A 144,179-nucleotide genomic window follows, 5' to 3' on the forward strand; every position below is an offset into this window, starting at 1 on the left:
TAGTGTATACGATTTTGTGCCGCTAGTGTGCTACTCTCTTGATAACTGGATAATATTCTAAGGTTAATTTTAATATTTCAGTATATTTTAAAAGTTTATTCAGCTTTAACTACACTCATGCTTTGATATCAGTATTAGGCCTATCATATTTTTTGAAACTACTTTCTTTATTCAGTCACGTAAAGTTTTTCAAGAAGTGTGTATGTTAGTATCTAAACACGCATCATATCTATTTTCGAAGAGGCTTTTCTTTCAATACAATAACACAGACCAGAATTCACAAACTCAGTTGGAACATAATATGTTCAGTACGCTATTCATAATGGCCCTTAATCTCTCTCAAATCAAAATTCACCTGTCAACCAATATAAAAACACAATGACGAACACAATTTCTTCTGAAATGAAACTAAATATTGGTATATTGAAAGATGAGTAAATAATTGTTTGTGTAAAGTACAAATAAGAAACACTATATGTTGACACAAGTACGAGGAAATTGTTTTATCGAATGTGATATATTTTACAGCAAAAGTATAGACAATTACATACAAGTTGATTGTTCTTGAAATAACTGACAATACGTTCAAAGAGACGGAATAAACGTTTGCAGTACACTTGATGAAAATAAATTATGTCAATCCTTCTAAGGTGCAGTAGTCAGAATATATATTTTTTTCTAAATAGTTCATACTGACTTAAGCAAGTACTGAAGTATTCACACAAAACTCGAAATAATCAAATTCTACTAGAGCCTCTCTACTATAGAAAAAACAAAAAAACGATTATATAAGAAATACTGTATTAAAAATACTGTACACAAAGAACTCGTCTGGAATGCAAATACATATAGCTTATAAAGCTAAACCCAAACACACCTTCAGTGTCAAAACTGTCACACCTAAAGTCACTCAGTTGTTGTAAACTATCAACAAACTTAAAAAAAAAAAAAAAAGAAGTAAAAACATGCATTAGGTTACTACCAATAAATTTCATCATAATACATGATTAGTAGTTTGAAAGTAAAAATATCATTTCCTTTGCCAATTTGAAGGCAAAATTCTTGGACATAATTTATATCATAAAATATCAAAATGTTAAAAAAATACAAAAATTATGTTCCACATTTCACATGCCATCTATTTTTCTTCATGATTTACTTAACAGCATAAATAACCTAGAGTATAAATGTTGCATTATGATAAATTACTTTTCTTGAGGAGTTGGACTGTATTTAGTGAACAAGCTGATACTCTTCAGTTTCCAATCATATACAATATTCTGAAAAATTATCTTTATAATGTAATTAAATCAACAATGATCTTATTAATCCTACAGGACATAAATAATAAATATTAATATTGCACAACAACATGTATGGAGTAGTTAGGATAATGTTTGAATCGAGAAATCAAATATAATACTACAATAAATACAGTGAAATGGCATATGTGTGTGTATATCTATCTATAAATATATACATATATACACACACACATACCTACACAATGAACCTTCTATATAAACATTGTTATTTATGAATATAATTTGAAATGGACAGACATATAATCTAAAGATCACACTTAAATATGAGAAAAAATAACAACAAACAAATTATGATTTTCCTTTTTCCTCCAAAGTTGTAATAGAACTTTAATAAGTGCAACAAATAAACCCAATTTGTACTGTTACCCACAACATACTTGCTCTATGAAAACCAAAAAAATAAACCACACCACACATTAAAACTACTGAATAATTACAAGAAAATAAACAAGTTTACAGATCATGTATCACATGGTTTATGTTTACATCAATTATTCCAGTCCTTTTTAACAGTTGCTAGTTTTCACAACATGCCTTATCAACACGATTTTGGTACCAGCCACAAGAAATAACTTTTTGTTTAACTTTGCACTTGAGTCTTTGTTCAATGTGCCATAAAAAAAAACAACTAATGTTATTTAGATTTTTATAGGAATTTCTTTATATGAAACCTCCATTCTCAAAAAGCTTCTTAACAATATAAATCACAATCATAAATTTTGACAAAATGTAACGACCTTGTACAAAAAAGGTTTTTTTTTTTTTTTTTTTACAAACTATAAAAACCTAACTTGAATGGTTATCTTCTAGTTCTGGATCAATTATTCAAAGTATTTTTACAAAGTCAGTAATAAAATCTTTTCTTGTATATTTTGGAAACAGAATTACAAAAAAACAATAAGAGAGAATGAAGTACTTTAATAAGTTAACTAGAAACAAACATTAACCCAGAACTTGTTCTGGATTAACAAAAGTAGTGTAAAACCACCACAATATTAAATTATCTTTTTACTTGTACTTTACTGACAAAGAATTTTACTTCAAAAAATTACCAGGATACTAAAACATTTCCTAATCTTCTAAGTCCTTTATCGACTTTTTTGCTTATATTTATTTTGTTCATTCATGGAATTTTCAAACACTGATATTTGTTACATTATACCACCAGCTTATTTCATTTTGTTATTATGATACAGATATATCTTGAAATTATATCTCAATTAATCACAATTAAGTGACTGGAAGCTAGCATTAAACAACAAATGAAAAATATGGCTTGTAATGGAAATTTCAATGTTCAATATTTGATTTGTAAGAAGTTAGTATAAAAAAATTGAGTTTTTATGGTAATGTTTATGATTTCTAAATAATGATATTTATATACAGATGGACCTTTTTTTGTACGTGAATAGTTTGACATGAATTGTAAATGATAAACAGAGGGTTTTCACATAATAAAAAGTTGCAACTTGTCTTCTTTCCTATTGTTTGTCTACTTATTAAAGATTAACACAACTAGTATAAAACAGGAAGAAATTTTAGTACAGAGCTTGCGAGAAATAAGATAAAACCTTCAGCTAAAACAATATCAGCTCTCTACACCTTTTGTAAGAGAGGATTCCAAAGAAATATTGAACTCTGACAAGCTTTCCAAGATCTGTACCAGAAAGGTGACTAAGGTGGGATCCCGCAAGAATGACTGTTCCTCGTACATGCTAGAAGTAATTGGACTAGAAGCAATATGCAACATCATTCTATGTAGAAGGTGATCTCTGCAAGTACAAATGTCACAACATCAAAATGAATTGTAAGCAGCAATAAATTTATACCACATCATAGATCTGGCACTTTTTGTTTAACAGCAGTTTCAGCATTACCTTCATGGCACAGGGGAGCACATGTATTATAAGCATGTATTTACATTTAGAAATATAAAATACAATATCTAGAAAGTAGTGCCATAGTATTCTACAGGGAAGTGTTAATTTGTAGGCTTAACTTTACAGAACTCCAATCAGCAAAGGTAAGGTGTAGCCAATTGCTTAGCTAACAGTCATTACCCAGAGATTATTGATATAATATTCATTCATGGAATTTTCAAACACTGATATTTGTTACATTATACCACCAGCTTATTTCATTTTGTTATTATGACACAGATATATCTTGAAATTATATCTCAATTAATTACAATTAAGTGACTGGAAGCTAGCATTAAACAACAAATGAAAAATATGGCTTGTAATGGAAACCACACCAAAATACTGATTTTTCCAAGCCCATTCCCTTGGCAGTGGTTTCACTAGATAGTAGATAGGGACAGTGGGAATCTCGTTAATCCATTCATGTGCGTCACTAATTAGATGACGAGGCATTTGGCTACCTTAAGAGAGTCATTCATATCTCTATATGAATCAACAAACTGCCAAGTGAGATTTTATATTAAAAAAGGCTGTTAACTAATGAAATAACATTAGGGCCAATCAAAACATGTTCTTTGAGTATGTCTTTCACAGCTAAATATTTTAAACAAGTAATATCCAACTGGGCTGGACGATGAGAGTGAAAAATATCTATGAAATGCTATTTATATATACAGTATAACACTAACAGTTATTTATAATGCCAAAAACTGGCAATGGATTATAAAATAATAGGCTTAACATTTGTGATAAAAATCATACTAAATACAGATGTTATTTTATCCACACAACCCATAACTTATCCACTTCAGATTGAAAACCAGGGTCACGTTCAGCATTAAAATGGACAGTATAGTATTTTAATGTCCCTACAGCACAGCCACAAAACTTTGCCCACCCAATAAAATTAACAATGAACTCAACAAAATAAAAGAACACTTCATCAATAAACAAATTTCTTCCAAAAACCATTGAAAAAATCATACACACATACACCTCGATTAACAACATAATCAGCAAAAAACAAACAATAATAAATCAAGATACAACAAACTACAAAACCTTACACTGCTGCATACCATATATTCCCAACATCAGCAAAAAAATAACCAACATTTTGAAAAAAAACAAAACATAACATTCCAGAAAACACCACAAAACTAAAGTCCATACTGTGTAAAAACTACACTGACAAACACAACACCAATGTTATTTATACATTACAATGCAACAACTGCTACAAAATCTACATTGGAGAAACAAGCAGAAAAATGGAAACCAAATTCAAAGAAAAATAAACACCTTCACACATTTTTGAACACTGCAAATCAAATAATCACAACATAACCATAGAAAACACCCAGATATAAAGCAGGAAAGCAAATACAAACAAATGCCAAATCAAAGAAGCCCTACTTATACAGTAACTAAAACCAAAATTAAACTGATATAAAGGAACATCTTTATAATTATATTAATTATAAATTAACATCTCACTGCAATGCCCCCTACAGTCTTCTACCTGTTTACATCCTTGTCCATAAGACATGTGCCCGGCAACAGTCAGATGCAAACTCTCTTTTTGTTAACCTGAAGATGACTTATGGAGGTCAAAATGTTGTTCTCTACTTTATTGGTAAAAGTGTTAATACCCCTATCAGCCATCTTGAGACATATTTTAAGTCCCTGTTGTGTGTCTTGTATGCATTTGTATTATTTCTTGATGTAAATATACAACTAATATACAAACTAACTCAGGTTCAAGTGCAATATACACCATGTTTACACCAGTAACTATGAAAACTGTGATTTGGCACAGTGGTAGTCTAGACAACATAACCTGAATTCTGTGAGAACAAAAACACAAATGTTGCATGTTTGGTATGGACAAAAGCAATAGCATTAAAGTTTCCAAGCAGTGGTGACAATGCAGTGTTTGATGCTATGGTAACACACACAAATACAGAGATTCCACTACAAACAAAGCTGTGAACAAAAGTGAAATGTGTCTATGCCAATCTGTTTTGGTTGTTTTAAAAGCCTAGCCAACTGATGGAATCTGGAAAATCTGTGGTCTTCAAGTAGTCTTTCACATAGTTCCAATGTTCTAGGACCAGGGTCTAAGTGAAGACTGCAACCCCACTGGAATAACAGATTTGAATTGGGTTGTAAGCACTTACAAATTGTTATTTTTTTCTGTTTGTTTATGTTTAAGCACAAAGTTACACACGCAGCAGCCTTTCTACATTTTGCTCATTGTAGATATCAAAATTAAACATTTAATTTATAAGTCTTTATCATTCAGCCAATGCAGGGATTTTTTTTTTAATGTACAGAAAAAGTACCAATAGTTTATATCTTATCACATTTTATCTAATGTGATAAAATGGCAATTCTTTATGAAGTGTCACGTTTTAATACAACTTAGAATTGTGACTTTCTTTATTAGTGGAACATAAGATAAAGGAAAATAATACACTTGAAAGATGTGGAAACATAGTTAACTATAACTATGGACAGTATAAAATCATAGCAGAGTTGCACTGGAAAAACATTTAGGAACTGTGTTATGATAATGATGTCATTATTTTGACACCAGATGGAAAATGTATGTTCTTTGTGACATGAATGAATATCTTGCTTGCAAAAAATCTCCTCCATGGCCCCTGGAACAGTATTACCTTAAATTTTTCAATAAACAAGAGAGTTTAAATGAGTCATTTCAGAGATAGGTTCCATATGTTACAAAACTTCACCACAGTCCTTCACAGTTAATATACCACAGCCACAGATAACGTACATTCACTTCCCATTGTTTCAAGACCATATACAGCCATTGGTTAAAAGAAGGGATGAATCAGCTTTCATCATTATAGAAGATTCCAGATCAGCCATTAAGATCCTAACTCTGATTGGCCTCACTCTAATCTAAACAACACTGAGGATTCCTGAAGATGATACAAGGTTTGCACATCCAAGCCTTTCTAGAATGCTTATATTTATGAAGAGCATGTTTCATAGATTGTATAGGTGGAACACCTAAACATGTGGCCACATAAGAAGTCATGAATTTATGCCAAAGATAATTATCAGTACTCTTCACAGTCCTAAAAAAGGGAATATTTTTCCACACTCTTTAAGGAAATTTCAACTATCCAAGAAGAGTTTAGACATTGTGTTATAATGTTTCTAACATAGCATAATGTCTCTTTCACATCAAGACAATTTTGCATACTTTCTACACTGTCATCAGTCTATAACATGTTTTATAATATATTTTTATAAAACGAATCATATTACCTTGACCATTTATATATTTATACTTGAGTTATTTTGCAGACCATGCATGTGGGAAATGCCATGTCACGTGTGTAAGGAATCTGTATTGTTTTAGCCATGTGTGTCAGTGTATCTAATTTTTTTTCAAACTGTTATTTGCTTGATCTACCCAGTATTTGGTTTTCAGAATTATGATGTTATAGTGCTTCCTGTGCTTATTAGATAACAACATTAAAACAACATATTAATATAAAACAAAAAGTATTTTTTCACTTACTCTTCACTTTGAGATAAAGTCTAAATCAGAGTTTCACTTTGATTAGATTAAGATTACAAAAGTAAATTAAACTTTAAATAAGATTACAATAGACAACATAAAAATATCAATAACTTCCAAAAGTATTAAATGTTATGAAAACAACTCACCGTGCTGCTAAACAAATAAATACTTGAAATTTTCCATCTTTTCCTATGGAATGTGAGGCATTATCAATTTTATCCACTAGCTGGCAGTATGATCTCATAAGTTGGACATGTTCAAGAGACTCCCATGGTACTGGACTGTCAGTTCTCTGCTCTTCCTGCAGTATGTTACCAAAATATGCTCGAATTTTTACTGAAACATTTACAAAGGGAGAAAACAACAAGCATTATTATTTGATTCTGTAAAATTTTGAAAAACATTTATAAACCCAGCTAGTTTTTTAAATTCTTGTGAAAATAAACTTACCAAAAAAGTCCCACAGATAAACTTGCCTAAAGAATCGAGTGGCTTTAAATCCATAAAGGAAAACTTGCTCTAAACAGTAGACTAACCCCAATTCACCACACAACAAGATTGTCAAATTTCCCCTCTGTCAATACATAGAATAAATTAGGAGATATATTATTAGATTAACATAATAATAAATGAACTCTAAGCAATGCTAAAAAAACAATGTGAAATGATTTACACACAAGTTATATTTTAGGTAATACAATTTCACCATTTCAAACTAGAAGAGAATTATTTATGAGAGTTAATTGGCACTGATTTCTTTATATATAATATTCTACTAATTCTTAAACAAGTAAAGTAATTTATTTGATAATGAAATTTTGTGTTTAATAATACAATTTCATTAACTCCAAATAAACAACCAACCAATAACGTTTGGGATTTATCAGAGGAATTACCTTTGCACAGAAAACAGTCAACTTCTTGAAAAAAATTTAGTAAGTGTAAATAGAATGTTTATTTCTTATATATGGTTATAGATTTTACAGTATGACTCATTATAGCAGCATACAAAAAATTATATCTTTGTGCAGTTAATTAACTAATAACATTAACAAATTTTTTGAGTAAGTTTTAAAAGGGTAAATATATATAAATACATACAGATTTCCTTAAGAAATGTGAATATACGGATTAAAAGTTCTAAACAGCTTCATCAAGAGTAAAAACAAGCAATGGGATAAAAATTTTCTCGAAGTTTCTCTTGTGTGTTATGTGCATAAAATTTATAGAACTAATCAATGTCTTCATGGGTCCAATGTAACAAACGAGATAAAATGAATCAAATATCCCACTTATTTCTTAAGTTAAAGAGACAAACAATTTTGAAAAAGAGAGAAAATTTAGAAGGATATACTCTAGCTGTTTTCAGTAACTTCTGAATAATTAACCAAGAAGAGTTTACATCATTACAATAAAAAAAAATTACATCATTGGTGTTACTCTTTTGAAAGAGTACATTTTCATATCTCAGGTTTACACAGAAAATTTAAACTGTTTGCAAGTCTAAAGCAGATTTCTATAATATTATGAAACATACCTCCTTTTCAGACTTGTAGAAATACTTAACAATACTGTTCACTGCATCTCCCAGCATCTGTTGTATCTCAGGTACAGTTAATTCTATAGACAAATACAAAATGAAAATGATTGACATAATTAATATATTAAAAACAACATACTCTCATAAAACATATTTATTCAAACTTGTGCAAAAACTATAAACCCTAACAAAAGTACTTACTATGAAGAAAAATGTGTTTTATATCACAGACTTTTCACCAAAGGTAAATTTTACAATCTAATCTGTGACATAAAAGTGTAATGCATTCCTCGACTTGATGCATCCTCTACTGTAGACTGTAGTGTTGACTATTCAAGACTTAACAGCACAGCTGACACATGTATGTCCTACATTTTGATAAATTATCAGATTTTGCTACCACTTTGTTAACATTGTTTTTGTTTCATAACTATTTACTTTATACTACAAATATAGTATTAAAAAAGTTAATATGTAAATATTATGTAAATAAATATGAAATTTTGACCTTTTGGTTTTGAATGGTTTTCACACTATTTTTCTTCAACAATATAATGATATTCTAATTTGAATGTATGGTATATTTCTGTACAATATAAGTCTTTGAACTACAAATGCAAACCAAACAATACTGATAAATAAAACCATACACCACCTACTGTTGGAGGAATGAAAACATTTGTTTGCACTCCCACTGTAATAGTGGAATGAAGAGCAGCAGTATATGTACCAGACGGACTACAGGACAACTTCTGGGCCTCAGGATAAGAGATAATGTTGATGGTATGTAAACATTGTACCTCTTTTTCCTCACAAACGTTGGGCAAGAAAGAAAGTACAAGGGGTGGAAACCACCATAACAAATGCATTGAAAGTCCAGCTGACACTCGCAAATATTATGGTCTTTGAAACCACAACAAGCATAGATAAAAAAAAACACAAAATGCCTCAGGATGTCAAAACTGCTGAAACTCTAAACACCTGGGAGGGTTAGGAATATAGGGTCATACCTTACACTTCCATCTTTGTGTGTGCAGATACTTGGCAATGCAAGAAACTACTTGACTGGAGAAACCAGCAAATATTTCCAATTTAGGGATATTCTTTAAATCCCTCTCAATGATAACCTTTCATTTGAAATTCAAAGTAGCATGGGGAAAAACCTCAACAGGTATGTCCCCAGTAACCTTTAATTTCAGAAACTCACTGTGGTTTGGTGTGGATATTTCCACTTAGATGTCTCCAGAACACTACAAACATAACTTCTTTACAGACTTCAGAGAGCCAGCAAGCTCTTCTAATTCCTTTTAAGGAGAAAAATATATATGTAAAAATGGCTGGTTTTAGTTGAGAACGTTTTTATGTAGAGGAGTGAACAACGTTTCGTCCTTCTTTGGTCATCGTCAGGTTCACAAAGAAGGAAAGAGATAACTGACCGATAGCTGACCACATGTTTGAAGGGGGTTGTGTAACTGAGTGAAGGAATGTAGAATGCATGCTCAGATGTTTGATTATATTTATTAATACAGGTATAAAGATGTTCCTTTGTGTTGGTTTATTTTGGGCTTGAGTTGTTGTACAAGTAAGGCTTCTTTAATTTTGCATTTGTTTATGTTTGTTTCTTTATTTAGCATTTGGGTGTTTTCTACAGTTATGTTGTGTTTATTTGATTTGCAGTGTTCGAAAACATGTGAAGGTGACTTTTTGTGTTCTTTGAATCTGGTTTCCATTTTTTTACTTGTTTCTCCAATATAGAAGTCATGGTAGTTATCACATTGTATTTTATAAATAATGTTGGTGTGGTGTTTGTCAGTGTAGTTTTTACATAGTATAGATTTTAGTTTTGTGCCTGGTTTTTGAATAAATTTGGTATTAACTGGAATGTCATATTTTGTTACTAGTTGTTGCCAAATGTTGGTTATTTTTCTACTGATGTTGGAAATATATGGTATTCAGCAGTATATGGTTTTGTGATTCTTTGATTTGCGAGATATATTTACTTTTGTTGGTTGATTTTGCTTTTTGTCTAGGTGTGTGCGTATAATGTTTTCTACGGTTTGTGGAGGAAACTTATTGATGTTGATGAAGTATTGTTTTATTTTGTCTAATTCATTGTTAATTTTATTTATTGAGCATAGTTTTATGGCTGTGTTTATTTGGTTTCTTAGTATGTTGAGGTTTTGTTTTGTTTCACGTGCCGAGTCCCTAGGAATGTATAGTCCAGTATGGATGATTTTTGGTGGATTTCCGTTTTAAATTGTGTATTGGTTCTTGTAATTTTGAGGTTAAGATATGATATGTGATTGTTTTCTTCCTGTTCACATGTGAAGTTAATGTTGGGATATATAGAGTTAATGTGATTGACAAAATTAAGTGTGTGTTCTGAAGATGTGAATCCCACAATCTTGTCGTCTACATATTTGTACCAGTATAGTGGTGGATGTAATGCTGTGCTAATTGCTTGTGTTTCAACTTGTGTCATAAATATATTGGCTAGAACTGGTGATACTGGGTTGCCCATGCTTAGGCACAAAACTAAGGTCTATACTATATGAAAACTACACTCACAAACACCACACCAACATTATTTATAAAATACAATGTGATAACTGCCACAACTTCTATATTGGAGAAACAAGTAGAAAAATAGAAACCAGGTTTAAAGAAGACAAAAAGTCACTTTCACACATTTTCGAACACTGCAAATCAAATAAACACAACATAACTATAGAAAACACCCAAATACTAAATAAAGAAACAAACATAAACAAATGCAAAATTAAAGAAGCCTTACTTGTACAACAACTCAAGCCCAAAATAAACCAACACAATGGAACATCTTTATACCTGTATTAATAAATATAATCAAACATCTGAGCATGCATTCTACATTCCTTCACTCAGTTACACAACCCCCTTCAAACATGTGGTCAACTATCGGTCAGTTACCTCTTTCTTTCTTTGTGAACCTGACGATGACCAAAGAAGGATGAAACGTTGTTCACTCCTCTACATAAAAACGTTCTCAACCAAAACCAGCCATTTTTACATATATATTTTTCTCTACAAATGTGTTTTCTCATCATTACTGATTATCCTTTTAAGGAGATATTTGCTCCAGAGTTTTGTCAAACAAAGAATGATGAATTAGAAAAATGAGATACAGGAACAGTCAAAAGTGATGACTGCAGATCAGTTTACTAGATATGAGTGCTTTCTAATCAAGCTGTTTTTTCTAGACTTTTTTTGAATCACTGGGTTATGGATCCATAAGAAATGAAGAATATCAAGTGTCTAGTGATCCTACCCACCATTAAGTCCTATGTCGGGATGCCCAACACTGCCAAATGAGGTCAGTGCAGCTATGCCACAGATTTTTGGGCACTATGCCAAATACCAGCATCAGACAATGCCCACAACACGTACTAATAATGCTCATCACTAACACGTAGTTTGTTGACCCTAGCCCAACAATACTAGCTGACCGAGCCTGAAGGAGCCATACTCAGGATAGAAGTCTACAGGAATTGAAAACCAAAGTACTGTATTGAAGTACCCTTATATAAAATTCACCCATCAGAATAACTCCTTGACCACAAAATTCTCTTGTTCCCTTCATGTAAAGCCATGCTCAACAACAAACATGTGAGCAGATGTTTGGATCCCAGAGGAGGTAAAACAACAATCTTCCTTGGGAGGTCCCCTAATCAATGACAGGAATCCACTTTTAGGGAATTGAAAATAAATCTGCTGGACAAGTATCTGGGATCAGCAAAAACCCCTTGATGACATAATATCTACAACATAACAGACCTAATGTTTTGTAACATTCCATACCTCTAGTTTCAAAACTGTTTCTAGGTTTATGATATTGAGTAATATACAAAAAAATACAAAGGGCAACAGATATTCAAGTGAAAAATGTATACATAAAGAAAAAGTAATGGACGTTAGAGCTGGGCACTTATGGAATTTAATAAATGATTAATCTTCACTTTCTTTAATCATTTACATTCTAATAATTGATTATTCTCATGAGACATATGCAAAAAAACAACAACAAAAAAACAGTAATAATTAGAACCACAGACTTTAGTTAGTTAAGTTGTTTTTACTTTGAAATTTATGAATTTAATTGTAATTTTGATTAAGTAATCATTTAAGTGGCACTATTCAATGTAATTAATGCTCGTAGATAATAGATTATATCTATTATTCAAGCTAACCACCCATTTTATCAAAACAATTTGTTGGATAAACTTCTTGTAGTGGCATTTACTGATTAGAACTAAAACATAAGTAAACATTTGTCCACTGAACTTTCAATGTGGTATTGCAACTCTGCATCAGGAATGGTCTTGCATATAACTAATAAATCATATTTTCTTTACCTTATCAGTTTCAGTAATGCAATTTTCACCTATAAAATCTTAAGATTGGACAGTCTTCCTAAAAGTGAGATCTAATGTAAATATTACACATGCAAGAAGTACTTTGTGCATATATAATGGTCCAAGTTCCTATTGTACAATACTATTGTTCAACAGACATGAAAATCATATGTAATTTGAACCTGCAATTCATTCAGTTAATTGAATGGCAAAAGGAAAACCTCTGAAAATTCCAATGCTTACAAATAACTACACTCCCTATATATCCTGTATTACACCCTGTTAACAGTCAATACTGTGAGATACCAAGCTTCCAAAAGAAAATTGTTAGATTCAAATATTTATTTACATACTTGGTTCACTTGACCTTCTTGGAACACTAGGTGACCGACAACGGGGTGGTGTTCTGCATGTTTCTGTCAATTCTGTAAATAATATTTTCAAACCTTTGTTATATCTCAGCCAGATGAAGCCTTATGAAGATGATTCTCTATACTTGTGCACTTTCTACAAATGGGTTAAATATTCTCATACATTCACAGGAACAGTGTGTTTCCCTGCACCAAACTGAATTCAGCTTTCACTTATGTTTACAAAAATATGAGCATGAACTCTAGTATTTTATTTTATAATGCAAATATATCTGTATACTTTATTTTTGATATTTCAAAGTGAAAAAACTAAGACTGGGGTTCAAATTCATAATTTCAATTTAAATATTCATAGCCTAGATACATAAATAATGATCTCTAAATGCAATGTTTTAATTTATGTAATTAACACTTTCACACCAAAATGAAAAACAAATAACATCAATAAAACATTGTGACTCAAATATACATTCATTATCCATTGTCAAGTACAAAGTAAATTTAAAAATGAATTTTTCTTACCTTCATTATCTATGTCAGCTGGAACAAGTTCTCCCACTAAGAGACGTTCAGTGCTGCCATCATCCACTCCTTTCCCAAGCCATCGTCCACATGGAAATCTGACATAAAAAAAAAAGCAAAACATATTCATTTTTACGAGATCAGTTTGTGTTTTGTAGTTTTTATGGGCATTTTTTACTACTATTTCATCTCCACTGATGGAATTTTCCCAAATTTGGTATGAAGGTTTGTTGGGTCCATGCAAAGATACATACAAACTTGTGGTTTCACATTGTGTTTTGTAGTTCTTATGGCCATTTATTATAATTACATACAAGGGAAGCAACTTTTTACATTCTGTGATAATGTTTCATTAATCATGAATTAACTTCCATCCAGGGTCCAGGTACTCCAGCTTGTTTATAATATACTTCATTTATGCATACAATGTGTTACAAGTTGGTAAGTTTGGGGAATATATATGTATTTAATTTAGATTATGTTTAGCTGAGTGACATCTGAAGTCATGAAACCAGCTGAAGAAATTAATGAAGGAAAGAAAAACAGAATAGGCTGATATTCCTTTGTTTGATATTCATGTCTATAGGAGAATCTTATTGGTATTTTGTTACCTTAATTAAGATTAACTAATCAAATAATACAAAAATTCTGAATTGTTAAGTGTCACATGCACATTACGACTGTTAACCTTTGATTTAAAAATATATATAATTTTCACACACTGTTCAAACTTAAGTACAACAAAACAGATATATAACATATGCGAAAGGGTCTAACAGGACGATAAAGTTAATGACAGAAAAAGAAGTTCCAGACAAAGTGTTCAAATTTTTAATTTCTTATTGTGACTACTGAAAGTAACACGTACAACTACAAGGACACTCAGTAGAGAGCATACCTCTGCAATGCAGCATTAATCATATTCAGCCCTAAAAAAAATGTCTATATGCCCATTGTCACTAATGGATATGGACCACTTTTGGCAAGACAATGAGGAATAGTGTTCTATACCAGTTAAAAATTGTCACAATGTTAACAGACAGGGAATTTTTTAACTTGTACAGCCTTGCTGCGACCTGGATCCTACAAAATCCAATCACTTCTACGTTTGTTATAGTCCAATTGTACACTAACTTTTGTCCAAACCCAATCAGCTGTTTTCAAGAAATCATGCTAACAAACACACACATACACAGAGGTGAAAACACAACCTCTGTCACCTTCAGTTGTAGAGGTAGTTATTCCCTGCCAATCAATAATCCTCTTAAAGAATGAACAGCATTTAAATCTAAACCTTCAAAACAATATTTGAATAAAACATAATTTAGCATCACACTTTTACAGTGATCTAATAACCTGCTTTGACACTTAAGTCTCAAGTAATTTCAAAATAGGATTTTAAGACCATACAAGTATTGCACATGGTGGAGTTACTTTACCAGTTTTGTTTGAATACACAATGAAAACAGCAAAGGTGAACAACATAATTCATAATAGTATCAGGTGAAGTATTTTCATCAGTACTAGAAATACAGGAACTACATCATGTATAAAAGGATAAAGGTTATGTAACAAAAAAGCACACAACTTACACAAAATGTGAACAAGTATAATTTTTAAACCATATACTCTTGTCATCAAGTTTAACCTTGTAACTCTCTCTTATAAACGTAGCATTAATGTGAGAGTTGTTTTTATGTTTGATATCTAGCAACACATATTCAAAGGTCTTGGTATTCATATTCCAAAAATGACTAGCTTGTCTGTTGTCTATTTCAAATGTTTTCCAGAATTTAAACATAAAGTTAAATTAATTTTGTAAAAAAAAAATCAATGTATATTATTTCAAACATAAAGAACAGAATTTTAACTTGGAGATACTTGCTTGTAAGCATGGCCTGTAATATCATTTCGAACTACAACATGCTCTACCATCCACTTAGGAGATATTCCTGTATTGTCATGACCAATTCTTACTGTTGTGAGAATTCCTAGGTTTTTATGCTATAATAATTGTACAATAAAATAAAGATTACACATATATTAGTTAAAAGAAAAAAACATTCTGGAACTTAACACAAAGAGTTTAATACAAGTTTTGGCATATTCATATGCCTTCCTCTGTTGAAAAACATTAGACTGATAAAAAAAAAAAAGGAGATTTGTTCCAGTTTACAACTGATGTGATGAGATTTAATCACACATTTCCTGTACGATACAAGAGTTGAATACAATGCTAGATAGGAATGTTAACATTTGGCAAGCTATTAATTACAAAGCTTCCAAGTTTTCATCTGATTCAGTTACATCTTGGTCATCTCTAAATCTATTTCACATGTATTAAATTTAATGTAAATGTGCCAAAACTAGTATCAGATGATTTTTGTCAAAGTGCCAACATAGTGTGTATTTTTCTTTACAAGAAATTGCAGTTATATAACTAGTATTTAATATTTTATGTACACAAAATGTGCCATCCTTTTGAATATATATATTATATAGTAAAAACAATCATGGAAGTGCAAATAATATTTTTGATATCATAAAGAAATCACATTCTACATAGTAACAGCAAATTTCAATTTTACTACAGTCATTAAAACTATCAGGAGAAAACTGAAAGTATAGAATTTAAAAATTGCTTTAAGTGCAACCTCTCCTCTTAAACAAAAATCTTAACCATAGATCTCTACTCTTGCAGTCTTACTTGGAAGACAATCTCCAGACTTTGTTTTGGCAAGTCAATTATTTTTGTTTCTCCTAAGGTACCAGAAACAATGATCCAAGCATTTGCAGAGGTGGTGGAACCACTCATTTTTCGGCTTGGAAAGATTATAACCCGATAAGGCATAACTGAAAAAAAATAAAAAAATTCATTACTGTGTATTAAAACATTTTTAAAGAATAAACAACATTTCTCCAGTTCTTTGATGATGAGATTTGGAGTATTATGCACATCCTTTAAAATAAAATTACAATTAAAAGAATATGAAGTTATATATTCTAAAAAAATAAATTCCCAAGCTACATAACATTTTGTACCTTTACCATACAATATAAAATTTTCCTAAAAATACACAAGTAATTTTGTAATCACTGTAGTTTAACATAATTAAATTCTAAGATTTCTTTAGATTATGAAGAAAGTCACTTGTTTGTATGTTTTTTTGTCCCATTTTGTGATTTTAACCCTTTCTTTGTATTTTCTAGTTAATATAATATTGTTAAAGTTATCTGAACTTTTTCAACAAGTTTTTGAGGGGGAAAAGGCAAGTTTTGCATAATTTCTAACATCTGTTTAAAATTTATTACAAAATCTTATTAAATGACATCTGTGCAATGGCAGATATAAAATAAGATGAGCCAATATGTGATTAAAAGATGTACACTGAACAGAAACAGATATATTGATGGAAAATTTCATTCTTTTGAAAGGCAACAATTAAATATCACTAACAGTAATAATATACTTCTATTTATTTGAAACAATATATTCCCTGCAAAGTATCTCAAATGAAAATCGCATGAGGGCAGTTAAAAGCAAACATGAAAAGTTAAATAATTTGAGTTTTGTCTTAGAGATAACTGTCATAACTAGTCTCTCACTTGTGCATCACTAAAGTCTAACAATAACCAGTTTCATACGACACATAGGATTTGAACAGAGGTATACACAGTTTCAATATTCTGTGTATACTGTAGTTATAATCTATTACATAACAGCTGATGTGATGAATCCAAACTATACAAATCAGGCAAGTCAAGTTTCATTAAATCTTATACACACACATTTCACACACACATAAAAATGGAGATTTAAATAGATGTGTTATCAATTAAAACTTATTCAAAACATAGCTATGACTGTTTGAAAGTGAAATGAAATAATTCTTAAGATTAAGCTTCTAAAACTTTACTGAAATTAATGGATATTTTAACATACCTGTAGAGGTAAAGGTGTTGGTAAAGGATTTATAATCTACTGCATTCAGTGTGAGCAAGTGATAAAGGAACTGTTCTTTCTCATCGTCACAACGTAAGAAAGCATATCGTTTGTAAAGACTCCTGAAATTAAGTGTTACAAACTACAATATTCAATATTATGAACAAGCTGTTCAAATACTAAAACAAGCATGGAAAACTGCATTTATAATTTTTCATACAAGTTCTTGAGTTACTTGAATAAAACGAAAAATGTAATCTAACATTCTAATGAATGAGGGAATATTTTATTACTTTGAGTTTTTTTCAATCTCTAAGATCATTTCTTTATATTATGATATCTTCCAACGTATTTTACTTTCTGTTGGTAAAGAGATAATCCAATCAGCCACAGGCAGAAGTATTGTACAATCAGCTTATTTTACTTCCTTTAGAATTAGATAGTGGATAATATATAAATGGTCAGAGAAAAGTATGACTGCTTCTGCTGTTCCAATATGTTATTTTCTTATGCCTTCTCTCTTCTTTCAAGTGTTAAACTATTTCTCGTACATTATAAAACTTGGACAAGTGAATTCCTTAAAAATAACATCATACTACAAGAACACATTTAAAGTTCACTACAATGATATTTTAGAATTAAAACAAAACTAAATCAATACACATGTTCTACTATGTAGATAGAAAATATTTAACAAACCTGAGCAATTCCTGATTGGACAACAACTTCTTCAAGTGTTTTGAAAGGAGCTTCTTTTCTATTGCTAGCCGTACCCACGCTCTAGCATACCCAATATCAGTTTTTATTTCAGTCATTGCTTGGACATTTCTAGGCATCAAAACAAAGTCACAAGTTTAGAGTCATACCTCTTATGGAAACCAATGGAAAAAATACAGTTATGGAAAACAAGCTAAATCAGTATTATGATTTTAAAAACATAATAATATGTAATTAGTGTCTTCATATAGTTAACAAATCATTTTGCCTCTAAAATAATATAAACTCAAGAAGGCTGAAAAAAAATCCATATAATTAATTAAAATTGCTTTTATAAGGATTGAAACATACAAGTTAACCTGAAATTTGATTATTAATCTAGACTACTAGAACAAGCATATACAGTCAATAACAAAGTAAAATAATGATTACACAAAAACATGTAAGAACATTATTATTGTATACAATTTATGTAAAAGTTCCCTGAGAGTCAAAATATACTTTAATACTAGTACTCTTTGGCTTCTACATAAATGACATATCATATCATTGTTACAGCAGTTTTCTGGTTGGTCAATAACCTTTTGTTAAATGCTGCAAGCAAAACTACTAACACATTACAGTGGAAAACTACAATAATTAAGAAATATAGCAGAAATTACTAGACAACAGTATTTAAACCTGTAGGAAAGTTGATACATTTCACAACACTGCAATAAACAGCCTGAAATAAAAACAGAAACAGATATTCAAAATGTAAATTTTGTAAAACAAGTAAAATTAATCATGTGTACCTGTTTCAAACTTACATAGAGAAGTTAGTAATTATTAATAAAAATTAACTCATAAAACTACATTTACTAGTTTGTGATAAAAATGTATTAAATATGCTAATCATAGCTCAAAAGAAATTTTTAAAACAAATTTACATAGGTAAATAACTTTGATTTCTTAATATCCGTATCACCAAATATAAAATTTAATACCACAGTGAGAGCCACATTTAATGTAGAACTGCAGTTGTGTTATTTTTCTACCCTAATAGCATGTCTTGCAAATGTCAGTTAAACGTTTTAATGTTTATACTTCTGTAATAGTACATCATGATTATCTTAATATATTATTTTTCTCCTCCCAACAGAATAAATCAAGCAGTTATTTAACCTTCTAAATACCTGTAAAAACATCAACAAATTCATGTTGTGTGGATAACCAGTTTGGATTCCGTTCTTATTACAATATCTGATATACCCTCACTGTACGATGTTTCCAAGTATTCTTTAGATACATAGAGTGTTGTTGCTAATACTTGATATTAAGTTGGGTAGTTTTATAATGAAAAAAGAAAGCCTGGTTTGGTTATAGTATTTTATCTTTGGTTATTTAAAAATGAATTTTTCTAACTATTTACAGGGCCAATCAACTATTTGTTATATTTCATTTCATTTACACTACAAATAAATGGTACATTTCTTATTAATTTTAAATTTTGAAAAAACAAGAAAAATTTGATTAAAAAATAAAAAACTAGCAACTATAAAGACATTGTTATAAAACAGTGACTTTGTAAAAAAAATTCAAAAACATTCTTTCTTGAAGTACTTAAATGACACTTTCAAATGGCATAAATCAAAATGACTTTCTGTAATGTAATCTTCTGGTAATTAAGTTAAACATAAATATGTCTGTTCTTTTAAAACAAGTAAATGAAGACTTACTTGATATCATAAACCAATGATACAGAGAGAGGTTTAAGTGCTGGAAGATCGGGAGTTCTAGGTCTCCTTTTGTCTTTGTTTTCTCTATGGCTTGAAGAATCTCCTTCCAATGCTAATGTTGATATGTCTGTAGGAAAATTAATTTTTCAAACACATGTAATTTGAGAATGTTAAAAAAAAAAAACATTTCTTTCCTGTCACATGTACCAAACACAAGATAGACTAACAAGTTATTGTGTATCAAACATAAGACAGGCTTTAAAAATGTACAATTTGGTTCAATAGAAGTATTACTGATCACAGTAGTAACATAATGCAGAACAAATATTTAGCTTTGATTCCACAAAAAATTCTTAAAACAAAATATTGGTTACATACACAGAACAAAACTGAAAAATGTAAACCACTAACATACTTTCATCCACATAAAACAAGAATATTTTGGCCTACAGCAAATTTTCTAACACAGAAATTACAAGCATGTTGCTATAAAACCTAATTTTAAATGTATATATGAACTGATTAATCAAACTACAAAACACAGTTACTTGTGTTAAAACACACACACTTAAGTAATCCTACAAAGTTAATATTCTAAAAATCACACGTCTAATGCTTCAACATTTATCAATGTAAAACTTGCACAAATACTCCCTGCAAAAATGATACTAATGTAAAACTCAAACGTAAGCAATCCTAAGAGAATGTTTATATCATAAAATTAGCACAGTTAACCCCATAACAAGGTTACTAATGTAAAACTCAAACATAAGTACTCCTAAGAGAATGTTCCTATTGTAAAATTAGAACAGTCAACCCCATAACAATGTTACTAATGTAGAACTCAAATGTAACTTATTCTACAACAAAATCATTGTCACAGCATTCACATAATTAATTCTGTATGACCAGCTTCAGTACTCTGCATCATCCACAAACTAACTATAATGCTACTAAACATTAACATTCATTCATGTAATGTAGGTTACAGTAAACTCACATTGTGAAAACTTGTAATGCAAACCATATCTATAACTACTTATAAGGTTGCTTTATTTAATGATTCAGGATAATATATTTGCTTGTTTAAAATTAAAAGCAGTTAACTTTCACACACTATGCTTTGTAGGATATATGATAGTTAATGAAACACTTCTACAATACCTGTAGCAACAGCAATCAAAGACATACACCTACTTATTTGAGCCTCAAACAATGTATAATTCAGTCTTGTAACCCTTTAATTAGGGAAATATGCATATTTAACTATTAAAGCACAAGCTGTAACTAAGAATGGAGATAAGTAACTGGAACAGCATATGTACATCTTATGATCAAGGAGTCAGAACAAACTAGACTCCATATAAGGACTGGAAAGTAGTGTCTAGTTACAGGTTGATCCATTCATACCTGTTTGGATATAATCTGTCAGTAAATGGATGTTATTATTCTGTTTCATTTTATACAACTGTTAGAAATAATTATTTGTACAAGAACATAAAGGAGAAACAAACAAAACACCACAAATATGAGCCAAAAAGAAAATGACTAAGTTGAAAAACGTTTTTACAATCTTACAACATCACTGTTTGAAAAACTAATATAATTAACCTTACAAGAAATGTATTGTAAAATTGACACATAACTACTACTACAACAAAATTACTGTAGTAAAGCACACATAATCCGATACACCAATTAAGTTATCAAAAACACATTACTAAATGAACTAACCCTACAACAGAATTGCCTATTACAAAATGCACACATAACTAACAAATTTACATATTCTAAAATGCACACTCATACAAATTAATCCAACAAAAAATTAAATATTGTAAAACACCCACATATCAACCCTACAACAGTTAAATAACATAAATAATAGAAATGCTGATCACATAAAGGAATCAAATAGAAAACATGAAATAATCCTGTAACACTTGTCTATATAAACCAGACATGCTGATTCAACAAAAAGCCAACATATAGAAAAATAAACATATAAACTATCAACAAAGTTCCTTAACACAACATACAAGAATACATTTACTTGCAATGTAACTCCTTATTCTATTATGTAACTATCAACAAAGTTCCTTAACACAAAATACCAGAATACATTGACTTACAGTATATGGCTTTATTATGGATCTATCAATGTTCCTTAATTAACTCTTTGGATGCTATAATTGGATTTATCTGATTTAACATTTATAGTCATTTGGTGCAACAAAACCTTTTCCACATAGTGCAACATTCAGGATGCTCAGATCCTTAAATTTCCCACCTTAGTGTCATGCATCGCAAAAACACAACTAATGGATTTTTATATTGAAAAAGTAATAAATAAGTTCAAATTCTACACTTCATTTGTTAGTGGATAATTAACACTTTTCACGACCCATCTAAAATTATAATTATGCACTCAAAGGGTGAAAACAAAATACAAGAATACAACAACATACAGTACGGAACTCAATAACATTCCTCAAACACAAAATTCTAGAATACACTGATTTATGGTATAGTTATTTATTCTAATATGGAAATTGCAACAAAGTTTCTTAGCACAAGATACAAAAATACACTGATACATAGCTCTTTACTCCTTTATGGAACTACAAATAGTTTCTTAGCACAAGATACAAAAATACATTGATACATAGCTCTTTACTCCTTTATGGAACTTCAAATAGTTTCTTAGCACAAGATACAAAAATACACTGATACATAGCTCTTTACTCCTTTATGGAACTTCAAATAGTTTCTTAGCACAAGATACAAAAATACACTGATACATAGTTCTTTACTCCTTTATGGAACTTCAAATAGTTTCTTAGCACAAGATACAAAAATACACTGATACATAGTTCTTTACACCTGTATGGAATAACAGTTTCTTAACACAATATAAAAATACACTGATCCATAGCTCTTTACACCTGTATGGAAAAACAGTTTCTTAACATAAGATAACAAAAATACATTGATTTAGAGAATGTAAGCAATTACTAACTGATGACAATTACTAATATAAAACACAGGTATATACCCAACATACATTTAATGTATAAAAAATTCTGCATAACTTTAGTGAGTAAAGATTCAGTTCTTAGCTAAATGGCTTATCTTATAAAATACATGGTAGACTTTCTGGAAGCTCATAGCATAAGCCAAAGTAATTAAAACTCGTAACTTTCAAGGTGAGACCATAATCATGGTTTTGTTTTTCATAGACATTTGGTTTAAATGAATAAATAAAGAGGGGAATTTGAATTTAAGACCTAACATTACATTTCATCTTTGTGTTCAAAATACTAATTGACTATTACACTAAACATTCCTCCAAAGACAAAAGCTACTGAAGAATACAACAGAGAACACAACTTACTTATAGATGAAAAAGGCCTAACATTTACTTATAGAGTAAAAGGGCCTAACACTGAAATACCTAATTTTAGTACAAGTTCCCTGTAATTACTGAAAATGATTTACACCTCTGAAAAAAGAAATTATTTTAACTAACTTTTAAGTAGTTTTGGTGAAACTTAAGTATATAAAATTTCTGCTGATTGGGTTGCAGTCAGTTATAGAAAATAAAAAATAATTATTTATACTCAAAGTTTTTATGGCCAGTCAGTTACCTTTGATTTTCCAATGCTGTAATGTCTTCAATACAAGTATAGTTTTGCATTAAGTGACATTCTTAATTCTTAAGATTTAGGTAAAAAATTCTGGCAGTAAGAGTAAATAAAAAATATTTATACTCAAAATTCTTATGGCTAGTTAGCATAACTTCAGTTAATGTTAATATTCTGATGCTGTAATATCTTCAATACTGGCACAGTTTTGCATTAAGTGACATTCTTAATTTCTAAGATTTAGGAAAAAACCAAACCCATTAAATAAAATTAGAACACTACATGAAGGTGGGTAAGTAAAATGGAGCTTTAAGTATACATAAAGGTAGTATATATCACAAAGAAAATAGCTTGTATACACAGACCAAAGATCCTATACATCTTATACAATCATATTTTCTTTTACAGTTTTTTTATCATCTAGGTTGTAATTTGCTTTTCTACATATTCAAGATGCTCTTTTGCATCAGTAGAAGTAAATGTTTTAACATCACCCCAATTAAAATCTCAGTGCTCTTTCATATACTATAACTCTTACTCATAAAATAAATAACACTGCTCACCTCACAGTAACCAATATGCTATCAGATGAATTACTTCTTAATTCTAATTTTTCATACAGATAGGAACAGTATCTCCTGCAAGTGTTTAAGTAACTTTTGTGATAAGGTGCTTAAGCATGACTGAATACAATGGTGTGGGACTGTTTTAGGTGGTTTGGACTTTGTCCAACAGTAATAATTAATGAAAGGGTGTATTATAGTGCAATGTTTTAGACAATTCTATACTGACATCATTGATGTAGACATATATAACAAGTAAAGACCAGTAGTTAAAATAAAAAATGTTATAGTGCAATGTTTTAGACAATTCTATACTGACATCACTGATGTAGATATATCTGACAAGTAAAAACAGTAAAATACATAAAGAACTGCATAAACAATGTTCTTGGGTAGTTGGCAAGAAGGATTAATATTCTGAACCACTTAACTTTTAAAGTATGAATTCATTTAGTGCATTGTTTTTCTTTCTTAACTGTGTATCTAGTGCTTTATTACTTCCTATATGAAAGTAATTTCACATTACGTGCTGTACTGCTGATTTATTCAATTACTTAAACAAGGTGTCCATATAACTAAGTATTCTAGAACACAGATGGACTTCTATACAGCAGGACCATACTTCTCTCAATATAATACTTCATAGTGCAGAAACCAAAAACCCAAGTACATCATGAAAACAATTTTTCTTAGGTTGTCAAAGTTCTTGTGTTGTGATTTCTGTTTTTTAATATCTTCAATAATTTATAAGAATCATATTGCACAATGTTCCAACCACTGCTTTAAGTCAAATAACATTCAGAGTCTGTTTCAGTTACTTAAAAGCCTCCAACTAAAGTGATCCCAAAAATACCTTGAAATTTCACTATACTTGGAGCTGGTTTTCAAGAAAATCAGTGCTATATTCAATCAATTATCAGACATTTTGTTTTAAAAATGTAACAGACCTAGTTTACTTCAAAACAATTTTAAAACTAATCTTGGCTGAGTAAGCTTTAGTGATTTTTATTTGTTTTACAAACATTTGAAAAATCTAAGCACTTTACTTAAGTTTCCCATTTCTTGAATTTCTGTTCATGTTAAGAGCCTTTTCACATAACTTTCCAAACTATGTTTCACAGCATTACTAATACCTTAAAGTTTAACCATAATGTAAAAGACATTTTCCTCATAAAAACCAACCAAAATACCATTTAAACATTAAGATGCTCAAATGGAATAAATTACAGTACCATAGTATATGATCACCAAGTTACCAGTGATTCTGTCTTTAAAAAAAAACTATAATATATCTATGCCTATCATATACATAACTATTGAACATGAGATCTCTTTAAAAACATGAACAAGACAAAATTATGTGATGTGTTTGTTTATATTCAGTTTCATGCTTGTGTTGTATAGCAGATTAATATAATTGACAAAATTACAATGTGATGTGTTTGTTGATATTCAGTTTCATGCTTATGTTGTATAGGAGGTTAATACAATTGATGGCAAAACTGTTCTTGTTATTTTGCCAGAGCAGTCACAAAATGTGAAGAAACAATATCTAGTGAATATACAATACCACTTAACTTTCTCAAAAAAAAAACAACTATCACACCTTAAGAATATATTATCCATTTCTCGATTTTCAATTATTTCCCTCAATTTCTGTATAAGCCTTGGTTGAAAGCTCTATATGATGCCACATCAAGTGGTTTGACCATTTCCTAGTAAAACAAAACTTTGAAAACAGCTAGAAAGAAAGTCTGAATATGATAGGATAAAGTACAAATTAGACTACTGAGCACTAATTGAGTAAATATACGAGTTCAAGAGATTGTTTTTATTTTATAGTTTCTTTAAATATTTCTTTAACTGTGAAAGTACTTTTGTTAAATTACACCTGTTTGAAAGCTACAGAAATTGTTTTTAATAACAAAACATCAAATAACTTGAAACAAGGTAGATATGCTTATACACTTTAGACAGGTCAAATGGATAATGAAGAATACTTTATTAAACATTTAACACAGTAATAAAAGTACAATGTTCAGAGAAAGTTTTGTCATCATCAGGTTTACGTAGCTCACTTGTACACAAGAACATCTCTACAGTATAAAACAAAGAAATTACATGACAGGAGATTGTCTAAGACTTTTGTAAAAGTATTTTCTTGATGTTTGGTTCTTTGTTAAAGTTTGTTTCTAATAAATATACTATGGTTTCATTATGTTGTAACATTTGTAAACAATTTCTTTTTATTATGTTGACCAAATAAAATAAAATTTTTATCAAATCATTAACATTTACTGTTTAACCAACTACTCGATCACTTGTATTTATAATTTTGAAACAATTTAAAAAGATAATTACTCATTGTTATAATAAAATGGTTTCATTATTTAGTTATCAATTTATTTGATTTACAGTAAATCAGTGTAGGATTTCTGCATATTATAAAGTCAAATAAACAGATAATTATATATTGGTATTTAGTCAATATTAGTGATTTATCTGCCAAGTAGAAAATGTCCATAAAGTTTCAGGAAAGTATGTTTTGACACAAAAATGTTTTTCACAAATGTGAAAATGGATACATCCTGAAGAGATCCATTACATGAAATCAAGCAGGATTCAAATGCTACTTTAAAAAACAACAAACAAATCAATGTAAAATGAAATAGGAAATTTAGTACCACGTTACAGTAATGCAGTGGTTGTGTGTATGATTGTAGAGGGCATTACTACTAATTGAATGCAATTAATAAATTCGACAATTAATCAACTAGCAAATACCACTAATCATCCAATGTGATTAGTACCTATTCACCTGTAATATTAATTATGTGCTATACCAACTTATGATTATCCTTCATGTTTAATTGTTCTGTCATACTGAAAATACTTAAGCATGTAATGACTTGCAAAACATTTTACACTTCATATAAGAAAAACAGGCACATGTTGTCTCACAGTTGGAATTAGAGCCCTGATACAGTGCCCTATTAAGAAAAAAATTAACTTATATAAAGCCTTAATAACGCACAAGATATATTGAAAATACATAAACTGAACCAATAAAGTAACATATGTAGCAGAGTTACAAACTTTTAATTTTATTTGTAATGTATTCAAGTTTTTCTAATGAACCAAAATTTCTTTCCCCAAGTAAAGAAGAATGATATGAGCTTAATCCACTTAAGAGTTAAGTGTCAAATAATAAATAAAAGGAAGGAATAAATCAAGTACTACTTTCTTGGACTTAGAATGTTAACAAATGTGGTTTATTTTGTTGTTATGATTACTTTTAAAGTAGAAATGAAATTTTCTTTTTACTGGTGACTTTGACCTTTGATCCTTAAAACTAAATTAAAAACAATGCTTTGATAAATTATTTTGCTGGAGTTTGGGAAAGCCAGAAATGATGAGCTGAGATAAGAATTGTAAATTATAAAATCTATGATTTAACTCTACGATTTAAGGCTGCTAAAGCACGGCTGGAAATTCCTTACATCTTTACACTGTGTTGTTCCACAGAGGAGGAACTAAGCCCAAGATTTGCTTCTAAAAGTATTACTATTGAACCAATATTCACATGTAGGCAACTGTACAATTAACCTCAACTAACAAGTAACAAATGATTAAATGTTTTTTAAACTTTCTGACATTTATAATGTTAATTACTTCCCAAACAAGAAATTAAGTTAGATCCATTACAATATCTAAGTTACTCTAAATTTCTAATTGCTATTATTCATTGGCATACAAGTTAATTTAGACTAAAATAAATAAAAGTTAAACCTTAAAAGGGTCTTTTTTTAGCATTTGGAGTAAAACTTACCAAAGTTGGCAAGATGAGTAACAATAGTGCTGAAAGCCCCACTTTTAAGAGACAATAAAAACTCAGGCAGACCAAAACGTCTTGTATTCTGTGGATGGGCCGGAACTAAAACGGTGCACAAGGATTGGAAAATACAGAAAACAAAGGACAGAGAACGGGGAAACAAAAATATTAACGAGATAAAGAAAAAATGTAAAAAACATAACAATAACAAGGATAATTTGTGGGGTATAAATTTATACAGAGATAATACATACCTTTTGCAATGAAGACAGTTAAGTGCAAACTTATCTAATGTCTACTATATTTCAAATTTACATCTTGCACATACTCTCATGATCTTAATCTTGCAATAGCATTTTACAGAATATCTTTAAAGAATATTTTGAAACATTCATCAATCACAAAATAATGACTGTAATACCCTGTAATATATCTTGTATCAAATCACCAAAACTGTTAGCTGCTAGGATCCTATGTCAATTGCATGAAAGAGACTTAGAAAAATAGTAACAAGTTACATAGTATTATACATTATAAAGTATTCATAAAAAAGAAAGAGGCCACCTACAGTCAATTCGTTTCCTGAGCACACACCAAGCCAAGGCTGTGCAGGTGTGATGTTATGAGGAGGCAAGAAAAACAGGAGACAAAGAAGTTAGTATGCTGTAATAGGAATATGGTTGCACACAGGAACAAACACAAATTATACTTAGTTACTTTACAATCACAATGAGCAAACTAATTAACAATACAGTTTTATCTACATTTTTTATTCAAAGTTATGGATAATTTAAACTTTTTAAGGTACTTCATAAAATAGAAATTTTATTCATAAATAATTACCTATTTAAAAAGCATCAAACACAGACTAACATTATTACCCTGAATAGATTAAAAAACATTGACAGACATGATATATGTTCTGTAATGTTTTACATCAAAAACTTGTTAAAAAAAAAGCTCAATTTTAAATACAGAACATTTTCATTTAAATCAATTTCTTTTGAACATTCCACCAAATATTTCAGTAACATGTAACTGAAGGCAACTTAACATTAATTTTAGTACATTTTAAAAATTCACCAGCAGTTTTTCCATTAATCAATTACACCATACAATACTTACATCTTTGGTCAATTTTTGTAATTATCAACTTAAGTAAATATCACATCTAACTTTCTTTTGTAACTTGCATTTAAAAATTCATTTTTCCAAAAAAAAAGGAACATTCTCAATCTTTACATTTCATTTGAACCACAAAATACACAAACAATTTTATTCATTCCATTTTTATCAACATCCTTTATTTGAAGACATTTGAGCAGTATGAAAACTACAAGGAACCTGTTACCAACTTAAAACCAAAAACCTTTAACTATTTCCTGTGAGAGATAAAACAGGTTGTCTAAATTGTTTAAACAGCTTGATACCTGTTGTATATTTAGCAATAACATATACACCATCTAACACTATGAAGACTAACATTGTTTATTAAATATATTTATTTTACCACACCAACCCCCATTTTGGGCTCATGTATTGCATTTTTGTAATAAACATTAAAATAAGAGGAACCTCCAAGTTTACTCAACATGCTACTAATACATTTTTGGTCATCAAATGAAAACAAATTCAAAGTCCTTTACAAAAAAAAATTCTGAAACAGAGAAATCTCAAATGACAACTATTAAATCTATTCTACCATTAGTGTTAACTTCTCACAAACCAAGCAGCATACATAGATCAGGACTGAAAATCAACACAATAATGAGTATAATTAATTAAATATACTGTTCCTATGTCTTTACTTTTAATGATGAGAATGCATTGTTCCAGCAGTTGCAGCAATACTGATCAGTAAAATGACAAGTGCCATCAAAGGATTATAGCATCAGAAAAACAAAACACGAAGAAATATAGTTTTAACAGTTGTAAGCCATTTTGAATATCTATTTGTCATAAAAAAAAATAGTAAAAAGTCAAGGGAACGTTGTTACCACAATGATATGCTGTAAAACTACTTTTAAAGTGACAAATTTAGAGAAGACATGATCTGACTTAAAAATGGTGAACTGTGGTATAAAATCAACATTAGATATATTCGCATTTGAAAAGGTGCACTGCTTCACTCCTAAAAACCTCAGTAGTGTCATGGAACTGGATTGGTGCTGAACAGTAACCATGTCCAGAAAAAGACTTTCTGAACCTGCTAAAATAGAGGCAGTCAAATCTATCTCCTTGTGACCAAATCACAGATCTGGTACTGTTTGCTTAACTGGCAGTTGATACTAAAATACACTTTAAATGACTAACTTTTTCATTAGACAGAATAAAAAGGTGCAAGACATTTACACTGCTTTAAACATACCATAATTACATTTGCATTATCAGAGGGAGTTAGTAAATGCTATAAAGGGATTTAAAAACTGTTGTAGAGTGAGAGGGATATAACAACTGTAAATCTGAGGCATAAACATGGATTCAGATGTACATATACATGTAGAAAGAAAGGACTCAAGTGTTGCACATATTACATCTTTAAGTACGTACTTGGATTAGATTATGAGAATCTCACAGATTTAGCTAATGTTAACTACATCTCACTGGTATTACCAAAGAGCAGTTCTATCAGATATTCATATGCCTGATTAGCATACTTCCAACAACCATACACCTTGAATATGCCTCGCCCTACTGAAAGCAAGACTAAAAACAGTTATGAAGATACAATATAGAATGTTTCATATTAACACTTTCACTTTAATGTGAGTTTAAAAAGGTAAGTTCAGTCAGTGAACCAAAGACTTTAAAATAGTGTTTCAGGTAAAGTGATACCTAATTTACATATATTTTTAAACTGAAACCAATATTAATTTGATACAAATCAAACTATAATTATATTATGTGACATCAAAGGTATGCTCCCTTTGTGGATCATATAGTATGCGTGTGCGTTTTCACATAGCAAAGCCACATCAGGCTATCTGCTGGGCCCACTGAGGGAAATCCAACTGCTGATTGTAGCATTGTAAATTGGTACACTTACTGCTGTACTAGCAGGCATGAATAGTGAAATGCACTCTTGTTTCATTAGTTTCATGGTACCTACGATTTTACAAATGTGCTTCTTCCAATTACATACAAGCAATATACACTTCGTATCTGATAAGAGCTGGAATTCTATACTGAGAAGCATTATGTACAAGACTTTATAATAACAGAGCAGAACACATGACACTAAGTGAAGAGTGAAGCATATAACTTAATAATACCACATTCATTAAACTGCAAATTTTTATTCAAAACTGGCACTTGGCATTTAAGCCCCTTATGGACATCCATTTTATTCATGAAAAATAAATAAAATTGAACATTTACCTTTAACATTATCGTATGCCAAATGCAAATAAATTAACATCTACAAAAACTATTTTTGTCTTTTTGTTTCATTGATACCTGAAAAGACAAGCTGATGAAACTGTGTATCAATCTTAGTTCAAATATGCTAATATTTACAAGAGAGGGCTTTGCTAAGATCATTCTGAATCCATGCAATCAAATTATCACTTGGGTATACAATCTTTTATCTATATTATACATACAGGCAAATTTATTTCAAATATAATTAAAACTAAACATATTAGCAAAACAAAACCCCATTCTTTGTAATTATCATTTTCTTAAATAAGTGGCAAAACAGTGATAATTCTGAAACTAAGTAACCAAATCTAGTAACTAAATGTAATCTTACCAGGTGTAAGAAAGTTTGGATCAATAGGTTTTCCTGAACTTTTACACTCTTCTACTTCAAGATAGCTAAGTAGATGAGACCACAAGGCTGATTTACCCTACATAAATGCACATTTATCTATGAAATTCTTTATTTCCAAAAATATCTATGATAATTTAATTAGTTGCATTTTTCCACTAAGAGAAATATGAACCATAACCTAAAGTAACAGTAGCTGCATGACAACTATTTACATAAACTGTAGCTCCAAAAATGCACATAGTATGTCTGAAAAAAACACATTTTTACACCCCACAAATTACACTGTGATTTTACAAAATTAGAATTTTACTGGTACATTTGCTTTCAAATTAAATTCTACATTATTTGTTTGACTTTTGTAATAAAGTAAAAAATGATTTAAAACGTTTATAAAAAGTTTAACTTCTTGAAGAATATAATTCTTTAATTACAGAATTATGTAGTTTCAATGACAACTATTTAAACATTATGTTAACACTTTCTATTAACTAACCTGTTTTGACTGCAAACCATGACTCCACACACGTTCTAAAAGGTCACACAAACTGGCTATAATTGTGTTCTCCTCAACACCCGTAATACTGATTTCTCCATGACCCAGCTCTACTGCTTCTTGCCCCATCTTCTCTACTAGCATTCTTTTTGTCTGAAGGTATCATGAATTATAAAAGTTATATCTAAAAAACAGTACACCTAATAACTGTATTTAAGTTTTTTAATGAAACCAGATTATCTAACAATAATCCTAAATTGCAATACTTCTATCAGAAAAATCAAATGAGCATACTTTAATTGAAGAAATACCTCATTTGTTATAGTTTAAATAATACTTCCAAGTTTTCTTTTAAGAAAGGCTACTTTTTAAAATAGGGATTGTTTCATTGACTCTTAATCAATTTTCAATACAGATACGTGATTATAGCAAAAGCACCTACAGGAAGTAGGTAGAATAGAGTTGTAGTATATTTTCCACCAACTACAGTTCACTTTAAGACACTTACAAAAGAGTTATCCTACTAAAGAGGTTAACAACAATACATGCTAATCATCACAATTGACTTTTTTAGCTCCTATTAACTTTTCAAAAATCCATTTTCACTATATTTGTTCTTTAAAATATTATAAATAGGAAATTATTTTGGGAGCCTCAGTACATAAAAAATCTCAAACAATTAGCCATGTGTAAAATAATGAAAGAAAGTAAATTAAATGTTACATTTATGCTTAAAATACCCTTGTCCTCTATACCACCAAAAGAAACCAAACTATGATACAATCTAAACATGTAATAAAGGTTAAAATACCCAGCTTCCAAAGTACTTAAACAAAAATTACTGGAACTATAGGGTAGTAAAAACTAAAACTTTTAGCACAAAGTTTGTTTTTCCTGGAATAAGGATATTAACTATCAATATTACTGATGTAGATATGGATTAAACATATGAGTAATCAAAGTTATAAGAGCATGCTGCCTTTAAAAGCATGTACACTACAGCTATTGGTTATCAGCAGCTAGAAAGATATGAAACTTTTGTTATGTTACAACAATTTAAAATACTAAATATGGTTTAGAAAGAACGTTAGTTCAGAATTTCTAAAAACTCTTATTTTCAATACTTTGATCTGTATAAAACAAAAATTTCAAGTGACATTTAAAACATATTTGAAGCTTTTAATTCTTTCATGTCTTGATTATATTTGTTACAAAATGTTAAATATGACAATATTATAACCTCAAAAATAATTGTAGAGCATAACATGCTCACAAAATACATATATTAAATATTAACCCAAGAAATATCAATGGAGTTTACACTAATGTCATTTGTTTTTAAAACATTCTTTTCTTCCAAACAAATTATGCACTAAATTGATTATTGGTACATGACTTTCACAGTTTCAATGTTCCTATTAATACTTCTCATACAAAAATAGCACAAATTTATGGTCAATATAGTAATTAATTAATTGCTACCAGAGACATCTATGTTTTTGAAAGATAACAAAATTTAGTGATATTTTCTCCTGAATATTTTTGTTAATTTATTTACAAATTAATTTATTTTGGTCGAAACAACCAAAAACAATTTTATTTAAAATGATGTAATGTGAGGAACGTACTAGTAGAGAACAATATAAAATAATAAGCTATTCATTTGATGATTACAGTTTTAATCTACTTTATAATCAAAATATGTTCAAAAACTGAAGCCTTCACAATTAAAACGGGTACCATTCTAAAATAATCTAGTAACTGTTTAAATTTGCAAATAACTGTTTCAAATAGTTTGCTGTTCATACAAAATTATCTTGTAATTTTCAAAAGTTTTGACTACATTTAGAAATACAATTAAAAAAACATAAAATTTATATAATGTTTATAATTTTCTTTATTCCCTAACTGGCTTTCATTTACAAAATGCTCCATAACATTTATGACAAGTTATTTGAACTTAAATCGAGGTACTCATCATATTTTTGTGATAAATTGCACTACTTTAAGTTTGGAATCCAATGATACTTCAGTCTCCATAATAAGCAATTACAAACACACACAAAAAAAAAACTTTGGTATAAAGTTGAACAAACTAAAATAGTCTGAAAAAAACCCAACAAATTTTGACAATTAACAAGACCAATTTCTTACTCTCATTTTGCACTCTTTCAGTAAAGCCTCTACAAATTTCCAATTTGTTCGAGCAATTATGGCAGGAGACACGTCAGAAAGCTTTGGATGACGGACTGACTTACCCCGTGCTTCCTGAATGTAATGCTGGAAAACAAACGTTTATCAAAAACATGATTTTAACATTATTATAGCTGAAAACAAGAAAACACATTCATGAACTAATATTATACCTATAAACAATATTAACTGAAACAACAGCTACAGTAAATGGGTTTTAAACATGTTAAACATTGCATGTATACAGAAAGTTCTCTCCTAAAATCTCACTACAACAGAAATGAACCAAGCTGTATGAACATATTTCATAAAGAAATTCATGATTTCAGTAAAAGAAGTTTATTTTTAATCCAATATTTCATTGTTTTAATAAAAGAAAGTAAAAGTAGCAAAACAGTTTACTGTAAGTATGCTGTATGTGTTACAGAGCAAGAAATAGTCTGCTTATGCACTGAATTCTTCATACTTTATCAGTAGCTATGAAGAATTGTTTTTAATATGTTGATTCTGGTACAAGCCAATTTTATTTCAGTATTTTACATCCACTGGATGAAGAAAGCAATACATCACCATAGCAGCCCACTAGCTGTTTCCCACAGAGCTAATATAAACAGCACAGCTGTGAGTTGTATATTTCACACTGGGAATGAGTTTTATTTTATTAAAATCTTGTTAGGCTAAGTTCAGAAGTTTATAATTTTTATGTTTTAGTTACTTTTATAAAACTGTGTAATAAAGTTGCTTGCACAACTTAAATGTCCTTCGTTATGCCTTACCTAGTCTCACAAGTTTGAGCATCCAATAAAAAATTAATGCAGCTTTCAAATATACATATAACACACAAAATATATATCAGCTACTGAAGATAATAGCCCAAAACCATTATTATTTTTATGGCTTTCTAAGCAAGCTATAAATAAAATAAATTTTGATACTATTCAGAGCAGAAAGTCACATGAACACAGCATTCTTCTCAATTACTGGCCTACATTGCCAAAACTGAACACACTTTGTACAATTAAAAAAAAAACTGCTCTTTTTAGTGGTTATAAACACATTAATCAGCCATGTAAAACTCATCAGTAAAATTAATGAAAAGGGTTTTTCTGCTAGGTTTGGTTGGCTGGTTATTTTTCCTTTTTTTCAGCACAACACAACATGGCTCTGCAGCAAATTGGTAAAAATCTTAAAAAGGAAAATTTAATAAAATATAAAAAATGAATTAAGTTGAAATCAAACAATGTGCACAAAATGTGATAAAAGACTTGTACAGAACTGAAAAGGTTCATAAAAATTTAAATATACAATCAAGCTGGACAGTGTCACCATTACCAATAACACCATTCAATGACAGGGTTAAACCCTTAGAAGACAAAAGTGCAAAAACCACCATCAGTCACTTGAAGTTGGCCTTTCCAGTCCTGGTTCTAAGTTTTTTGACGATATGGCCATTTTCAAAATGTAAAATAATAAAAGTTTTAAAAGACTTCTAGCAAAACTTTAATAATAGCTTACCACAATGACTAATGGGTAGTTCAAACAGCAGTGTTAGTCACCTAAAATTGGCCTTTCCAGTCATGGTTACAAGTATTTTGATGTCATGGCCATTTTCTAATTTCAAATTGAACTAGATGGACTGTGACTCTTAAAAGGGAATCACATTAAAAAAGGTGTAATGTGTAAATTAAAAAACTTAAATGGCATTAACAAGATTAATGGCCTTTAAAAAACTAAAAACACTTCCAAAGTGGAGAGTGTTACCATCACCAATAACACTGTCTTATGTTATGGACAAACCTTCGGACAGAACATATTTAAAATGGTGCTATCATTGTGACTCTCAACGATGGCAAAAAAGTAAAATGTGACTTATTGTGACCTGAGTATTACACAGACTATAAATTGGTGCATCAGTTCCAGATAAAAGAAAACGGTGAGTTAAAAAACTGTGATCAATACTTAGTCTAGTTAGAACAACTTTCTTTTTCCGATCCTTACGGAAACAATACAGCGAAAATCCAATATAGGGTTTTATTTGGAAAAGCTTGTTTTCACATTGCTCACTCCAAATCGACTGCCAGCTGGCACAGAGCCGAGTCTTGAAAACAAGACCACAGTCTATGCATGGAATAGGCACAGCAGTGACAGTGCTAAAGTAGACAGATTTAGCTGCAGTGTCAGCGAGCTCATTCCCACAAATAACAATGTTGCCCGGTATTCAGAAAAACAGTATAGAAATGGATGTTAGAGAAATAAGGACAGTTGGTTATGAATAAATCGCAAAATCAGGGTGTGAACCAACGTGAAGCGATTCCAAGGCCAGTAGAGAACTAAGTAAGTCAGTAAAAATAGTGCAATTGGAGTATTGCTTAGTTTCTATATGATCCAGGGTAGGAGAAATGGCATACAGTTCAGCAGTGAACACAGAAGCTGCAGAGGGGATTCTGCGTGCAACCACCAAACAACAACAAACCATAGCAGAGCCCACACAGTCACCTGATTTGAAACCATCCGTATAAATAGGAATGGAAGGATGGTTCGAAAGATGTTCAGCAAATAACAGACAATATTTCCATTCAGGGGTGTCTGCTTTTCTCAGATGATTTAAAGATAGGTCATGTTGGAATGGGCTGACCAGAGGATATAACAATATTATCCAAGGACAGACCTAATTCATCCAACTGCAACTGGATACGAAGAACAAAAGGAGCAATGGTGAATTGTTTGTTTTGAAAAAGCATGGCCCACTGAGAAAGGAAAATACAACCCCAGGTGGGATGCTTTGGTAAGGAACAAAGTTTCGAAGCATATAGTAAAGACAGTTGCAAATGGAAAAGGTGCAAAGAAGGTTCATGAGACTATGTATAGGCTCTGAATTGGGGAGGTGCAGAAAGCCCCAGTGCAGAGCCAAAGTCCTTGATAATGAACGGGTCCAGCATCTTTAAGGCCAGGGTTCTGGCAGAGCCATAGACCAGAGATCCAAGGTCGAGTTTTGATCAAATAAGAGCATGATACATCTTTAGCATAGAGTATTGATTCGCTCCCAAAGGGGTGGAAGAGAGGACACAGAGGATGTTCAGTGCTCTTGTATATTTAACCCATAGCTACTTGACATGTGGTATACAGGTCAGCTTATGTTCAAAGATAAGCCCCAAAAACTTTGTCTCAAGGACCTCAGGCAGCACAACTTCACAGATACAGAGTTCAGGATCATGATGAATACCCTGTTGGCAGCAAAAGTGCATGCAAATAGTTTTACAGAGAGAGAAGTTAAAGACATTTGCTGTAATCCACTTCAGTAAAAGATTGAGGGCAGTCTGCAACTGCAGCTCAATATACCTCATGTTTGACGACTGATATGAGATGTGAAAGTCATCTATATAGAGCTCATTTGCAACAGTGAGAGGGAGTTGTTCAGTGATGGCATTAATCTTTATACTGAAATGTGTGACACTCAAAACACAGCCATGATAGACTCCAAGTTCCTGTAGAAAAAAACAGGAAAGTGTCACACACATAATCACTTGGAATCTCCTGTCCATTAAAAATTTTTTAATGAAAATGAGCAAATGGCCACATAACCTATATATATATATATGAGGAGGTCTCACAAAATGCCATACCTCCATGTTGTATGATAAGCCTTCTCAATGTCAAAGAATATTGATACAATATGTCATTTAAGAAAGGCTTACCTGATTGACATTTCAAGTCAAATCAGGTTGTCCACAGTGAAGTGCTGCTGTTGGAACCCACACTGGATGGGCAAGAAGAGGTTGTTTGGTTCTTCAAACCAAACAAGACAAGCATTAACCATCCTCTCTGAGGTCTTACAGAGACAGTTTGTCAAAGCAATTGGACAGTAGTCTGAAGGAATCTTGGGATCCTTCCCAGGCTTAGAGAAAGCTAGGACAATAGCCTGGCACCAGGCATTAGGGAAAACATTCTCCAGCCAGATCCAGTTAAAAACAATCAGAGGAATAGCAAGAGAAGCAGGAGATAGATGGTGCAGCATGCCATAGTGTATACCATCAGGTCCGACCAACGTACCGCCAGACTGATAAAGGACCAGTTTGAGTTCCACTAGTGTAAAGGGACAATTATAATCATAGAGACAATCACTCAAAAGGAAAAAGGTGATCACTCTGCCCAAGTATTGACGAATAAGAAGGTAGAGAAAGAAGCAGAAGTGCTAGATACCTGGCAAAACCTTTCAACGAGAGTTTCGGTGATGCTCCAGGTGTCAGCTACTTCCTGACCATCAGAGAGCAAGATTGATAGGGGGACAGAATTATATTGCCCACTGATCTTTCAAATCTTGTCCCATATGACTTTGGAACTGGTGATCGAAGATATGCTGGTTGTGAACTTAGTCCAAGATTCCTTCTGGCTTTGATGTCTTACTCACCGAGTATCTGCATGAGCCTGCTGGAAATTGATGCGGTTCAAGAGTGTGGGATATCTATGAAAAGTGCCCCAGGCCCACATTTGAGCCTTCTGTGCCAAGTGGCAGGCAGGATTCCACCACAACCGAGAATATCGTGGAAAATGTGTCAAGGTTTTTTTTATTGTAGAGTTGTAAATCTATAGACTTACCACTGTACTAGTGGGAGGCATTTCATTAAAAGTAAAATTATTTAAAATTTGTTTTAGTAATGATATCAGGCTGTATATCCCCATTGCCAATGAGAATTTCTTTCTTATTTACGTATGTGTGTGAAGATGAGAAATGAGCATATTACTGACATTATTAAACACAAAAGTCTATTGCTACATAAAGTAAAGCTTTTCTAAAACATATTTAACTAAGAAAACTGCAAAAAACCTGTCGAAAGCTGTTGTAACAGCTAAAATGTGACTAACCTCTTTTTGACCAATATTTAGCTGAAGATGTTCTGCATGCTGCATCTGTCTGTCTCTTCTTTTCCATTGTGTATTAGATCTCTTCTTTGATCTACAGAAAGTTTATGATACTTCTAAAAGTGACTTTGATTGGAAAATTTTTATATCAAAAATCACAAGAAGTTTCCTTTGTTATTTAAATGTAAAAATTCCATTTCTGTTCTACTATCCTTATAGTTTTCATCATTTAATTCCTGATAATGACCTTGCAATATTTTACACCAACAAGAATATAATTATGTACAGTTATAAAATTTTACATTTAAGTTATTTTATCTTATTTTAATGAAGCTTTTATGAAATGTTAAGAAATATAACAAGTCATTAAAATGATAAGGATGCATCACATTTATTTTGTTACAACTTTAAAATTCACTAAATAGGTATTTTCCAAAATACTACCCTCATAACCAGTTTCTTTAGAATGTATGTAAAGAGTGGATCATCACATGCAAGTAAAATCTATTGTAGAAGAGATTAAAAAAACAATTGATAAAAAAATAAATGATAATCAGTCTGTACTTCTTGAGACTTCATCTCTTTTGAACAAACTAGAGGAATGTTTTTCAAGGTTTTCTCATAGTTAAAATAATCGAAAGTTCCAGACAGAAGAAACTACAGTTGAAATGAAGAAAAGTGGAACTGATAAGTTCAGTTCATTTGGATTCAACTTCAATTTATCATTCACCACAATCTCTCAGATGTGTTGTTGCTGCTCATCTTGAGCTCAAATAGCAAGTTTGCTTCATAGTTTTGTATCTTTAAATTACTTATGCACATTCAATTTAAACATACAAAAGAAAATAAAACAATGTAAAATAATTATAATGAGTATTGTAACTTTTAGAAATGCATTTTTATGATCAAAATTGATGTCTTGGGGATCATAAAGACCAACCCAAATTTCTAAAAATTCATAAGCTTAGGCAGAAAACAGCTTGATAATAAATGCATAAAAAGAAGAAATATGAAAAAAAGAGGTTTAAAAAGCACTAAGGGTATGGTGTAAGGATGAAAAATAGCAAATTAGGTATTGAATTGGATGACTCAATTGTACCTAATTTTGAGTTGAGAATCTTTATTCTTTGTATTCAAGATCTGCCAATCAAGGTATTTATATTAATCTTCAGTCCTCAACTACAGGGTGTCCCAAAATAACGTTTACACTCTTTGACTGTGTATAGCTAATAAACCGTTTCTTTTGTTTCAGATTTGACTTGTGTCCAAGGATGGCAGATAATCAGCTTACAATCGAGCACAAAATATTTATTCTCAAAACTTTTTGGAAAGTCGAAAACAAATCTTAAGTGCAAAGACGTTTTACTAGAAAGCAAATTGTGACATTTTACAAATTCAACCAAGGAGAGTTTTCCTTGGGAAGAATTTTATTTGTTATTTTTTCTCTTGATTTCAGTATTAAATCTTTAAATAAATCCTTTGGCTATCATATGTATCTTGTTTCATTGTTAAAATCAATAAACAAGGCAAGTTATAATGATCCAAAGAGTGTAAACGTTATTTTGGGGCACCCTGTATATGCTTTTCTTATTTTTTTTTCTGTTTTTAAAGAATATCAAAATTTAATTCCAATACCATCTCAAAAAAAAATAGAATCAGATTACGCATGGTCCACACAAAAGGCTAATGTGAGTATTAAAAAAAAATTTGTACAATATATTATTCATAATAAGAGAAAATAACATTTCTAATTTTAATGAACAATAAAAATCCTGTCAGTCAGGAATTTTAAGGAAACAAGAACGAAGTCTTACATTCTTAGCAAAATAAACTCACCTGCTATAGACAGGTTCTCGATTTAATACTGACACATCTAGTGGAGGAAAATGGCCTGCAATGTGCCGTCTTCTACTTACTACATCTGGTGAAATTTCTAAGGATCGAGGTGAAGGAGCTGCAACATCTGCAGCTGATGCTCGTTTATCTATCACAACTTCTGTTTATAGCAATAAACAAAATCAAAAACGTTTTTCAGAGTTTTATTTGCATTTAAATCTGTTTTATTGTCTGTGAGAAAAATATATTCTAAAAATTACAATCATAGAACACACATTAACATTCAATCTTTCTTATGTGGCTTAATATATCTATCTATTGTTTATCTATCACAACTTCTGTTTATAGCAATAAACAAAATCAAAAACGTTTTTCAGAGTTTTATTTGCATTTAAATCTGTTTTATTATCTGTGAGAAAAATATATTCTAAAAATTACAATCATAGAACACACATTAACATTCAATCTTTCTTATGTGGCTTAATATTTTAAAACAAATTTGTTTAGAAATAAATAATATATGGATATTATAAGGTATAAATTTTACAAAAGCTTGTTCATGTTTTGTTTTCTTAAAATAAATTCTGAAATAGTTCATTATTTCTAAGGTTTTCTATACTTCTCAATGTATGAATTACTTTAATTTTTGAGTGAAAGTTATACTAAGTTAACTTTACCATCAAACAATTTTAAAGTTAAACATACAAAAAAAGAATAAAGAATGTGTCAGATGTTTTACCGAACTCCATTTACCAGTTTGAAGCTTGAAGATCAATCAACTGCAACAGGTGGTTGTTTTTAATCAAACTTCAAATCCCTAGATGAAATCCACTAAAATGTCTATCAACTGAAGGTTAAAATAAGTAACAAACATTACATTAATTACTGTATTACTGACCTGTATCCCTAAAAGTAACACACGGTTCATAACACGGTGCTCGAATAAGAGAATCTCTGTTATTCTCCCGAATAAGTTTAATACGAGAGTCAAATACCTGAAAAAAAACAAACATAAAAGCTTCATAATTTTTATGAAAGAACAAAAACTCGACAATAGGCTAGATTTTGTGCTAAGTATATACTATTACTAATATTAAAAATAATCATGTTGACCACTATTAACATGGTAAGTTATAGGGTCAAAAAGTAAACTAACCTTTAAATTACTGTCTGGCTCCTCCCAGTGAGACTTAATTTTGTTGTCAATCAGAGTAGCAAACATTTGTGACTCAATAAAACGAGAAAGAAATGGAAGATGGGGTTCTGGTTGGTCAGAGAGGAAAGCAGTTTTATCAAAGTTCTGCATACTTTCTTTTGAGCTCAACCACTGCTCCAAATCATGCTAAAACCCAAACAAGTCCAACCAATATAAAACTTGTATATAAAAAAAAATCTAACAGACCCTTCCAATATTATTCGAATTATTCCAATTGTATCGAAATATAAGCCAAAACACTAAAACCTTGTTTTTCTTAGCCTTTAAATTCATAAATAAATTGAGTATTAAACAGACTTTTTCTAACAATGTATAAGCACTTGTTTTAAATTGTATAATGTAGTTCTTTTAGAAAGATATGACCAACATATATACATTGTGTTTGTTTTTACATCTTAGTTTAAAAATAATAAAAACCATCAAAAATAAGTTGTTTGATGGCTGCTCTTCCTTTAACACATTCTTTTTCTGGCACAGTATATATAAGTGTAAATATTTCAATACTTGCTGTCATTTGAAAGTCACACTAAAAGTTACACACACACACACACACACACACATTACTTCTGTTCAATTTTCAAGTGTTTTATTTTCACAAAGCATGTTAATATTATTCAGATGAAAAAAAAAGAAAAAATAACAAGATGTATACACTAAAAAACCTGCAGAAAAACTTAAAAAAAAACTCAATAAAATTTTGGAGAATATGTTTTTGCCACAATAACAATGAAAGACAGTCCTAGATAATTTAATGCATGTCTTACCCATGATTAAAACAAATAAAACGTTTGTACACATATAAGTGCACACACACACTATTAACAAATGTGCTGTTTCAGTTAAGTTATTTGAAGGCAACAATTGTGGCTACAGTAAGAATTTTAAAGCAGGAAAAGTGGAAGTTGGTTGGTTGGTGTTTTATGATGCAAAGCAACTAGGTTATCTGTGCAAAACATCCAGTGTAAACTTAAAGTAAAATTATTAAAATTCATAAAAGGAAATTAAAATAAAACAAAACGTTTAATTTTTGAATTAAAACAAATAGCATTAAATCCAATTTTTACATTTAGTCTACAGCAGTAAGAGAAAAACTACAGTAATACAAGATTTAAAGGATTTTCTGCAGCAAAATTTTAATTATTATAACTTGCCAGGATGACTAACAGGTAAGTACAAAAACCACCGTCAGTTATTTGAAGTTGACCTTTCCAGTCCTGGTTCCAAGTTATTTGACATTATGGCCATTTTCAAAAAGAAAAGTAACAAAAAGGTTTTAAAAGATGTGTAGCAAAATTATAGTAATAACTCGCCTGGATGACTAACAGGTAGTTTAAACAGCAGTGTTAGTCACCTGAAGTTGGCCTTTCCAGTCCTGGTTTCAAGTCATTTAATGTTATGGCCAGTTTCTAATTTAAAATCGACCAAGATGAACTGTGATTTTTTAAAAGGGGGCCACATTAAAAAAAATGTAATGTATAAATTAGAAAAACTTAAATGGCATTAAGGCATTAAAAGATTAATGGCCTTTAAAAAACTAAAAACATTACCAAGGTGGACAGCAAAATCAATAACACTGTCTAATGTTATGAACAAACCTTGGGACAGAGCATGTTAAAAATGGTGCTGTCTTTGAGAGTCGTAACAATGGCAAGAAAGTAAAATGTGACTTACTGTAATCTAAGTGTCACACAAACTACACACTGGTTCATAATTTCCAAATAAAAGAAAACTGAGTTAAAAACGTGACCAATGCATAGTTTAGTTAGAACAATTTCCTCTCTCCGATCCTAAAAGAAGCAAGACAGCTAAAGTCCAATATAGGGTTTTATTTGGAAAAGCTTGTTTTCACGTTGCTCACTCCAAGTCCATTGCCAGCTGGCACAGAGCCAAGCCTTGAATACAGGACCATAGTCCATGTATGGAACAGGCACAGCAGTGATAGTGCCAGAGCAAATAGACTTAGCTTTGCTATCAGCGAGCTCGTTCCCGTGAATACCAACATGGCCCGGTATCCAGAAAAACTGGATAGAAGTAGATGTTAAAGATAAATGGGCCAATCAGTTTTGAATATCAGGGAGAACAAGGTGTGAACTAACATGAAGCAATTCAAGGGCCAGTAGAGAACTAAGTGAGTTAGTATAAATAGAGCAGTTTGAGAAGTACTTAGCTTTTTTTTTATCCAGGGCAAGAGAAACGGCATACTGTTCAGCAGTGAACACAGAAGCTGTAGATGGGATTCAGTGTGCAACCACCGAACCACAACAAACCATGGCAGAGCCTACACAGTCACCTGATTTCAAACCATCTGTATAAATAGGAATGAAAGGATGGTGAAAGATGTTAAGCAAATAACAGACAGTATTTCTCAGATCACTTAAAGATAGGTCACAATTGGGGATGCTTTGGTAAGGAATAAAGTTTCAAAGCATACAGGAAAGACACTAGCAAACGGCAGAGGTGTAAAGAAGGTTCATGAGATTCTATGTATTATAATATTAACTGGGGAAGTGCAGAAAGCCCCAGTGCAGAGCCAAAGTCCTTGATGATGAATAGGGTCCAGCATCTTTAAGGCTGAGGTCCTGGCAGAGCCATAAACCAGTGATCCATAGATTAGTTTTGATTGAATAAGAGCACGATATATCTTTAGCAAAAAATGTCGATCTGCTTCCCAAGTGGTGGAAGAGAGGACATGGAGGATGCTCAGTGCTCTTGTACATTTGACCCGTAGCTGCTTGATGTGTGGTATAAAGGTCAACTTACAGTCAAAGATAAGCCCCAAGAACTTTGTTTCAGGAACCACAGGCAGCACAACTTCACCAATACAGAGTTCAGGAACAGGGTGAATACCACGTTGGTGGCAAAAGTGCATGCAAATGGTTTTAGAGAGAGAAAAGTTAAAGCCATTTGCTGTGGTTCACTTCAGTAAACGATTGAGGGCAGTCTGTAACTGCTGCTCATTATACCTCATGTTCAACGACTGACATGAGATGTGAAAGTCGTCGACATAGACCCCGTTTGCAACAGGGAGAGGGAGTTGTTCATTGATGGAATTAATTTTTATACTGAAAAGTGTGACACTCAGAACACAGCCCTGAGGGAATCCAAGTTCCTGTAGAAAATAACAGAAAAGAGTTGAACCCACACAAACTTGAAATATCCTGTCCATTAAAAAATTTTAATGAAAATGGGCAAATGGCCATGTAACCCATTTAAATGGAGGCCTTGTAAAATGCCATACCTCCATGTTGTATTATAAGTCTTCTCAACATCAAAGAATATTGATACAAGATGTTATCATTTGAGAAAGGGTTATCTGATTAATGTTTCAAGTCAAATCAAGTGGTCCATGATGGAGTGCTGTTGTGTTGTTGAAACCCACACTGGGTGGGCGAGAAGAGGTTGTTTGATTCAAGGAACCAAACAAGATGAGTATTAACCATTCTCTCTGAGGTTTACAGAGATAGCTCATCAAAGCAATTGGACAGTAGTTTGAAGGAATCTTGGGATCCTTCCCAGACTTAGAATACAATAATAGCCTGGTGCCAGGCATCAGAAAAAAACATTCTCCTGCCAGAACCAGTTAAAAACAATCAGAAGAATAGCAAGAGAAGTAGAAGATATATGGTGCAGCACTTTGTAGTGTACACCATCAGATCCAACTGAAGTATTGCCAGACCAATGAAGGGCCAGATTGAGTCCCACAAGTGTAAAGGTATGATTATAGTCAAAGACTTAATGGCTAAGAAAGTGGAAGATGAAGCAGAAGTTCGAGATACTTCTCAAAATATTTTTCTAAGAGTATCGGTGATGCTCCAAGTAATAGCTACTTCTTTGGCCATAAGAGAGCAAGATCGAGAAAGGAACAGAATTATATTGCCTTCTGATCTTTAGAATCATCTCCCATATGACTTTGGAACTGGTGGTAGAAGATATGCTTGTTGTGAAGTTAAACTAAGGGTCCTTCCGACTTTGACGTCTTACCCACTGAGCAGGTGCAAGGGCCTGCTGAAAAGTAATGCGGTGCGAGAGTGTGGTATACCTATGAAAAGTATCCCAGACCTGTTTTTGATCCTTCTATGCCATATGGTAGGCAGGATTCCACCATGGACGAGGATGTTGTGGAAATATGTTGAGGTCTTAGGAATACATTGAGCAGTGGCTTGTATAATACAGTCAGTTACTGCTGCCACATAGCCATCTATTGATGACATGATCAAGTTCTGCAAGAGCAGTGAAAGAGGGCCAGTTTGCTTGATCCAGCCGGTCGGGTGCATAGACCATGGCCAGTCTCTCTCTCAAAATTATAGGAAAATAATCCCTGCCTCGTGGATTCTTGTCAACCCTCCATGAAAAATGGGAAAATAGTGAAGGAGAGCAAATTGAGAGATCAATAGCAGTAAAGGACTGACTAAGTGAATACAAATAAGTAGAAGAACCATTTAGCTATGGACTGTTTTTTCACTATTTAAGTTTTTATTTGGAGGATTCATAACAAAATAAGGAATACTTCAGTGCCCACTGACACCACCCTCCATGGAGCCCTATGAAGGGATGCACTACAATGTCAAACAAGCACAATGTAGCAATGCCAGGGTTTCGTGAGCACAATACCAAAACAGATACAATGTACAAAACACCTGTTAATAAAATCTAACACTGATACTTGGTTGACACTAGCTCAAGTGGACCAGCCAACTGATCCGAGGGGGGCCACCCCAAGGCTGCCTGTTTACAGGAATTCAAGGCCAAAGTGGTGTGTTAGGGTTGGACCCCTCAACCACCAGGATCATCTCCTCCCCTTCATGGGTCACTATGAAAGTACAGAAACTTCCCTGGGAGGTCCCTTCACCACGTACAGGAATCACACCGAAGGGAAAAGTGGAGGAAAGATACAGCAGCAACAAATGTCTTGCAATTGATCTTCCTTCCAGTATAGCAGAAGTACCAAAAATTAAGCTACTTCCAATAATACGATCTTTTATTTTTCACGTAAAGTTTATCCTAACTGAGCTCTCAGCTACTGTAGTGGGAAAAATAAAATAAATAATTACTGGTGTGTGTGTGCCAATACAAATAATTCAAAATCCTTCCTTTGCATTTTTCTTTCCTGAAGAATATTGTGTGCCCAAATAAAGATAGAAAAGAAAAGGTAAATAGCTATATAAAAATAAATAAGTTAAAATTTCCAGCGTTATTTGAATAAGAAAATTATTAATTTCTTGAATTAGTCTAATGTTATAATCAAATACCTAAAAAAAATGAAAAAAGCTTTAAAATAATAACCTGTATTTTTTTTTTTTTTTATAAGTGTGTAATGTTAATCAAAATATAATGTAAAAGTGACCAATAGCACTCTTTTGGTAAATCTTTGGATCAAACATAAACCTAATCTCTAATTTACTATTCAGTTTCTTCCACTGACACCTAATCTTGGTGAACAGAATTACAAATATTTGTAATTCAATAAAACAATTATAAGAAAGAAAAAAAAACATCTATGAAAGTGTATGTAAAACAAACTTGTATAGTTTAAAACTAATGAGGATGAATGAAACAAATCACTGGATATAATAAACATTAACATCTACAATTTTGTAGTAATATTTTATCTAAAATGGGTTTTGTTGCTTTAAAATGTTAGAATAAAAGAAATAAGAAATTTAATTTCTTTACTAAGACTATCTAAAGTTTAAAACAATGTGCTTCTGACAGGAAGATAAAAAATTAACAAATACAACAGAGGTCTGCAAACTCAATAACATTACACAGCATTATAGTATTTTCTCAAGAGTTTAAAAGACGTGTCTTGTGCATATAAAAAAAAATAAAGTTAACCTGGTTTGGCTGAATTACAAAATGATCATAGGAACTAAACATCTGGATAAATCTATTCAAGAAGACTTCACGGATTGCATTGTTAAACTTGAGGTTTTCCACATATTTTTGTTCCTTTCCAGGTCCATTAGTTGCTAGAGACTTCTTAATTCTCTCATATTCATGTTTTTTTGGTTTCTGCAAGTCTTGTAGGGATGTTATAACTCCTGAAATTTACAAACTCAATATAACTACAACAACTACATACAGAGATACTTTTTATAATTATCTAAAGCTATCAGTGAATTTCCAATTTCTTAAAATTATGAAATTCTAAATATCTTTCTTTCTAGGAATTTATCTGTCTGTTAGTGAAATGTATAGATTTAAGCTTTTCCTTCAGAAACTCAGTTCATTTATTCTTATCTGTATGCAATCTTTCATTATAATGCACAGTTTCATCTCAGCTTCTCTTTACTACCATCTTGTGGGCAAAAGCATTAAACAGTAATTTTTCTTAAGTTTAATACAAGTTTCACAACTATAAATAATGCAAACATCATCATAAGCATTAAAACTATCATTTTTTGAGCTTTATTATAATTATATAATTATAATCTGCAAACAATTTAAATTTTACAGTAGCACAAAATCTTCCTTGAAAAAGACTACTTAAATAAATGCTTAAACATTTACACTCCAAGAAAGGTTCATTATGAATCAGTACAAAAAGTGTGACATCAGTTAACAATAAACTTGACCAGAGAAGAAAGCAGTTTATTTTGTATGCAAATGGAAAGAAAAAAAAATGCAAATTAAGATTGCAAAGGGCTAATTCCCCCAAGTATATGTAAAAAAAAACAAAAAACTGATGTAATAACAGACAAAAACAGTAGTTAACCAGAGCAAGTAAATTGTCCAACACAAATGCACAGACATAAATGTCCTTTTATAAGACATTTGGTTTACAATGTTTAGACATAACAACAGTAGTCTGAGAAAGCTGCAAAACTGAAATTACACACAAAATCAAACAAATTTTTAAGCAAAATATCTTGGTTTCAAAGGAAGTTTGAAAATTAAAATTTTGTAGTCTAAAATACAAAAATACTTAGATATTCAAAATTCTCAGAAAGACTATAATACTGAAACTACACAAAAATAATTCTAATCAAATAAATCTTGTTGAACAAGCTAAGAAATAAAATGTACTTATGTAAGATATATCAAATCAATGGTGAAATGTGTGAAATAAGGAAAATATGCCTTACAAAGTTATTATTGAACCTGTAATTTATAAAGAATGCTGAGTCATTTTGCTTATTTCATGTTAAATTTTGTCACCAACAAATACAGTTATTCCTGATTTATTCCACAACAGTTCTCAAACTGTGGATTGAGGGCTTCTTCAGATTGTCAATAAAAAAAAACTGCATAATTATGAAAAGGAAATGGCAACAGTGTAAAGATCCCATTAATGACACACTGACATAAGAAATAATTGAAGTGGTTCGTGAACAAAAAAGTTTGAAAAGTAATGTTATAGAACATTAGATCATTCTAGAGATAGTTAAATCGAGTTATATCTTAAGTTTTCATATGAAAAGGGATATTGTATTAATACTAATTTGATTACATAATATAAAAGATACTCAGCCTTACCCATATACTTTTTTATAACATAAAACAAAAATAAAAGCTATTACTTCTAATTAACAGAAGTTACTCATGTAAACACACATTTCTAGAGTGATTACAAAAGGCTATCTAGAGTGAATATAACAGAAATATAAATGACAGTCTAAAACTGTATATATAATGAATATATGAAAAGAAAATGTTCCATACTCTTAAATCTTTTACACTAGTACAAAAAATGTATTTCTTTAAGTTTCTCAGATTCAATAAAACAAATTAATTTTGTAGATCTTAGAAGTTTCACAAATTTTTAGCATCATAATTGTTTTAATGACTATGTACAATATAATGCAATTTCAGTTCAATTTACCAAAAAAAGTTTATAAATCACTAAGCACAACACCGTAAAAAAGTGTTTTTTTTTATACTACACACAACAAATAATGAACAAAGACTGTGAAAAACTACTTTTGTGTAGTATATATAAGCATATGGGCCTGAGATTCTTCTATGGTAGGTGTCTGCGACTTATTGGAGATAAATTTGAACAATAAATGACAAGTGAAAACCCTGCTTCCTTCAAAATAATATATATATTCAAAACAAGTTAAACTTACATACAAAAACTTTTTATACTATGAATATCAGTTATATCTTAAATACTACAAGATTCTCTTATTCTCATCAAAAAGTTCACTTTGGCCAGTTCACTTGCTTTAGAATTCAGCTGGCACAAACTATTTTTATCCATGTACCTTAAACACTATATAGTTATCTCTTCTGTCAAAAGTTCACTTAGACTAATTCAATTACTTTCATATTCAGTTGAGAATACAAACTATTTTTCTCTCTATTTATTATAATAGTATCAGTGCATAATTCACGCTGTTATAAATGACATTGCACTTGTATACTGAATTTCCATAAATCATCTGCTTTTCAACCAGTGTCCACCCAGGCAGGTTCAGTTACTTTAGAACACCCTTTGACAAAACAAATTATTCTCTTTATCTCTTTGAAATTACTAATCTCACTTCTCACTCTAACATACCAACTATATGGCCAGTTACATCTATGAAGATTAACTTTAAATTTTCTGGCTTTTTTACATCCAAAATCCTCTTTCACATGACTATTTTTACTCGCTTTCTGTTCTGACTCCTCTGGTTGTAGCTAGTTATATATCTATGACTTAGGCCTTCTAAAAATTTCAATAGCCTCTATAGCAGTGAGTTAAAAACAGATAATAAATTAATAAATAATACCTATTTTTTTATTATATTTACAATAATATAAACAGGTTGTGTAATTCTCATCATCTGATGCTCAAGACAACAAGCTTTCCTTTTTTCACACTGTTCCTTCTTCTCCAAAACAAGAGAATCCTCAATAGCCATGACATTTGAAATTCTTCTATGTAGGACTAGAGAAAATTAATATACTATATTTTTTATCCTTTTTATTAGCTATATTTTTGTGTAACAGCAATACCAAGTGTAGAGCATGCATATACCCAATTCAATTTTATTACTCAGAATCTCTACTAGCCAACCTTCAAATTTAATTTTTTCTTCTTTCAGACAAGATTAAAGTAACTCATAAGACCTCGGGTATGGTCAAACACATAAATCAAAAGGGTTTGAACTCCTGAGTCCAAACTGTAATTAGATATCAAGTCAGTCAAGGGATGATGGAGATAGGATCTAAAAGTCTGTACTTAAAAAACTCAGAGTCATTCTGAGCTGTTATACTATGGTTAAAAAATATTCTGGACAGACTTCTAGTGAAGCACACAAGTTTCCAAAACCAGTGAAACTGAGAAAGTCTAGCACATACAAACATTTTAAAATATGTTACTCTAAACCTCAAACTATATACACAAATATCCCTTTAATTCATAAACCCAAAGTCACACATGCAGTAACAAACATTACCATATTGTTACAAATTATATTACCTCCATTTAGTTTGTGGCAGCATAAATGTTAAAAGCCATAAGATACATAAAAGAATATATACTTATGCAGCCAATGGTACTGTATTATGTTCACTCCTAAATAAAAACAAGTTTTTATATATATATATTTACATTTCTGTGTGTGTTGTGTGGGACAAGTATATTATTGACGACAAGCAGATTTTTCAAGCATTTAGTTCCACAAAGTTTTTTAAAAATATAGTCCTGAATACAAAAGGAATGGTTCTAAATATTTAGATGTGTAAGTAAATAGCAACAAAAAACAACACCTCTACAAATCTATCATAACTATGAGAAAAACCTTTCTTATAGTTTTTACATACTATAACTTATCCCAGAAGACTATGATTTGTTATATTACATATTACAATTTCAAACAGCCTGAAATTTTAATTTAGAAGTTAATAATGATATGTATCAAATTAATGATATTTGCTAACAAGATTGATACACGCAATTTCATTTCTTAAAACAAATATTTTAAAATACAAACAACAATACAATCCTTAATAATGGTTATTACAATGATTTATATACAAGTTTTACAAACTTAAACAATATTAAGTCTTCTATCTGATCTGAAATCCCATACAAGTTTGACTATAATGCTCTTAATAACCTCAAAACTTTTAGCAATAAGTCTATGATACTAACTCATATACTTTGAGAATAGTTGCTTTAACCTTATCATAATCTGCAATCTTCTACAGAGAGAGTGGCATAAGCTTCTTATGCTTCTTCAGTTAAAACACTTTGTAATAATAATGACTATTTTTCAGTAGGCCATTTCATGGTTTGGGCAGTTCTCAAAATGTTGAAAATGTCTATCAGCTTCATTTACATTAAATTATGACACTTTAATATACTGATTAAGATAAAAGTTGTCACTCTGCAATAATCAATTAGAGTTGAGACTAATATTCATTTCTTTCAACCTAATTTTCTTCTTGGCTTCGATACGAGCTTGTTTGGCCTCAAGATGTTTATTTTCTCTTTTAGCTTTGATATAAGATTGTTAAAGCTTGATTTGTTTGAGTTTTAACTGGATTTCAAACTTATCTTTATCACTTACCTCTGACTGGCTCATGAAAACACTAGAGTATTCCCCTAATACTTTCTCAGACAAGTCATCAGTGACTAATATTTAAATATGTTTACTTTATTTTTCTCATTAATTTTGTAAACCTCCAATTCTAAAATTTTGGCTGTTTTGAACAATTCACTTTTATTATTTCTTTCTAGTTGTTCAATGATGGATTATTCAAGAAAATATTGATAATCAGACATGATTAAATCTTGTTGGCACTGATAAACTGAATTTTGATTTAAATTTGAATTTAGAATGAATTTTGTCTCTGATTCAGATCCTGGATGAACTCCCAATTATGTTACATATTATAATTTATACCAAACAAGTCTCCAATTTATTATATTATGTATTATAATTTCAAGTAGCCAGAAATTTTAATTTAGAAGTCAATTGAATGTTGGTATGTATCAAATTTATATTTATCAACAAGATTGATGCACACAACTTTCTTAATAAAAATATTTGTTAACATACAAACAACAATACAATTTATAATAATGGTTATCACAAATAATGATTTATACACAAAAGTTTTACAAATTTACAAACAATACTGAGTCTTCTATCTGGTCTGGAACTGAATATTTTTTTGGCAGTTTAGAAGGAGTGAATTATTTTCAAGTTGATACAGGTACAATTGACTTAATAGGTCAGCTAGCTAGCTCTTTTCTTGGCAACAATATTCAAAGATATGCTAGTACTTTTATAAAATGTATATTGTTGATTCTTACACTCAAGAATCTTCTACAAATTTAGAGAATAGGTGGAACTTTCACAATTCACACTTAGCAGTATAAGTTATAAGCATCTCTAAATATATATTTAACTAAAACAAACATTGATATTAAAATATAAAACAGTAAATCTGCTACACAATTAAAAAAAAGATAAGTAGTACTGCATTGGTCTTAATATTCCAACTGTTAACCACACATTAAAAAGACAAAACAACAGAAACCCTATAACCTGAGCACATTTAAAAGGTCTACTACCTTCCAAAAGCACTCAGGTTACAGGATGTTTCTGTTTCACGTTAAGTTTTTGAGTCTACATCAATATTTTAAATGCTACTATCCTTATGCTACAAATATTAAAGTTATCTAGTTTGAGATCATAAAAAATTTATTAAGATACAAAGTTTTAAGTGTTTAACATTTACTAGAACTGGCAGTTATTGCAAGTTAAACAAATACTTTCTCAGCATGTAGAGGTTTACCTGTTCTTCTAGCTATTGCTGTTACCCTTTGTAAAGCTTCACTCTGCTGAAAGATATGGCTATGAGTGCTGGCTAAACTACTATAAGAGCTACGAGCACTGCTGCCTGAACTGCTCATTCCCGAGTCTCCACTTTCAAAACTCCACGAAAGTTTTCGAGCATGTTGTTGTCTGTAAGAACCTCTTTGATTCAAATTTCTATCTACTCCCTCTGGAGGCTGAGGAATACCAAATGTGTCAAATATATCACATATTTCTGCTATTAAGTTGCTCATGTATGGTAATTTAGGAGTATCTTCAGGTACATCCATGGTTAGGCTATCAATATCAACAAAACACAAGTTTGCCTGAAAACAGACATAAAAGTTAAATTATAACAATCAAAATAATAATCTACAATAATTCAATGTATTATTCTTTACATAACCAAAGGTTAATTTCCTTCATGTCTAACAGACATCACCTTGGATAAACTTTCAAACTAAAACATTTGATTACAAAAGATATTCAAAGAACTTATATTAAAAATAAAAATTTTAACTGTGACTTTAAAAAGCATGGGTATGGTAACTGGAAGCATAGGTTAATTTTTAATAAATTAGTAACTTTACCTGTGAATGTAAATACAAGTAATTTTTATTTTTTATGTATTTAATTTTGGCTAAAATTAGGTGATAATAATTCAATACTTTAACAATATGGGTATGAATCTGATATTTTTTTAGTATTCAAGTAAATTCATTTCTGATTTAGTTTAATTTTGGTTTAAAAGAGATTAATCAAGACTACATTACAACATATTCTATAATGGAGAAACAGATCTACATGTTATTATAAGTTAGATTGCATACTTTGTTTCACAGTGCAACCAGGAAAAATATAAAATGACTTCTTTGGTTTAATTTAGAATGAAATCAATGTTATGTTCAGCAGAAAATGTACATTCCAAAACAAAATGTAATATAAAGATTTTATTAACATATATTGTTCTAAAATTCACTGTTACTCATTTTTATTATGACATACACACATGGTACTTATTCTATGGTACACATTCACACACACATTGTTACAACACGCACATATGACATTTCATGGTACATGTGCATTTTTATCTACTGTTAGAAAACATCCATGTGATGCTTATTTCATGGTATACATGCATTCTTACCTATTGTAACAATACATATATATATATATATATATATATATATACACACAGATGGTATTTACAAAGACACAAAACACATGCAGTCAAATTATCATATTTATGGAACAGTATTTTTTTAATTACAAGATTTCTAAAATAATACAAAAGAATTATAATTAGATATTTTTTCAAGGTTAACATTAAACCTTTAAGTATGGCCTATATTTAAAGAGATAAATTAACATTGTAATTTGTACACATTTTTTGCTTCAGTTTAATTGGGGTTAAACTTTACCATACTGAACACTATCAGTAAATAATTTTATGATATCTATGGCATAACATCAGAACCTTTTAAAAACTTTGATATGCTTTTAATATGTTGTTGTATGTAATAAATCACACTGACATCTGCTTTTGTTTAGATCCATTGAAATGAAATAAACGAGCATGTGCATTTAGAAAATAGAGTATGCATATATTTTGAGGGCAGACAAAACCTGAGTATTATAATAGATTCCATGACACACATTCATTCTTATCCATTGTTACAAGATATACATATATAGTACTTATTGTATAGTATGTACACTCTTAAAGACTGTTACAAGACATACAAAAATAACATTTATTCTATGGCATGCATAGTGTTATCTCCTGTCACAAGATATACACATTTGGATTTAAAATGATATTTCACTGAGGAGGCAAAACAATGAAACATTAGATAATTGGTATGCTTAAAATTTAGCTACACCAATACATGTGTGAAAATTCCTTAATCAATATGCTGTATTTCAAATAGGCCTTAAAACTATAGTCTAGTGAATATATTTTTTGTACTAAATTACTACAGGTGGGATTAATGTACCAAAATTTTTCTCTAAAGGAATGTAATGTCTCCAGCCTACTGAACTATAAAATGTTAATTCTTGATGTGAAACTCAGGCTTGAAATGTTCAAAAATCAACTAGATGAATACAAACATTTATACAATACTATTTCATTACAACTGAAATCTAAGATGAAGCCTCCTCTTTATGTTGTAAATTAATGACATTAATCAACAGTGTACTAAAGTCTGAATGCTACTAATTCATAATCAATTTACTTTTATGCTATCTTAGTCTTTAGTGGCTACAATAAACAACTCACAGTTTAAAAAAATAAAAATATTTCAGCCACTATCACAAAAATGTTTTCTTTTCTACAGAAAAACTACACAAAAGAATATTAACATAATCCTAACAGACCTCTCCAGGTATACCCAATTGTGACTTGTCTTCTGTGCTATGTTGTAATCCCATGATATAAGGAACTGGAGCATCAAGAAAATGTTGGAGAGAGGCAGGGAGGATAGGCACATATACATGTTGCCATGAGAAAGGGAATAAGAGAGTTGTGATACTCTCTGCTACTAACATCAACTTGTGATATTCTGAAAAAATAAAATATAACTTGTTAAAACAATTACTTTATCTTATATTTTAATAAAACCCATTTAACCCTTTCAATGTGGGCAAGTCAAAGTGGTACTTTACATGCATATCATTACCATGTAGAAAGTTGTATTTAAAATTAATTTAAACTTAAAATGATTATAATGGTATACAAATAAACTTGGTTTACGTGGTATACAAGTTTATATACTTAATTTGATATAAAAATACTTTAAAAAAAAGCCTCAATCTTATTCTATGAGAATTGTATCATTTGTTCTCCAAATATCCCCCTCTTCTCCAATTTATTTACCACTACTCCAAGAAGTACAGAATTAAACATAAATTACTTATCATAATATTGTTATTACTCAACTAAGCATAATTTTTATAGCCTTCAATCTAATTTAAAAAATTATAAATTAAAAATATCAGACCCTTATTGCCACACCTATCACATCTCATTCACAAATTACTAATAGTTCTGATATTTAAAACCAACAAAAAGTCATAGTTGTAATCTATCAAATAATGTATTATACTGTTTTCTGTAAATAGAAGTGTCTATTTTGCTTTCAGTTCAAACTATTTTATCCACAGGAAACACACTGACAAGCTAAGCTGAAATTTTAACAGCTCATATTGCAGTTACAAGGAAAAAAAAAAGATAATTATGGGATACTATCTGATTTTTACTTGCCCACAGATGTATTATTTAATTAAATAATTAATTATGGTAGTAATTACATAATTCAATAGGGTAACAATGAGCCACCCCTTTACCAAGTGATTTACAACTTGTAAAGCAAGAGTATTAGTTAGATATGGTTCAAATAGCCATAAAAAAATAAAATTCAAGAAGAAATGGATATATATTTTAATGCGTTTTAAGCTATGTAGGATAAATATATGTTTCATGTTACAATCTGAAGTCATTTCATGAAGAAAAAGGGGAAATTTAGATTTCATATTTTTTATGGTTATAAGGTCAGTGAACTCTTTTACCATAATATTATAATATGAATGAAAGCACAAGCATGTTTGGTTGTATGGTATAGACTGGTAAGTAACTTACACTAATAGTAGTATTCAATGCAAATGTGAATAGATATGCTTAACAAATAAATGAAAAAAAATTCAAATAGTACAAAATCCTTATCAATGAACTTTAAATGTACGTTTCTTGTCCTGAATATAAAAAACACTATGATGTATGGTGTGAATATGACAGAAAAATAAAAAAATAAAGTTCAATGCACAGAAAACTTGTAAAATGTTGTGTTAAAGAAACTCCTTGATATCTTTGATATAAATAAATACAGACTACAAATATAGTCTTACCTTTAGAACAGAGCAGAACTTGGTTTTCTAGTAAGACACAAGAGAAGAGTTGAACTACATTAGCCACACCTAGTGTGGAAAATAGCTCCTGCAAGGAGTATTCAAACAGAGGCAATTCCCCAGCACCTGTGAATTGATTCACATTTTTTATTTTTTACTTTTAGCACTATTTGATAGAATTGAAGGAAATAATGAATAACCAATAAATTAATATGTAATTATATATCAGGGTATTTCAAACAATTTTTAAAAATAAAATCTCATGCTAGAATTTGAACTCCAATATAATGTTGGCAAACCATATGATAAATACAAGCCATTTTCATTGCAGTTTCAATAATATTTAAAGTAAATAGTAGAGGGATGCTTATTTGGAAACTCACCCTGATGGTTGTTTATTACCTTTACTCTATCATAACAAGCCATGGGTCAAAGGCCATGTCATTGCAATTGTTGATAATCATTCAAAATTTTATTGAATTACTACTTTATGAATTTATCTTCTTAAGTTTGGAATCAAACTGTAATTATAATTCAAATTTTTATATTATTTGCCATTTAATTTCTTAATTCAAAAGTAAATATTAAACACATCTAAACACTGATTTTTGTGTGTCATATCATATGTTGAACACAGCACTGGTTCAAATTATGCATGGGCAAGCGCGTAAGGCGCGCGACTTGTAATCCGAGGGTCGCGGGTTAGCACCCGCGTCACGCCAAACATGCTCGCCCTCCCAGCCGTGGGGGCATTATAATGTGACGGTCAATCCCACTTTTCGTTGGTAAAAGAGTAGCCCAAGAGTTGGAGGTGGGTGGTGATGACTAGCTGCCTTCCCTCTAGTCTTACACTGCTAAATTAGGGACGACTAGCACAGATAGCCCTCAAGTAGCTTTGTGCGAAATTCCAAAACAAACAAACAAACCAAAACAATTCAAATTATGTTTGTGATATCAAAATACAAAGTATAGTTTTGTACAAATTAGGAACTCAAATTACTGATATTAAAATTGTAGGTTATATTCTAGTTTTTCTTTTTACATTTTCTATTCTAGTTATTTAGTTAATCAAACACAATAACCCTTCTTTCACCTTTTAACATTTTTCAAAACAGTCTCTTATATACACTGGCTTCTATATATGACAGGCAAGTGACCAATTGGAAGCTTATAATGTTCCCTCAGTGATCTTCTCAGCCATTTTCAAATATAAGTGTCCTCTCTTTCTTTCAAGATAAGCTTTGTACTAGAAGGTCAAATTTTTATCCTGTTTGAGTTTCTGTATTTTTTAAGATACAAATTCCACTCAGTGATAAAACTTGATAAATTAACGGAGTTATATGGTATCAATGAAGTTATTTACGAATTTTTGGTTATTCAACTGAAAAAATAAAACCTAAAGCAAATTTTTTCATTTCACATCCTCCAAATGCAAAATTTCTTAAGGTTTAGCAAACTACAAGCAGCAACCAAGTACAAAGGTTGTAACTAGATAGGTCACTTTTTAAATATTAAATGTCAGTTTTATATTACTGGATACAATAATTAGTACGTGTGCCACGTCATCTGAACTTCTGTATTATTAGCCAGGCAGAGCTGCAAGTTCAATATAATAGAAATAATACATATTATTGTATAATGTCATGAGATTTAAGCTATTTAGTCTAAACATTTACGTTTTCACTTTATTATCTGTAGTCATTCTAAAACATGGCATAATTTATATTCATTTTATATGGCGATTACAAAATTGGACAAATCAACTGAACCCATAGAGATTTTTGTGAGTCAATATAACATGATTTTCTTACGAAACATTTGATAAAACTGTCTGAAGATAAGATTTTCCATGCAAAATTTGAAAATGTTCTAATGTAAGTGTTTTTAATCTTAAAATAAAAAATACTTTACCTGCTAGATAGGCAACATACACAAAAAAAGCATGAGAAAACATTACTTAACAAACCTTAATACTAAATTTAAAAATCTGATATTTTTCATATGAAACCATTGTAATGTCTAATGATCAGCTCTCACAAGATTAGCTATTGTCTTTCAATGATGTCTGCTATACACAAACATTTTCTTCATGCATGTCACAAGCCTTCTGCCTCCTTTATTGGAATTGTAAGATTTTAGAATGGTTCTCATGATGCATATGACAGTCTTCTACTCCTTTCAGCATTAAAGAAATGTGGGGAAGAAGGATGGGAAGTGGGAGAGGGAATAAGTAAATACTAGAAGTACATTTTCAGTATCGGAAAATTATAACTAGGATGGAAAATCAAAGGAGAACATCCTAGTGGCAGAAAAGTGATCCTAACCATAGAAATATACTCTAACTCAATCCCACAATAAGAAAGGTGGATAAACAAAGGATGTGCCCCTAAGTGCTGAGTGGCTATGGTGCAGCAGACCATACTCAGTAAGTCAACTACATCCAGATTAGCTTTGAGCTACTGAACGAGGAACTTGACATCCAGTATTAAAAGGATGTCTGTAGCATGCAATCAACTCCCCCAACCATGAAACAGGCCAGGACCATCTAAACAGCAATAACATTCCTGTAAGAAGATAGAATGAAGAATAGCCAAAGAGAGAACCAGACAAATTTGACCCACCACAACTTTGACCCTCAATAAAAACAGACAAAACTGAGGAGGAAAGATAGATAACCTGAAACCTGCATGAGGACTTATGTTGATTGCTTCACTCTTAAATAAAAAACCTAGCTGCAGGGTAGTGACATCTATACAAGGGTAGAATGAGGGCTCCAAATCAAAGGGGGTAGACTGCTTTTTGATATCTTGCTCCACTGTCATTGGTTATTGCAAACAGGAAGATATTACATCATCTACACTTGCAGAACACCACTGCCATACTCTGTAACTGGATGGTTATTGTGTAGAACTCATTCAGCAAGGTGTTTGCATAGTCAACTACCCCAACAGCTTGGAACTGTAAAATAGTAAGGACTTGCATATTCCACTTCAAGAAATAAGAGTGACAATGTAGTGTAGAGTACACAGAATCATCATTACCCAAGACAATGCAATAGGTGACGATGAACCTTATTCAAAAAACAGACCGTACCAAGTTTTCACATTAGACATGGTAGGTTTGGGTAGCAATCGTCTTCTGCTTTATCCATGCAGTTAATTGGTGGCATGGGCCAGGATGGCCATATTTATGAAACAAAATATTATGAAGTCAGAACATACAACAATATTATGGAAAACCTCATCTCAATAGTAAGTATACAAAACCATGGAAGATAAAGCAAGAGTAAACATGGCTAGATAGTGGGAATTTTGAGTTAAAAAATACCTGGTCAGGCACCACATGTTACAGAATGAGATCCATCGGATAAAGAACTAACAAAAGGCCTCTAAAAAGAAAGTATGAATAAAACCTTACCAGTTACACCAAAGTCTGGAGAATGGCCACAGGTGGTAGACAAAACCTCAACAAAGAGGAAATCACAATAAGACGGTCCACATGCTGGGTTACAGAATCTCCTCATTGGACAATAAAGACGAGAAGCAAGAAAAAAGTGAGGTGTAAGACAGGATGAGAAGACACCTGGAACAAATTCCAGATGGAAGAAGGTAGGGAGGAATAGACCAATTGAACTAAAAGGCACTCAGTGAAGGAATGAGGATTGTCAGGGAGTAAAAAGTCAGGAATAAGAACCCAAGAAGGAAGCAGTACAACAACAAAGATCCATGACAGGGTACAGAAACCTATTTAGATCTGGTTGAGAGTAAAGACAGGAAATAAAAGGAGGAAAAAAATAAGAGAAAAGGAGGAGCTGCCCTGCTGAGCTACCAAGGTCCTTGGGAGAAAGGAGCAATTTGGATAAAAATAGGTACGAAGATAAATGGTACGCGAATTATCAATGGAAAACAAATCTGATAATTTTAAAATCTCTTTGATAGTGGGAAAAACACAAAGGTATTGGACAGAATACAACATACCCTGAAAGCAAGGAAACAAGGTGACAAATTCTGTCAAATGAGCTACAGTAAATTGGTCAGTAGAAAACAACCCCTACAGATAACATCCACTTGCATTAGTATATTTTCATGGAAGACTGATGTATGGAACCAGCTACCAAGGAAACAACTTTACATGTGAAACATCCACAACCAAACTGATAGCACCCAGCACATAATATGAAAAAAAAAAAAGAGTGTAATGTGCATGTGGCCAGTAAAAAGAGATCAAATGTCCAAAACCAGAGATACCTGGACCAGCTGTCCCCTTGGCAGTTGATATGTGCTACCACCTTAGAATATCTGAATGTATTATCACCAGATAATGTCAGATGAAAAGAAGGAAGTGATGCAACACCTGATGTATAGCTATAAGTTTGAGAACATTGATACTCAAATCATTTTTGTCAAGAAACCAATGGCCCAAAACCTCCTAGTGGTTGCTACTTGATCTCCCATCCTTAAAGGAATGCACTATGAAAAGATATGGATTTGGATGTGGTGGAGGAAGCAGCACACCTGCTGAAGAATGGGCTTTGTCCAACCACTAAAACAGTTCATCTTGCAGGGAAAAAGGATCCTGAGCATGGTTCCATTGATTATGAAGCTCCTACTGAAGGGATCCCATATAGGCACAACTAAGGGGAACCAAAGATGTCATCAATTACCTAAAACCAAAAAGCAATAGAACCTTACATGCATAAAGTGACTGAGCAGAGGGGGCATTGTGAACCAACAGTTCTGTTGAACAAAGTTGTAAAAGTGAAGGTTGGGCCAAAATAATACGAGTGTCAAAAAACCTTAAATGGATAACATTTTGATTGGGTCTGAAGAAGGACTTCTCTAGTTTGATCAACACCCAACCTGCCACTGAAAGGAGCTGCCAGTCAAGTATGGTTGGCTGACTCCTGTTCAGAATGAGTCAGAAGAAACCAGTCTTCCATGTAATAGTATATCACAGCCCCAGAGCATGGAGATAAAGGAAAAGCTTAAACTACTTGGCAAAATACATAAGGTGCTAAGGCAAGACCAAAAGAGAGGGCCCAAAATTGATAAAATACCAAAACATAAACAAACCAAAGAGAAGAACGAAACTAAGGTAACATTGGTATAAGAAGATAAATGTTGGATGCATCCATTTTGGTCATCCACAACTTTGGAATAAAATGCCCATCTGAGTATGAGAAAAGACTCACTAGTGAAATGAAATGGAGTAGCAAAACAAAATGGTTAAGGCAAAATAAATTGATTACCAGCTCATTTACCAATTACTGATTAATAATCCTCAATTTTCTTGCAGACAACAAAGAGGTGGAAATAAAAATACAGGGAAGAATGGAGAACATGTTTAATGGCCCACTGCAAACACAATTCCTGAACTGCTTTAGACAGATGCTGGCTGGTCACAGGATCTCAAACAGGAGGGAAGGAAATGAGGTAAGGAGAGACAAAACCTGAAGCATCCACTGATCACCAATGAAGAAACTTAAGCAGCAGAACCCCCACAGGACAAACCCACAAGGTAGTTACCATTACTTGTGGCAGCAGGGGACAGGTGGCAAAAAGTACCCACTGGTAGAAGAGACAGGTAAGGGGTTGGGAAGAAGAAGGATGGAAAATGATACTTGGAGGTACATGACCGAGTAAAACAGGCTATAATATTTGTAAAGATAGATTTTTTTGGACTGATGTCAACCAAGGCTCCATTGTTTCTGAGACCATTTAAAAAATATAACACCTCAGAAATGGGGCCACACATAAATCCCTAAAATAAGTTGAGAGTAAACAGACCCGAGCCAGTAGAGCACAACTGTAAGGTCCCAACAACAGAGAAAGCACATATGCAACACCAGAGCTGAAAACAATGCATGGGCAAGTGTACCTTGGAAAACCCCTCAGGATTTCTGTAGAAGCCTCAGATAGGTGTAGGGAAGAAAGATATCTCAGTAGATTGTACAGATAAAATGCAAGCAAGAATACTGAGCATGGGTGAGACTGTCAGATGATTCAGGCTCTGCCTCCCAAACAGACAGTACTGAGCCTAACGACTACTAGTCTAAAATAGAGTCAGCATAATGATAGGAAAGTACACACCTATCTGAAGTCTGCAGAGGACACAGCATGCTAATATTCCCCTTTGATTGCATGTCAAAATGATCAGTATGAACTTGAATATCAGCTGAGGAATTGAAACCAAAAAGTGTTAGGAAGGTTGTTCATGCAATAATGTAGGATGAGGTGCATAAAGAATTAAAAGAAGGGATAAAATGTTACAAACCAGAAACAACTTCCATAAAGACCACAATAAGCCTGGTAGATTCAATGGTGTGGGAATTGGAAGGACAGGCAAAATATGGAGATGAAAACAAGCAACTGAAGTCCTAATTAGATTTTACAGGACCAGCCTCTTCTGGAAGAGTCTGGACGATGTCTGAGAACAAAGGTTGTCTAATGGCATATTTAATCTTCCAGTGTATAAAAACATAAATTGACCATTAGGTCACCTGCGCCTAAGGCCTGAGACAAAAATGTTTGTTGTTGGTGTGACCCTTGAAGTGGTAATGCTAACTTTGGTATTCATTGCTCAGAAAAGTTCACCAAATTCAAGTGCAGAAAAAGGTGACTAGAATTAACTGATGCTAATAGAAGAAACAGGCTGAATGAAAGCATTTTTTTAAAACTCTTCATGATGAAACAAAGTCAAACATGAAGAATTAAACAAACATAAGAGAACTTGCAAACTTGAGCACTGCCAAATGTAAAGTGTTATGAGTTCAGCAGAGGAGTGTACAGTAGGAGCAAGTCATGCTCCTACTGGTGAAGAAATGATGCATGAGACATGATGGAATCTTGCAATTCCAATAGGGAGAAGTGGAAGGCTTGTGACAAGCATAAAGAGACAGTTTACATATAGAGGGCAACACTGAATGAGATAGCTAATCCTAAAAAGGAGGGGAGGTAAGTACCATATTGGACAATAATGTTTCAGGTTGAACTTTGTAAATTACCTCAACCAGATTTCCTATATTTCAAGATTAGGATTTTGAAAACTAAGAATTTTGTAAGTTAGAAATACACAATATAGGATAGTAAAACATGTAGTATTAATATACCACAGTGTTGTAATTTACATAAAAATAGTTTGAAATTAGTTATGACACACAGTAACATTCATAAAAATATTTTCATGACATCTTTGACAATATCTTCTGTGTATTATCCTATGTTACCCTATTTTGCAACTAAAATATAAATTAGTTTAGTATTTCTTTAATGTTACTTTCATTACCAGTATTGATTAGAATTTTTAATATAATTATTTTTAATTGTTATTGTTTTTATTACAGAGATTATTTATAGTTATATCTTTTAAGATGGCAAAATTTGCAAAATGTTGGAGTTATAGCTCAAAAATATCAATAATTGCATAGCTACATAAGTGATAAAACAATGTATTCTAATCACATAATAGCAGTACATTTAATTAACTATATTCACAACTACTTGATTGAGGTTTAATTTTTATCTCAGTAGACAGCTCATTCTGATAAGCAGTTAAATTAAACAAATCACAGGATTAGAACCAATAATTTAGTTTTAAAAAACAAAAAGAAAAACTAACATAAGTTGTTACTCTTACCTGGCCTTTGGCACATGATTGACTGGCCAAAGCAAGAAAACTTCAGACTTCGGCCAGGTGGTGGTAGTGGCACCTCATACAAGATATTATACACGTAACACTCTAATGGTAATGATGGTGGCTCTTGTGATGCCACAAGACTATAAAGTCCTTCCAGAAATCTTCTGCATGCCAAGATTATGGGTAACTGAGTTATAAGACAGATACATTTAGTAACATACAGTGTGTCTCTTATAACATCATACAGTGAGTCCTTTGCAGTATGTTGACGGGATCCTAGCTTGAAAGAGCGAGGTAAAGAATGACTGCTTCCCGAATCATTATTTACCAATACTGTTTGAGTTTTACTGCTGCTTAATTCTGTAAGATGCATTGCCTAAAAATAACACAAATGCATTTGTAAATACCATTAATCAATAACATATTTTGTATTAAACTGGAAGACAAGTATATATACCACACATTATTATTATGATTTGAAACAAATTGTCCCACATTAAACAAAAAAACCTTTACCACGATCACCTAAGGATCATCAGTGAGTTACACGGAACAAAATTTGTAACTAAGACAAACGAAAAAGTTCTGTTGTGCATCACGTAAGTATAATGATGCAATATAACATCAAGTTGCATTGTTTTACTATGTGTATTACTCATCAAATCATATTTGATCTAAAGCTGAATGCTGGCTTCTTTTTTCACTCAAATGTCTTTGGATGGATTTTATATATTTGTGTGTGTTTATCACATCAATCCAAGAAACTGAAGAACTATTTTTTAAATAGGCTTTTAAAGGAAAGCAACTCACACAAGGAAGTAATATGCAAATCAAAATACTGAAATGTTACACACATAATCAAACAGATTACATAGTATTAGAAAGTTTTATCTTTAAGAAAAATGGTATGCAAGAAAAAAACTAAAAAAACAGTGGTGAAACTGAATGTGATGCACATTCCAAGGGTAATTTTTTATTAATCTGTTCCTTCTCATTCACCACTGATGGGGGAGCTCTTCAAGAATAAATATTTATTTTGAACTAAAGAAAAATAGATAATTACCTCAGCTAAGCAGTTAGACTGAAAATGGTGCTTCATACCACTAGCATTATAATTAGTATATACCCTACATTGTACAAGATGTACAGTATGGATCCACCAATTATGGATCACTAATTGCTCACACAGCAAGGGCTCAATCTAGAATTCATTACTGCACTTGGGAGGCTTACATTTTGAAGTTCAATATAAATTATTTTGAAAGCACCTTTTACGGGATAATTTTATACTTTTGACAATCAGACTTTGCAGACTGTGAACACTGATCTTTTATCTTTAACTTTACACCATCAAGAAGAAGAATACTTGCACCAGTTTTTTTTCTATTATTGAGCAAACATTGGGGGTATTGAAAAGCTTGGAAAGTTTCACATGGCTCTAAAATCAAAAGCAGGCAAATCTTGTAAAAGACATTTTCCAAACCTGTTTTAAAAGGTGCATAATGTTTAGGATAAAACAAAATACATCATTTTTAATTCTGAAGAAGAGTAATAAAGATACATGTTTTATGCATAAGCAAACTACATAAAGAAAAAAAGATTATGGTAGTTTTATTTTTTATATTCTCTATATTTTGATTGGTTAGTTGGTCAAATTTCATTGCACAAAGCAACAAGGTTATCTGCACCAAAAAAATCAGTAAAAGAGCAAACCATGAGTTAGGAAAAAAAGGAATTGTTTCATTTCCTTTATAAAGCAAAATAATACCTTGAAAAATGTAAATGTTAAAAAACAAAAACATAGCAACAAGTATACAGTAGATAAAATGAAAAGAGATAAAAATGTTACACGTTAAATACAGGATTTGTGATTTTTTGTTCTTATTTAAATCTCAGAAAAAGGTAATGGCACCAAAGCAGGCAGTTATAGCTGTGGTGTCAGCAAGTTCATTCCTCCAAATGCTGTCATGGCCCAGTATCCATAAAAACTGGATACAAACAGACAACAAAGAAAATTGGGCTAGGTGATTAAAAATAAAGTAAAACAGGGTAAGAAGTCACGTAAAATGATTCCTGGGCTTGTGGACACCTAGAAAAGTCTGCGTAAAAAGTACAATCAATGCATTAGTTAGCTGCTACATGATCCAAGGTAAGAGAGATGGCATACAGCTCAGAAGTGAACACAGAAATTGAAATGGGGTGTCTGGGTGCAACTACCAAACCACAACAAACCATGGCAGAGCCCACAAGGGCACCTGACTTCAAACCATCTTTACAGATATCTAAAGAGGGATGGTTCAAGAGATGTTCAGTTAAAAGAAGGTGAAACTTTCAGTTTGGAGCATCCACCTTATTCAGCTGGCTCAGAGAAAGATCACACATGGGAATAGTAACGTGCCATGAAGAAATAGGCCAAACACTAGAATCGAAAATCTTATCCAGCATCAGACCCAAGTTAGTCATGTGCCAGGATACAGAGGCCAGAAGGTGGAATAATGGACTGTCTTTTGCTGAATATAACAGCCCATTGTAATGGAAAACACAATCCCACTGCAGCAAGGAACATAGTTAGCAGTGGACTGAAAAGAGAGTTGCAAAAGTCAAACATGGAGAAGTGGTTCATGGGACTCAGTGTAAAAACTCTGGTCTGACAAAGTATGTAGATCCTTCAGCTTGAGTATTAATGGCAAAGAAAGCTGAGGAAGAGGCAGAAGAGCTGGAAAAACTCTCCTCAAAGGTGTTAGCAAAGTCCAAAACATTGTCAGCTTCCCAGCTATTTGAGAGCAAGATCAAAAGGACATATAGCCCACAGAACTTTGGGGCTTGTGGAACTACATATGCTGGGGGTGAACTTCATCCAAGAGTCCCTCGCTTTGACACCTGATCTCACCAAAAATGGGCATGGGCCTGCTGATAAACAAAGTGGTTAGAAATTGAGGAATACTGTTGGAAGGTCTCCCAAGCTCATTTTTCTTTAGCATTCTGTGCCTCCTGGCAGACAGGACTCCACCATAGATGAAGATACTGTGAAAATTGTGTCAAGGTCACAGGAATAGAACAAGCAGCCCTCTGGATTACACAGTCAATCACTGCTCCAATGCAGTCATCAATAGATGATGGCAGTATCAAGTTGCAAGAGAATTTTGGTTGGTTGGTTTGATGTTTTATGGAGCAAAGCAACTATGCTATCTGTGCCACAGAAAGTTTTGAAAGAGGTCCAGTCGGCTTGGTCCAACTTCTACTTGACACGCAGGTTGGTGGCATTGACTATGGTCAGTTTCCCACAAGATGATGGAAAATGATCTTCATGTGGGACACTCTCCATACTTAAAGAAAAAAAAAGAGAAAAGAGTGGATAGGTAGACAGATCTATAGCAGTAAAATAATGATAGGGTGATTTCAAGTAAGTAAGTAAATGAACCATCACTGAATAGAGAGAGATTACAATTTAAGAGCATACACTCTAGAGAATTATACTTTCCATCAATTCTGGCACTGCCCCAGAGGGGCTATGTACATTAAATCACCCAAGAGGAGAATGGTAAATGGCAACTGATCTAAAAGAACATTAATATCCAACCGATTATAAGTCTCTCCTGGAGACATCTACATGAAACAGTGTTGGTATGACCCAAAGAGAGATGAATTACCACAGCTTCGAATGGAGTGGCTGGTGGCACAAATGTAAAAGGCATGCTGGGCAGTCAGCAAAGCCTTGCAAACATAAGTTCAACTATCATACAACCTGTCTTTCATGTAATGGGAAAATTGCCAAGGATAATGGCATCATCAGGATGGAGGAAAGTTTTCTCTAAGGAGAAACAGACTGAATGATATGAATCAATTACAGCTTTAATGTTGTCCAAGTTGGAACACAAGCTTTGACAATTCCACTGTATCAGTGTGGCTATTGTCATTTAGTAGAGAATGAGGGTGGAGAGCCCTTTGGTATGTTGCTCACAACCACTCTGCTGCTTCTCTTTTGAAGACAGAGGCTTATCAACTTCTATGGATTCTGCCCGAGGTTGAGTGGATAAATCCCTTTCAGAAAATGGTGAGTCCAGTAACTGTGTAATGGTTTTGCACCTTGGAAATGATGGAGAAAGACCTGATACAGTGATTGAGACAGGAGTTGATGTAGATCTATCAACACCTTTTTTTCACAGAAGGCAACAAACTAAAGATAATAGGGTAAAAGACTTCAGGAGGCAAAGAATTGGTTGGTTGGTTGATTTGGTGTTTTATGGCACAAGGTGGTTAGGTTATCTGCACCAAACATCCAGTACAAAGTTAAAATTAAAGTAAATTTAGTAAAATTCACAAAAGTAAATCAAAGTAAAACAAAATAAAGTTTAAAAAAACAAAAACAACATAAAACCAATGGTTACATCTAGTCTACAATGTCAAAAGAAAATCTACAGTAATACAAGTTTTAAAGGACTTTCTGTAGCATAATTGTAATTATTATAACTCGCCAGTAAGACTAGCAGGTAAGTACAAAAACCACCGTCAGTCACCTGAAGATGGCCTTTCCAGTCCTGGTTCCGAGTTATTTGACATTATGGCCATTTTCAAAAAGTAAACTGAACTGGGGAAGCCCCAGTGCAGAGCCAAAGTCCTCAATGATGAATGTGGTCCACCATCATGAAGGCTGAGGACCTGGCAGAGCCATAGACCAGTGATCCATAGTCGCACTTCGATCGAATAAGAGCATGATACATCTTTAGCATAAATATCGATCCGCTCCCCAAGTGGTGGAAGAGAGGACACAGAGGATGTTCAGTGCTCTTGTACATTTGACACATAGCTGCTTGATGTGTGGTATAAACATCAGCTTACAGTCAAAGATAAGTTCCAAGAACTTTGTCTCAGGGACAACAGGTAACACAACCTTACTGAAATAGAGTTCAGGATCTGAGTGAATACCCCATTAGCAACAAAAGTGCATCCAAATAATTTTAGAGAGAGATAAGTTAAAGACATTTGCTGTAGTCCACTTCAGTAAATGACTGAAGGCAATCTGTAGCTGCCTCTCAATATAGCTCATGTTCAACGACTGACATGAGATGTGAAAGTGGTCAACATAAGCCTGTTTGGAACAGAAGGAGGGAGTTGTTCAGTGATGACATTAATCTTTATACTGAAAAGTGTGACACTCAAAACACAGCCCTAAGGGACTCCAAGTTCCTGTAGAAAAGAACAGGAAAGTGTCGAACCTATGAAAAGTATCCCAGGTCCATTTTTGAGACTTCCATACCATGTGGCAGTCAGGATTCCACAACGGACAAGGATATCACAGGAAACGTGTTAAGGTTTCAGGAATACATTGAGCAGCTGCATGTATAATACTGTCAGTTACAGCTGCCACAAAGCCATCTATTGATGGCTTACAGACAATGGCAGGATCAAGTTCTGCAAGAGCAGTGAAAGAGGGCCAGTTTGCTTGATCCAGCTTTCACCAGGGCACAAGGAATTGGTGGCATTGACCACGGCCACTCTCTCTCAAAATTATAGGACAATAATCACTGCCTTGCAGATTATTGTCAACCCTCCATGAAAAATGGGAAAATAGTGAAGGGGAACAAACTGAGTTTCAATAGCAGTAGAGGACTGACCAGGTGCATGAAAATAAGTAGAAAAACCATTATTGAAAAGAGAAAGGTTGTGATCAGAGAGTATATGCTCTACAGAGTGACCCCTCCTATCAATATCTGTACTTCCCCAGAGGGGATGATGTCCATTAATGTCCCCCAGGAGTAAACAGGGATACATCAACTGTTCAATGAGAGCATCAAGGTCTGATTGATCATAGGTCTCTCCAGGCAACAGGTAGAGAGAACAAACAGTGATAGTATGACCCAAGGAAACACGGATGGCTACAGCATCCAAAGGTGTGTTGAGTAGCAAAGACAAAGCGGGCATATGCCTGTCAACCAACTATGCTCTTGTTCATCCTACAGCCTGTCATTTCTGTACAAAGAAAACTGCCAAAAGATGTCTGTATCAGCAGGTTTCAGAAATGTTTCCTGTAAGGAAAGACGTACAGGATGGCAGGAAGCAATTAGTGTTTAAGTCATCCAGATCAGACATAAACCTCGACAGTTCTATTGTATCAGGGTAGCCATTTTTATTTATGTGTAGGTGAATTTGGTGAAAAACCCTTCTGTTTATGACCACATCTTTTTTCTTTACTGTCTTTATTCAAGGGAGGTCCCTCAACCTCCATGGATCCTGCCCTGGATCAAATTGGCAGGTCTTTGCTGTTGGAAGATGATTCCAGTGACTGAGAACATGAATGAATGATTGTTTTGTATCTAGGGGTGGGAGAAGAAGATGTATCCAAGAATATGCCTGTACCTGGAAACAAAGGAAGTGGATCTTGGAATTTGTTGGAATGTATGTTAGGGACAGAGATGGGTGTTAAAGTTGATTCATCAACTTTTTTAACCATGGAGGTCAAAAGACTTTTCGTTTGTTTTGAAAATGATTCTTTTTGAGGCACAAAGAGATCTGTTTGCACTCCCACTGTAGTAGTGGAATGAAGTACGCAGCATATGTCTGAGATGAAGTGGTGGACAGCAACTTTCAAACCTCAGGGTAAGTAATGTTATGAATCATTTTCAAACATTGCACCTCTTTCTCTTCCAACCATTTAGGGCAAGAACGAAAGTAGGACAGGCGAGAGCCATTGCAACTGACGTAATAAGAGTCCATTTCACACTTGCAGGCACCTTGGTCCTTGCCACCGCAATGAGCAAATGTCAAAGAACCTCGACACAATGCCTTTGAGTGACCAAACCGCTGACACTGGAAACATCGGAGAGGATTTGGAATGTATGGCCGTACCCTGTAATTAAGATAACCTGCCTTGATGGTGGCAAGTGGACATGGTGATGTAAGTGTCAGAATGAGGACATTGGTCAGCATCGTAATTCCATCTTTGCGAGTGGAGATACGCCTCACTACAGAAACTCCTTGAGTGGAGAAACCAGTGAGAATCTCTGACTTGAGGATGTTCTTCAAATACCTCTCAACAATAACTCCTTGTGATGAATTCAAAGTAGCATGAGGTGTAACTTCAATAGTTATATCCCCAGTGCCCTTTGAATGCAAGAGGAGTTCACTGTGTTGAGATGTAGATGTTTCCACCAATATGTCCCCAGATCGAAACTTCTTTACTGACTTTGGAGAGCCAGCAGGTCCCTCTAGTCCCATCTGAATGAAAAAGGGAGACATTTGCCCTAAAGGTTTGTCTGAAAGAGAATGTAGGATAAGAAAATGAGGTTCTACAGGTGTTATGAATGTTAAAGATTGCTGCTCAGAATTTTCAACAAGTGGTTGTTTACCTATGGACTGTTTTTTCACTATTTAAGTTTTTATTTTGAGGATCCATAATAAAAAAGGAATATTGCCCACTGACCCCAGCCACCATGGAGTCCTATGAGGGTATGCACTACAATGTCTAACAAGGACACTGCAGCAGGGTTTCGTGAGTACTATACCCAAACACCATCATCAGATAAAATGTCCACAACACTTGTTGAGAACATCCAACACTGGTACTTGGTTGACACTAGCCCAAGTGGACCAGCCAACTAACCCAAGGTAGGCCACTACAAAGCTGCTCATCTACAGGAATTCAAAGCCATAGTGGTGGGTTAGGGTTGGACCCCTCAACCACCAGGATCCTCTCCTCCCCTTCACAGCAAATACATGGATGAATGGATGTTCAGATCCCAGAGGAGATAAACTGAAAGAACAGAACCTTCCCTGGAAGGTCCCCTACCACATACAAGAATCCACACCAAGGGGAAGACAAAGAAAGGTCAGCCTGCACACCCACTAAGGTAGCAGAACAGAGGGGCAACAGCATGTCTTTGACAGCATGAAAGACAAAAGTTTCTGCATCTCAGGATAGGATATGTTATTAACAGTCCTACTGCTCTGTAACTCTTTTCTCTCAATCCATTTCGGACAAAAACAGAAATAGGAAGGGTGGGAGCCATCACAGTTGATGCAGCGAGTCTTTTGCTCACATAAATCTGCCTCATGGTCTTTGCTACTACAACAGGCACAACATTAGCAGCCAAGACAAGAGGTCTTGGAGTGACAAAATCAGTAGCATTGTAAACTCCAGAGAAGACTAGGGATACAGGGTTGAAATTTACAGTGTAAGTAACCTGCCTAAACAGATGTAGAAGGACATGGAGAAGTGAACGTTAAAATGAGAGTGGAGATATATTACACAGCCAAAAGTCCTTGATTGAAGAGACTAATGAGAATCTCTGACTTAATGTTACAAAGATTTTTCTCAGTAACAACTCCTCAAGATGTATTCAGGGTAACATGGGGAATAACCTAAACAGACAAAGCCCTAAATGTTTTGGACTCCAAGGAAATTGATATGTTCTGATTTTAAAGTTTCAATTAGAATATCTACAGACCTTAATTCATAGATATTGTTTTGGAAGCCAAAGAGTCCTTTCAATCCTTTCTGAATAAAAAAAGTGACATCTGCCCTAGGGACTTTTCAGATAGTGAGTGTAAAATTAAAAATTGAGGTAGATTACCAATTATAGTTTGGGAATGAATACTAGAGTCCTTCTAATGTGGTAGTTTACCTTAGCAGTGAGTGGGTGAAAGGTGTAAAAAGTCATGAGAGAAAGAGAAAAGTTTGTTGTTCTCTGACACACACACACACCATGGAATCCTATGAGGGGATTCATTACAGACCTAAATGCAAAAGGCTCTCCAGCAACATCAGGGCTTTGTGAACACTATACCCAAACACCAGCATTGGACAAACACCTGTTGAGAATATCCAATGCTGGTACTAAGTTCACTCTAGCCCTAGGAGAACAGCCAATTAATCTTGAGCAAGCCTCCTGTCTGTTGGAATTCAAGTAGTGTGTTTGGGTTAGACCCTCAACTATTATAATCCTCTCCTCAGCTTCAGTCCTCCTACCTCATACAGGCATTCACATTGAGTGCTTTACTTTGATAATATCTTAATCTATACTTATTTTCAAGTTAAAAGTAAATATACAAGTTTATCACTGCACAGTTCCATTCAGCACAATAAATGTGCATTGGCAGCTGTTTGAAAAATTAAACATAGTAATTCCTCACAGACTTGTGCAGTCAACTCCAGTTATAGGTGATAAGGATTATTGCAATCTCATTTAAATCATGTCAGTTATAACGTGGTGTAAATAACAAGTTTTTATATGTATATTACCCTAAGTTATTTCCTGTTGAAAATGTAAATAAATCCAGTGAACCTAACAGATGAGTGGCTAATAGTTACAAGTTACTTACCTGTAATGTCTGCATAGCAGCACAGATTTGTCTATCTCTAACTTCTTCATAGAATGTAAGGGTATGGCCATAGGTTCGAGTTCCATCTTCTCGAGTAATGATGAACGAATGAAACAATGGGCCATGAGTATGTTTCTGTGTTCTAAAAGACAATCCACGAGGATGACACAGCTAATAAAAAATAGATTATGGATTACTTATATGTTATTGTCAAAGAACATTAAAAATATTTATAGGTACTGTAATTCAAGATCTAACCAAATAGTGTTATCTGTGAGTGGTGCACTTATCATTTTTTAAATTTCACCATTTTCTATTATGTACTTTTTTTCAAATATTATCTTTTCATTTGGACCAGAAATGAAATCTTAATTACAACAGCATCCAGTTTCTAAACATGTAAATAAATCTGCCTTACCATTCCCACAGCTTTTTCATCAAAAGGATTCCAAGGCACATTGTCTGGATAGTGTGCCAAAACTTTGGATCGATAGGGTCTGTCCAATGGAGTACAATGCAGCTTATCCCCTAAATTTAAGAAAATCTTTACCAATACAAATATTATTCTCAGTAACACACAACTTTAATACTTATATAAAATTTTGTGTGCATTAAGTTCTAAAATGCAATTGTCTTAAATTATGCATGCAGATTTATGTATACTAAAGTGTACTTATATTAAGTCACCTGCCAAATATCTGTCTAATTTACAAAATGATCCAAGTTACTCATTATAGCTAGAAGTACCCAAAAGTTTACGTCCCTGTGAATATCATTAACATGAAGAACCAAAGGATTAAATACTAATTTCTGAGGCATTCCATTAATAATAAGGGTCTTGTTTTACAAGACTCCATAAATAAAAACCTTTTGTTTTCTCCTATCAATATGATTTTCTTCGCTAATCCTGTATACCTTATGAAAAGCTTTTTGAGCAGGGTCATACCAATCAATGATGGTGCTCTATGCAACATATAACTTCTGTGCCCATCCTAAAAAAATGTGACTGGCATTGACTTATCTTTACCCCTATGGGTCAGCACTCTGTACAAGTGCACCTCTTACTTAAACTAACCTTAGTATATTTTTGAAAACATTTACGCCACTACCTAGCAAATAAGTAATATCCTCAAAAAGAATAACTTAGTACGGCATGATTTTTTCCTCAGTACATCTACATTGGCTTCATTTATTTATTTCAGTAAATTATTTTGTAAAGCTGCTTTCATCAGTCTCTTAGAATGTTTCATAAAAATAAGACTAACTTGTCTTTAACTTCTAGAGCAACTTTTATTCCTCTTTTAAAAACAGGAATATAAGCAACTCCCTATTTCTCAGACATGTCTAATGACATTCCACAAGTAGAAAAAAGGGCTTATATATATATCTGATCTTTGACCTCGTATAGCATCCTAAGGAAAACTCTGATCCTGGGACTTTAGTGGGAAATACTGGAATTGACTTAAATCATGTAAACATTAATACCTTGGAAGTAATTAAAAATATTACACAGTGAAAAACACCAGGATCAGACAAAGATTTCTTCAAGATGTTAAAGGACTTCAAAGAGTAAATAGAAAAAGACTCATTTCTAGATGATAATGGGCACATCACTAATAATTGCAGATTGGTGATTGTTACTTTGCTTTTCAAGATAGATGATAAAAATTGTCCCTGCATTTATAAGTCTATTAGCTTTACCTTAGTGGTGGGAAAAAGTTTTGATAGAAAATGCTTTGCAAGATCATTTAACAAAGTTCAAAATTTTTTTCGATGAGTGAACAAGGCTCTCTGGAAAAAATCTTGCCTTACTAATATTCTGATATTCTTTGAAAAGGTTACTGCTTATGTAGATAAGGCTACGAATGTGATTTGATAAATCTAGATTTTCAAACAGCATCTGACAAGATGCCACATGAGACTTGTTAGAAAAATGATCTTCACGTGTAAGGATAAGTCTGCTCACTGGAAAGAAAACTGGCTGTAAGAAAAAACGCATAGGGTTGTTACAAATGGAGTTCAGTCAAACTGGATTAATATCACAAGGGGGATATCACAGAGCTGTGTTAGGACTTTTACTCTTTACAATTTATAGCAATAACATAGCTAACTTACTTAAATTTACAGATAATATTAAGGTCTTCAGTGTTGCTGTGTCTGAGGATACTGTTGTTTTACAAAAGGATTTATATCATTTAACAAGTTGGTTCATTAAGTGGCTGATGGCTTCTAATTATAACATATGCAAAGTATTGCATGTGCAGTATGTGATATCAATTTGAATTGTACATGTATATTTTAATGGAAATAACCTTAACAGTGTGCACAGAATTAAGTTTGAATTATATTTTCTTTCACATGCAGGACACTATTAGCACAATCATCACATGACTTATCATATCATTACAGATACAAAATTTACATTAACGATAACTTTCAAGCTTCCTACTAAAGAGTTATCAGCATACCCGGGTTGAAATAGTTGTCTTATGAGAACAGGTCAAGATCTTTGAAATTTTCTTATACAAAAAAGATGTTAAGATGAATTTTATTCAGATGTTTGAACTTATGGGAACATACGTTATCAACGCATCATCTTTTTTCACAATTATTATATGAATGGTAGGACAGATATTAATTTTGGCAGAGAAGGAATAATCTTCAGTTTAAACATTTATTTCTGTAACAGGGTATTTAACCTTTAGAAATGGTCACCTTCAGATGTGGTGGAACCAATAAATTTAATAGAATTTAAGGAAAGGTTTAATAAACATTTGAATAATAAGGACTAGTATTAAGTTTCTTAATGGTTTAGTATGTAAACAAACATGTCTTGTTGTCTTTAAATTTTGTCTCATGACTTCAAAATATGATTTCTGAAAATTAAGAACCAAAATTTATTTTCCATTTATCTCATCATGTAACTAATTATAAACCTAATTACTCAACGATCAATCACCCATCACATGTTCTTACAATTCAATTTTTGAAACAATATTCCAGGGACATAGAATCCACTAAATCAATGTCTGAGACTACCCAATTTTAAGGTTGAACTTTTGTCAATTCCATACATACATAATAATCCAGGGATAGCGAGATTTTACTTGTACAAACTTTGTGCATGTGTGTGCAATCATTTTTTATTTGTTAAAATATTTACAGAGGTTAATTTTTTTTTCAAAGAATTAAATATTTACTGTTATGAAATTTCTGTGAGATTACAGTCTGTTTATTGACAACAGACTAATCCATGACCCAATTACAAACTAGAAAAAATACATCATCCAATTATTTTGTTTCATATTTACAAAGCTTTCTAACTTTCTGTTGAGATTATACTAATTACTTAATGCACAGTTTATTCATAAGAGATGACACAGTTATGTTTGGGCGAAATGATTCAAACCATCCCCTTGAGCTCTGTAGGTTTTGTTGTTTTTTTAACTCTGTGGTAAAGGGCAAAGTTTTCCGATTGTAATTGTCAGACTGAGATATATTAGTTTTATTAGCTTTAATTTCATCATACATGCAGACTAACTAACCTTCCAAGACATTTAAAATTTCTAATTATGTTATATTTTCAATACATCATTATAATGAAAAACAATAATTGAGCTACTAGAATTTCAGTTTAGGGTAATATATTTCTCATGCCTATTTATCTGGGACTAGTAAATTAAACAAAAACATTTGTAACCCTTATATCCAACTTAGTGTTAACATTAACTTTAAAATGAAATATCCTCTGGTTGGCTCTGTGACATTTTGGTGTAGAAAAGCATCCTAAATCACATCAAGAAATCTCTAACAAAACTTGACCTCATACAGTGCAAAACAATATGTCTAAAATTAAACTCTGGAAAATACTGCAAAAGTATTTTTAATAGTAACATCTTTGACTCATTACATAATCCCTCATTGATCTCACATCTCTCTTCAATATGGCCTATAACAATTGCCAAGTAGAAAATTTCTACTCGTGAAACCCATGATTGTACAGGGTGGCCCATAAGTTCCTACCCATCCATATGTTATTATGTTATATTCAATTACACATGTATTATAAATTTGTTCCTTTTTTTTCATAGAAATATGGCCAATGTAAGCCCATTTACACTTGAAGAGTGTATTGTGACAAGTAGGTGGGTACACAAGCACAAGAATACTGGTGACACACTGGATACAATAACTCTCAAATTTAGAGAATGATATATGGATGGGTAGGGACTTACGGGCCACCCTGTAGATTAAATAATCAACTTTTTGATACTATTTTTTCTTCAATCTAAACATGTCTATTCCTTACATACAGAGCCATCCAATTTCCTATTTTTAAAATGTCTATCACTATTAAGCAACTTAATGCCTGGTATTTCAAAATACATCTTATCATTAAAGTTCTACAAACCAAGTTTCAGTAAGATCCATTATACCAGACATCTAGTTCAACTGGTCCCAAACTCAGTTTTTGTTCCCAGTACTCCTAATACTCAAATAACAGCAGTTAAACTTGTGCTTAAATCTATTATCTTTAAATCTGGCACACCAATTTTTAACTTGTGCTCCAAATCTAATCCAATGTACATATTGCCCTAGCTCAAGATTATCAATCTATCCATTTATTTCCAATTTCATAAAATCCTTCACTATTTTGCAAATTTAGTTTAAACTATCTTTTATGAATATGAAGTTTTTGCAAAAACTTTATACTAACTAGCCTACTTAGAGTAATTTGTATGTAGCCTACAATTCACTGGTCTAACCAGACCACCTGTCACTCTAAGCATATCCTCGATTATCTTTCACTTAAGCCTTGGATCATCCAATATAGTTCATTCCTGCATCTAGCCCAACAGCCCACTTCCAGAAACATCACAAACATGTTTCTATCCCCAAACCTCTGAGGAAGTTCTTTACAGCTTAAAAACAGCTATTCTTATTTACAGTACTAAATATCATTCTCTTCTAAATGTACTTCAAAAGAGTGTCCTTTGGCACCAACAAATATCAACTGTCAAATGATCCAATGTTTTGTACTAAGCATCTTAAAAGTTATGTGCTCTTCACTAAAACCTTATCAGATTACATTACTTGACCTAAAGATGACCTAAGAAGGTCAAAATGTTGTTCTCTCCTTATCATTAAGTGTTAATACCCATACCAGCCATTCTGAGATACATTTTTATTTCAAGTGGATTTTTTACCATCAAGGACAAGAGTTCTCAGTTTCATATTTATTACAAACTGATACCTGAATATTAAATGAACCTGTGAACATAATAAAACTGCACTTTCATTTTCAGCTTCCCCTAAAGTAACCTCTACCCTAACTCTAACTCTGGTCTTGCTTCTTTGATTTCTGCTACAAATCTGCTATTTCTCTCATCTGTTAGGACAGTCTTTCTTAAATCTGTCTTTTACTTATCTTCAACTAAGCAAGCTCTACTAAGTTTACTGCACTTTTGTGAGCCTCTTGAGAATTGAAATCAAGACCAAAATTCTAAATCGTACATTAGTTTAAATATATACATTAATTAAGGTATAGGTATAAATTTATTTCTTCTGTGTCCTGAAACTTGTACACCTCACTTACATTCTGTTCAATCACTCATGCTTTTAACCCCTACTAATCAAAATACAATTATGGCCACTGCAATCAGTACTGTTGTAAGCTATACATTCAGTGTTTAATTTAGTAATTTGCTAGAGAAAACTGATAACTTGATAACGATGCTAGATTTAGAAAGTTTAATATTTTTCTTTTAGAATATGTAGAATGCTTGTAATAAAGAAACAAGGATGCATTATTAACACAAAAATCAGGGATGTATTTAGTTTGACTCAATCATTTAGCCATTAAATTTACAAGTGTTTGTATGTTAGTCACTGTACCCTTAACAAGTAAAGTAAGCCTACAACTGTGTACAACTAACTACCAGTGACAGTAGCCTATAAATTATAACAAACATTAAGGAAGAAATAAACTAACTTGTGAAATTAACTTGACCTTATTTGCACCTAATAATTTAATAGTAGTAGTAGAGGTAGAATATTCCAAATATCTAGTTTATGTAATTATTTACTCAGGTGTAACTTTTCATAGTTTTAACTACAGTTTATACTGCTCACAGTAATCCTATTAATATTATTACTATTTCTCAGTATTTAGTTTCTGTTATTATACTCACATACAACTAATTTATTTTTTTAACTGAGAGAAAAGCAAATTCGTTTAACACACTTTGTTTTTAAAGTTTTAAGTATAAAATGTACTAACATCAATTAAATATAGATAATCAATCGTGCCCATTAACTTAAAATTTTAAATTAAAATGATAAATTATATTTTTTTGCAGTCTTACCTGAAAGCTGGTCTGGTTCTAGCCCTGAAGTAATATCTAACCCACAAATAACAAAATAGTCTGCAAATCTTTTATCAAAACCTTTCGGACCCAGATTCATATTTCACATTAATATTAAACATGCAAAACTAATTTACATGTAAATCTTCATAATAAGTATAGTCTACAATTATTTAGAAACTCCACTTCTTCCACCATAAAGTTATTTAATTATACCTTTAAAAATTATACCCTAGCGTACATGATGCGCATCTTAACATATGATTTAACGCACAATGTTTGTGCACCTTGAAAATTCATAGCGCCATCGTACGGTAATTATTTTAATCTTTTTTTTAACGTTTCTCTTAAAACCTATAACAATTCGCAATGAGCAAATTTTATTTACTTGAAAAATTCAACATCTTGAACATAACAATAAACTGATAAAATGAATTGAGTGTCAGTGATATTAATATATTTTTTCTACCGTAAAAAAAGTGTTTAAAAGCCGGTAGAACAAAGTTTAGTGGTCGAACAATTCAAAGCTATCTACTTGTCTGCCGGCCTGGCCTGGCCAGGTGGTTAAGGCACTCGACTCGTAATTCGCGGGTTCGAATCCTCATCGCACCAAACATGCTCGCCCTTTTAGCAGTGGAGGCATTATAAGCGGCGGTCAATCCCACTATTCGTTGATAAAAGAAGTAGTCCAAGAGGTGGCGCTAGATGTTGATGACTAGCTGCTTTCCCTCTGATCTTACACTACTAAATTAGGGACAACTAATGCAGATAGCCCTCTTATAGCTTTACGCGAAAATCAAAACAAACCACTACTTCTCTGTAATTTGATTACAAATTTTCTAATTTCGCTTTTAAGATCTCTTTATCGCTATTTAAGGGGTAAACACGCCAAAATTATGTCTTATGATCATAGTTTAATGTTAACGAACTGCAAAATCTTTTCAAAAATGCCTTCTGACATTCTAATATCACCTATTAAATGTACGCATTAGCAAAAATGTATTTTGAAAAGTAATATTAGAGTGGGATACAAGACAGTTTTATGTCGTTGATACATTTCTTTGGGTTCAGTTTGGATGTTAAGAGTCGTTCAAATAAACAATTTAACTTCTTGCTATAACTTGGTGCATGATCATATTCACTTTTGCAGTAATGGTAGTTATGACTTCAATAATGGTGTCCCAACACAAATGGTCAATAGTATAATGGTCCAAGATTTCTTTCCCTCTCTGTGTTTGACTTAAAATAGTCTAGATTCACCTAAGTGAGGTATGTGCTGTAAGCAGTCTATATTACTATATATAATTTGCTTAATTTGTATTTAAAGGCAAGGCTGCCCCTTGCTAAGCAGATTAATTTAGATTCAATCTTTTTCGGTAACTTCAATACACACAGTAAACACGAGAACGTGTTTTGTATTATGTTTATTTTTGTGTTTTGTAATAAAGGTTGCTGTTTGTACTTCTTTATATATCGACCCTGTCTTTGCGATGAACTCAGTTAAAACACTTTTGCTCTGTATTGGTCGAACCTCCTGTTTTCTGTTTAGTAGACTATACTCATTTAGTCTGAGTAGTATCAGAGTGAGTATTCTGAAATTTGGCGTAGTCCACACTTAAATCCATATTTCTTTAATACTTTTGTGAGACCATAGTTATGAGAAAAAAGTTTATGTGACAAAGAAGGCTGGCATGTATCATTATAATGCTAATATGTTTTGGGTGTAGTATTGACATCTATTACTACATCTTTAATACTAATTTAGAGACAAGTTAAAAATTAGGGAGGCCATCTTTTACAAAAAACTTAGATAGAACGGTGCGGATTACAAATAGATAAAACAAGTAGTTGCCTAACAGCCATAACAACGCGAGAGACTCGCAAATCTAATATGTGGAAGGATAAGTACAGAGTTTCCACTTAATAAACAAAATCTTTATATTGTATCCCAAAATCATAGGTTACCTACAGGTACAATCAGCGGTTCCACAAAATACAAGAGTTCCGCATATTCTAATACTTAAATACATACAAACCACATAACTGCAGTCCGACTACATCATATTCCTTTATTCCATTATTATAACAGGTTTCATAATGACACAACGTAATAACAAGTCACTGCATTGTTTTAAATTAGGGAGCAAGACTAGGTGCAAACAGCTGCTAGTATTGTACTAGCGTTTCTTTGCTATAAAGGGTTCCATAACAAAGATTTAACGTCAAAAGACTTTCGTGGACTCGTAAAGGTTGAGAACCATTAACCTACGTTACTGACCATTCCCAATATATATATATATAAGCTCCCAACTCGTATACTACCATTGGACTAAAAATATGCGATAAAAATTACGTTTGCTAAATATGCTGGTTTTTTTTTACTTTACTTTCAACTGTATATTGTTGATTTAAAATGAAAGGTACGTAACGATAACATTATGATATACAGCATACTATTAACTGCTTTAGTGATTCAAAAATTTGTTTTAATGCCTTCGTTTCGTTATTCTTGTGATGTTTGTGTCCAAAGTTCTATATAAATGTCATAATCACACAACGAAGTATCTGGGTTGAAAAACGTGCGTATTCCGCCATAAGTACAAACTCGAACCTTATACTACTCACGACAACTCGTGAATACATGAACTAATTATGGAATAATATTAAATTAATATTTCGGGGAAGGGGGATAATAATATGAACATATTTTTCTTCTTTCTTAAGATTCGTAAGTTGTTTAGAATACAGTACTCTAACATATTCAAACAAATACTGATTCCACAAGTTACACACCACAAAATGTCCTTAGAGGTCTAATTTCTTGGTTGTTTAATGGTATCAATGATCACTAACTAATGTTTTAATCAAGAGGTTTACGAGTAGGAAGTACAGTGACATTAACTGATTAAAATGTTGGATAATGTTCAGTACCACAATGTTATTCTCCTTTGTAATCCTTCCCTAATCGGTAAGTGTTTGAGGATCTAGTCGTAACTTCATCATTATAAAGTTATATTGAGACTAATCCTTCTCACTGAGACGAATATGAAGACGATCACTGTAGCGTCTTACTACAAGCTTATCACACAATCTAACCTTGAACGTTGTGGGTCCAGCATGTTGAACAACCTAATCAGACAGTTTACTCTCCAAAGTTCTTCACGTAAACTGTATCTCTGATAGATAATGACCTGATTCTAGGATGGAGATCATGCAATTGATGTTGTTTAGACTGTTTTCTAGATATCTTAGACTCTTCTTTTGGGAACAATAAGTGCAAGTTACACCCAATTTTCTACTTTAGTAAAAGTTCTGCAGGTGATACTCCTGTACTGCTTTGAGGAATTGTCTGATATCTTGCTAGTAATTGATAAAGTTTGGTTTAAGAGCTCCACCTTCCATCTTCTTGGAACCGTTCGTGACCATCTTAACAATGTACTCAGTAAAACAATTAGTTTCAGGGTTGTACAGACTAGCAAGAGATATGTTTAATCTCATTGCTTTTCCAAAGCTTTGAAGTCTGAGCTGACGAAATTATTATTATTGTCTAATACCAGGGACATTGGAAATCCATGTGTAGCTCCATAAGTTTCTTAGTGTTTACAGACGATGATGTGCTTAAAACAATAGAAACAACAATCCAAATTGAATGAGTGTCAATCACAACCAGAATCATCTTGCCCATGAATGGTCCTAGATGATCAATATGCAAACGATCCCATTGGTTGGAAGGTCATTTTCACGTATGCAGTGGACTTTCAGGTGATGGTTTCCTTAGACATTGAACACTCGTCTACTATTGATTCGATGTTCTCATTCAAATATAACCATTAGACAATGATCTAATCACAGTTCTCATCCAGACAATTCCAGGGTGAGTATCACGTAAATCTTCCAACACAAATTGTTAATCTTGAGATGGTATAATCAAAGGACGTCCCCAGAGTATATATCCATCTAGCCTCAATATTTAGCTCATTTTTACTAGTGTATGACTTCAAACCTTGATTCATTCATTTCTTTCAGGATGCATCATATGTGAACTCATACTTTTCCAAGAGAGCTGGATCTTCTTGAGTCTATGTTTTGATCGTTCCATAGTGACAGTCAATTTAGTAGATACATAATCCATAAGGAATACAATGTCTCCATGAGTAGGTAGGGTAAAATCCCCGAGACTTTAAAGGTAATCCACTCATAGAAACCATATTTCCATGATCTTTATTAGATTTGAAGACAGTGTAATAATTATATGCCGGAACATAAATGTCCATCATTGAATATGTGGTGAAGCCATCTGAAGTACTGCTTTCTCTTCATTCAACAAAGTGAGTAGAGATTTATGATCAGGCACTTGGCTGAATCTTCTCCCATAGAGATATTGATGAAAGAGTATGATAGCATGCAAACGCAAACTAACGTGGCAGGGGTTTAGTTTAGAGAGAGAGAAATCAGAAGAATTCTCTCTCCAACTGGGGTGTTCAGGAACGTTGTGGTTCCTCTTCGTCCCCTTTCGTGGAAGGTTATTGAATTTAGCTGTTTTTTGTTTTTTTTTACTTTTTTTGGGTGAAGGAGTGAAGTTGGTCATAATTAATATTATTCGTGAACGAGGCAAAGGTAGCACCGGAGAAAACAGCCAGAACTCGTCCCGAAAGTCAGATGGCATAGTAAATGTGAACATAAACGACCCGATTCAGGGCATGGCAATAAAGTTGCCTTGGCTGGGATCTAAAGATCCAATGCCTAAGTTTTTGCTGTAAGGGGAAACGGGAGCGCCCCGAGAAAAAACCCATTTTCACAGGACAGGCGCCGAAAGTTTTATCTGTCCTGTGCCCGAGACCTGAAAAAGAAAATACATAACATTTACGCGAGTTTTTCCCTTTAAGTACTTTGTTGTGTGATTTGTGATTCCTGAAATATGTTGTATGGTGACATAAATTTGGTTGTTGCACTGGTTAATTTACAGAGTGATACAGTTAGTTTGTTTCTGTTCTGCTTTTAAATAGTATTTGTGTGGCATTTCTATTAGTCTGTTTCTTAGCGTTGGTAAGTTGCTGATTTGATGTATATAATTTACTGGAGTGAATGATGGTAGACTGAATGCAGATCTTAGTATTTTGTTTTGTTGAACTTGGATTTTCTGGAGTGTGTTATTTGACATATTATATGTGACTTGACATCCATACTCTATTAGTGGACGGATATAAGCCTTGTATATTTGGATAATGGTTTTTGGTGAGCATTTTGAGTGTTTGCTGGTTAGAGTCATTAAGTGTGAAATGCGTTTTCTCATTGATGAGTATATGCTGTTAACATGTTTTTTCCATGCTAGTTTTGTGTCGAAAGTGATACCAAGGAATGTGATGTGTTTGCTCATGTTAATGGGCGTATTTCCGAGTGATAATTTTACTTTTTCTAGAGTTTTTCTTTGTCTTTTTAGTTTCCTGTAGAAGGTGATTGCTTGTGTTTTGGTTGGATTTAAAACTACTCTCCACTTGTTACTCCAGGTCGAGACGTTGTTAAGTGATTCTTGCGCACGAGACATGGCTATTACTGGGTTTCTGGAGGTGCTCCAGATAGCGATGTCGTCTGCGTATTGTGAATTATGAGTGTATGTTAAATTGGGGAAAGGTATGTCGCTGACGAAAATAATATACAATAGTGGAGAAAGAACTGATCCTTGGGGCACTCCTGCAGTTATATTGAACGATTTAGATATAGTTTTATTGACTTTTACTTGTGCTGTTCTATCTGTCAGGAAGTTTGATATCCATTTAACTATAGTAGGGTTTATTTTTAGATGAGTTAGTTTGTACTTGATGGCATTGTGCCATACGCTGTCAAATGCTTTTTTAACGTCTAGAAATACACCAATGGTTACTTGGTTGTTATTAAAAGCTTTGTAGACTGATTCGGTGAGTCGTGTGAGGTGATCTGTTGTTTGCCTGTTTTCTGGAGGCATTTTGGGATTCTGGAAGGATATTATTTATTTCACAAAACTGAAGAAGACGGTTGGAGATAACCCTCTCCATCAGTTTGCCAAGGCGGCTTAACAGACTGATGGAACAAAAATTATCTGGATTGGTCCTGTTAATTTGTTTCTTTGGAATCGTGATTATGATGGCTTTTTTCCAAGTGTCGTGGTAATACCCAGTTGTTAGTGAAATGTTTATGATATTTGTGAGGTGTTGTAATAGGAGAGTAGAGCTTTTTTTCAGAATAATGTTTGGTATTTGGTCTTGTCCGGGGGAAGTGTTTTTCAAGTTTTTAATATTAACTTTTAGTTCAGTGATGGTAATTTTCCTGTTGATTGAATTTGAGTATGTTTCCAGTGTCTCGCCAGGGAATTGTGATAGCAAGCACTACAGCAAGTGCTTTATATACAATCATAAATAATTCACTTCAGCAGATGACAGTGTTCTGAACGTAAATCCGATTGAATATTCTTTAAAATCATTCATCACCTGGGATGGAAACAATCCAACACCATAAGGTGAGGCATCGCATGCAAATACTAATTACTTGGATGTATTGAAATGATTAAAAACAAGTGACGAACTCAACAGTTTCATGGATGTTTGGAATCATTATCTTGAGCCTTTCTCCATTAGTAAACGATACTTTTCTTAGTAAGATGATCTAAAGGAACCAAAATAGACGAGAGGTTTTAAAAAACTTTCTATAATAGTTAAATAAAACAAGTACAAACGTAACTTAGAACAGGTGTAGGAACAAAAGTCTCCCTAATGGCTCTCACTATATTTTCCAGTTGATGAAGTCCAGCAACATCAAACTTGTGCCATACGTAAAATGCAGATGCATCATTAAATGTACATTTCTTCTTCTTGAAACTGATGCCAGTGTTACACAAACGCTGAATAACCAATTTCAGAATTTTCAAATGTTCATCAGCAGAATGTCCCACTACCAGAATATCATCCAAGTAACAACAGATATATCACTCAGTATATTATCCATTAATCTTCAAATGTTCATCAGCAGAATGTCCCACTACCAAAATATCATCCAAGTAACAACAGATATATCACTCAGTATATTATCCATTAATCTTCAAATGTTCATCAGCAGAATGTCCCACTACCAGAATATCATCCAAGTAACAACAGATATATCACTCGGTATATTATCCATTAATCTTCAAATGTTCATCAGCAGAATGTCCCACTACCAGAATATCATCCAAGTAACAACAGATATATCACTCAGTATATTATCCATTCATCTTCAAATGTTCATCAGCAGAATGTCCCACTACCAGAATATCATCCAAGTAACAACAGATATATCACTCAGTATATTATCCATTAATCTTCAAATGTTCATCAGCAGAATGTCCCACTACCAGAATATCATCCAAGTAACAACAGATATATCACTCAGTATATTATCCATTCATCTTCAAATGTTCATCAGCAGAATGTCCCACTACCAGAATATCATCCAAGTAACAACAGATATATCACTCAGTATATTATCCATTAATCTTCAAATGTTCATCAGCAGAATGTCTCACTACCAGAATATCATCCAAGTAACAACAGATATATCACTCAGTATATTATCCATTCATCTTCAAATGTTCATCAGCAGAATGTCCCACTACCAGAATATCATCCAAGTAACAACAGATATATCACTCGGCATATTATCCATTCATCTTCAAATGTTCATCAGCAGAATGTCCCACTACCAGAATATCATCCAAGTAACAACAGATATATCACTCAGTATATTATCCATTCATCTTCAAATGTTCATCAGCAGAATGTCCCACTACCAGAATATCATCCAAGTAACAACAGATATATCACTCAGTATATTATCCATTAATCTTCAAATGTTCATCAGCAGAATGTCCCACTACCAGAATATCATCCAAGTAACAACAGATATATCACTCAGTATATTATCCATTCATCTTCAAATGTTCATCAGCAGAATGTCTCACTACCAGAATATCATCCAAGTAACAACAGATATATCACTCAGTATATTATCCATTCATCTCTGGAAAATGACAAGTATTTAAGAGATCCCAAATGGGAGAATAGTATACTAGTACAGACCTTGGCTGGTGTTTATTGTTGTAAACTTCCTTGATGATTCATCCAGAACTACTTGCAGATGAGCATTGTTCAGATCTATTTTTGTGGCTTTTACCTCCAGCGAGTAAAAAATATAGGTCTTCAACTTTTTGTATGAGATATATCAGTCTTAGGTACAGTACTGATGGATGGATGAAATCTCCATATATCCTTGCTTAATTTCCATCATGCTTAAGGACTGATAAGAAGGGTGCTGTCCACTTAGAGTGACATACTTTCTCAGGTACGTCTTCAGATTCCAGTTTCAAAAGTTACAATGTAACTTTGTCACGTTAGGCATAAGTCTTGGCTTCAAAAACGTTGAATGGTATCAGGAGATACATGTAGCTGAGCCTGAGTATCTCGAACGCAACCAAATTCATCCTTGGAGGCATTTGAAAAATTACGTAACAGATTCTCTAAGTCTTAAGATTTGATACTCTCAGAAGTTAACTTCGTTTAGGTTTGTTGAATCTCAGACCAGTTTAACTGGATTTGTACATCCAATTTCTTCTAAAACACACTTGTTTCAATACCAGACACAACTAATTGTAGGAAAAAGTAGCTTCAGCTTCACCTTTTATAGGTATACCTTGTCCTGTGTACATTGATAAGACGTCCTGTAACGGAATGGGAGTTGGTTAGAGCTGGTCGTACTTCTACAAATGAATGAAAGTTACCTCACTAGGATAATTTCAGTTAAAGTTCCACTGTACAAGGAACAGATATAATAACTCTCTGGGCTTGATACAGAACATAGGCTGATTAAGGACCATTTGGCGAAGATATGGTGATGTTTTCATCCAGATGATAAACTGTTTGACCAAATTTCTTCACAGGTTGAGCTGGTTTCCGAGATTCTTTGTTCTCACTAGCACAACAAATACGAGTAACGTGACCTTGTTTCTTGCAGTAATGGCATATGGTATTTTTGTGTGGACATGTAGAAGGGTTATGATTACCATTACAGCAAGAGCAAGATTGTTGTTGTTGTTGAACTTGTTTCTCTTGCTTAGTCTTATTTCTTCGGCTTATGTTGCATACAATGTACAATAGATATAGTTGACTTTGTGTCACTGCTAGTACTGCAAACGTGGATATTCTGAGTGCAGCATCAACAGTCTGAGCTGTACTAATTGCTTTAGCATACGTATAGTGAGCTTCCTGACTGTGAGTCTGTTCATTATGTGTGTATCACTCAAGCCCACAAACAAACGATTTCGAAGAATAATTTCCAATACATCCCCAAACTTAGAATCCTTTGCAATAGGTTTCAACTGAGTAACATAGTATGATACTTTCTGCCCCGGTTTTTGAACACAAGAGTTAAATGAATATATTCTTAAACAGGATGATGGTTTACGACTCTAATGTCCTTTCAGGGTTTTTACAATGTCAACATATGAAGTTGCTCCTTAATTTATGACAGTTCCTTTCAACGTGCAGAAAGAATGCTCCATACAAAATTGAACAGCTCATTGGTAACGTCACTTTTCTAGGAATTCACTGGATTACTGCAGTTCATACAATTAATGAGCGGAAATCCAGTGAATGTGTTTAAGACAACAAAGAATAAAATTACGCACCAAACCCGTTCCACAAGTAATCTTAATCTGTAACTCGATAGTTAATCTTCGTCGCCAATTATGTGATGTTTATGTAATTCAAATAACTATTACAATCACACAATAAAACATTTGAGTTGAAAGACGTCTATATTCCCCATAAGTACAAACTAAAACCTACTACTTGCTACATCTCGTGTAAACGTACCGCTGTTTCATTGGGAGACAAATCTGTAATAGACGTTAAACAGCTTAAAAGACATGTGAAAAACATCTGCAGTTAACGTGATTTTTATCATAACATTTAGGCCTATTGGTTTGTAATGTTTTGCCAGCTTTAGGCATTTCAGTTGCAACTTACATATAAGACACAGCACCACTTCTTGAAATAAGTATGACCTAGATTTAAGAGGTCATGATACAAAACCAGTTATGTTACTGTTGTCTAAGCTAGAAGATTAGTACAGGTACTAAGTTACTACAAACTTTAAAAGTTGCTAATTACACACAGAATATCTGCACAAAAAATTCAGAAATTTACCCAAATGTACCTAATAAATATATATCCTTCCTAATTACGTATGGATGATATTAGCAATCATCTCACCTGCGATGCATATGTATAAAAATAAAATGTTGGAACTAACAACTGACCATTTAAGGTAGGTCACCAGATGTTCCAGTGCATTACTAACTGAACATTTTCAAGTTCTTCAGCTTTATTCTCAAGAAATTGTCCTTTCTCGGAAATCCTTACTGGGATCAGGCAACACACACACTCACCTGTGTTTGTTTCGCTGGTATTTCAGTGAATTACTGTTTCTTAATTCAGATATCGTCAGTGTAAAACGTAAAATAATCATATTCTTGGAATATCTTATTTCTGGTATTCATTGCGTGCACCATTCGCTATATGAAGTTGTTTCTAGATTTATTCCTGACAGCACTTTAACGAAGTTGGTTTAGGATTTTAATCAATATTTATTTTCAGTGGATTGCAGACATTGGATATTTTTCCGGTAACAATTATGACTAAAGTAACTTCTAGTATCGGAAAAGAAACTCAATGATCAAATCTTATTCGGAAAATGGGCTTTCCTTTATCAGGGAAAAAGGGCAAATTACCGTTATAAGTCCTAAAATATTGATCTTGCGTCCTTCGGAATAGTATAGAGCGACTTCTAGGCTGCCTTCAGATTCGTTTGGTTTAGCTTTCTTAAATTATTTTTCTATTTGTTACCAAAATTTTCAATATGGATCATAGCATAAAGTAGTAATCAAACTAAAATGTGTTGAGTTTTGGACATGTTTTTTGCTGGCAAGATCTATATTATCTATATTATGTCCTCAGAGTGACATAATATTAGTAAAAAATTATTTTATTTGTTGTTGTTTTTTCATTCATGTACATTATTTTATATGGTTTCAAGATGTTAGTCCCCCACCTGGAGCAGTAGTAAGTTTATGGACTCATCAACGCTTAAATCCTGAATTCGATTTCTTGCAGCGGAATATATTGGGTTGAGGAATAATTCGTGAGCGTTTTTTCAAGTTAAAAAAATATATTCATAAATGAAACGCTTTCGCAAAATATTTCATGTCATTTGGTAGATAATTTTTTGCTCTAATAGATGGTGTGTTTGATTTTCATGTCTTTAATTTTTGCTTTCATTTTCAGCTCATTAAATGGAATGTCAAGTGGACAAAATCGAGCATTTTCGACACCATCTGCTTTTCGCATATAATTTCTTGCAATTTCGTTTAAAACAATGCATACTATATACCTAGGTATTACATGAAATAAAGTATCATAATAAATGTTTTGGGTGTAATGTGTTCATGCATTGAAGTATTGTATAGTCTTGCATGTAATGCTTGAATGAAATTATTTAAAAACGCTCACGAATTATTCCTCAACCTAATATATAGGTCTAGTCATATACAAACATGTTTAGTAATTTTCTTTATCCATTTATTCTGTACTGCACGATATTTGTCCCATTGGTTATTGTGCTGGCCTGTGGGTTTCAGGATTACGATTCACTCACTGTTGAAACAAGAACAATAAAAGCATTTTCACCCACTGGGAGCACGTTATAAGAATGGCGATCAAATCTCAAAATTCAGTTTGATAAGAGTTCCCGGAGGGTCGTGTTGACTGATTGCACTCCCTCAAATCTGTCGTTTCAAAATTCGAAGTCTTCAGTAGTTTGGGGCGAAAACTGCAAACAAACTATAACACACAAATACTCTCTGTGTTGAATGAAACTTAATTCATTAAAAACTCAGGGCTTCGCGACATTATCTTATTGGTGAACTTGTGATTCGATACAAATTTTATTCCTTCCTCATTAGTATTCATGTATTTTTTGGACTTAGTAGGCTAAAAAATCTTCTTGAACTCACTAAACTCGGTTCAAATTATATAATATTTAAGATTTTGCTTTCTTTTTCTTTTTGCAAACTTAATCATTTTGGTAACGTTAGTCACTTGAATGTAAGATTTAGAATTTTCTTATACGTAACTTAATATTTTATCCATTTTACTTTAAGTAAAATAGACCAATAAAAACACTAGCACTGGTTTTTCTTAATGTAAATTCACGTAACTTGAATTGTTTAATTAAGACATGGTTAAGCATCATTTTATTGTGTTATAAAGCACAATTGAACAAACAACCTTAAAAACATTATTTTCAATTTTATATGAAATACCATTTCCCCTCCACATCAATACCAAATACATCTTACGAGCAAAAGAATATTTAAGGATTAGAACACAGAGTGGTATACTGAACAAGATTCAGCTGTAGGATCCAATTAATACATTTTTTTCAAATATAAAAGCAATTTTAACACAAATAATGTCAAGAGATAAATGATAAACATGAGTTTCGGCATAAGGACAGTTTGCGTGATCATTAGTTTCATGTTAATAACTGAAGATTCTATAGTTTGGTTTATTTATAACAAAGCTATGGCTATCTGTCGTTGTCCCTAATTTTGAAAGCAACAAAGCCAGCAGCACCCACTATCAACTGTGGGTCTGTTCTAGTACGTTTGATTGTAACATTATAACACCTCAAACATAAAAGGGGTGAGTACTATCAGCAATTGGGTTCGATCTCTTTACGATTACATTGCGAGTCGAGCACCTTAACAAGCAAGCCAAAATGTTTAAAACGTTACTGTTATAAAGATCTCATACATAGCATAAAACTGACGATGTTCATCTATTTTCAGTTAATCTCTAAAATTACGTATTATAAAAGGTACTCCTAAGATATGCTTGAAAACATCATAATAAAAGAAAATCAGTCATCACCTTTTAATTGATGAAACTGTAACATTATAAAAAGTGCTGTGTATTTTTTCAAAACGATTTTTAAAATTAAAATCAGCAAATTACGTGACAATTAAGGTAAACATAAAGCCGTGGTAAGATGGAATGGATCAGAACTACGTGTGGTCATTGTTTGATGCATGCAGATAGTGTAATGATACCAAAAACTGGTCACTTTTGGGAAGCTTACGTAATATCTTTTTCCAACGCAAAATATTAATACAAACTATTCATCACAGGATTTAGAATTTCCAAGATGGGGATATCCATACTTAATGACATTAGTAAATAAGGGAATCTTGATAAATTTGGGAATAGGACCATCCAGAAATGTCTGCAACAAGTCTTATCTCACCTGTTGTAGGCAAAGTGTGACGTATTATAATAGTTATGAATCCATGAGCACAGACATCCATGCGCCCCAGGCTACAATACGCTTAATAATCAAGAAGGATCTCCACCTGAAAACGCAGACAACAGAGTGAGTTGCCACATACATATTCCTAGGGATTTCCGTGTAATCAAAGTATTAAAAAAAGGCACTGAGAAGTTAATATCCTTGTATACTCGAATGATATTGGAAACAATGCAGGTAGGAGTTGTAAGCTTTGAATAAAACAACCATACGATGGATTTTGTTTGTTTGTTTTGAATTTCACGCAAAGATACAGAAGAGTATCTGTGTTAGCCGTCTCTAATTTAGTAGTGCAAGACTAGAGGAAAGGCAGCTAGTCATCACCACCCACCGCCAACTTTTGGGTACTCTTTTACCAACAAATAGTGAAATTGACCATAACATTATAACGCCTCCACAATTAAAAGAGCGAGCATGTTTGATGTAATGGGGATTCGAACCCGCGACTCTCAGATTATGAGCCCAGCGCCTTTTGCAATACAAACTAACCTGCAAGGCTATTGTCCAGACGTACAGTCATCAAATAAGAGCATTGCTTGAGGAACATCATGGACGTTTAACAAGATGAAGCTCCAAAATCGTTTTAATGGCTCTTATGGGGAGAAAGGGCAAAGAAGTGTGAGAGAAGGTAGGTATTATTGGAAATACATTTTCGATTTAAGAAAATCGTAATTTCCAAAACATACCTCCCCTCACATTACAGTTAGAATCCCACAATGAGAAGATAGAGGGGCTGGTGGGGGAAGTATTCATATATAAAACGTCTGCATAGATCACTGGTTTCTCAGTAGAAGATTGGCGCCCTTGTGGGGGAAACACTCACCCAGGATAGGTATGCTCTTCACATAAAATTTAATTCATGTATTATGGGTGGAACTTTACATGATGTGTCATCACTGCTGGCTTGACACCAACCAGATGGCCGAGGTACCATTGCTCAAAGTTAGAATTATGGACCATGGTTCCTATATCTCATGTTAGTGGCTAGAGCAGTTGGGCCATAAAAATTATGTATACACACATATACACATTGAGTGTATCCTGATCTGTAGCCACAAAGTGATGCATTCGGTGCTACTGGAATAATGATGAGAAGGTAAGTGGGAAATCCTTCACCTCAACCTGAAGAAGAATGAAAGGTGACACCCTTGGCTTGGAATGATGGTACCTCATATGCGTTATTCAACTTGAGGAAGCAGAACTCAAACAGTCTCAATTTAGGACTGCTCATACTCCCTCTTCAACATAGGATGGGACTTCTCTGCATTTGGAATTACGAGAGGGCAATGGACCCTCTTCCATTAACAATATACTGAATCAGTATTGATTAAAAAGTAGGGTCATGCTTATTTCAACCAAATCTGAATCAGTATGAGTAGACTCCTGAATACACTGGTGCCTCTCCTACAGACATATTGGAAAAAACATCCAGGGACTGGGGTAGGAGGGCTTCAACTTTGCCCTCTTTTTCAAGAGTGGAGGAAATTTACTCTAATTCTCTGGAGGAAAAGCCTTTGTCCACCACCTTCGAAATCAAGTGCCACAAGGATTCCCTAGATTCACTAGTAGGATCTGGGGAGTAGTATATGTTCAGAAGTTTTGACGAATTGTGCTCTGGAAACAATGCAACAGATGAACCAAGTTCCCTAAATATTTTTAACACACATTGACACAGATTTATTCAGTCCAAGGGGTGGCAGGAGTAATCATGATTCCCTTATATTTTACTCTTGACAGTCCATGAATGGTGGTCCAGCAGAGCACAGTAATATCATCTGCTCAGCCTCTAGTTGGCCTTATGGAACTCATTTCTATAGAGGCTGTTCTAACTTAGAAAAATTACATTTTATGTATAATTTGTTTGATAAAAGTGCACCTGCCTGGGCAACATTCTTCACAGAGTGAAATCCTGTGAAAATAAGGAAAAGGATCCTGAAAGGTTGAAATAAAAGTATTTGAGGAGGTCTACATACCAGCCCACACAATGTCCTCTAGCAGACAATTCCAACCAGTCTGTTTTGGTCATAAAAATGTGATGAATCTAATTATACGTGATGCACAGAAGGTTCTTTTCCTGAAGCCCAGAATAATTGATATTGATCAATTTTATACCTACCTCATAAACTTAACCAGGGATACATCCTGGGAAACTGATTGATCTCAATGAATAAAAAATCGTTGTCTAACAAAACCTTCAAGAGCCCCAAAAGACATAACAAATGATCGAAATCTAATAGGCCATAAAAGTGAGACATAGTGAACAGGTGAATTGGTCAAAAGGATTTATCCCCTTCAATGACTGACAGTGTCTTTGGGGTGAAGAACTGATCTGAAGATGTAGGTAGAATGATAGTGTCCTGAGAATAATCACTTGGGTGTTTCATTGAGTAGCCAACCCACCAATCACCAGTGTTTCAAAATGAGAGACAATATACCAGAAAACCTTGCAATGCAGCATCTATTCTGTGGGGATAAATCTGTTTGGGTCAATGCAATTGGTCTCCTACTGGAGTCATTACCTGTGGAATGGCAAGCTAGCAAGGTGATATGGTAGAAGTTAGATCCAAGGTTGGAAAACAAGAAGCAGTAGACCAAATGCCCCTTGAAATGAAATTCAAAACAAGACTGTTAAACTGTAAGAGTGAAGCTCTGACCATGAAGCACTATCTTTTAAAGAGCAAAACCTAATAAAACATTATGCAAGTAACCAACATTGCCTGGGCATATACCATGAAATTCCTGACTTTTGGAATATTCACTCCAATCCTGAAGAAAGGTATTCACATTCATGAAGAGATGGATCTCCGAACAAGTTGCCTTTAGAGAAACCCATATCTTAATACTGTCCTGATTTAAACCCTCAAAATCAAAGAATGATCCAAATAAGAAAACTGGGAATCCATTGAACTGATATTTATGATCCCTTGGATCTCTTTGCACTTGTCCCAAAGGTACAAGGGATTCAAGTAATGCCCACTTGGAAGTTAGCTGAGTCTGACTGAGATATATGATAGAAAGCACCTAGACTGATTACATAGTGAGTAAGAATATATGTCTCTACTCTGAGAACAAATCATCCCTTGATATGTGATGGTAAAAATACCCAGACTAATGACAACTCAAGTTGGAGCACAATATCAGATATCTCTGATCTGAGGATGACACATGCCTTGGTTATTACTGAATGTAGGATCTGGATGTAACATTCTGACAATGGATGATTTAGTGCCAGCAATAATCAGTGGTCCACTGAACAGTGTTTGCACAGAGCTATGAATGGAAGTAATGAGAAAAAGTTTGTATGATTTGGCAGAACCCATATGGTGTTGATTCTAATCTAAAGGTAAAAACCCTGAACTGCAGTACCTGATCATTATGCACAAAACCTGCAATGGCAATGTGCATATAGGAGCTAATTGTATCGAGCCTGGACATCTACAATGTAAAAATGATAACTTTGATTGAGAAATGGGTCAATTGAGAACCCTGGAGAACCTAGACATTGATATAGATGAGAAAGATCAAAGACTGGACACCAATCTCCTGGCCTCTTTGGCCCAACAACCAATGGGAATAAAATTCCAGAAGAACTAGTCTGACTCTCTCTCTCTCTCTTTACTCCCAGACCAACCAAATTCTGGTAACCATAGAACAAAGTTCCAAACCTCAAGGATCATTGGAAGATGTAAACTCTACAGGCTGGATGGATAATGGTGTTAAGGATGTTAACTGAATGACTAATCCTGACTCAAGAACCTGTAGTGCCCATGATTTCATGGTTAAGGTTACCACTTGTTGAGAAAATTTCAGAGCTAAACCTCCACAGACACTGAAAACATACAATAGTCACCATTTAGCAAAAGCCTTGGAAATGGAAGAATTTATTCTGGGTACCAATGAATTAAAGTACTAATGTTGAGACCCTCAAATAGGGTCAGAACTGTGATCCCCTATAGGAATTGATGAAAGTCAAGATGCCAATGACAACAAGGATTAATGTAAAAGTCGACAATTGAACAAATTTGCATGCTAAAAATGGTTCCAGCTCATCATCAATGAAGTGGGTGATCCTGAGAGTCTTCCAACAAAGTTTAGTGTTAGAGAAACAATGCCTCAGATGGCAGAGTTGTTAGTCCTTAGATTTACTACTGTCTCACCAAGGGACATTGATCTATTCAAGTTAATTTCAAACTCTGTCTTAGAACCTCTAATTTTGAGGAACAGATGTATTATTTGAGAATCGAAATAGGTTTCCACCTGGCTGTAGTAGGCTAAATTACGTAGTTCCGACAACTGTGGGAAATAAAGCATAGCTTTCCCTTGATGTAACTGAGTAGTAAATCTCTCTGCATGAACCACAATGTCCATGGATGAAGAGAAAATGAAATCTTGGCTCCTCAACCTTTCAGCAATCAAGCAAGTTGCAGCCTCAAAGGCAACTGTTATAGATCAAAAACATCACACTCTCGATGGGCTAACTGAAGAAAACAAAACAGAGGAAGTTTCCCAAATTAATTTTTTTTTTTTTAAAGACAATTTTTATTAACATTGTTTGGAACAATATTTTGTTAGGTAAGTTTGTTTTGTTAGAATAAAGCAGCATTGAGTTATCTGTTAAGTCCACTATAGAGCCTTCCAGTGGAACATCACAAAACCATATATGCTCCCATCTCCCCCTGATAGTTGTGTAACACTAGACATCAGAGGTGGGATAGGAAACACTTGGTTGCCTTCTCTGCCAGAAGTAATAATCTGGGAATCTATATCATATATTGTTTGTCAGTCGATTTGAAACAAAAAAATCAGATAGGTAACATGAACAATGCTCAAAGCAGCTCCACACAATCATGGCATTGAGAAAACTGTTAGTGAAACTTTGTCAAGAACAAGTAATAACATTATCTAAATGAGGCACATATATACAGTACCTGTACAGAAGGTGCACTAACAAATATCACCAAGGGCAAGTAGGTGGGGTATAAAAGACTGGAGCAAAATCAATGCTTAAATGGGCAAAGAAGAAACTCTGACAGTCAAACAACAGCTACAGTTTGAGAGGAGATGTGTATGTTTAGGAAGACAAAATGCTTATTCAAAATGGAAATATTAGAATGGCTGACCATGTAGTAGAATGGAATATTGCCTTGTGTAACAAAGAAACCTGAATAGCATACGATTAGTAGTCTGAAGCAATTTGAAAATGATGATACTTCCATAACATTTTCTGGCTACATCAAAACTTGAATCTGGTTTGAAAGAAAAAAAAACTGCATTCACTATTAGAGAAGTAAATCAAAGAATCAAGTAACCTTTATTAATTCAGTTTGCAGTGCTGCATATTAGTATGTATGTCCAACTCCTTCAATATTCCTGGGGCTAGCAGAGTCAAACTTGGCAAGGCTGACTTGGGATGGCTTTTAAAGTCTTTATTGCAATATACAAAGAGGGAGGTGGAGGCTAAAATGCTCTTGGAAAGTGAAGGAGGGGGTCTTAGAGGTTTTCAGATTCACTACATCTGAACCTAGCATCACATTTTCAAATTTTTATTTGAATCGACAAATATGGAATTAGAAACTTGATTATGTTTATGACAGAAGAGTTTTAATTAATATTCGTGCAAATAAAACGTAACCTGTCATTTATAAACTTCTTGAAGGTAAATAACACAATCATCCAGCCAATTAATCACCACTATAAACAAATATTGAAGTTCATGTATATTTATCTGAAACCACTGGGAATTATGACCAATGAATGACTGATTTTACAAAAATAAAAATCCTGAATTCCATATTAAAACTTTGAAAAACATTTAGCTTCCATCTGATTTCCTACATGGTGTATATCAAGGTAAAATATTAAATATAACATTAATTAATATAGTTGAACAAGAACAATGTTATATAACATTCATAACAACAACTAATAAAAATATTGAAAATAATTCACATGTAATTTTACCAAGTTTAAATGTTTGAAATATACAACTCCATGTAAGTATAAGCTTGTATACCACAAAATATATGCACATTTTTTTAGATTATATAAACAATGTCTTTAGAACTTTATTTACAATTGTTAGTCTTGAAAAAATTAACAAAATGTAGATCAGACAAATGTATTTACAGAATATTTATTACAAATACTGAGGTTCTATTACTAAATGACAAATTTATATGGAAAAATCATATTTAGTTAATTTGGCTACAAATTAAGCAGCAAATGTTAAACAGTATAAAACCTTGTTTTAGGATCTTAAAACAACTATAAATTTGTTCTTCTCATTGTTTCTTGTGCAAAGATACACTACTCATTGAAGAATGGGTGTCAATAAAGGCCTATCATGTTTCACATCAGGTTTGGATGAATATACAATGGCAAATAATAAAAACTTGACAAAAAAAAAAAAAGAAATATTGGTTATAACATATGCAGGCTTATATGTTAGTGTATATGTTTTGTGATAACTGCTTATGGAACACATATATAAAAGTTTATATAATGACAAAACTGTCCCTGTGTGTCACTATCTGAACTGATAATGTCAGTTTTGTCATTATATAAACTTTTCTGTACATGTTCCAGAAGCAGTTATCACAAAAAATATACACAGACTAACATATAAGCCTGCACATGTTATAACCAGATGGTGACAGACAGGGACAATTATGTCATCATACTACAATATGCCAGCCAATACTATAAATTCTTATGGGCAAACAAAAATATTAGTTCATTACATGATATTCACTTGAAACAAAATATCAGTCTTATTCAGCTGCATCAAACACATGCTTCCTGTATGGAACTTGAAAAAGCAGAAATATGTCCTGCTGATAGTTAAATCCCAAGTACCATAAAACTAATGCAACATGAGAATAGACTATAAAGATTAGATCCTCTGTGGAGCATCCACTTGAAATTTCACACTTTAACATCTTTACATGGACATTATTTCCATACTTAGAAGAGAACATTTCAAACTAGGTTCTGTAACTTTCTCTATACCTGCCATATTAAACCACCACCTTGAAATGTATTACCATCAACATTATTTTGATGTTTTTTGCTATTATTTATAACAAATAACACAATCAAACATTTTTTACTTACCCCTCACTAAAACCATATTTTCACACCCATTCTCCCCTTTTTTTGTGTGTTATGGAATATTTAAAGAATATTTAAACATTTCAGTTCAATAAATCATAAGTATACCTGAAAGGGTTGGGAAAAATAATTCAGTAGTTATATTTACTATGCCTTTTACCTTTTCTTACTTTTCTTCATTTTCTTACCATCAGAATCTGAACTGTCTGATCCTACAGAGCAACAGGATTCGTACATTGTAGAATCCACAGGACTTCTTTTCCTAATATGTGAAATATCAGAACCACTATTGTAAATGTCAGAATTTGATGCTTTTGTTTCATCACTTTCTGAAGTATTTGCTTCACCCTGAAAATCTTCTTTTGTAGAAGAGTTATCACTGTCGTCTAATGGCTTAGATGTTTCCTGTTCTAATAAAACAGTTTCTGAGCTAGAATTTACTTCAAGAATTGGTGTCACTTCTCTATGTATCAGCTTATTAGATGTCTCCTCTAGTATTACAGGCATTAGCAAGCTTTTATCGTCATCAAAACAATTAGCATTAGATGTCTCTTCTGGAATTGAAGGCATAGGTGAGTTTGGTCCAGACAATGTAGGTATCATTAAACTGTCTGATGGATTAGGACCAGAAACACTATCAGATATATAACTCTGTGCATTATTAATAGATGTAAAATATGGTTTTGACACCGTAAATGCACTTGGTCCAGCAAAAGATGTACCCTGTTTCATTAAAAGACGAGGAACAGAGTTGTCAAAACTACTTGTCATGTCGGAGTCACTTGTTTCAAATCTTTTATTTTTATTCTTAAACCTGTTTAATTTGTTTCTTCTTTGACTTAGATTACTAAAAGGGTACTTTAAGATAAATGGTGTATGTAAGGGAGCTGTAGGACCACTTGAAGTGGTTTTTGTACTACCATAATGGCCACTAGGAATACCATGTTGTTTTGGAGATGTTGTCTTTGTTGCATGTCGTAGACCTCCCTTGCCAGTCTTTTTACTGTTTAGTAACTTAGTATTATCTTCTGAACTACTTAATTTACTATTTCCACGATTAATATTAAAGTGCAAACTCCCACCTAAGATATCTCGAAAAAAATTAGGTGGTCCACCAAGCTCCACTGTTGGAGTGTTATAAACATTTTCTTGTCTATCTTGTTCAATGGTTGTTTCAAGGGGTAGAAATGTTGCATCAGAAGAGCCAAACCTAAAAGAACAAAAATTTGAATATATCTGAAATAAAACTCAATTTTGAAAATCTTATCATTTAATCATTAAGAAAGTCTTATCAAATAGTTTTTTATCCAAGCTTGTGTACACTTTCAAAGACCTAGAAGCATTTTTATTACTTCTGTAAGCATACAATAATTTGCAAATAGAATTCTGTTTCACTCCTTAAAATACCCTACGACACTTTTACATCATATATGGAAACATTTATGACAATCTAATCAATGCATTAACACAACTTTGCAATATCACACACATTGTAATGATCAAACATATATTTATTTGAAACTCACAAAATTAAATAGTAGGAGGAATATATTTATATTGAAGGGAAAATCTCAAAAATTATATTCATTAATACTTAATTCTTCATAGTCAAACAAAAAATGTGCTGACTCAATATTTTATCATAAAGTACTAATACACTGTTCCTTAGAAAAAGAACAAGATTTAAAGAAAAATAAGAGCATACTCAAGATTAGCAGCAGAACCAATCTGAGGATTATACAATCTGTTGTTTAGCTGTGAAACTTTGGTATGAGGAAGATGAGGTTCTAATTCATCCCAGAAGAAATCCCGTTTTATTCTTGGATGTTGAGAATGAAGGTGATCAACAATAAGAAAAACAATCTAACAACAAAAGTGAAGTTTTTAAATTTGACTTTCAGGAAAATTGAGAAGTTATGGTTCAGAGTTATATCAATATAATGAGCATCAAACTGAACTGACTGAATGAAATGAAATTTTGTTCTAAATTTATTTTTAAAGAGCCAGTAGATAACCAAAAACAACATATGCATAAAAATTGTTGATTTCTCTCCAAATAACTGTTTAAAAATAACACAAAAAGAACAGTTGTAAAGAATATAAACGATCTGGTATACATATTTGTGTGTATAACTACTGCACTGCTGTGCAAGTGCTACACACACACACACAGTGCATTACTTCCTCTATCAAAAATAATTTTTTTGAGAAATTTACATTATTAAAATTTCATACACTTTTTTCTAAATTTTCATTAACTTCAAAAGACAGGATTTACAACTGTACTTATTGTATTACTTCAATAGTAAGGGAAATTATACATCTTTTCAAATGTTATTACCCTGAAAACAAAAGCATTAAAAAGAAGAAGAAAAACTAAATACATTACTTTAATAAAACTTATATAAAAAAATTAAATTCTTACATATTATAAAATTTGTTATACAACTACAAAATTAAAACATTTGCTCATTTTTGTGCAAAACTACTTGAGAAGTATCTGCGCTAACTGTCCCAAATTTTGATAAGACAGACGAAAGGGGAAAAGAGTTAGTCAAACTATGATCTGCCGATTCATGGATAAGAGTGGTATCTTTTTTTCTGGACGGGTGGGGGGAAAAAACAATGGAATCTTTATCCAAAATCTTGCTTTGTAAACAGTGCCTCCAAATTAAAACAATAGTCAATCTCTCTGGATGCTCTGAAATTACATTTAGTGAATAGTACCTGTATGTTTCTCTCCAGAGACCAATTTAGTTCAAAATCATCATCATCTTCTCCATATGGATTAATTAACTCTTCTGCCACCTTATAAAGAAAAATAAATTGCATTTTTGGTTTTCAGAGTAAAAAGTTTAAGCATATATTTCATAAAACAAATTAGAAATAAAATCCATGAAGAAATTAGTATTTCTACTAAACAATATTATCTTATGCTGACCAGTCTTAATTTTAGTTAGAAAAAATCTTGAACCTATGCCACTGCAACTGATTTAAAGAATTGTTGGATCTTACTTAAGAATGAATACCTTATTAGTCTCAAACATCACAGACATTACTCAGCTACTATGGGTCTAATAAATCACAATGTAACAGGCTTCTATATTTAATTTTAGGTGGTGATAAATCTAAGACCATTTGGTTTGGTTTTTCTTTCACTGACCCACCTTTAGCCATCCAACATAGAAAAAAAATTGTAGAAGTGTGAAAACAGGAATATACTGGTCAATGACATAACCTGTGTAGCCCAATTCAGGATCCAAATACTGCCGACCCATAATCTGAGCAACAAAATAAGTGTAAGTTGCTATGGTAACAACCTGAAAAACACAGTTACAGTTTTTTAAGACTTTTTATCAAATAATCTAAAGATATTTTGTAGTTAACAAAAAAATATTAAGATTTGGGTTGTCTGCAAAAAATTCTTACCAAATACTTTGAATCAAATAAAAGTGAGACAAGTTAACTAATTTGTTTTGAACACTGGTTTTGACTTAAAGGAAGAAGAAATTTGTTGTTTTCTAAATAAGTGAAGATTACATCCCAAATGTTCATTTTTAATATTCTGGATTTACTCTTCAAAATTGAAACAAGTACTAAAAATAAAAACAAATAAAAATTAAATATGATAAAAAATTTCTGTGATGTTTTATTATAAGATATTAAATAAACAGTTTAACTGCAGGAAAAAATAACTTTTATTTAAAATATTCATCCCAAAATAATTCAGGCACACACACACACCAAAATCTTCTGTTAGAGACACAGTAATAATTTGCATATATGCTATTAAATCATGAAAACAAGAAAAACAAATACTATAAATCCTGATCTCTTATTAAAATAGTGAATATCTTAAATTAAAAAATAATAGAACTAGGAATTTATAAACCTTGGATGGCTATAAAAAAGATAAAAGACTGTTACATCCATGGACAAAAAGAAAAAAAAAATGTTCGTTTGTTTGGGCTAGCTACTCTAGCTATCCCTAATTTAGCAGTGTAAGACTAGAGGGAAGTCAGCTAGTCAATCACTGCCCACTACCAACTCTTGGGCTACTCTTTTACCAATGAATAGTACAGTTGGCTGTCACATTGTAATGACCCCATGGCTGAAAGGGCAAGCATGTTTGGTGTGACAGAGATTCGAACCCAGAACCCTCAGATTACAAGTCGAGATTAATTTAAGTTTAACATAAGAGTTATGATTTATATAATTTATATAGAAAGAGTGTTACGTTTAGTTATTTTTCGAAGTGACGGCTTATGGTAAGTTTGTTTCTGTAACTGTTTACAAATCATACATTGTGTAGTTCAGTAGTTTGAATTGAAGATTGTTATATTATTGGATCTTGTTACTAGAACCTTCTAAGGTTTTTTTTCATTATTTTGTTTGAGTATTATTGTATCACAGCACTTAGTAGTGTGTGGAACATTCTAGACTTCTGTCAGGGTAAAATACACGTCAAAAATTTAGTTCTATATAGACAGATTTAGACTGCATGATTGTGAGAAATTATCATAGGCTGTTTTGTTGTAAAGAGCAGCAATAATAATTAGTCTTGTCAAATTAAGTTCTAAAATAACTGAACCAGCCTGTGTGGACTTTGACAAAAAAGAGAATTATTTGAAGCTCTGGCTGCAACTGTGATAACCAAAAGGGTAATAAATATTTGTATGTACATTTATTGTGTTTTAATATACTATTTTAAAACAAGTGGATGGTGTGGTGTTTGCTTATTGTTAGAAGTTATAACTTTTCCCCATTGAAAATGTATTTATAATACATACTTCTCACAAATGGCTATGCTCATTTAGTGCTGCCCTCTATATAAAACACATTTCCATTGGAAGGAATTGACTCATTTCAAGGCATCTCTCATACAAATCATCATGCATCAAACCTCCTCCCATTAAGTACAAAGAACTTTCATGATGCATGTGTTTCCTTCTATTCACTTCTACCAAACTATAGTTTTGAAAGAAAATAGATAGATTTTTCAGAGGGGAAGAAGGATAGGGAGTGTGAGAGGAGGTATGTGCTTATTAGAAATACATATTCAGTGCAGGAAAATTATAACTTCCAACATGGAACTTCTGCTCACATAAATAGCTAGGATTCTGCCTTGAATAAGTGTAGGTACTGTGAGGGAAAGAAAGAAGCATCCATTTAGACTGCCAAGATGAGACAGTCAGATTCTAAGATATGATGTGGGGAACTGCACCACTTCTGAACCAAGTATACTCTTAGCCTATTGTATAAAGATGCTGGATATATAACTGAAAGAGAACTATGGATGGAAAGTGATCTGAGCCCTGAAATAGATATATCTAAGTCAATCCCATGAAGCAGGAAATTGGGTAAGCAAAGGAGGTGGTCACAGATGTAGAAGAACTAGGATATGACAGACCACACATGACAAATCAACTACATCTAAAATCCATGCTGTTTTGGAACCAACATCCACACAGGGGTAGGTTAAGGATCATACCATCAGTAAGCCAACTACAATCCAAAACCCAGCCACAGGGTACTGATATACATGTGAGTGTAAGAAAGAGGTTCATACCAGTGGCAAATCAACTGCAATTTAAACCTAGTCAACTGATTGGGGTAGGAATGAGGATCACACCATATTTACCCCAAGTTCATGAGACAAGAAGGAATCTAGTACCCCCCTGACTCATGAGTGAGGCACACCTGAATTGGTACATTGATAGTCTTCAGTTTAGCACAAAGATAATAAACAGCCTGGAGAATGTTGATGAACAGATGAAATGGCCTGTACAGACAGAAAATCTTGATGGCAGGCTGGTAGCAGGATTCCAAACCATGGGGAAGGAAAAGGATACCAAGGTAAAAGGAGGTGTGGAAAGAAACTGGATGACAAGTTCCTGTGATGAAATTCAAACACAAGGAACTGTAGTGAAAATTTGCCAAAGTGTAATATTATAATATAGTCAAATTCCCATCAAACCAGAACTCCCTGTGTTAACAACATGACCATCAACGATGAATAAAATGACAAGAGATGTAAAACCCAGGATTGGAAAGGAATTGAAGCATGTCATTTCTCCAACTGTAATAAACATGAAACCAAAGAAAAATGGGTCAAATGCTGATGGACAGATTATACACATGATCAAAATACATGATCAAAAACATATCACCAAAAATATACAGAAATCCCCAAAAGAAAATAGCAACAAAAGTACTTAGGACAAGGTTGCATCATACTCCAGAGTATCCCAAGTACAGTGAAATCATATATGTAAAGCGAGAGCTGAAAACAACAAATGATCAAACATGAAGGTAATAAGGAATCACAGAAAAATGGAGAATTGGATAAAACATAATATAAATGAAAAATCATTTAGCAAAATGCCATATTCAGTGTAACTGATTCTGTAATATGGGTACAAAAAATATGACACAATCCAGCGATGTAAGAAGGTTCTCAAATCTTCATCAGCTTGAACAGATTCAGCTTGTTGAGGAGGATTGGTAGTTTACCCATATAACACTCAATCTCAGGAAGGATAAGAGCAGAGAAATCCAATAAGGGGTCTACCCCACTTGCAGCCTATGAAAACAGTGCTAGAGGTATAACATCCGGAGGGGGAACATGAACCTCACAATTCATTGTAGAAATATGTAAATCAGACAAAAGTGTTTAATGTAAAATATGTGAGTGTGAGAAAACAAAAAAGACTGGGAACTTAAGCTCAATTAAAAGATTTTTTTCAATGTAGAGAAAAATTGATTGATTGATTGATTGATTTAGTGTTTTATGGCACAAAGCTGCTAGGCTATCTGCACCAAATGTCCGTTAAAAAGGTAAAAACAAATTAAATGTAGTAAAATACAGAAAAGGAAATTAAGGTAAAACAAAACATCATTGAAAAACAGAAAAAGCATAAAACCAATGTTGACACCTACTTTACAACGTTAAGAGAGAAAGCAGAGTAAAACAAGTTGTAAAGTACTTTCTCCAGCAAAATGGTAATGATCATAACCCACCAGGAAGACTAACAGGTAAGTTCAAGAACCACCTTCAGTCACCTGAAGTTGGCCTTTTCAGTCCTGGTTCCAGGTTATGTGTCATAGCAGCCATTATCAAAGGGTAAAATAATAGAAGTTTTAAAATACATATAGCAAAATTGTAATAATGAGTAGCCAAATGTACAGTAAAAAAGGTAAAAGTAAGTAAATGTAGTAAAATTTGTAAAAGTAAATGAAGGTAAAAACAAAACAGCAATTAAAAACAGAAAACTGCATAAAACCAGTGTTGACATCCAGTTTATAAAGTTGTAAAGGACTTCCTGGAGCAGAATGGTAATGATCACAACCCGCCAGGAAGACTAACAGGCAAGTACCAGAACTGCCGTCAGTCACCTGATGTGGGTCTTTCCAGTCCTGGTTCCAGGTTGTGTGTCATTATGGCCAGTACCAAAGGGTAAAGTAATAAAAGTTTAAAAGACATGCAGCAAAATTGGAATAACAACTCGCCAGGATGACTAATGGGTAGTTCAAATGGATAGTTCAAACAACAGCATTAGTCACATGAAGTTGGCCTGTCCAGTCCTGGTGTCGAGTTATTTAATGTTCTGACCATTTTCCAATTTCAAATTGAACAAGAGAGATTGAAACTTTGAAAAGGAAAACACAATTAAAAAGGTGTAATGAATAAAAATCCAACACTTAAATGAGATTAAAAAGATTAATGGCCATTAAAAAACTAAAAACTTTATCAAGGTGGACAGTGTCACCATCACCAATAACACTGTCCAATGTTACAGATAAACCCTGGGAAAAAACATGTTTTTTAATAGTGCTGTTGTTGAGAGTCGTAATGATGACAAGAAAGTAAAATGTGGCTTACAGTGATTTGAGTGTTACACAAACTACACACTGGTGCAACAGTTCCAGATAAAAGAAAATGATGAGTTAAAAACTGTGACCAATGCGTAGTCTAGTTAGAACAACTTCCTCCTTCTGAACCTTATGGAAGCAAAATGGCCAAAGCCCAATATAGGGTTTTATTTGAAAGAGCTTGTTATCGCATAGCTCATTCCAAGTGGACTGCCAGTTGGCACGGAGCCGAGCCTTGAATACAGGACCATAGTACATGTACGGAATAGGCACAGTGGTTATAGTGCCGTAGCAGATAGATTTAGCTGCCGTGTCTGCAAGCTCGTTCTGCGAATACCAACATGGCCTGGTATCCAGAAAAACTGGATAGAAGTAGCAGTTAATGAGAAATGGGCCAGTCGGTTTTGAATATCAGCGAGAACAGGGTGTGAGCCAACATGTAGCAGCTCCAGGCCCAGTAGAGAACTAAGCGAGTCAGTATAAATAGTGCAGTTGGAGTACTGCTCAGCTTCAATATGATCCAGGGCAAGAGATATGGCAAACAGTTCAGCAGTGAACACAGAAGCTGTAGAAAGGATTCTGTGTGCAACCACCAAACCGCAGCAAACCATGGCAGAGTCAACTGAATTACCTGATTTGGAACCATCTGTATAAATTGGAACGGAATGATTGTTTGAAAGATGTTCATTAAATAAAAGATGGTACTTCCAATCTGGAGTATCTGCCTTTTTCAGATGACTGAATGAAAGGTCGCATTTGGGGGCTGCAATAAGCCATGGTGGGATGGGCTGACCTGTGGATTCTGCAATGTTATCCAAGGACAGACCCAATTCATCCAATTGCGCCTGGATACGAAGGCCAAAAGGAGCAATGGCAGATCGTTTGTTCTGAAAAAGTACGGCCCACTGAGGAAGGAAAACGCATCCCCAGGTGGGATGCTTTGGTAAGGAACGAAGTTTCAAAAAATATAGTAAAGATAGTTGCAAACGGCAAAGGTGCAGAGAAGGTTCATGAGATTCAATGTATAAGCTTTGAACTGGAGAGGTGCAGAGAGCCCCAGTGCAGAGTCAAAGTCCTTGGTGATGAATGGGGTCCAGCATCTTTAAGGCCAAGGGTCTGGCAGAGCCAGAGACCATTGATCTATAGTCGAGTTTTGATCGAACAAGAGCACGATATACCTTTAACATAAAACATCAATCTGCTCCCCAACTGGCAGTAGAGAGGACACGGAGGATGTTCAGTGCTTTTGTGCATTTGACCCGTAACTGCTTTAAGTGTGGTATAAAGGTCAGCTTACGGTCAAAGATAAGCCCCAAGAACTTGGTCTCAGGGACCACTGGCAGCGAAACTTCACTGATATGAAGTTCAGGATCAGGGTGAATACCCAATTGGCAACAAAAGTGCATGCAAATGGTTTTAGAGAGAGAAAAATTAAAGCCGTTCGCCATAGTCCACTTCAGTACACGATTGAGGGCAGTTTGTAGTTGCCGCTCAATATATCTCATGTTCGACAACTGACACGAGATGTGAAAGTCATCGACATACAGCCCATTTGCAACAGTGAGAGGGAGTTGTTCAGCGATGGCATTTATCTTTATACTGAAAAGTGTGACACTCAAAACACAGCCCTGAGGGACTCCAAGTTCCTGTACAAAAGAATGGGAAAGTGTCGAACCCACACAAACTTGGAATCTCCTGTCCATTAAAAATTTTTTAATAAACATGGGTAAATGGCTACATAACCCATATGTATGGAGGACTCACAAAATGCCATACCTCCATGTTGTGTCATAAGCCTTCTCAATGTCAAAGAATATTGATACAAGATGTTGGCATTTGAGAAAGGCTTCTCTGATTGATGTTTCAAGTCGAATTAGGTGGTCCGTGGTGGAGTGCTGTCATCGGAACCCACTCTGGGTGGGCAAGAGGAGGTTGTTTGATTCGAGAAACCAAACAAGACAAGCATTAACCATCCTTTCTAAAGTCTTACAGAGACAGCTCGTCAAAGCAATTGGAAGGTAGTTTGAAGGAATTTTGGGATCTTTCCCTGGCTTAGAGAAAGGTAAAATAATAGCCTTGTGCCAGGCATCAGGAAAAACATTCTCCTGCCAGATCCAGTTAAAGACAATTAGAAGGACATCAAGAGAAGCAGGAGATAGATGGTGCAGCATGTCAGAGTGTACATCATCAGGTCCAACAGATGTACTGCCAGACCGATGAAGGGCCATTTTCAGTTCCACCAGTGTAAAGGGACAATTATAGTCAAAGGGACAGTCAGTTTGAAAGGAAAGAGGTGAACGCTCTGCCCGAGTCTTGATGGCCAAGAAGGTGGAGAAACAAGCAGAAGTGCTAGATACCCGGTAAAAGCTTTCACCTAGATTATCAGCGATGCTCCAGACATCAGCCACCTCCTGACCATTAGAAAGTAAGATCGAGAGGGGGACAGAATTGTAGTGCCCACTGAACTTTCAAATCCTGTCCCATATGACATTGAAACTGGTGGTAGAAGATATGCTAGTTGTGAACTTAATCCAAGATTCCTTCTGGCATTGACGTCTTACCCACCTACCTTTCCACTTACCTTTCCACGGGGTCGTTGGAAAGCGATGCGGTTCAAAAGTGTGGGATATCTACAAAAAGTATCCCAGGCCTGTTTTTGAGCCTTCCGTGCTAAGTGGCAAGCAGGATTCCACCACGGACGAGGATATCGTGGAAAATGTGTCAAGGGTTTAGGAATACACTGAGCAGCTGCTTGTATAATACAGCCAGTTACCGCTGCCACACAGTAGTCTATTGATGGCTGATTCACAATGGCAGGATCAAGTTCTGCGAGAGCAGTGAAAGTGGACCAGTCTGCATGATCCAGCTTCCAATGGGGCATGTGGGTAGGGTGGCATCGACCATGGCCAGTCTCTCTCAAAAGTATAGGAAAATGATCACTGCCTTGTGGATTATTGTCAACTCTCCATGAAAAATGGGAGAAGAATGAAGGGGAGCAAACTGAGAGATCAATAGCAGTAAAGGACTGACTAGGTGCATGAAAATAAGTGGAAGAAACAGAATTGAAAAGAGAAAGGTTGTGATCAGAGAGCATATGCTCTACAGAGTGACCCCTCCCATCAATAACAGCACTTTCCCAGAGGGGATGATGTCCATTAAAGTCCCCCAAGAGTAGAAAGGGAGATGGCAACTGTTCAACGAGAGCATCAAGATCTGATTGATCATATGTCTCTCCAGGAGACAGTTAGAGAGAATATACAGTGATGGTATGACCCAAAGAAACACGGATGGCTACGGCCTCCAAGGGTGTGTTGAGTGACAAAAACAGGGTGGGCACACGCTGATCAACCAATAGTGCCATCCCTCCATGTACTCGTCCATCACACAGCCTGTCATTTCTGTACAGAGAGAACTGCCGAATGGTGACTGTATCAGCAGGTTTAAGAAATGTTTCTTGTAAGAAAAGACATACAGGATGGTAGGAAGCAATCAGTGTTTTTATATCATCCAGATTAAAACGTAAACCTCGACAGTTCCATTGTATCAAGGTGGCCATTTTTAATGATGGGTATGCGAAGTGGCTGGAGAACCCTTCTGTTTATGACCATGTCTTTTTTCCTTACTGTCCTTAGTCGGAGGAGGTCTATCAACCTCCATGGATCCTGTCCTGGGTCGATTGGGCAGGTCTTTGTTATTGGAAGGGGATTCCAGTGACTGAGGACGTGAACGAATGATTGTTTTGCCTCTTGGGGTGGGAGAATAAGATGTATCAGAAGAAATGCCTGTATATGAAACTGAAGGATGTGGATCTTGGGGTTTGTTGGAATGTATGGGAGGAACAGAGATGGGTGTGGAAGTCGATTCATCAACCTTTTTAACCATGGAGGTCAAAAGTCTTTTCATTTGTTTTGAAAAAGATTCTCTTGGAGGCAGAGAGAGATTTGTCTGCACTCCCACTGTAGTTGTGGAATGAAGTGCAGCAGCATATGTCCGAGATGGAGTAGCGGGCAGCAATTTCTGAGCCTTAGGATAACTAATGCTATGAGTTGTGTTCAAACACTGCACCTCTTTTTCCTCCAACCATTTTGGGCAAGAACGAAAGTAGGAAGGGTGAGAACCATTGCAGTTGATGCAATGTGGGTCCATGTCACATTCATAGGCATCGTGGTCCTTGCCACCACAACAAGCACATGTCAGGGAACCAGGACATGATGTCTTTGAGTGGCCCGAACCTCTGACACTGGAAACATCGGAGAGGGTTTGGAATGTATGGCCGTACCGTGCAAATTAGATAATCTGCCTTGATGGTGGAAGGTGCACATGATGATGTAAATGTCAAATCCACACTGAGAGGGTAAAGTAAAAAATAATAATGAAGAAATCCCACTTCAGCAATTAAAATCACAATTCACACAAAGAGCACCAAAAGTCAAATGTCTAAACATTAATACTGCCGAACAAGAAGTGACAGTTCAATAGAATTAAATAGAAGGAGATACATACTCTGATTGGTGGAGAGTTGACACATGATGATTTGCATGAGAGATGCTTGGAATTCAAATGGAGGGAAGGCAGAAGGTTTATGGTAAAAATATTTTTGCATATTGAGGGCATCAGTGAATGAAAGAAGGTGGCATACCATATCAGAATTTATCATCAACAAGTCACAGAAAACTACTGTAAAAAATTCAGCTTATACATAAAATGTGACACTTAATGACAAGAACAGTAATAACAGCATGTTTGTAAATCTTGAGTTCAAGTTATATTTCCTGAAGAGGATTAAAAGTTCTTTTTTAATTTTCCTTTTTGCTGTGTTTGTTTGTGTTAAACATTTTATTTATTTGATACACCCCTCTTTAATCAGTTTTATGTCAAAGTTTATGTTGGTGTTTTTTATGTAGTTTCTTGTGATTTTTAATTTCCATGCACAATTTTTTGGTTCCCATTTTTATTTATTTCATATTCAGGTATTGAAAAAATATTTTTGGTAGAATTATGAGCATTTAGTTGCACCTTTCTTTTTTAAAGTCAATTCATAAGAAAAGTTATCATTATGTTTTGAATTACTTTTGAAAATTAAGTTATTGCGTTACTTCATCTGAGTTTATGATACTTTGGTAAACCGTAGATTAGCATCACATCTAAATAATGCATTAAGAAAATTTTTTATATATTTTGGTTATGGAGGTATCACCCTCCAGATGTGGGGCTTTTGACAAAATGTCATTTATCAGAGCAATTTCCATGACTAGAAGGTGATAGAAAAAGAAATAAATGTATTTTAAATGTTAAATGATAAATAACTAGCAAGTATTATTACCTCTCTGTACTATACCTTTTACAGAAAAACATTCTCACTCATTGGTAAACCAACATATATTTAATCTGGCACATGTTTATCTTTAAAAAATGTAATCTACTCACCTGTGTATAAGCTAAAGGCAAACTTATCCAATCATAACTCAGCATTGTACCACACAATCCTCGGAACATCAGCATTTCCTGAGAAAAATTAAACAATTCACCAAATGATTTCCAACATTAAGTTATGAAATTAAAACTTCCTAGTGCATCATCATCAGTACCTAAACCAGAATAAAAAAAGAAAAGTAATAAAAATAAATACTTATGATTTGACAGTGTGTTCATGTACAGGCATTTTTTTGAATTATGAGTAATTTCTGACCAAAGCACATTGCCAACATAAATTAGAATTAGAAATTAGCTCAATAAATAATGTAGTTTACTCAGTATGCTTAACTAACTAGGACCTGCAATGTTAGAAAGCATATGTATACAATGGGTAGAATGTATTAATTCATCAGTTAAAACAATTTTGCTGTTATTATTAGTTAGCCACAATCTTAAGAGGTCAGTCCTAATTACATATACTAAGCTAGCAATGAAAACAATAAATGTAAAGTGCACATGCACACACATATTTATATAAGTATCATAATAAACAAAAATAAAAATATATTACATACATTATGTGTTAAATATTCAAGCAATACCGTTTATGAATTTGATTTTAAAGAAAAAAATGGCATGTTTATATTAAATTGAAACAGGTATCCACAAGTTGAAATTTCTAGCTTACACAAAGATATATTTTCAGCATGAGATGATATTTTTATCTTTACTTACATTAGACCATTAATATTGTACACATTTATCTCTTTTTGTAGGTATAACAGCTTACATTTAGCAGAGCTTGCATCTGAATGGAATCCTTATTACGCCTTTCTTTTCGAGCTCTTACTGTTAGAGCAGAGAACCACTGAGCAGGAAGCCACCATTTTGTACTTAGTTGGTTTTTTAATTTATCATACTGTTTCTTTTCTTCTTCAGTCATTAGACCTGATATAAAGGAAATTGTATAACACAGAAGGGTTGCTTTAAATACAAAGATATTTCTAATTAATGAGAGTACAATGGATTCTGTGTAAACTATTATAACACTTTTAAAATAAATACTTGCAGATTAAACTTATGCTAATTCAGTCACTTCAGGTAATTTCCAGTTTAAGAAAACATTTGCTTTTAACTTTTTTTAATCTCTTTAACATTTAACATATAGTTACACTGTACAGCCTTGCAGATCAGTTGCCAATATCTGTGTATACAACTGTTCAATGCAAACCATTGACTTTTCTTGTTACCTCTTCAATCGATAGATATGTCGTGGCTCAATCATAAACATTTCTACAGAACACAATAAAAATGTTTTTCTGAGCTCCATGATTATTAGAATCTGCATGTTTAAAATTTCTTTATGAATTTAAATGATGATTTAAGACAAAAAAATTACTATTTCGCCTTCACAATGTAAGGCCTAGAAAAATATAACCTTTGTAGTTAAATGCCTGTAAGTAGTACTAACAAAATATAGTCATCAATAAACATACAACATTTCATAAAATAAATTATGTATAGAAAAAAGTTAAGTGCTCTATGCAATTTATTATAGGATTTAGAAGAGGCTAGCTTAAAAGAGATATGTATAAAAATAGTTAATTTTTGACAATAATTTTTTTAAGTTTTAATTATGGCAGGTGTTTTAGTTGTACAAGAAAGAAATTTCCCTCAACTGGAGTTTTCAAGGATATTAGTACCCCTATTTTTCCCCACTTGTGATGATTACGTTTAACTAGATGGTTTAACAAGGGGATTTCTGATTAACAGTTTGTGGGCTGAAATTATTAAATTTGAAAGGGATTTGAGATTTGAATCCTGGTTTAAAATCTTTAGAAACAGCTTGTAACAGAAAAGATGCCAAAGTGAAAGCAAACATAATGAAGTGTGTGGAACAAATTCAGCAGGACACCTCCACAGTTAGCCACTCCAGTGGCTTGGAACTGACATACACCACTTGAAGAAAGGGTGGTGAAAATGTGTAGGAGAGTCCAGAGGAATGTCATCACCTGAGACAGTGTAATGGGTGATCATGAAACCCTACATATTTTGAAAATTGAACCATTCCAATTTATTCACTCAAGATATTGCAGGGATAGACAGCTATCCCTTTCTGCTTTATCCATGAATTCCACGAGTGGTAAGGTCTGGAACAGGAAAGTTTATGAAATACTACTGCGAGGCTATTCACCTTCAAACAATTTTATGGTGAACATTGGGAAGCCGTAGAATGGAAATTGCAAGTCAACATGGTTGTATCATGTAGATTTCAACTATGGAATACCTTGCCAGGCACCGCTTGTCACTGAGTGAAATCCATGTAATGAAGGTATGAAAGACAAGCCCTTAAAATAAAAGAAAGCATTGATATAGACTTATCCAATCTTAAAGTCACACAGAAGCTTGAATAAATTATTCCAAACAAACTCTTATGGGAAGGAGACAATGAGGAATAAGCCAACTGGATCAAACAACAAACCCAACTGATGAGGGTAGAAGGGGATGGATCTCTAGGTTGCCATGGAAGGAAGCCGTGCTGGCAATATAGCAATGAAGAGCATGCACCAGACATAGAATATTTTCTGGATCAAGATGAGGGTAGAGATGAGAGAGAGACAAAAGGGAAACAGATGCAAGATATGAGTTATTCTCACATGCTACTGAAGTTTTCAGGAGGAAGAAATGATTTGAATAAAGGATAAGATAGATATGGTGGTAAAGTGTTCATGTAATATAAATAGTGAACAAGTCAGACCATCAAAATTAAAGGCCAAAACAAGAAGGAAATGCACTTTAGCAGTAAGATGAATCCTAGAACATGAGGAAAGATTTCAAACAGAAGTAAAGTAAGGGAAAGGAGGACCATATTAACATTCCAGTCCAGAGGAGGAGGTCATTGGAATGATGACAAATCAGAAAGAAATGGATTAACATGGTAAGGATAAGTGAAGCAAAAACTCTACAGTAATGAAAAAGGCAAACTATTGGATAAGGCTGCCTGATAGAATGAAATCAAAGAGACCAAAGACCCCCAGTTAAAAGCCATGTTAGGAACTTGGGCACACCAACTACAGTAGATCGAGCTGCTGGAAATCCCCAAGAAGGGGATCACGCGTGAAAGAATTTTCACTTCAACTGATGTACCTCCATGGAAGGAGGACATATGGGTCAAGCTAAATGGAAAACTACATGATGGGAAAAACCTGATCTCCTTGCCAAGGATTGGACAAAAGTCAAATGTAAAGACAGAAGAAATGAACTGTGGGATGTAGAACTGGTTATTGGGATTGACAAAGAAGGGCAGAGGTTAAGGGAAAGAGTACAGGAAGGAAATTGGAGTTTGTGCAAATGAGCAAACCACATCTGTGAGGATGAGAAAACCTACATAAAGCTTTCTCTACCAATACCAGCCATTTTTACATATATATTGAGCAAGCCACAGTTAATCCAGCCAATAGGGAGCTATCAGAAAGACTTGGCATGAAGTTGTATAGATTAGGGCAACCATCAAATGAAGCAATCACATAGGAGGATAAACAAACATGAATTTAGGTGATCAATCTTGATTGAAGGCATTGAGAGCTAAAGCATGAGGATGAGGCTCTGAGAACTAAAAGATGGGTATTTTGTGATTCAGGATGGCACTAAATGCATCGATGTGAGGAAAACCCTTCCAATTGCAAAACCACTAGATAAATCTTATTAGGGCAGATAAAAATGATCCACCACAAAGTTGAAGCACCCAGAACATGTCATGCAATAAATGAATGTGGTGCATGTGAGCCCAACAGAGGAGATCCAACGTATGAAAACATTGGGATTTCAATTGGATGCTACCTTGATGATTGATATATGTCATCAACATTGATTTGTTGGAATGAGTCATCACCAGACAATGTCTGGTTAGAAGTAGGAAGTGATCCAAAGTCTAATGGATGACTAGAAGCTCAAGGAGGTTTATATGTAAGGACTGCTTGTCAATAGACCAATGAACTAAAGCATCCTGATGACTGACCTATGAACCCCAGCTTTAAAGAGATATATCCATAAACAGATATAAATCTGGATGACAAAGAAGAAGCAGGATATCACCGATGTACTATTCTTGTCCAATCACCAAAGTAGATCATTCACTAGAAAAAGAGGAAGAATAATAGGGGCAGCCAAGGAATCTTGAGAAGGGTTCTATTGATCACACAGAGTCCACTATAAAGAAGATATATGTGTATGACCAAGTGAGTTCAGTGTTGTCATGGAAAACCATTTCACCAAAAGTGATGGAACCTTGCATGCAGAAAGGAGAGGACAAGGTGTGGTGAACCAACAATTCCATGGAACAAATTCAGAAAGGAGAAGGTTAAGCTCAGCTGAGGCGAGTATTACAAAAAAAAAATCTATAAGAAAAAGGTATGGGGAATGATGGAGGTAGAATTTTTCCAATTGGATTAGCAAGCTTACCTAATGTAGCTGACGAGTATGGCTTAATGATTGCAGTGTGGAGTGGGCCAAAAGAAGCCATTAATTCATATAATAATAAAAATTCAGCAACAGAGCATGAAGAGGAAAAGCAAAAGCCCTGATCACCTAACAGAAAACACAAGGTGCAGAAACAATCTCAAAGAGTAGGATGCAAAAACTGGTACACCACAATGTGATGGATGAATCAAAGATATAAACAAGACAGTGCTGTAATGAAAATATGTAGATAGGTACTGGTGACATCCATCTTGGTTATCTATAAAACTGGATAAAATACCAACCAGAGGGTGAGCTAGAACTCCATGGTGAAACAGGGAGGGTGAATGAAGCAACTGAGGTAGGACAAACTGATGACAAGCCTTCAGTCCCTAGTTTTTGGGAACAACAAGTAATCTGGAATAAAAACCCAGTGACTGATTGGGAACATGCTCATTGGCCTGTTTAGTAAGGAGGTGCTGAACCAATTTTGATAGACACTGACAAATCAACTGGTTCCTGATGAGAAAAAAAACAGGGAAATGGGTTTAGGAGACAAGAGAGTGTGGCAAGAAACTGGACATCAAATTCTTCCAACAAAATTTGAAGAACAAAAACGTTGTTTACAAATGAGTGCCACTAATAAAGACCACAAAACAAGTTTCTACTGGATCAGAGCTCATTGAGTAGTCATCGGTACTGTTGGTGACATCATGTGCATCATCAAAAAAATGGCAAGTTGTGGCACCTCAAGACAAGAGACAGGCACAGGTTAGAAAAGGGGAGAATGGGAAACTATAAATGGTGTCAAACGTGGCTCCAACTGTGATAGACAGGAAAAGTTAGACTGTTGTTGGACCAATACCACCCAAGATTCCAAAGACTCCAGTATCATATAAAAAATGAAATGCTTTAGAAATGGAGCCATACATAAATCCTGGAGATAAGCTATAAGTAAATGGGCCCTCCATAATGCAGCATCGCAACTCAGAAGGATCTAAAAAATGAGAAATCACATGTATAATGCCAGAGGTGAAGGCAACAAATGACCCAACATGGAGGTAAGGAGGGAGAGAATACCCCTCAAGAATCTCAGATAGGAGAAGAATAATGGAGTAAGATGTAGACAGGAAAATTGGGCATGGGATAAACTGGTAAAACAGAACCTAATGGTTGTTAACCAAGATGTACGATGATAAGCAAGGGCAGATTGATTCACAGCCTCTGAGGGACAAGGCATGCTAATTTCATAATTTAACTGGAAGGTGAATTGTTCAGCATGGAACCAAATGTAAGGGAAGGGGAAAATCAACTATGATTGGAAAATATGTTTATGTAGTAAAGAAGGTCGTGTGGCATAAAAAATAGGTGCAAGGGGTAAAATATCACACACCTGAGAAATAAAGTAAAAAAAAAAACCATGGAAGGCATGGCAAAATCAGAAGGTGAAAACAAGGGATAAAAGTCCTTCTCAGCCTGAACAGGTTCCAAATGTTCACAAGGAAGTGAGATAAAGTCTGGAGATAGAGGTTGCCCACACCTGAGGATTGAAATAATGCACCTGTCAAAATGAATACTATCCACAGTAGTGACATTAACTGCATAATGTCAAAAAGGCAACTATAATGAGATAGAATTAAGATAGTCCTAAAGAAAACTATGTAGTTTATAAAGTATAACCACTTTGTGTAAAAAACTGAAATCACATTTAAAAAGAAACATCCAAGCACAAGTGCTGCCAAATGAAAAGTGATAGTTTGTATAAAAGTAGTCACATGCATCACTTGAGTATTACTAAATTCCCATTGGTGAGAGGTGACATGATGATTTTCACATCTGGATCACTTGATTCCAATATGGTAGGAAAAAGGCTTGTGGCATGCCTAAAGAAACAGTTCACATATAGGGGGCAGCAATGAATGAGAGCAACTAATCTTGTGAAAAGAGAGAAGTACTGTATCAGAATATTGTCTTCTTGTGCCAAGGTCACCACAAGTACTTTGCTTGCAGCAATAAGCATTCTTGTTACGAATGTTCAAGAATGACTGCAAAATGTATTAACTACCATTGTCTAAAACGTCAGTAACTAACACAAGAGAAACTTAGGAACCCAATAACACACTTGAGCTGAAACAAGGATATCAGTAGTCCCATCTCTTAAGCTTCTCACTACTTCTGATGTCAGTTTACTTTTTCAGAATATACTAAGTCCTTCTTCAGAGCCAAAAATAAATAAAAGTTAATCTTGTTAGCCTTTTGTGGATTTTGTTGCATTTATTGCAAAAACATCCAAAAGCTGCTTATGTGCTCTGCAAGACATGGAAAGTATACATATTTTAACAAAAAAATCCTAGAAATAATTGAATTTTAATAATTTTGACATAGTTTACTGCAGAATCATGATGCTGTATTTTAAATCATTTCTGTAGAATGTGCAAGGTATCATAGTTCTTGATGCTTAATTCAAATACAATATTGCTACTTGGACTTCTCTTCATAATATATATAAATAAATCATTGTTACAAATATTTCTTTCTGGTTAAGCTGTTCACTATATAGTACAATTTCCTGTTGGTTTATGTTTAAAAAGACGTGACATCTAATTTTAATCTATAGCTAAGGCCAAACTCTCATTTAGAGACCATGGATGTTCAGATTTCATTCCTTTTATATTTCTGAGAGTTGAGATATTTAAAAAGTATTTTATTTCAATAATCTGCTTCTCTTCTACCAGATTTTTCACCATATATGTGATGATTTCAATGCACATAGCACTTGAGGCTTGACTTAATCTGATACAAAATGGTGACCACAGCCCACCTGCATAAACCAGCATTATGAGAAACTTCCTTGTCTAGATCTGATGATTATCTCACACTCATAAATGGTCAATGTTCTTGGAGTATGGTAGTTGGTACATTCAGTAATTATGATTTCTCACCTTGTCACAGCATCTCTTACAATCACTAGAACATTGATATATGCTCCAGTGTACATATTTTTGAAAATACATTAGAGTACTTACTTTTCCTATGTGTACTCCAAGTTATAATTTCTACTGTCTACTGCAGATGACAACCAGTTCACAGATTTACCAATTAAACCTGCTACTTTTACTTCTCACCTGACTAAATCTTGTGGCCTGTTTCATCTCAGTTTGCTTTGGTGAAGAATTTAATACTCACTCTTCTTCATCCACATGTCTTGTTGTTTAAAAGGGTATCATATCACAAACTATATATTCAGGTTAAAATTTATCTTCAAAACCAGAATTGTGTTAGATGGAGAGATTTCTGTTCAACCTTCACTAATGATACTTCAATTTTTCATGTTTGGAATGTTTAAAATTTTGCCCAGGTATTTTGAGCATCACGTAATGTTTTTTAGATTGGTGATAAGCCTATTGGAACTCACTCAAGAGAAGTGTTAGGTCTTTAATAGATTCCTTCTTTCAAAACTTGGTGTCAATGCTGTACTCAAGAAGACCACACAATTTTCTTAGCTCCTGAAGACTTCAAATAAAATTCCTTGGATTGTTTAAACATTCAATTAGTATTTCTGAGTGTAAATCTATTCTTATTTAAAAAATCCTGCAGTGGGTAGTGACACTATTTCTTATTCCTTGTTGCAACATTTTTTGTCCATATTCTTTTACTTTCCTTTTTAATTTGTATAATACTGATTATGCATCTCAACTTATTAACACTTTAAGGTCCTACCTCTTGCAAAGTCCAAAGAAGTTCTAAAGGTTTCTTTTCACCATCTCATTTCTTTGACATCTTATGTTGCCAATTCTTTGGAAAACAATAAATTCTCACATTAACAGGTTACAAAAAAAGTGAAAATGTCCTTTACTATTAACCAACCCAACAAGAATATTTAGTCATGACTTTGTCAAAAAGCAACATCCTCTACATTTGTCTCAGGTATCAATGCATCCCTATATTCTGTATGGACCAAAAGCTTCTTTGGAAATTCTAGTCTTGACTATATGATCAAAAATGATGGTTATAACTTTCTCACTTTGAAAACTATCAGCATTCAGATCAAGAATAGTTAATCCTCTGTTTATGAGCAATATAATATAGTTGCTTATGGCTCCAAATTCAGATCCACTCTTTTTGGTGCTATGTTATATGATATTAAACTCTTATGCTGTGGTGTTTCAGCAGGAGTTTAGAAAAATATGTTGCTGTCTGGAAGCAAAGAAAATTTTAAGAATATTGGAATTGTATGCTCCTCAATAAAGGAAATTTTAATTGTAATGATTTCTGAGAGCTCTGAGTGATAGGTCTAATACTGTACCTCTAAAATGTTGATATATTATTTTCCAACTACTGAAGCACATTTGAATATAATTGTTCAACATTTTGAAAGTGACAGCCAATTGCTATTTGGAGTCACTGCAGATAAACAGCTCACCTGCTAGCTTTAAATCAAAATTTATATGCCAAATGTTGCCAATATCTCAGCTTACTATGTACTGTCATGAGCTTTTCTTGGGGCGTTAATACACTAAAACTTCATTTTTACCGATCCTTTAATAAATCCCAACTTTATTCTGGAAGTGTCTTTTTATAATACACTGTGCTCCCTGTTTTTCTTTAGGTTAGTTAGGTTTATTTTAAACTGCATCTTTTCATATCTACCTAGGGAACTAGAAGTGAACTGTATTTTCTGCTTTGCAAATTGTTGCCTCTGAACCTGAACTCCACAACTTTTTCTTGGGCATGAATGATTTAATTTTTCAATGGTTTGTTCCTCTGAAGTTTTACCATTTTAGCTAAGAATTACCTTTATTATGGTTGATGTGCACAAATATCCTATGCTCTACTACCCTTGATTCCACCAGACAACCAAACTCTCTGGCTTTTTAAAATTTCTCCTATTTTTATGGTTTTGGAGTGAGCCCTGGATAAATTTTTCTTTAAGTTCAATTTCTTTCACATTATTACAAACTTCTTTATGTTTGTACAAATTATTTATATATCTTTACAGATACTTCCTTCAACCCTCTCGGCCAAACAACTACCTGGAAGTTTTGTGTTTGTTCTATTGCAATTTCAAGATCATTTAAACATTCACATTCTACTTACATTTTTAAAGTAAAATTCTGGTCTTGTCACTTAGTTGGGTTCTTAATGAGGGAGTTAGTTTATCATGATGCTTTCTTTTCTGACCCTCTCAGCACTCTTCAAACTATATCTTCTCCACTTCCTAGTGCTTGCTTTCTGGATAGTTGGTAACCTATAGCAATGAGTATGTTGGTCACCTTGGAAAGTTTGTTCCACGAAAATATATTCTATTACTCACTTATGCCAATCAGGATTTTCACCAGACTTGTTGGTCAAGCTTATTCACTCATTGTATGCTCCAGAACTCTAAATATTTTATTTTTAGAATATTGCTTAATCTTTTATAATCTTCTCTCCTTCTTTAAAATAGGTTAATATATTAGTTTATTCCAGAGTATGCCTCGGTGTGGTCTTTGATCAACCTTAAACAAAATTCAGATTCTGGAATCCTCTTGTTAGAATTGTGTTACTACTTCAAAAGCCATCTTTATTAGAATATTTTGCTTTCTTGTTCTTGGAAAAATATCTTATTGAACGATTAAAACACCACATTCCAATCTTTTATGCTTTCTACTACAGTAGGTATTACCAGCCTTTCTCCAAAATATAGAAACTCTTTACCAATTTCATTTCATCATATTAATCACTGTTCCAGTTTCTGATTCTTCATGACTATTATCTCCTGATGTGGATGAACAATTAGGCCCAGTAACACTACTCAAACAAAAAGAAAATTGAAGTGACAGATGCTTGAGAATAAGATAATAGAATGGACATTATCATCAAGACTTGAAACTTGGTTAAAAGTATTAAAAGTTATGTTTAATTAGAGAGTTTGCAAGGGTTATATTATCAGATATATTTTTGTCATTAATTTTCAAAGTTAGGTTTTTACTTTAAGGTTATTTTTCCTAACTTGTTCTATCAAAGTTATATTATGGAATTAGGAGTCCTTTTAATGAGCCTTGTTTTGGAATTTTATATTCTCTTTTTATTTGTGAAAGTTCAAATAGATATTTTGTATACATATGTTAAAGATTCCTTTTCTTTTTCACCAGAGGTAACACTGAAAATAAAATCTGTGATGTTGGTCTACTGTATAATACTAAATAATGAATTCAATGAAATATCATATTATCCACATGCCTAAACTAATTTAGGTTACTATATGGTGAAGTAAAATGGACTAAAAACACTATGAATAGATATTTTATTTTCAATAACCCTGAAATGAATGTCTTCTGTTATTTTTGGGTAGAATAAATGATCCATTACATGTCTTGTATGCATACAGTTTGATTCTCAGACAATTTTACTAAGAAAAGGTAGAAAATTAACTTTGTCCTCATGTGAATTGATTTTATGTTCAATGTAATCAGTATACCAGTTTCATAATACATTCAGCAAATATAATTTCTTTATCTAAAAACAACAACTGTAAATGATTAAAAGCAACAACAAAATGTGACACGGGAAATAAAGTTAATCATTAAGTTGTGGATTAACCTGCTTCTAATAAATGATCCTCTGTTGGGAGACGTTTCTTGATAGCTGTACTCACAGCTTGGAAAGTGAAAACCTGCATCAATATTAAATAACGACCTAGGGTTCTTCTTATCATCCTACTTCTTTCATCAGCTCCATGAACAAAACTCGCTATCATTAGGGCCGTTCTGAAATAAACGGATATTAAACTTGGTTAATTTTACATCAAAGAATGAAGAGGTTTTATTACGTTATTACTATTACTATAAACCACATGCCTTAGCTTAGCCAGAGAGGAAGCAAAAGACACCAAGGACAGTCTCCTTAAATAAACTGTTCTTCATAAAGCAACCCTCCATACAACAAATTCATACCACCGCCTAAGAGTCTAGACCTTCTTAGCCATTGACAATGCAAAATTACACATTATGTCTCTTATAAATCCTCTTAACCCAACGTAAGAAGCGACTATATTTAGTAACTTGCAAAAAAAAAAAAATTTGAAATTTTTTGCATTGTTTCTATATTTTCTTGCATGTTTTTATTAAGTGTTAATACCGCACAAAGTACAAAACCTTTTAGTCAACTTTCTTCACTTATCTTAAAACATGTTAATTTTAGTATTCCTGTGTTCTGTTAAATTTCTGTAACTATAATTCTCTATTTTTGAAATATGATTTTTTATAAAAGCCTTTATTTATTTTCGACACCAGATGTTTCCCCATGTCTTGAACAATTAATTAAATACAATATTAGTAAAATATTTACCTATCTGGCCACGGAATTGCTTCATACTGAGCCCACCATCGTCCCATGACTTGAGAAACATAGAAAGCCAAAACGAAAGAGAGGGGGATAAGATCCGTAAAAGCAGCACAGTATACAGATATTTCTTCAAAGACCCTGAAATACATTTTGCTATAATTCTACCCGCCACTTATTAAATATATTTTTCACAACCACAATAACATTTTAAAAACAAAGTAATTTACATTTCTTAGAAAAAGAATCAAATGTCCGATTCATATAGAGAACCAAGGCTAGAAAGGTTGGCTAGTTTACTTAGGGTATTCGAGCAGTTACAAAATGTCTAACTTTGTATGGCTGTTCTCTAATTTCCAAATGACAGTCTGTATTTAAATCTCCAATTAGTAATCTCTTATTACTTAAAAATTGTCATTTCTTTAAGGTAACATCGGCAACATTTACAAGCAAATCAAGGAACATTAAAAGAATAGTGAAATTTAACCGTCTGTCTTGTTTATTTGAATTTTGAGTGAAGCCACATAAAGCCTATCTGCAATAGCAGTCCCTAATTTAGCAGTGTGAGACTAGAGTGAAGTTAACTAGCCATCACCACCCACTGCCAACTCTTGGGCTACTTTTTTTTTTTTACCAACAAATAAGGAACTGACCATGACATTTTAATGCCCCCACAGCTGAAAGGGCGAGCATGTTTGGTGTGACGGGGATTCGACCCCCGCAACCCTCAAATTATGAGTCCAGCACCCTAACTACCTGGCCATATCAGGTCAGCTGTCTGTCTTACAGCAAACTCATAATATCAAAATACGATTTGTTTTTATTTGGAGGCAATTGGATAAACCATGAACCTCGAATTCAATATCTGAGAATGGTTACCACTATGAAACGCTTAGCCGGATAGCAAAGAGGCTAAGAATTTCTTAAAATATTTTTCTTAATTTATATAAAATGTAATGCATTGTGTTAAATGTGACTTCATTCCAAGACAGCCTATTTTTATTTTCAACGTTTTGAATACAAATATTTTTGAAGGAGTACTTTAAAGCTTACTAAAGATGTAAACGTAAGAACACACAGAAATACATAAACATGCGTTCGAACTATGAATCAAATAATATACTGGAACAAAAAAAAGAAATTACATAGGTTGGTAGGTAATTTGATTGCGATTAGTTTTTCCAACTTGAAAGGCCCGGCATGGCCAGGTGGATAGGCACTCGGCTCATAATCCGGGGGGTCGAAGCTTCGAATCCCTTTCACACCAAATATGTTCGCCCTTTCAGCCGTGGGGGCGTTATAATGTTACGATCAACCCCACTATGCCTTCCCTCTAGTCTTACACTGCTAAATTAGGGATGGCTAGCACAAATAGTCCTCGTGTAGCTTAGCACGAAATTCAAAACTGACCAAACCAACTTGAAATTGTCCAGCTTTATTATTAAGCATAGTAAAAATAATAATCTCATGCGTTCGATACGTCCTTTGATTCGAGCCGGCTAAATGGAAATATAAGTATATAGAGCAAATTAATCTATCGGACCTTTGTTTCTCTTTTTATTAGCTATAATTTTGTGCGCCAATACCAAGCGTGATGCGTGCGTATACCTAATTCGATTTTATTACTCATCAGGATCTCTATTATCCTACCCTCAAATTGAAATTCGTTTAGGCAGGATTAAATACATCAATCGAAAGAGTTTGACCTTCTGAGCCCCAAACAGTAATCAGATCTCAAAGCGGTCGTAACATTACGGAACTACGAGTTAAAAGCATGTACTTAAAAAAAACAAAAACACACGAGCACACTAGGAGCCATTCTACCAGCCTAAAAAATTAATTCAGTCGGCTGGATAGAAATTGGCCTGACGTGGTTAATTAATGGAGTTATGGAAAGCTTATGTGTTCTTAATAGAAATCCTGATGGAAATCTTTTAAACTGCAATTGTATAAGAGCATTGATAATTTTATTAGTAATGCACAGATCAATGCTTCTTTCACATTTGGCCTGGCATGGCCTAGCGCGTTAAGGCGTGCACTTCGCAATCTGAGGGTCACGGGTTCGCGCCCGAGTCGCGCCAAAACATGCTCGCCCTCCCAGCCGTGGGGGCGTTATAATGTGACGGTCAATCCCACTTTTCGTTGGTAAAAGAGTAGCCCAAGAGTTGGCGGTGGGTGGTGATGACTAGCTGCCTTCCCTCTAGTCTTACACTGCTAAATTAGGGACGGCTAGCACAGATAGCCCTCGAGTAGCTTTGTGCGAAATTCCAAAACAAACAAACAAATCTTTCACTTTTCTTTTCTTTTTTTTTTTTTAGAAGGATTCATGAGAAATTTTAAAACATACTCTTACGACAGTACAAATCGTTTCATGCCGAAGAGAAATCAATAATTTCTACATGAAATTTCACAGGAAATACCGTAACGAACAAGTCTTAAAGTTTTGCTAGAATCACACGTCTTTAACGGCGTACTTAAGATTATATGGTGAAACAAACGTATTCCGAAGTTCTTTCTGTGAGTGTTTTACTTCAAGCTATTTGAAACAAGTTTAATGGTTTGGCAGTAGCGAATACTGTCTTCATTCTGTTTTTCTTTTGTATTGTTATTTTGTAAATTTCATCCTCATATATCAGTTAATGTTCAGTCTTTGAACAGTGATTCATCTTGGTATTAAAGTTTTTATTACACAAATGGCTTTACTCAAAATATTTAAAAAATTAAAAATATGCGTGCACAACAACGTTGAAAAATAGCATAAAGTTGCAAAAATACTTTTCTAATTACCAACTTCAAAGTATTTTGTTCATTTTATTCATTTTTTTCTTTTCGTGAAACGCGTGTGTTTTTTCTTATAGCAAAGCCACATCGGACTATGTGCTGAGCCCACCGAGAGGAATCGAACCCCTGATTTTAGCGTTGCAAGTCCGTCGATTTACCGCTGTACTAGCGGGGGGTTTGTGAAACGCATGCTCTTAATTTTCAACACAAGTACATCATATTGTTTGTGAATGTTTTCTTTTAAAACCTATTCTTACATGTTTAAACTTTAAGTTTCTTCACATGGGTTCATACATTTCTTTGAAAATGCTCTACATGTTAAACACCGGAAATTTAAAAAAAACGCTTTCTTTGAATCTAGTCTTAATTTTTTTTCCAAAAATTTCTATCGTCGACCAAATCTGCTTTTGGCTTTATGTTCATTACATATACTTTTTATTACGGCTATTTTTATAAAGTACATCCAAGGTACTTCAACTCTTAAGCAGTTTGTTTGTTTGTTTTTAATTTCGCGTAAAGCTACTCGAGGGCTATCTGCGCTAGCCGTCCATAATTTAGCAGTGTAAGACTAAAGGGAAGGCAGCTAGTCATCACCACCCACCGCCAACTCTTGGGCTACTCTTTTACCAACGAATAGTGGGATTGACTGTCACATTATAATGCCCCCACGGATGAAAGGGCGAGCATGTTTGGTGCTCTTAAGCAGAACCTAAATCTTAATACCACTTCGTGATGACGAGAAACCCACTTGAAGTAAAAATGAATCTCAAGACGGCTGGTATGGGTATTAAAACGTTTATTAAAATAATGTAGAGAACAACGTTTCGACCTTCCAAAGTCATTTTCAGATGATGACCTAAGAAGGCCGAAACGTTGTTCTCTATTTTATTTTAATAAAAATTATAATACCAATACCAGCCGTCTTGAGATACGTAATACCATTTAACTCTAAAGTATTTATATTAAAATGTTATAATGTTTGTTCGATGCCTGGGGCTCTAAAAAAATACGTTCGTGAATTAGAGTTAAGTCCTGCAATAAAATCAGTTCAGTAGAACTAAATATTAGCACACAGATAAACAAGACCACGCTTCACTGATTTGGTCATTTCAGAATGCACATCTGTATATTGGCTAAAGAATAAACAACAAAAGGAAAAATGTTTGCTTATTTTTTTAATTGTGTAGCATACTTTAAAACTTCCTTTGACGTTGGGGCAAAGCTACATTATGGGTTATCTGTGCTGTGCCTACTAAGAGTATCGAAATCCGGTTTCTTAGCATTTCAAGCCTTCAGACTTACCACTCAGCCAATGGGGAAGAGATGCACTTTGAAACGTAAACGTCTAAAAACTTAATAAGAAGCTAATTTAACTTGTTTGAAAACTTTTGCTTTTACTGAGAATATATTATGTCACAAGAAAAGACTCGTATGCAAAAAAAAAAAAAAGTGAGGAAGAAAAACAAGCATTTAGAACATCTAATTTACTATGATAAATGATTTAAACTTCAGGCCTAGTTCTTCTAGAGTTTGGTGACAAAAGGAAATTTGGTCCAAATTTAACTATGGAATTTAAGCAACAAGTGGCTTGCGCGCTTTATCAGGCCCTCCAAATCTTGATTCGTGTCTTACAATTTAATCAGAAGTTTCACAGTTAAACGTTTTAATACTCAAAATTAAGCAAAATGTATTTGAGGAATAAAATATTTCCAGCAGCTCAGGCCCACCCGGCTCTTAGCTTTATATCCACCATCTAAAATGGACCAGTGTGTTGACAATAATTGGGGGCATTGAAATATTGGGGTATGAATGTTTGGATGGTGCAATTATGAAAGTTAGAAATAAAAATAAGGAGTATTTTAGATGCGATTCATCACTCCGAACTTGTTCCATATAATTATTTATATGTTCGTTATAATCATCTTGAATTACTTGACAAAAGATGTAATATGCATTATAATTTTAACAAGCATTCTCTGACCGAACGGCAAAAAATATGACCATTTTTGGTAGCTAGTGGGGTATCCCATCAAATCCAAAATCCTAATAGTAGGGTACATAACTGTATATGGCATAATCCAGGAATCATTTTGCAGTGTTTTCTTTGATCCGAGTAGTCGTCAAGATTTCTTACTTTTATTTTGTTTTCCAATCTATTATAAGATAGTAGATTGTTCAATATCACAATGTACAACAGTATTAGGTTTAACATTCAATACTTACAGTGTTGAATACTCTTAGCTAAGAGTAGAGTACATAGTTGTGTATGGCATAATCCATGGATCATTGTGTAGCGATGTTTTCTTTTATCAGAGTAGTCGTCAAGATTTATTACTTTTCTTTTATTTTCCAATCTATTACAAGATAATAGATTGTTTAGAATCACAGCGTGCATCAATATTAGGTTTAACATTCAATACTTAACAGTGTTGAAGAGTATACAGCTGTATGCGGCATAATCCAAGAATCATTTCGTAGTGGTGTTTTTTTTATCCGAGTAGTCGTCAAGATGTGTTTATCCTAGCTATGCGGACCAGATGCATAACACGGTTATGCTATTTCGCCATTATTTTAGTATTTTTCTGTTCTTTTACTCTGGTAATACTCTTACACTTCGCCTAGTAGTCTTAGTAACCTCCGTTTCTTATCTGGTCTTCAATCATTTTTCTCTTTCGTATCGTCAAGATCCAAATTATGCGGAATCGTCTTTAATTTCTCATTTAAAGGCAAGTCGTCGGATGCATCTGTAAGTCTACCATTCCTGATCGCATATGTTTTCTCTTTGGATGCTGACAACACTTCCTCTTTCAAAGCTTCTTTCAACTCTTTTACGGGTAACGTTTTGAGCAACTTCTGTGCTATCATAATTGCATCCACATTGCAAAGTTGTAATATCTCGACTTCTGCACGTTAGCTTTGAGTCCATTGATAATATACTATAACCGTGCCATGACCACTGTTTGAATTAGGGTAAAAAAATCAACAAACCTGACTGACAAAAAACAGATCGTAACTTCTTTGAATGTTATCGGCGTACAACTCTGGATTCCTCATAAGACAATAGATCTTGTAGATTAAAAAAAAAAAAATCTAAATGTCGGATATGATTCCCACAAAGTGCTCTACCATTTCTAACGACGCTGAACCAGGTTATTTGTTGAATGTATTCCATCTTTTTGTTACATAAATACCTCGATGCAAACTGTACCGCTTTAGAGCTTGTTCCACCGATTCAAAGGAATGACCTCGAAGTTGCCAGCTTTCTGTCAATAACTACGCTCATATTCATTTTGGTGGCAAATCTTTTAATGTAGTACATAATAAAACGTCTTATAATATTCCACAATATGTTATTCTATTCCTCTGATACTACATATTTTTCTTTTCACAAAAGGTAAAATTTAAAATATTAACTGTGACGTAGAGGTTTAATATATTATACGGACAGTAGTTGTCACTATATATATTGGTTCTCTATGTCACAGATTACATTTTCAATTTAACTTTGGTGAAAAGTAATCTGTAACATCATCGAAAATTTCATCCATTGTTCGATACCGAACAATAATTAAATTTGGCACAACGCTATAGCATTATTCACATGAAAAATTAAAGAATGGCAAGTTCAATGTAAGAAACAAGTCGCTTTTCAGTAAAATGCCAATATTTATGCTAATGCAATGCTTTCATTTGCAATAAGAGATTATCACAGATAATGAAATGAATTCAGTCCAAAACATAGAGACGAGCTAATATGTATCGCAGTAATTTGAAGGTAGATAATTTAAAACAGATTCTATGGATCTCCAAAGTTACTGTAACTATGTGTGTTTTCCTATAGCAAAGCCATATTGGGCTATCTGCTGCGTCCACCGATGGGAATCGAACCCCTAATTTTAGCGTTGTAAATCCGAAGAATACCCGCTGTCCCAGCAGGGTACAACTCCTCGAGATTTTTTTGTTGTCCATGTAAACGAATTATTAGTTTCCAAAAGAGATAATGTGACTAAATATTAATTCACTATATCAGGTATTAGTTTTGTATCACTAAAAACATCAAATACATATACAGCTAATATAAAACTAGTTATTTTGTTCCCCATTTCACCAGAAAATGCTACAAAAATAATTTATATTTGATATTAAAACATTAAAACAAACGCATCATCTATAATAAAAAAATCAACAAAACAGTTTTCTTCTATTTAAATTAAGCCTTTTCTGTATAACGTCTAAGGTTAATATGATGTTTTCACCATTTTAAATTAATTATATTAAAAAAATTAAACGATTTAAAAATCCTTTTTCTTTCATTTTGTGTGAAAATAGACTGAATTATTGGTAACTTTTAATTCTTCTTTGTTAGATAAAATGTTATAGTTTTATACTTATATCACAACGAATGAATAACACGCACCTTACCTCAGCCTATTCTATCATGCACCTTACCTCAGGGTAGTTTTATGGCCCATTATAATTAAGGGTATTTACAGTTGTTTATGTCGTTTTTCTTTCACGTCACTCATAGCTGTTTGTTTGTAGCTCTAACTTAATGTGCACATTACCTTAAGTGCCTAACACATATGGTAGAAGGAGCACTTACCCCCCTTTTCAATTAGTGTACATACGCTACTATTAACAGCTGCGTTAAATGGACTTAACTCTATTTTGCCTCCCTACCCCACCCCACTTTCAAAAAAAGACAATTTATATTACATATAAAGTCCAGTGCTGTGAGAACGAATATTTAACGCCACATTTAAGCAAATTAGAAGAACACGTTTCACATCTTTCATTTTCACGTCAAGCTTCTGATGGTATTTATATAACATACACATACAGCTTTCCAATCATCGAGCACATCTTTTAATTAAATCACATAGTATTTTTATGAGAACGCATTTGCGAATCAATCTTTCACTTGGTCTACAATTACCTTTATTTTTATTGCTTTACTGAATACAACAGAATCACAGCGTGCAACAGCATTAGGTTTAACAATCCTTGTTACCTAATTTAATTCTGTTTTTGCTAGAAAACTTTATTAAACGAGCAAGCCTAATTGAAAATAAAATCACTTACAATAACAAAAAATAAGAAAAATTAACACTATATACCTTTTTTCTGTTCCTCTCAAAATGTATCGATACAGTGCATTAAGGGCATAATAACATATTAAGAAAATTATTACTTCTCTCCATAGAAATTTGTAGATACTCCCTTTCCACCTTAACAACAAATTGGTGAAGCCACAGAATCGAGCGTTGGAGACTTCCAGAGAGTAAGTGATCGTCATCCTGATGTCAACTTCTTCTTCGCACCACTGATGTTACATGTTTCTTGTTTAGATATTCACCTAAGTATGTAAGTTAAATCCGCATTTAATAAGTTTATTTTTTTAACCGTGCTAGTATGTTCGAGGTTATTAAATTCTACAGTTTTGAAGCTCACCGATATTTATCTTTCTTCTTTCTAGATATTTTTATTATCTTAGCAACCGGTGTTGACATGGTGTAATTTTTAAGTTTACAGGAAATCTGCTAAAAATAGGGTTACCAGGACAACACTTCTTACAGTACTCTACATACAAAAAAAAAATCTGTTTATACAAGTTGAAATTCTGATTATAGGTGAATTCTTACAGTAGTTTAATATGTAACAATAAACAGTTCGAGTAAGTAGTTCTATTCACGCTTCTACTTGTGTACCTGTAGGTGTGAGTAAAGAAAGGCCAATAAAGGCACGTTTCAAACATTTTAAAAACTAATTTCATTCATTATCACTGATTTTTTGACAAGTAATTAACAAACCTTATTGTATGTTGAACAACTCTTTTACACATTACGACACCAGACTACGAAGTTTGACCATATAACAGTAAAATTATCCTTCACTGATTCATAGATGCAGATTGTTTTGTTTTGTTTTGAATTTCGCACCAAGCTACTCGAGGGCTATCTGTGCTAGCCGTCCCTAATTTAGCAGTGTAAGACTAGAGGGAAGGCAGCTAGTCATCACCACCCACCGCCAACTCTTGGGCTACTCTTTTACCAACGATTAGTGGGATTGAACGTTACATTATCACGCCCCAGGGCTGAAAGGGCGAGCATGTTTTATTTGACGGGGATGCGAACCCGCATAGATGCAGAAGAGAAGGTTTGCTGTCATTCTACCTCAACACCGTAACATATTTTATTTCTGACGTTCAACATCGCCTGCAACAAGTTTCAAAGGTCTAATTTGAGTTACAAGTACTTACTAAGTAAGGTCAAGGAAGGAGGCATATGCTTACGTCATATTTTAATATTTATCCATACTTTATATACTTTTTTTTTCATTATTAATGTGACACTTTTGTAACTATATGAAGTGTTTTTAATACGCATTACTTCTATTTGTGTTATGAAATTCTAATTCATATCACACATACTGTTTTTATCACCAGAAATTATTATAACAACATATTTTTGCAAACGAAAATATTTATATCCACTCCAAAACTTTCATTGAAGAATATAGCCTCACGAAGTTTTTTTACTTGTTGATCATGTTAGTTTTATACATTTGTAAACTGTCCATCATAAAATGATTTTTTTTATATCATAAGCACTGGAACAGGGACATGTTTTCCATGTGCAATAGGGATTTGTAGCTTGAGAAAATAATGTAGATACTATTTACGGACTACTTTATCTTTTAAGCTCCTACTTATAGGCTTGAAAATATAATTATACATTTTGATTTAACGAATTTCTGAACTTGTTTTGACGATCCCTATTCCCCTTTTTACAACAATTTTTAATAAGCTTGTTTGTTCCAATTTGTTCTCATGCACTAACAATTTTTGACAATGGCAACTTACTATCATCAAAACGAAAACAGTTGACCTTCAGAATGACCTTGAACTACATTTAATAAAAGTTAATCACTTGATCCTTTGAGGGGGGGGCAAAGTTGGCCCAAATTAAATGAAAATCAGGTGAATCTGTATTCTCATTTTGTATCTATTGTAAAACTACCGTCCGTAATTTTAACTACTTACCACAGGGAAGGCAGCCGGTTAGCGATCTACCGTTTATCATTCACACTAAGGAATTGTCTGTCGCTTTTATAATGCACTACAGCTTAAAAATACGGGGAATATATTTTGGTGTCGCAGAGATTCGAACTCGGCTCTTCATCTCCAAAATCAAGAACAGAGTTAAGCCACTCCTTAATCATTTCGAGTATTACCGTTCACACTCATGCAGAGGGTGGGTATTAATAATAATTGTAGTTTGAAAACTATTAAAACGTCGTTTTGATTCTCTCTATTAACCTATAAGTTCCTTTAGAATCAGTTTGATTTATAATTATTTATATTTTCGCCGAGGATATCATTAAAACATGTTTTCAAATAAATCAAAATTGTTAATGTTTAGAAAAGAATACTCCATCTTAAAAACAGGTTTGATTACTGTAAAATGTATGACGTTTAACTCAGCGTGGCTGTGTATTTTGTTTGGTATAACTATATGCCGCAAATAGTACGGCGAGGTGTAATTCCAATTTCTTTTTCTATCGCTCAGTTGATTTTTGAAAAAGTTTATTAATTCTGCTGATATCATAGATCCTACTTAAATGTAATTTTAAGATTTCGTATAGTAGGAAGAAGATGAATTTTTAAGAATATAAAAATAATTTTCAAAATACATAAACCATCCTTTGTTGTGCCAAGGCACTTAAAATCGCATATTAGCTACAACCTTATGAGATACAATTTTGATATTTTGCAATCCAGACAGGATAAAAACTTATGTCTATTGTTCAAGGACAAAGAAAAACACTAAGTTTGTTTTTTTTTACCCTGTCTTAACCGCAAGAACCGAACCGTAAAATTTAGCATTATAAGCCTAAAAGCTTACCGCCGAGCAATTTAAATTCGGAGTTACTCATGCTTATCAGTGATTAGTTGGTGGGTAAACTGTTTACAAACTCTGAAATTGTGTATAACATTCCAGTATGCATGAAAATTATAGCATTTATATTTTACAACTAATGAGAAATGGATAAAACGTAAAATAACACTAACAGCATATCTGAAAACGAAATATCTTCTGGTGTTGTTACTTATAAAAGAGCCTATTTTTCTACAAAAAGATATAGTACACTATATAAAAGATAGATAAGTAAAATAGTCCGGAATTTTTGTAAATTTAACAACACACAAACATAAACCTTTTTTTAATTTGCTGATTTTTGATATAAATTATGAATAACAATTTTACTTTAAGCTTTAAAATGTTTTGCTTTTATTATTTAAAACTCATGCACTTATTCCTGGGACTTACTAGATTCTGAATTAACTGACAAAGTTATAAAGTGAATGCCAAAGAAACCGATTAATTTTACTTACGTACACTTGTAAAAGCAAACACGAACAGCATTGCTGGTATTTGCCTTTTTACAACAAACATGATTTATCCCTAACGAATTACATGCTCTCTCTGCTGTAGCCAACTGGACTATTCGTCTTACGCTTTGTAACAACACGTGATTGTTCAAATTCCTCTACAACACACACAAACAAGTAGTTCTTTTTTACGAATTTAATGGTGGTATTTAGGCTCGATTTTGCCAGTTAGGAGTAATCCACATTATTTAAGAGAGATACTGAAATAAAATAAACTTTGTGGATTTCTAAATTAATCAACATCTTTTTCACCCATACGTAACTTTCACTTATCTACAGCGTCTGGAAATGATCCCAGGAATGACGTCATGGATTCATAAAACGTAGTGACCTGATGACACCCGGACACGATTATGTTTAGGAAGTATCAATAACTATTAATTATTTGCTAGCGTTTATCTAGATAAACATTTGAATCTGGAGTTCGTTCCATTTTTCTCTTTCAACCAAGTTTCTTATTATAATTTTCGTTAATAATCACGAACGATTGAATAACTTGTGGCGTCATCTAGTGCGAAGAGTTTAATTGCTTATACTTGAGACAATGAAAAGAAATTTTAACATCAAATAAACAGTGTGTCAAGTGACTATATCTTTTGTACTGTTGCCCTTACAACCGTGATAATATTCTTCACTCAGACTTTGAACTCATGGTACTACATGGTCAGTGTTTGTGTTATAAACAGAAATACATAGAAAACATACTGTAAAACACAATATGAAAAACAACACTATCAGATCTTGTGGTTCCATTCCTGTAAAAATACATTTTAGAATTTCTTCATTATCTCCAGTTTTAAATTTAAAGAAATAAGAAGAGTAAACTATAGGTTAATAATAAGTCAGAGAATAAAACATTGACTTGAGCATGATGAAATAGCCGTGTTTGTGTTTTTCTTATAGCAAAGCCACATAGGGCTATCTGCTCAGCCCACCGAGGGGAATCGAACCCCTGATTTTAGCGTTGTAAATCCGGAGACATACCGCTGTATTAGCGGGGTTGGGGCTTATATCCGCTCAGCCCACCGGATGAAATAGCAGTTAACTGTTTAGTTTCTTTAACAACAACATAACAACTTCCAATCAGAATACACAGTAATTCTTTTTGTTACACGTTTGTTATTTCAGATTTTATCTATTGTATACAATGCACTTATAATATAAGTGTTAACAAAATATGTTTGTTATGATACAGAGTGGTGTGCAGTGAACTTCAAACATAACCATGGATAACCTAAGAAGGTCGAAACGTTTTTCTGTACTTTATTTTAATAAAAGTTTGAATACTCATATCAATCGTCTTGAGAATACATTTTTACTTCAAGTGGGTTTCTCGTCATTACGAATTTTATAAAATGAGTTTCTGCTTGTACAGAAAATATCTGATCGAGCTGGTTTCTCAGAACATCGCAGTAATAATAAGAAATGATACTATTTAAGTTTTAACTGAATATATATAAAAAAGGTGTTTCTTTATTTAGGCCAGTTGACCTTATGGTTACTTAACTGTATTAAGAACAGGAAGAATTTTTTTCAGGTAGATTTTTATTATTGTTTAGTAGTCTTAAATTACTCACATGATGCAACACGATATAACACAAGTAAAAATTAAATAACACATTCTAACCAACAGCACACAGTAAAAACTACACGGCAATCAAATTAAAAGCCTTTGCACTAATAACGCTTTAGAACTATGGAATTTAAATAGGTTGGTGACCTTTACTCTAATAGGCCGAACAAATTCCGTAACTTCAAATCTGTCACAGAAAATGAATGAAAACGTCTTGTTGGAAGTTTGTGTGTTTTTTTCATATAGCAAAGCCACAAAGGGCTTTCCCACGAGGGGAATCGAACCCCTGATTTTAGCGTTGTAAATCCGGAGACATACCGCTGTACTAGCGGGGGACTGTTGGAAGTACAAGGATGGTGTTGAAGTGTGTTTATTTATTCGCTATTGTTCATAATATCTCAACGAATACGTTTTTTTTTTGTTTTGGAATTTCGCACAAAGCTACTCGAGGGCTATATGTGTTAGCCGTCCCTAATTTAGCAGTGTAAGACTAGAGGGAAGGCAGCTAGTCATCACCACCCACCGCCAACTCTTGGGCTACTCTTTTACCAACGAATAGTGGGATTGACCGTCACATTATACGCCCCCACGGCTGGGAGGGCGAGCATGTTTGGCGCGACGCGGGCTCGAACCCGCGACTCTCGGATTACGAGTCGCACGCCTTACGCGCTTGGCCATGCCAGGCCCTCAACGAATACAGTTCGATATTTAAATCATTGGAATGACACAAAATATAATTTGTGGAGGATTTCTTTCTACCACAGAATTACATACACAAAAAAATTAACCTTTTGTGGTGAAATGTGTTATCCAATTTATTACATTGTGTAAAATGATTCGTATCTTGAAACCAAATGGAGACTTAAGGGATTTTTCTTGTACTTTTTACTAAATATTCATATATATAAAATTTTGAAGATATGTAAGTATTATTTGTAAATTAAATTGAACTTTTAAATATTGTGTTTTGTTAAAAACCTCACGTCAAGTGTTTCTATTGTGAACCGGTCACTGTTCGTTTATTTCTTTTCTTTGTTTTTTGAATTTCGCACAAAGCTATCTGCGCTAGCCATCTAGTTTAGCTGTGTAAGACGAGAAGAAAGGCAGCTAGTCATCACCATCAACCGCCAACTCGTGGGCTACTCTTTTACCAACGGGATTGACCGTCACATCATAACGCCTCCACGGCTGAAAGGGCGAGCATGTTTGGTGTGACGGGGATTCGAACATGCGACCCTCAGATTACGAGTCGAGCGCCTTAACCACATGGCCATTCCTGGCATCACTATTCATATGTATGTGCTTCACGAGCACTTGCTTTATGAATATGCCAAAAATTCATTGAAAATTAACTGAGTAACATACTTTGTGTTCTATGGTATTATAGCTTATGAAATCAGAATAAGATACTTTTAGTAAAATTTTATTATTTTGGGGTTACTTCTAGAAATGTTTTACTGTATCGTAATCGGTTTACAGTCTAAGAAACGTTACCTTAATATATGTTCTGACATTATAAAATACGAAAGTTCACGCCGCTGGCAAGAACCAGTTTTAACCAGTTCATCTGACCTTGCTGCAGGACATTGATCCGCCGCCCAATTTAGGGTTAACATGACTTACGTACTTCACCTATTTAGCTTGTGGTTGGGTGCTGTAGAACTAATGGTTTCCACCATACAAGCATTTCTTAAACTGTAGATTTTGACTCTGAAAGGTTCATGGAGGCTTTCTGTGGAGAATGGCATCCCAAAGATATAAAATATTAATAAAATCTGAGTTTTACAGTAAGGAAAACCCACTTTAATCTTAAATAATATTTACTGAAAAAAGCTCGAAGAAAACAACTGAGTACAACTGAGTGGTATCGCTCGTTATCTACGTGAAACGCGTAGGGGGATCTATGGAATACTTAATTAGGTTGACTGAAATAATGATAATATATTGTTTGAATGTTCATCGTGCAACTTGTACGTTATTACGAAATCGATAACTTGGATTGGTTGTTGTTAAGCGTGAAGCACTTCTCACCAAGGGTATCAAAACCCACATTTTAGGTCCGCAGACTTACGGCTAAGGCTAAATCTGTAACCAATGGCATGGTTGTGTCATAAACAGTTTGGTGTATTAATATTTAGAAGGAATCCATGCTATTGGTTGTTCCATACGAACAAGACAGGAGTAGTTGGTAGACGTCCACTGTAACAATATTGTTTTGTCTGCCTGAAAATGCACGTGTACTTCATTTCAACGGCCGTGAACAAAATGTGAATGTAAATATACTTTAATAGGCGTTTTGTACAACAACACATTAAAAGTTAATTAACGTTTTTAAAAAAGTCAAGCGTTAGTTCGTAGAGTAACATGAGAAGTTTATTTATCGAGAGTATTAAGTGTGGTAAAGTTTAGCTTTAATTAAATTAAGGCAGAAACATACACAAGTTACGATGCTAATTATTTCTTTATCAAATATAGGCTGTAGGCTCAGCATGTGCAGGTGGGTTAAGGCGTTCGAGTCGTAATCCGAGGGTTGCGAGTTCGACTTCTCGTCGCACCAAACATGCTCGCCTTTTTAGCCGTGGGGGCGTTATAATGTAACGATCAATCCCACTATTCGTTGGTAAAAGAGTGTCTCAAGAGTTGGCTGTGGGTGGTAATGACTAGCTACCTTTCCTCTAGTCTTAGACTGCTAAATTAGGGACGGCTAGAGCAGATAGCCCTCGTGTAGCTTTGTGCGAAATTCAAAAACAAATAATCAAATATAGGCCATACTTAATAAAGGCTTGACTAATGTTAGGCCTAAGACAAGTGTCTGTAATTAAAATTATTTTGCATTATTTTAGAAGTCCTGTATTTAAATAAATACTGCTGAAATAAACCTACTAATATAACTGCAAATGTTTTGCGGGTCTCTTCTAGTATTTTAATAAATTGTATTTATCTGCACTTTAAACAGGCCTAATAAATCAAACGCAGGACAGTTGGAAGCAGTGCTTAGCTATTCTAAACTGCGAAGCGTCTGGATACATTGATTATTCATGTGCACACAAAACAGACTTTTGCATGTGCTTTTTGTTCGTTAAGAATTTTGATACACAGGTACAAGAATTCTGTAGACTATATGCGCATATCCATCCTTAATTTTGAGCAGACAGATGAAAAGAAAGGCAAACAGTTAACAGAATCTACTATTGGCCTATTCTTGTCTGAAAAAATAGTGGGTATTGACTGTTATTCCTATAGGGCACCCATGGTCCCAAAGTGTGAAGTGCGTTTTTGTGAAAACGGGTCGTGAACCATGAGACCTCAGATGATCGATGGTTAGGGTGCTCGACTTGTAATCTGAGGGTCGCGGGTTCGAATCCCCGTCACACCAAACATGCTCGCCCTTTCAGCCATGGGGAGGTTATTATAATGTGACGGTCAATCCCACTATTCGTTGGTAAAATAGTAGCTCAAGAGTTAACGGTGGGTATTGATGACTAGCTGTCTTCCCTCTATTCTTACACTGCTATATTAGGAACGACTAGCGAAGATAGCCCTTCAAAAATCAAACAAACAAACTACGAGACCTCAGATTCATAATCCGGCACACTTACTGTTCAATCATAGTTGATCTATGGGAGTGGTATTAAAAGAATTAGTGCATTCAACAAACCTGCAAATTTTCCAACGTTAAAGAACCACAGGTTTAGCTGTTTCGATGCTGTAATGTAGAATAAAGGTCATTGGTGTATTCAGAACATCACGGACAAAAATTCAATTCAGCACTCCCCCTTAATTAAACAATTATTTTTGACTTCAGTACTACGCCATTAAAAACGTAACTACAGAACTTTAAGTTAATATCTATTGAAAACCTTTATTAAAGTTCTCGTATATTTAAACGATGATTTAGTAGGCACTCGTTATATATTTCACCAGTGGCATTCGTAAGTTGTATCCGCAAGTGAAAATAAACAACTTTACTTTTCTTTCCCAAGTCTCATCCAGCTGTTCCTCTATCATCAGTTTAAGTAGATCAGAGAGTCGTGATGATCAGCAACGAGTAGGAATTTTATTTCGTGAAGAAAACGTCGTATTCGAATCCAACTAACTCTTTTAGGAGAAATGCAAGTTTGAGTAGTAATATCTTGGTTTTTAGGTGCAACAGTTTAAAAAAATATATTTTTCTTGAAAAAAAAACAACTTCCCCTGTAAGTCATTGGTAAGTTTACGGAAATGCAATGCTTAACTCCAGGAATCCATTCCACACAATGGACAGAACGCAGATAGCCCACTGAGTAGCATTGCAATAAGACGACAATATCAACAACTTAAAAAAAAAGCTCTTTTTGAAGGTAGTTTTTTCGGAATGGCATTTGAAA

The 144,179-nt window shown here is 33.4% G+C and overlaps 2 protein-coding genes across 7 annotated transcripts; both read right to left on the bottom strand.

The window, feature by feature from the left end:
• Positions 1-490: 490 nt before the first annotated feature.
• LOC143232529 (DENN domain-containing protein 5A-like) lies at positions 491-81,688 on the bottom strand. 4 transcript variants are annotated; one of them, XM_076468099.1, is made up of 28 exons: positions 81,401-81,688; positions 75,454-75,563; positions 75,036-75,206; positions 65,718-66,093; positions 58,083-58,208; positions 56,556-56,740; positions 54,154-54,499; positions 48,253-48,458; positions 42,358-42,543; positions 42,100-42,196; positions 41,202-41,361; positions 39,369-39,459; positions 34,467-34,592; positions 32,313-32,465; positions 31,799-31,895; positions 28,616-28,651; positions 28,045-28,149; positions 20,009-20,135; positions 18,273-18,401; positions 17,574-17,695; positions 16,338-16,483; positions 15,516-15,634; positions 13,631-13,728; positions 13,091-13,162; positions 8,344-8,426; positions 7,257-7,380; positions 6,953-7,142; positions 491-3,097 (listed from the first exon to the last, which is right to left on the bottom strand). In XM_076468099.1, the coding sequence occupies exons 1-28, from the start codon at positions 81,498-81,500 to the stop codon at positions 2,914-2,916; spliced, it is 4,065 nt and encodes a 1,354-aa protein (XP_076324214.1). In that variant the 5' UTR covers positions 81,501-81,688; the 3' UTR covers positions 491-2,913. The 4 variants fall into 4 exon arrangements, with proteins under 4 accessions (XP_076324214.1, XP_076324215.1, XP_076324217.1 ...); XM_076468100.1 differs by lacking the exon at positions 28,616-28,651; XM_076468102.1 differs by lacking the exon at positions 28,045-28,149.
• A 19,823-nt stretch (positions 81,689-101,511) lies between these two features.
• On the bottom strand, positions 101,512-138,741 carry LOC143232531 (bestrophin-2a-like). 3 transcript variants are annotated; one of them, XM_076468105.1, is made up of 10 exons: positions 138,183-138,741; positions 134,905-135,143; positions 127,013-127,147; positions 126,266-126,432; positions 116,016-116,173; positions 115,238-115,315; positions 105,106-105,258; positions 104,666-104,746; positions 103,644-103,801; positions 101,512-103,148 (listed from the first exon to the last, which is right to left on the bottom strand). In XM_076468105.1, the coding sequence occupies exons 2-10, from the start codon at positions 135,081-135,083 to the stop codon at positions 102,095-102,097; spliced, it is 2,163 nt and encodes a 720-aa protein (XP_076324220.1). In that variant the 5' UTR covers positions 135,084-135,143; positions 138,183-138,741; the 3' UTR covers positions 101,512-102,094. The 3 variants fall into 3 exon arrangements, with proteins under 3 accessions (XP_076324220.1, XP_076324221.1, XP_076324222.1); XM_076468106.1 differs by having other exon boundaries at positions 138,187-138,311; XM_076468107.1 differs by lacking the exons at positions 127,013-127,147; positions 134,905-135,143; positions 138,183-138,741 and adding an exon at positions 126,523-126,664.
• Between the last annotated feature and the right edge of the window lie 5,438 nt (positions 138,742-144,179).

The sequence above is a fragment of the Tachypleus tridentatus genome, chromosome 11 (assembly GCF_004210375.1).
Source record: "Tachypleus tridentatus isolate NWPU-2018 chromosome 11, ASM421037v1, whole genome shotgun sequence".
NCBI lineage: Eukaryota > Metazoa > Arthropoda > Merostomata > Xiphosura > Limulidae > Tachypleus > Tachypleus tridentatus.

Excerpts from the sequence above, each read along its gene's own strand:
- LOC143232529 (XM_076468099.1), bottom strand. The coding sequence starts at position 81,500 with ATGAATCTGGGTCCGAAAGGTTTTGATAAAAGATTTGCAGACTATTTT. Across the intron at positions 66,094-75,035 it reads CTGCTATGCAGACATTACAG|GCAATGCATCTTACAGAATT; the intron begins GTAAGTAACTTG and ends TGTTATTTTTAG. Across the intron at positions 28,652-31,798 it reads TCCAAACTTTCTTACACCTG|CCTTGGCTTGGTGTGTGCTC; the intron begins GTAAGATTACAT and ends ACACCTGCACAG.
- LOC143232531 (XM_076468105.1), bottom strand. The coding sequence starts at position 135,083 with ATGACGATCACTTACTCTCTGGAAGTCTCCAACGCTCGATTCTGTGGC. Across the intron at positions 115,316-116,015 it reads AGATGCAAGCTCTGCTAAAT|GAAATGCTGATGTTCCGAGG; the intron begins GTAAGCTGTTAT and ends AATTTTTCTCAG. Across the intron at positions 103,802-104,665 it reads CTCTGGAGAGAAACATACAG|ATTGTTTTTCTTATTGTTGA; the intron begins GTACTATTCACT and ends TTTTGTTGTTAG.